The sequence below is a fragment of the Ictalurus punctatus genome, chromosome 18 (genome assembly GCF_001660625.3).
Source record: "Ictalurus punctatus breed USDA103 chromosome 18, Coco_2.0, whole genome shotgun sequence".
Taxonomy (NCBI): domain Eukaryota; kingdom Metazoa; phylum Chordata; class Actinopteri; order Siluriformes; family Ictaluridae; genus Ictalurus; species Ictalurus punctatus.
This window is the reverse complement of record NC_030433.2, coordinates 5,010,466-5,154,644: the sequence shown is the minus strand read 5'-3', so window position 1 is coordinate 5,154,644 and position 144,179 is coordinate 5,010,466. Positions and strand designations below refer to the sequence as shown.

General features: G+C 37.9%; 7 protein-coding genes and 2 long non-coding RNA genes across 41 annotated transcripts in view; 6 read left to right on the top strand and 3 right to left on the bottom strand.

Annotated features, from left to right (window-relative positions):
* Positions 1 to 2,115: 2,115 nt before the first annotated feature.
* On the top strand, positions 2,116 to 12,539 carry zmat1 (zinc finger matrin-type 1). 3 transcript variants are annotated; one of them, XM_017493410.3, is made up of 8 exons: positions 2,881 to 3,104; positions 5,083 to 5,189; positions 5,293 to 5,370; positions 5,743 to 5,878; positions 5,997 to 6,275; positions 6,988 to 7,078; positions 7,202 to 8,129; positions 8,795 to 12,539. In XM_017493410.3, the coding sequence occupies exons 1-7, from the start codon at positions 2,972 to 2,974 to the stop codon at positions 8,094 to 8,096; spliced, it is 1,719 nt and encodes a 572-aa protein (XP_017348899.1). In that variant the 5' UTR covers positions 2,881 to 2,971; the 3' UTR covers positions 8,097 to 8,129; positions 8,795 to 12,539. The 3 variants fall into 3 exon arrangements, with proteins under 3 accessions (XP_017348900.1, XP_017348899.1, XP_017348898.1); XM_017493411.3 differs by lacking the exons at positions 2,881 to 3,104; positions 8,795 to 12,539 and adding an exon at positions 2,116 to 2,189 and having other exon boundaries at positions 7,202 to 8,453; XM_017493409.3 differs by lacking the exon at positions 8,795 to 12,539 and having other exon boundaries at positions 2,882 to 3,104; positions 7,202 to 8,453.
* Positions 12,540 to 16,531: 3,992 nt separating this feature from the next.
* Positions 16,532 to 23,095, top strand: cd8b (cd8 beta). 2 transcript variants are annotated; one of them, XM_017491776.3, is made up of 6 exons: positions 16,532 to 16,717; positions 18,956 to 19,306; positions 20,643 to 20,738; positions 20,859 to 20,945; positions 22,320 to 22,373; positions 23,061 to 23,095. In XM_017491776.3, the coding sequence occupies exons 1-5, from the start codon at positions 16,672 to 16,674 to the stop codon at positions 22,322 to 22,324; spliced, it is 585 nt and encodes a 194-aa protein (XP_017347265.1). In that variant the 5' UTR covers positions 16,532 to 16,671; the 3' UTR covers positions 22,325 to 22,373; positions 23,061 to 23,095.
* Positions 23,096 to 40,114: 17,019 nt separating this feature from the next.
* Positions 40,115 to 45,162, top strand: cd8a (CD8a molecule). The gene is given in 6 exon segments (NM_001200331.1): positions 40,115 to 40,163; positions 40,627 to 40,941; positions 41,775 to 41,867; positions 42,316 to 42,435; positions 44,382 to 44,421; positions 44,527 to 45,162. Coding segments are annotated over 6 exon segments (672 nt in total). The 3' UTR covers positions 44,582 to 45,162.
* Positions 45,163 to 46,571: 1,409 nt separating this feature from the next.
* On the bottom strand, positions 46,572 to 99,701 carry cast (calpastatin). Of its 28 annotated transcripts, none has more exons than XM_017492602.3 (35): positions 99,551 to 99,701; positions 71,705 to 71,773; positions 69,939 to 70,175; positions 69,276 to 69,395; positions 68,533 to 68,634; positions 67,342 to 67,377; positions 67,130 to 67,225; positions 66,939 to 67,019; positions 66,710 to 66,760; positions 64,316 to 64,399; positions 64,018 to 64,083; positions 63,163 to 63,234; positions 62,792 to 62,845; positions 61,984 to 62,028; positions 57,024 to 57,128; positions 56,772 to 56,891; positions 55,331 to 55,441; positions 55,097 to 55,168; positions 54,921 to 54,986; positions 53,505 to 53,609; positions 53,283 to 53,402; positions 53,087 to 53,197; positions 51,972 to 52,079; positions 51,537 to 51,641; positions 51,293 to 51,412; positions 51,103 to 51,213; positions 50,375 to 50,482; positions 50,179 to 50,283; positions 49,975 to 50,067; positions 49,832 to 49,876; positions 49,187 to 49,309; positions 48,999 to 49,085; positions 48,753 to 48,785; positions 47,876 to 47,990; positions 46,572 to 47,781 (listed from the first exon to the last, which is right to left on the bottom strand). In XM_017492602.3, the coding sequence occupies exons 1-34, from the start codon at positions 99,596 to 99,598 to the stop codon at positions 47,889 to 47,891; spliced, it is 3,111 nt and encodes a 1,036-aa protein (XP_017348091.2). In that variant the 5' UTR covers positions 99,599 to 99,701; the 3' UTR covers positions 46,572 to 47,781; positions 47,876 to 47,888. The 28 variants fall into 28 exon arrangements, with proteins under 28 accessions (XP_017348091.2, XP_017348094.2, XP_017348090.2 ...); XM_017492605.3 differs by lacking the exon at positions 99,551 to 99,701 and adding an exon at positions 97,476 to 97,736; XM_017492601.3 differs by lacking the exon at positions 99,551 to 99,701 and adding an exon at positions 90,320 to 91,519.
* Positions 99,702 to 110,689: 10,988 nt separating this feature from the next.
* pcsk1 (proprotein convertase subtilisin/kexin type 1) lies at positions 110,690 to 130,697 on the top strand. Its single transcript, XM_017493442.3, has 14 exons — positions 110,690 to 111,330; positions 112,855 to 112,959; positions 114,296 to 114,421; positions 119,245 to 119,391; positions 121,060 to 121,136; positions 122,613 to 122,701; positions 123,851 to 124,023; positions 124,113 to 124,325; positions 124,960 to 125,060; positions 125,661 to 125,894; positions 126,135 to 126,292; positions 126,403 to 126,536; positions 126,927 to 127,088; positions 127,585 to 130,697. Exons 1-14 carry the CDS (start codon positions 111,145 to 111,147, stop codon positions 127,987 to 127,989), a joined length of 2,310 nt encoding a protein of 769 aa, XP_017348931.1. The 5' UTR covers positions 110,690 to 111,144; the 3' UTR covers positions 127,990 to 130,697.
* On the bottom strand, positions 123,243 to 125,761 carry LOC108279305 (uncharacterized). The gene is made up of 2 exons (XR_001815492.3): positions 125,633 to 125,761; positions 123,243 to 125,043 (listed from the first exon to the last, which is right to left on the bottom strand). It is a non-coding gene; the product is annotated as an uncharacterized LOC108279305 (long non-coding RNA).
* On the bottom strand, positions 128,408 to 133,379 carry LOC124629139 (uncharacterized). The gene is made up of 2 exons (XR_006984031.2): positions 133,286 to 133,379; positions 128,408 to 128,705 (listed from the first exon to the last, which is right to left on the bottom strand). It is a non-coding gene; the product is annotated as an uncharacterized LOC124629139 (long non-coding RNA).
* Positions 132,523 to 137,395, top strand: LOC108279304 (globoside alpha-1,3-N-acetylgalactosaminyltransferase 1). 3 transcript variants are annotated; one of them, XM_017493445.3, is made up of 4 exons: positions 132,524 to 132,810; positions 133,076 to 133,218; positions 133,294 to 133,359; positions 135,648 to 137,395. In XM_017493445.3, the coding sequence occupies exon 4, from the start codon at positions 135,668 to 135,670 to the stop codon at positions 136,577 to 136,579; it is 912 nt and encodes a 303-aa protein (XP_017348934.1). In that variant the 5' UTR covers positions 132,524 to 132,810; positions 133,076 to 133,218; positions 133,294 to 133,359; positions 135,648 to 135,667; the 3' UTR covers positions 136,580 to 137,395. The 3 variants fall into 3 exon arrangements, with proteins under 3 accessions (XP_017348933.1, XP_017348934.1, XP_053543649.1); XM_017493444.3 differs by lacking the exon at positions 133,076 to 133,218 and having other exon boundaries at positions 132,523 to 132,810; XM_053687674.1 differs by lacking the exons at positions 132,524 to 132,810; positions 133,076 to 133,218 and having other exon boundaries at positions 133,225 to 133,359.
* A 5,618-nt stretch (positions 137,396 to 143,013) lies between these two features.
* The window catches only part of ell2 (elongation factor for RNA polymerase II 2), a 23,823-nt gene continuing 22,657 nt past the window's right edge, over positions 143,014 to 144,179 (top strand). Inside the window, exon 1 of the mRNA XM_017492877.3 lies at positions 143,014 to 143,233. Within this exon, the coding sequence (XP_017348366.1) occupies positions 143,105 to 143,233 (129 nt within the window). The 5' untranslated portion in view covers positions 143,014 to 143,104. The remainder of the gene's footprint in view (positions 143,234 to 144,179) is intronic.

The following is a 144,179-nucleotide window of genomic DNA, read 5'->3' as shown; positions in this document are numbered from 1 at the left end:
GGTCCTCCTAGAGGCCTCTTGATAGAGAATTATGGTCTAGTTCTCCTATTGCAATCCCGTCCTCTCCAGCTCAATGCTTGGCTCTGGCACCCTCCAGTGCAGTGGCTCGCATGTACCCATGTGGCTCTCCGGCTGACCTTTACCATGGAGCGAGTGACGAAAAGGATCTAGAATGGCCCAGACCACCGTGGCTTGTTCCACCTGGTCCTGCGGAAGTCCTTGATCACGATCCACTCTCCGGGCTTCAGTTCATGCAGCGGACCCGTAGCTGGACCTGGAAGTGCTACCTTTACCTGCTTGTGGATAGAGTGCAGAGCAGAGGACAGGGTTGCACAATAATTTAACATTGCATCATCACATGCTGCAGCGTCGGGAAGAGGAGCTGTCACAGGCCCAACTCCTGTTTGTGGACGCCTCCCAAACAGTATCCCAAAGGGGCTAAGCCCATCCTATGCCTGCTTCAGAACAGCATTTGCTCAATCTGTTTTTTAGTGTCCCATTTTCACTCTCTACCACCCTACCACTAACTGGATGATATGCACAGCGCTGCTTTAAGTCAATACAGATATATTCACCCACCTACTTAAGGGCATGGCTCACAAAAGGTGTGGCATTATCACTGGAGATTATCATTAGGGACGTGGCCTTCTCTACCTTCAAACCTCAACCCACGTTATGAGTTGCACAAAGATCGTAAACAAAATGATTATTTAATTAATTAATTAATTAATTTTTTAAGAGTAATTAGAGAAACCAATGCTTTATCGCAGCTATCATTCCCCCTTTTTGACGCATGGTCCCTGCCATGCATCAACTTTGAAGACAAGGACAGCCCTGGGGGCACCGCCAAACTCCGTCAACAACTGTGCAGCCTGCTTTGTGCCACACAGCCTTTTCCAAATAGCCCGTGCTTGGAGATCTGAAAGCTGTAAAGAAGGAGTGATTATTTTCTTTTGCGTTTTAGGACCATAGATGCAGCTGCTTGCTTTGCTGCACTGTCTGCTCGAGCGTTTCCAAGGAAAACAGGGTCTAATTTGTTAGTGTATGCATCACATTTGCATACTGCAATAGTTTTGGGGAGTAGGACTGCGTCCAGCAGCTCAAAGACTAGTTTGTGGTGGGCTATGGTGTGCTATGGTATAACTTTCAAAGTTTTAACGGATTTAACGAGCTATGAAAATCAAGTGAATATGCATTCTCGTGCACGGAGAGAAAAGGTTCTAGTGTGTGCCAAATCTCTAGACATTCAATTAATCATATAACCTATAGGTTCAATAAAGCAAACCTTAAGAATGTAAAAGAGTTTTACAGTTTGGTAGGGCTTACAGTTTTCTCTTCCCTTCTTTAAAAAAAAAAAATTATTTCTTCTTTTTTTTTTTTAGCTCAGTAATATTTACTTGTGCGTTAAATTTGACAAATGTATCATGTACCGCTGATATGAGGGAATGAGTCAATGGGGAATGACACTTGATAATAACCCGCCGCAGAAAAAATACTGCACCTCTTGCACTTCTTAATAAGTACTCTCTTTACTTATTTATTGCTCTAACTGGAGTCTTTCCGTTAGCAAATATTTTTACCGTTATTATCTCTCTCTCTCTCTCTCTCTCTCTCTCTCTATATATATATATATATATATATATATATATATATATATATATATATATATATATATATATATATATATATGTATATATACCTGTTGGTATATATCTTAGTTTTGAAGCTGTAATCTAGGAAACACTAATATCTTTGTCGTTGCAGAGGCGAAGTTCCTGGAACTTCTTATAAGAAATCGCCTCCATGTAATACTTCTCACAGTGTAATACGCACATTTCTTATATCATTGACTCCCTTCCATGCAGACAGAAATACACTATGACTTCATAAAATTCTAATTCTAATTATAAATTCTTGATGATTCCTACCAGTCAGTGGAGTGGCTGCCTCGGTCTTTCATGCTGCACGATAAAGAGCAAACCGCCTGCGTGCCAACACAGAATTCAGGGTGAAACTTTTCCACGAACGTCCTCCAAACCGGAGGACGATGCAGCCTCACCACTGACTGGTAGGAATCATCAAGAATTTAGAATCAGAATTAGAATTTGCTTGTTGTCCAGAAAATCTGAAAAGACTCACGCAAAATTGTCATGGAAATTAGACAACACTGGCAGATTCGTCCTCTAAAGGTAAAAAGGTTTATTACTGAAAGATGGTTAATACAGGATATAATAAAGCAGGATAGAATAATGAGAGCGTTCTGAAGCGCTTGTGCTGAACCACTACTATATATATGAAACGCAGAGCATAAGAAGCAGTTTGAGGCAGTTCAAACAGGCTTTGTTTTAGGGTCTTGGAAAATGTGCAGACAAACCTTGAACATAAGAACATGTTTGTGTCTCTGTAAGCAGATAAACATTCTGTACTGATCTCAGTGACATGACATGGCCTTCTTAGGTGTTATCCTCAGATGAACATAAAAACAACACAAACAAATCTATTTCAAAGTAAAAATGAATAACTTCCCTCTCAATACAAAGACCTCCTATACAATTGTTGTTGTTGTTGTTGTCGTTTACTTTTTATTAACTGTGTACCTTCAACTTTGTGCCAACAGTTTGGAGAAGATCCACATATGGGTGTGATGGCCATAGAGCATTTCCACTGGGAAATTTGATTACATGTTAAGATGTTAGTGTACATCTTCTTGTGCACTCAAAATCAAATGAAAGCATTTTAGCTTTATTTCAATGCTGCTTTATCCCCGTGCACTAGCTTATATTTATATGTTTTTTGATGATTTTCCTGGTACATGTTCATTTAAGTTAATTTAATACAGGCGAGTACAGGAGTGCATCCGGCGCATGCGCAGTGCCCCACACCCGCCCTGTTATATTTGGCTAGTCAGTGCTGTTTAGTTATGTCGGTTAAGGTAGCTGTACCTTTTCCGCTTTGAGACTTAAAAAAAAAAATGTCAGTGTCTGAGGACAGCGTATCGTGTCCGACTGAAAACAGTGTCACTGTTCATTTAGACTCGGCCTCTGTCTCAGACGCCGAAACAGTGCTAAAAAATCCTAATGTCCATAGTTGTCATGTTGAAGAAGGTGAGTCCGGCACAGTAATTACCCAAACATCTGTGTGCTAGCTGTATTCAGGCTGTTAGATCCCTGTTTTATACCACAAAAAAAGCACCTTAACGAGTTTTTCACCAGCTTCAGGATCCATACACTGCTAACAACTTGTTCGAGATGGAGGGGTTTTAGCAGTTATATTAGCTAACGCTGCTAAGACTAGCATGCTAATTCTTGCTAGTTAGCGTTAGCTGGTTCATGGCTACCTCCCATCTCAAACAATAACGCATTCAGGTTTGGTTCACTCGGTATTTAGCTTCAGATTTTAAAAGTAATAAACTCACAATGGCAAACTAACGAGTTTAGACAACGCTGGATTGTTTATAATATCAAAAATAATCCTTTATTTCTGATATTTAATAATTAGTAATATTTATTAGCCAGTATTATACTTGTTAACTAGTACAACTTGCTGTGAGAGGATTTCTTTAGAGCACTCAAATGTTCTCAAATGACAAAGTGCTATTATTCTTTTTAATTATTAATTTTTTATTTTATAATATTAATTTTCATTTACATTAAATAATTTGACTCCTTTATTTGTACAAAACTTAACTTCATTAGACTTATTAACTTATTTGTGGCTTGAAGTGAATTTTATTATTATTAGTAGTAGTAGTTCATTCGCAGTACATTTGACAACATTTTATTGCTTCAGAGGACACCTAAGGACATGACAATTCAAGTTTATGCTCCTGGTAAATGGATACTTTTAAAATAATCCATATAAAATATTTGGAGCGTGCAATTTTTCTCAATTACTTCACATTTTCTGCAGATTCGGGTCGAGACACGTCACGTCATCACGACGCACATTCAGCCAAAGCCCTGTTCGATTCACGTGCGTCGAACATGAGTACAGCTACATGCAAAACTACTTCATGCAATTGTAATTTCATCAATTCAAGTAGTTTTTTGCAACATATAAAAGCACAGAAACCCCGTAAGTTGCATCGCAAATTTTGGAAAAAAAAGCAGCAGGAAAATCAAGTATTTTTGGCTACAACAGTCACAAAAAAGCTCTGAGAAATCCTGTAGAATATAGACACTGTGTCCTAATCAGTATTCGTATTTTGCATAATAAAATAAACTTTTACCTTAATATGAACTACTTTTTACAGTTTAAACCCTGGATTTACTTCATAGTGACAGTAAGGAGGAATCGGCAATCAAAAATATTAAATGTTCTTTAAGTAAAGTGCAGTTTTATGTACAAATAAATTTCATTTTTGAGTAGTAATTGAATCATTGCTAAAGAACAGTAACACAAACACATTTGTTTTTTTGTCTTAAAACATTAGCGCTTCATATGGATGTGAAGTACTTCTCCCCAGCCCCCACCTCAAATCCCTTTTAATATTTATTTTTCCGTGAAATTTCTTTGCCTTTTCAGGCAGAAATTGGCTTTCAGACAAGGGCTGCATAACATGGACAAAACGCAGCATGTTTCTGATTATTCTGCTACATGTTAGAACCGTGTGCGTGTTTTGATCAGTGAATATTACTGGCTTATTAATATTATTTGCTACAGCTTGTCAAAAAGAACAATGAGCCTGCTCTGATATCTAATATTGCAGTAATGATTAACAGTTGACATAATTTGTGAATGCAACTGATGAACCTGTAATTTCATTTCCCCACTAATGCATGTGGGATTTCTTACGATTCATTAACAATCCATGTATATATGAGCATGTATATTTTTTATAGATGAATAAAGAACGGTGATGTATTGCTGTGTAATCCAGCGTACACTAGGTTACAATGCTCAGCTCTGTTATTTATTCAAGTTTTATTAAGTCGGATATCATGTTCTGTTCCAGATCTCACATGTCCACGTTGATCCTAATCGTTTCTGTGTAGTGTAACGCAACGTTGTTCTCGTCTACATGACGCATAATGTTAATCGTCGTTATATAAGTCTGTATCGGTATTATTATTGTTTTGGCAGAAACCGAGAATGACGGTGAGCTTCTTAAAGGCTTGCTAACCGACACCTTCTGTCAGGTGTGTGAGGCGGTGTTGATGTTTGAGTCTCAGAGAGTCTCTCACTATGAGGTTTGTATGAGCTTTTGCATGAGTTTATATTGCTAAGACATCTGTGGATGTTTTTAAAGCGTGTTCTTTTTTGTTGTTTTTGGGGGGGGGTTTTGGTCATCAGGGGAAGAAGCATGCTCAGCGCGTTCGAATCTACCTGCAGAACAAGAAAGCTGAAAGGAACAAGCAGAGCAGCTTTCAGGTAAATTGCCACGAGTGCGGCTTTTTAGCATGGAAGCTTGTTTGGGCCATTGCATCACCTGCCGTTTTTAAAGGAAACCTGTAGCTTGAAACACAGTAAATATGCTTATAGTGAAATATTTGAGATGTGATCAGTGATTCTGGTGCTAATTTGTTGGTCGATGTTGTATTTTTGTTAGAAGTTATTGGTAGATGAAGCAAGAGCTTAGTCCCACTTGCTCAACTATTGGCACATTTGTCAAATGGCATGCTGGGTAATGCAGGAAAGCATTTAACCAAAGAGAAAATAGACCAGCATGTTAAGTTTTACGACAACAACAAAATAGACTCCATTGAAGAACAATAAGTTCAGGGTGGATTTCTGCTTTAATAGAGTGTTAGTGCGGATCCGGAGAAGTTCTGCGAGCTGTGCAATATGGTGTTTAGCTCGCCTGTGGTCGCCAAGTCTCACTATGAGGGAAAAGTCCATGCCAAGAACACAAGGAAGTCCAGCGCCACATCCTCTGTAGGTAAGTGATGCCTCTGTAGGTAACTGTGGCAATAATTCTGGAGGGCAATGCAGCCCCTGATTGATTTGTATATTTCAGGATTTAGTAGCGTATTGTAATAAGCCAATATTGTTGACAGATTCCAGGACCACAGTGAGTACAGCGGCTCCTCCTGTAACTGCCGTGGAGGACGCAGCAGAGGCGAGCGCATCGGACGACGTGGTTCAGGAACAGAAGGAAAGCACAGTGTCTGCTGCCCAGGGAGTCGACCTGAGTGACCCAGACAAGTACTGCAAGTTATGCGCGGCTTCGTTTAACAACCCGATGATGGCCGCTGAGCACTACAGCGGTCGCAAGCATCAGCGTAACCTGGCCCGCCAGGAGCTGCACAATAAGCTGGGAGAACTGTCTGAGCAAGGTGCTTTATCAGTGCTCGTCATTTATATCTTGTAGTTAAAGTAGATTGCATGAATGTAGATTGCATGAACTCGTTAGCCTTACCATATCCTGTTCAGGGAATCACGATTTAGGCTATTTTATTAGTGCAGTCAATTAACAGCCAAACACAGGCTGTCTAGAAATTATTTCCAGCTTCAGTGCTTTTTAGGTTAACAACTATTTAAGGGTGTAACAATTAAAAAAAAAATTCGGCTCAGAAGAAACTGAGCGTGCGCAGCATGGAAGCTCATGTCCATCAACAGAGCTCTCCTTACAGCTCAGTGGGCGGCCTTCGTTGGATGGTAGATGCGACATCTACAGCAGCGTCTGGGTTGTTCCAGGCTGAAAACGACCCAGGAGTTGAACCAAACCGCCATGTTCAACTCCAGCCTCACGAGCGTCCGGAAATAAGTCTGGATCTTCCTGTGAGCTAGCCTGCGTTGCTCTATACCAGCTGAGTGGGATTAAATAATAACGTGCATGTATTATTCGAGTACTTTGTGCCAAGTTAAAATATACGAACTTGCTCAGATTTACTTTGGGTGCAATTGTACAATACTAAAAAAAAAAAAGGTACCATTTGCTGGCAAAGGAAATCATTTTATTGTAATTAAGAGGCTACTTGGCAACCTGTTCTTTCCTTCTCACATATTTCATTCTTCCATTTCTTTCTGTATATTTTATTTTTATAGCAACCTCCCTCACATGTCCAATCTGCAATGTTACTCTCAGCTCCATGGACACATACCAGGCTCACATGAAAGGCAATAAACACCAGATAAAGTAAGCAGGGTTCAACACACCCCCCCCCCCCCCCCCATCCACACACACATAACGTCTAATACATTAGTGCAACTATACTTTATTTTCAGCAAAGTTTATTCCTCAATTCCTCTTCCAACTCAGAGAAAAGAAGACGCAAGACGATTTATGCAAAAAGAAGGTGTACGACTCGTTCCAGGACGAGCTGGCCGACTACATCCAGGTGCAGAGGTCTCGGGGACTGGAGCCCAAAACGGGTCAGGGATCTGAAAATCAGGGACCGAGGAAAGCAGAGAGCGTAGTAGACGAGAGCGGAGAGTGTTGTGACCAGCCCCAGATTCTGTCTCTCCAATCCCGTCTTCCTGCCCCTGCATTCCGAACACAGCCCTGGCGCCCACCGTTTCATCCTCACCCCAATCCCGTCGCTTTCAGAGGACGATTCCCAGTGCCGAACCAATGGGATCAGGGTTACTCATCCTACCCTCCTCCCCTCATCCCTGGGCTAACAGGAAGAGCATTACATAGAGGGAGGAGCCCAGAATCTTTTAGCTCCTCGTCTTCGTTCTCAGACTCCTCGTCTTCGTATAGTAGCAGCAGCAGCGAGGACAGCAGAGACAGACGGAGGAGGAGGAGGAAAAAGAGACGAGAAGGAACAAAGAAAAGAAGAGAAGAAGATGGTGATTCAGAAGGGGACGTGCAGAGAAGGAGCAGAGAGAGGAGAAGGAAGGACGATGGCAGCGCAAAGAAACCAAAACGACACAGAGGAAGCTCTGATGAAGATCACGGAAAGAGGTGGAAGGAGAAAAAGCACAGAGAAAGAGTTACCAAGAAGAGACGGAGAGAAGAGGACGAAGGAGATTGGACCAGAGTGTCTCATGTAGCGATGCCGAAAGGTGAGGGAGAAGGAGAAGCACAGAGTGAAGGACTTAAAGAGGAGAAAGCGAAGCACAAAAAAGAGAAGAAGAAACCGAAGGACAGAGAGGACAACCGGACAGAAGAGGAAAAGCTGTGGGACGAAACCATTGTGGGGATATTCTGATAGACGATGATTGTGAACACTCATTCATCCTACGTAAGCAGACATTAAACATGCAAAACGGTCTAAAGCCGAAATGATTTATCCAAATGATATATCCAAGCCGGTTTATCCACGTCCGCTTTTTTCTACACCACAAACTTCTAACTAACATGCACGACCAGCAGACTTTTCAGATAGGCTTTAGAAACGGCACTTTTTTCTTTCTTAATTAAGATGGATCATGGTTACTCGGTGTAGCTGCATCTATCTGCTGCTACTCTATTTTTGCACAACAGGATGAATTCAGACATGTCCATATTTTAGACAGAGCAATGTGTCTTCTCAAAACACTAGAAATAAACGCCATATACTCTTGAATATGGTTCGCATTCTTTTAAAAGCACTTCTAATTTAAGATCATGCCTAGCTAAAGGGCTATTTAATGTGAGCGGTACTAAGTATTCAGACATTGTTGTTTTTGTTGTTTAATATACTTCCATTGCTTCTATCCACTTAAAATTTACACACACAATGTCTGTTGTCTTTGTAGTTATATATATTAATTGATCAGCATAAAAAAAAAGATCAATTTGACAGAAAAGAAGTATTCAGACACTGTATAAAATGTAAATAAATAAATAATATATCAATAAATAAGATATGTACATCTAGAAATATTAAAACATCCTTGTCACTACAATTGGTTTGATAATTTGCAGGTGGAAAGCGCATGGAACCACAACTAATCGGCCCTGGACATATGGAAGGGAAGAGAGAAGTCAGCACTCACTCAAAAAGAGTTGCAGGACGACCTGAAAGCAGCAGGAACAGCAGTTACACAGAAACCAATAAGCATTGAAGTGTAGTACAATCACCTCTGTTCGTAATCCTCATGCAAATCCCCGATGCGAAAAAGAAAAAGCACAGAGATGTGCATCTATAAGCATTAAGATGAATCAGAGCTCTTGGAACGATATACTCTGGTCAGACGAAATAAAAACAGAACTCTCTGACAGTAATTGAAGATGATTTTCCAGGAGGACCGAGCCAGAATTGAACCGCAATGCTTACCATGCTTACCATAGACGCCTTGAAGCTGTAACCGGCAACAATGGCTTTGCAACAAAGTATTAATGCTGGTAATTTGTGATTTCTGAATACTTTTCCCCCTATCGGCTTTGTTTTTATAAACATCTTTGTTTACACATATGAATACATACTTTTTTGTTCATACAGTTCATACAGTCCTCTCTGAAACTATTGGAACAGCAAGGCCAATTTGTGTGTTTGTGCTGCACAGCAAAGATATGTGTTTGAGTGTTTAGGATTTCAGTTTTTATTTCCTATTGTTTAAAGCTAGATATGTTAAACAACACAAAACCTTTTATATCAGACCACCCAAATTTTAGGCGAGCAAAAGTATTGCAACAGATAAGAAAATAACATAATATTTGGTTGCATATCCCTTTGCTTGCAGTAATTAAAGAAGTAAAAAAGTAAGTAAAAAAAAAAAAACACAATTGTTGGTTTCTTCTTTTGTGTTGCTTTTCCAGGCTTTTGTTTCTGGGGATTTCTCCCTTCAGTTCCTCGTCAGGAGGTGAAATTCTGCTCAATTTGGTTAAGGTCTGGTGATTGACTTGGCCAGTCTAAAACCTTCCACTTTTCCCCCTTGATAAAGTCCTTTATTGAGTTGGCAGTGTGTTTTTGTGTCTTCCTCCCGTTTAATTTGCATGTATTTCCCTGTAAATTGGCAGACAAAATGTTCCTGCAAACTTCTGAATTCATTCTACCACTACCTTCATGAGTTAACATCATCAATAAAGATTAGTGAGCCTGTTCGAGAAGCAGCCATGCAAGCCCAAGCCCTGACACTACCTCCTCCATGTTTCACAGATGAGCTTATTTTGGATCATGAGCAGATCCTTTCTCAATACTTTGGCCTTTCCATAATTTTGGTAGAGCTTACTCTTGGTTCCAGAACTTTTTTTTTGCCTCATCTCTGTATTTCTTTGTGAATTCCAGTCTGGTTTTATGATTTTTACTGCTCATGAGTGGTATGGCCTCTATAACCTCCTTTGGAGGTTGTTGGTGATGTCATTGACTGTTTTTGGGGGGTTTTCTTCACAGCTCTCAAATGTTTCTGCCATCAGCTGTTGTTGTTTTCCTTGGCTGACCCATTCAGTGTTTGTTGCTCAGTACACCAGTGGTTTCTTTATTTTTCATGACATTCCAATTTGTTGTGTTGGCTATGCCCAGTGTTTGTGCAATGCCTTTGATTGATTTTCCCTCTTTTCTCAGCTTCAAAATGGCTTGCTTTTATCCCATAGACAGCTCTCTGATCTTTATATTGGCTTATCCTATTTAACAAGTGCACTTCACAGGTGAAACCTAAGGCTAAACCATAGAGTTGATGTTCAGAGCTATTTTTTTGTTTAAACAATCAATCTAACAGGACACACCTGGGTAACAAGAAACACCTGTCATGTTCCAATATTTTTTGTTCGCCTGCAAATTGGATGGTCTGATCTATTTCTGTTAACACATTTAGATACAAATACCAGGGAATAAAAGCGGACGTTCTAAACTCTCTTCTCATATTCATCTTTTGATCTCAAACCTAAATGTTTTCAGGGTACAGCAAAAACAAACGAATTGGCCTCGCCGTTCCAATAGTTTCGGAGGAGACAGTATGTATAAAGTCAAAAGATATTACGTGTGTAATGTGGACAATAGAAGTATATGAAATAATAAAAACAAAAAGAACCAAACACTGATTTCCCCTTGCTGTAGATTCTGGAAAAGGTTCAGAAGTGGATGAATCAGTAGCCTGGGACAAGCAGATTTATTATGCTCAGCGGGTTAACAGACAAGTATTTTTTCTTCTCTTGTTTGTTAACGAAAGAAAGAAGCATCTCTACTTGCTATTGACTTGCAAAAGTTCTGGGACGTATATTTAAATTGTGCTCGATGTGACGCACCTCAATGCTCTAACTCAGCAGTTCTCAAACTTTTTTTTTGGCAGCTTTTGCATTAGTGTTAAATTCATTTTTGTGATATGTAATCCTAGTTAAGTCCATTTCAGTCAGGTTGTAACACTAGAAAATGTGGAAAACGTCATGGGGGTGAATACTTGCGCACAGCAGTGTTGTACTCTCAAGACGGGTGCAGTGACACAAACTCTGACTCAGGGAGGCGCAGTTCGACTGCAAGAGTGTGTCCTGTTTGTCTCTGTGAGGAAAAACTAACGTTTGCTGTGATGTATGTGCAACAGAGTAAGTATTTGTATGATTTGATGTAGACGAGACCTTTTTTCCCCAAATTTGTATGCGAGTTGCCTGCTTAGGATTTATTACATGCTCATTATTATACAAGTTCTACATTAATGTCTGAAGCTCTGCTGTTAGGATAGTGTGTGTGCTTGAATATATTTTTGTCTTGTATGACAGGTGTGTTTAGGGCAAATGAGGACACTTGGCTTTTACAACTCACACCTGGCTCTCAGGTTAGACCTCATTTGCCCCGAATGAAAGGATGAAGTACTGAAATATAGTACATAGCCAAAAAAAAGATGCTATATTAACACAGTGGATATTTAAAAAAAAAAAAAAAAAAAAAAAAGTAATTGAAATTGCAGGTTTTTATGATGTAAAGTCAAAAATCAAGACAAATCATATCTAATATTTTTCATATTTAACGTGATCTTGAAATGAATTGATAATTATCAGAGGAAAAAAAAATTCTCTGACACTTCTCAGCCCACTTTGCTGTCAGAACAGCCTTAATTCTTCATGAATGCCACAAGGTGCTGGACATATTCCTTTGAGATTCTGGTCCACATTGATATGATATTGATATTGCATCAGATAATTGCTGCAGATGTGTCACTTGTGTGACTCGTGTTCTACCACATCCCAAAAGATTCAGATCTGAACCTGGGGAGACCTCTGAACTCGCGGTCATGCTCATGGAGCCAGTTGTGCGTTCTGAGATGCTTTTCTGCTCACCACGGATGTAAGGAGTGGTTGTTTGAGTAACCATAGTCTTCCTGTCAGCTCTATTCTGACCTCTCTCATCAACAAGGCATTGCCACCTGTAGAACCACCATTGGATGTTTTTTGCACCATTCTATGTAAACTCTAGAGACTGTTTTGTGTGAAATCATGCCATGGTCAGTCACTGAGATTCCATTTTTCCCCATTCTGATGTTTGATGTAAACATTAACTGAAGCCTTTGATTTGTATCTGCATGATTTTATGCACTGTACAGCTGTCATATGATTGGCTGATTGGATAATTACATAACTGTGCAGGTATAAAGTGATGGATATAAACCTATGTGGATGTTGAGCATGTATGTGGAAATGATTTGATCCTATAAGCTGAGACACTAATGCACTATATGTTTGAAGATAAAAAAAAAATTCTTAAATTAATTTTCCCAATATAGCACCTTTAATGTGACAACATTACGTTTTTTTTTTTCTTCAGTTTTTTTTTTTTCCTCTTGAATTTTATTCATTTTAACGTCACATTAAAGACATGGTTTATCTTGGCTTTCTATTACAAAACCCTGTAATAGAAGTTTCAATAACTTTTTAGCCACTGTGCTTCTTGATATGAATTAAATGAAAGATATTCGTGTTTTAGGATGCTTTAGGACAGGATATGTGGGAGATAATCAATACTGATTCTATAGTTCATAATACTGCTTCTCTAAACGTTCTCTTAAGTTTCTAGAGTCGTATTTTCCAGATGTTTGAGCTCTTTCGTATGAAAACCTTGAAGCCAAAAGCGCACAACCATCACCAGCACGTTCAGCGCGCTCTGAAGCCCCCTGAGATCTCCTGTTTTCAAAGAATCATGTGGTTACGTTCCCAGTGTCTCAGTCGAACCTTCGACCGTCTGAACGCGCGTGCTTCGCCCACATCCTCCCCCCTGTACGACCCTCCCGTAAGCTCACAAGCCTCTGAAGACCTCCGACTGAGGGTTGGGGCGGGGGGGGGTGTTGAGAACTTAAAGCCTGCAGCCCAAACTCCTACATGAAGCCTCTTACGTCTTACATACCTTAGAATGTAGCGGCTGAACCTTTACAGCATTTAACCTTTTCTCCATTTCTGTGTTAAAAATGTTTTTTTTTTTAATGTCTGTTTATGTTAAATAAAAGTACTTTTTTTTTTAAACAGGTTTTAAAACATGCGATTCTACTCTTTTAATGCACAAGTAAATGTATATATAAACACAGTTTTCATGACCATAACGTAATATAATGTATAATATAGATCTAGACAATATATCAAAAATACTTAAAAAATTAAATGAATGTAAAAAAAAAAGAAAAAAGTTAGATGTTGTTTGTATTTAATGTATAAAAAAATGACAAAACCTAAAGGAAAAACAAGAAATTCTACAATTTTGAAGAATCAGTACCAAATTTTAGCTGCTTCTAATATATTTTTTTTTTAAAAATAAAAAATACCCACACAATATCTCAGAAAATTGAGATATTCAGACATAATTTATCAAAATATCAATATTACATAGTCATATCGCCCAGGCTCTATAGATGGAAATTTTTCTTTGTTTAAATGTGCTATGCATAAGTTTTCACCCCCTCACTACTGTATCGTTACAACCCAGAAGTAAAATGGATTTAACTGGGATTATAAGCATTTGCATACCCAATACGTCTAACATACTGTTAGATAAATTTCTGAAGGTGCAAAATATATATATTTTTTATTTGTGTCACAGACATTCGTTGGTTGCATAATTATTCACCCCTTCGGTCAATATTTGGTAGAACCATCTTCAGCTACTGTACATATCTTCTGGACTATGCTTCGCATTCAGATCCTGATAGTTTTGCCTGTTTTTCTTAGCACAATTGTTACAAGCTTTATCAGGTTGCATGGAGACAACGATTTTCAAGTCTTGCCCCAGATTCTCTGTTGATAACATTTAATTCTAACATAGTCCATTTCACGTCCAGGTAATAACACTACAACATGTGGGAGTAAGAAAGATCAAGGGGGTGAATACTTATGCAAGCACTGAATTTATTTATGTTTGGTGTCAAAATGTCACTTCTTTAGAATTGCACTGGAATTACAATGCAAATGTGACTAAGGGGTAATGGAAGCTTATTAGCATCTGACTTTTTACCCATCGGATTCCATATAAATGTCAGCAAACGTGGTTCGTTTACAATTACTCCATGAATGTAATCAACTACTACACTGTAGATATGTGGCCGCTCCACTGCATTTAATCATTCTTTGAGTTATGAACTATTTGTAACTATTTTGTTGTGTAAAATTGTAAAATTGAGTGGAAAATGATCCAGTATTGGTAAAACTTCGACAAGGATATGGCCAGTTTTTACTGTAGTTTGCAATAAACTTGTAGTGAATTTCATTACAGTAGGCTCTATTTCAGCTATTATTTGTGTTCTGATCCTTTGTGATTTTTGCAGGTTTTACAGTTTAAACCACAAATATAATTTAATGTTGAACATGTGATTAGATTACTTATATATGTGGTAGTCTGGGACAACCCATTCAGTCCCCCCCCCCCCCCCCACCCCCCCCCCCCCCCCCCCCACCCCCCACCCCCCACCCCCCCCCCCCCCCCCCCCCCCCTTAGCATACTTTGACACCTCTACTCAGTCCGTACAGGTTTTCATGGAGGGGTATTTTTTGTGATTGTTGCAACCAAAAACGCTTGATTTTACTGCGTCTTTTTTCAAAAAAATTTCAAAACCCGCGGAGTTTTCCGTGCTTTTTTTGTGTAAAACTACTTGAATTGGCGAAATTGCAAGCGCACGAAATTGTTTTGCATGGTCTTTTACAATGATGTTTGGTGGTAAATGTTTAGCTATACACATGTATCATTAAAAAAATAAAACTCAGCAAAATCCTGTACGGGCTGAATAATACACCTTCCTCCAGTCACGTTAAGAAATTACAAATAGACTGTACCTATGTGAAGCAAAAATTGTACAGCTGCCAGATTTCAACCTAAACTTATCTGAATATTAGCATACTATATGTCAGATTTGATACTGAATTATATTTATGTGCAAGTAGTAGTATTTAGAGGTAACCATGCATAGTTTGCATAGTTTGCATTTGCATATTTACACCCCAAATATGTCCTGACTAGTTTGATGAGTGAAGACTGAAAACAACGTGTGGCAGTGGATCCGCAGAAGAACAGCATCTATGACGCACTAATGATTTTAAGAATAATTTTACCGACTAAGAGTCGGTATCTTTGAAGTGAAAGATACGCACCTTTTCAGGAAAAAGTTAGATAAGTTAAAAGAGTGTAGAATAGTAGTGATGGATTTTGGAACTCGGTTGGCAATCGCACCTGTCGTGATAAGCCTTGTTTTTTGTGGAAAGTTGATATCGTGACAGATTTGCATAAGACCTTTTTATCTCACGTGAAGATATTTCAGCATTTTTGTTGCATAAATTTTTTTTTTTTAAAACTACGTACAGTTTTCGAAAGACAGATGACCCCCTTTGACGAATATATGCAAAAAAGATGGTGTCACATGCATATGCATTGATATAAAACCTCCATAACCTCTATGATGACATAAAATGTGTTTTCAAACTCTAGTTAGTGTATGAAGCCGTGTTTGTGTGGTTTGCTCTAACTCCAGTAGTGTGGATGTGCAGGTTGCTGGTGGTGTGCTGCAGATGTTGGGCTAGGTCACACACCTGGGCACGAGTTAGCATCGCGTACGCAGACAGAACGGTGACATTTACTCTGAGTTTCATGCCAGTGTGAAAGGATTTAGTGGAAGCTTTGGAAAGACAGTGGTGAACTATCTCTTTTTTTTTTTTTTTTTTAAATATTTTGTATCGATATTTTTCAAGAATATTTACAATTCTAGCATTTGGTAGACGCCATTATCCAGAGCTACCTTTTTAATGTGTGTGAATGTGTTAATCATTTTATATTTATTTATTTATTTATTTAAAACTCTATATCCTGGTACATTTTTTCCATCTCATCTCATTTCTATATTCCAACCTCAAGCCATAATGTCCCATAAGTCATTACGCTGCGTGCGATATCCAATATTTAGCCTGGAGATTTAATCAAGTATTTTAATTTGTGTTATGAAGAGCAAATAAAGTTTAATATTAAGCATAAAAAGATTCAAAATAATAAATACAATTAAAATGTCATACTATGCAATGTACGGTTCTATTATGTAATATATATTACGCAAACACTATATTTGACCTATTAAATATTACAATTATTTGGGTACACACTTTAAAAACACCTGGATCTAAAATATAATCTTTAAGTTCTTATTCATTGTAAAGTATATTGTAGCAAATAACCATTATTAAAGACAGTATCTATGGTGTGTGTGTGTGTGTGTGTGTGTATGTGTGTGTGTGCACGTGTACGCGTGCGTGTGCACTGTAACTCACGCTCTGATAGGTTCACTGAGTGGCAGGGCCCGACACTCTCCAGTTCCTCCCTGCTGTATGACATAAGAAGAAGGACGTGCAGCAAATACACACACACACACATACATACACACCCTATACTGACAACTGCATGCCTGAAGATGACCCTCAATCACATCTGGAGCTTTCTCTGCTTTCTGACAGCAGGTACGATTTTTCCAAATTAAAATCAAATTATATATATATCACACTGAAAATCACAAAAGTAGACCTCGATCAGTTTGACCGTCTGCTGCACTGTCTGCTGAGTGATATACAGGTTTTGGGTGAATTGTCAGAATTTGTTTTACACTAGAAAGTAACTAGAAATTCATTCTTTTATGTATGCATGTATAACAATGTTTTGTTTTGTTTTGTATAATGTATTTTATTTATGTATATAGATAGATATAGTTTGTTGATTTTTGGAGGTAGCACGGATGTTGTGAGGTCTCCACTCTAGGCCCAATGATACTTTTTAATCTTGAGTGGTTTAGCAAAATTATAATATTTGGACTTAATGTTATTAATTGTGTGAAAGTGCAGAAACATTAAGATTTAGATCGTACTGTATACTGATGATACACTTATATACCGATTCTACGCTTATGTTCTGGTTATAAGCTTTATAAACTGATTATACGCTCGCTGCATATCCTGATTCTACATTTATCTACTTGTTATAAGCACTATATACTGGTTATACGCTCATGTACTGATTCTACGTTTATATATGATTCTACGCTTATACACTGGTTATATGCTTGCATACTGGTTATAAGAATTATATACTGATTATACGCTTATATACTGGTTATAACTCCTATACACTGATTATACGCTTATATGCTGACTATTACGCCGATTATTCTCTTATATGCTTATCTCTATGTACTGATTATAAGAGTATCCACTCATCATAAAGTCTGTCTATGGATTCTAAGCTTTTACACTAATTATACGCTCCATATATAGATTATAAGCTTACATACTGACTGTAAGCTTTGATTGTAAGTTCTACAGTATATACTTATTATAAGCATATGTACTAATTACAGGCTCTATATACAGATTATAAGCCCTATATACTAATTCTAGACCTATGTACTGACTATAATTTACAGAATGTTGTAGTTCAGTAGATACATCACGTTGATGCATAAAGGAACAAAGTCAGTATATTTCTGTTTTCTGTACAAGTATCGATCTGTTTGCTTAACTTAAATTCTATTCATTTGACTTGAACCCGTTTTCGCCTCATTAGTTAACTCAGACTTTCTAACTAACCCTTAGATTTTGTGTCTGCTCAGTGAAAAAACGTAAAACCCCTACCTGAGATTATGTCAGCACGTTTCTCTCAGCGGTACGCAGCGGCCTGTCTGAGACAGACGAGTGAGGAAAAACAATTTTGCAAGAGGACGCTGCAAAATGTTCTGTGTGGTCTTTTCCAAACCAGGCCTTTTGGCATTTTGCAGTTTCTGTTCTTACAAAATAATAGTGGTAAATGGAACAGATTTTATGTTGGTAAATGTGTTTGTTACTTTACTTACTTGTTTTTCCTGTCTATTGTTTCCAATCTGTTGTTGCGTAAGTGGTTCAGCGAGTACATAGAATGTAGAAATGTTGTGCTATGTTAGGACTAAAACACCACACACAGTGTGTGCTGTTATGGGAAAATAATCAGTGAAAGGGCGGTGTGATGCGGCCTGATGTGAAGTGTCCTAAAGTGTTTTATTCTTCTTACACCTCAGCAATGTGTGAACGCTGATAATTTGTTGTTTATGTAATAATGACACATTGTACTTGTTATCCATTTATAGTTGCCTTTAATGTTGTGGAACACCCAAAAAACTAGTTTGTATCATGTACATTATACTCAATGTTTTTTTTTTTGTTTTTTTTTTTTGTAAGTTAATAAGATGTTGTCATGTTACAGAGAAACCGCAAAATGCAGCGTCCTGGAGACTCTCCTGTGTAGTTTTACCGCTGACCCTGTTTTTCTCAGATGAAGCAGGCTTACTGTTAAAGATGTTTTGCAGCTCAGCCAAAGAAAGTTTTTATATATATATATATATATATATATATATATATATATATATATATATATATATATATATATATATATATATACCCTAAACCCAAGTTTATAGTGTTCCAGAGAACATTAGGAACTATCGTAATCCATATTCAAAACAACCTAATCCAAATGAAATGCATTTATTTAGTTGGTGCTATTTGTGTTAATGATTGTACACTGCCATTTTAGACTGAATCTTTCATCTATTTTGTATATATATAACGAAACAATATCATTATTCTTATTGTACATGGTTGTCACGGCTGCAGTTTCTGTAGACGAACCTAAGATTTGTTTGCTAACTTGTTTATTTCATCCATGTCTTTCAGCGTCTGCTGTTACAGTTAAATACCCGAGCATCAACGGCTCAGAGACCCTGAACTGCGAGTGTCCGGACCACCAGTGTCAGAAGGTGTACTGGTACCGTTTACTTAAGAACAGAGACACACCGGAGTTTCTGATGCACACCGACGTTTTTAACAAGGCGAACTATGCTAAAAACGTTGAACAAAACCGCTTTAAGACTGCTTTCATCGACTCAACAAAGGGGATATTCACACTGCGCATCACTGGCATACAGGAGAAAGACGCAGGCTTCTACGCGTGCCTGCTCATCAGTCATAATTCAGCACAGGATCCCAAAGATCTGATGCCTGAAGGATATTCCATCAGGCCTGGAGGTCTGTATTCTCTTGTTCCACCTCTCCATCTCCCTATATTATGGACCATAATGAGGACGCTGCTCATGTGCAGCATGGCTTTGTGAAGAGTAATAAAACTGAAGCAACATATATACAGATATATATTCTTAATTCACGTCAGTTTTTGTTTATTGAAATCCGGATGTAGATTTTTGTTTAGATCCCTAATGAGCAAGCCAGAGGAGGAGCTCATCCGAACAGTGAGATTATACTGTACATTATTATTCTTGTACAACTCTACACTATGAAGACAAACAGTACAGAGTGTTGATAGGATGTTCAGTACGAGTAGATTGTGATAGTCCTCGGATGCGCACAGGACAGTGCTTATGATTACAGCAGCCATTCTTAAGTACCAGTTTTGGTACTTTGGCATATTTTTAGCTTCTCTGAAATGTCACGTAAACAGCATACACACGTTCGCTTCAAGTTGTCGAAGATGTTGAAGGTCAGGGTTTGTAATTGGTCTGGATTCAATTTGTTAGAACTCAGATTCTTGCGAGATCAAACTCCAGAGCCTTTTCTGCGTATTCACATGATCAGTATGAGTAAATATTCATAACTGTGTCTTGTCTTAGTTGTGTGTAAATTGGACTAACCAGTTCCATAGCATCTCACACCAGTTTTCCAGGAATGTATTAGAAGTTGCGGAAAAGTCTTTTTCCTTTTTTTTTTCATTTTATTGTATTTCAATTCTGGCAAACAATCTGCGAAGTGATGTGAGATCATTAAAGAGAAAAAAAATGTTTCAGGTTATTATTCCGTTATTCATATTGAAGCATATTACTCAGTAACTACCTGTGAAACTAATAGAACGTTTGTAGGTTAGTTTGTTTTTTATATATTTAAGAGAGTGACTTGGTAAGTCTGGTCCTAGTAGACAGGTTCAGGTTTAAGGGATTAAGCAGGATGCGTTCAAAACTTCCAGACATTTCCTTGTATTATCAACAGTATCAGATCAGATTTTTTTTTAATTTATATGACTGTTTTTAAATTCAACCACTTAAGAGTATAAGCCACTGGTATTAAACTTTTTTAAATATAGACAGGCACTGTATATGTGTGGTGGTCTGGAATAACCCATTGGATGTCACTGTGGTTGAATTCTGCCAAACAAAAATGACAAACAAAATAACTATCCACCAATATTTCCTTCAGAGCTATATATAGTAGAAAATGTCCAACATTTCTCAGGCCAAATCAGTAATATATCTATTAGGAAGCAACTGGTGTCATTTCTTTCTGGCTTCTGATGATGATTTTGTGTTGTTTGATTGATTGATTGATTTATATTATTATTTTATTGCTTTTCCAGAAAGCATCCCCACTCTGCCACCGACAACAGTGAAAAATCCAAAGCGTGTAAATCGTCTGCCCAACATCTGCAAGTCCAACCATCAGTCTCCGAAAGGTACAGGCTTGCTGGATGTAGAAGTATATAAGATTTTTTTGTGAATGTGTGTTTGGAAGTCTGTTGCGTTGCTTTAGGAATGACATGTTCTTATATCTGTTCAACGTGGCTGTGTTCCAGGTTGCAAGTCTCTGGTCCTTTGGTCGGGCATCGCTGCTGTCCTACTCCTGGTGGTGATCCTGATCTCAACACTGTATTACTTTAGCAGTGAGTACACACACACACACACACACACACACACACACACACACAACTGGACTAGATGCTAAGTCTTAAAAATGCTTCATTTATAAAGTGTTTTACAAGGTCTGAACTTTTGAACTCTTAACTCAGTAACATTTGGTAGAAAACGAAAGCGGTGTGTATATTTCGTGTACGTCGAGTCCGCAGTTCCAAATCGATTCTCTCAACGTAGCTGCCTGCAATCAGTTATCAGTTAGCATCCTTAATATATTCAGCAGTGGACTTATGAGAGTAATGTAGTTTATGAGTATTTATGTGCTGCAAGCTTGACTGTGAAATAAATAAGGTACAAATTCCCAGGGAATATTTCAGGCCTTTATTTGATAGCAAGTTTGAATGACAATATAATCACCTAGTTCTTGTAACCCTTAAAACACCATGCGAGAGTGTAAAATCACTGAATATAAAGTACATGCAAAGGCTTTTTTTAACAGCATTTTCATTTAACATAACTTAATGATATATGGATAAATACTGACACAATTATCAAAGCGAGGTACATTCTGTAAAAGGAGTAGTGTGGAATAACAGGTAAATATTATATAAAGAATAAAACACAGCAGAGTGTGCTGTTGTAGGAAAATAATACCGCCACGTCCAATAGTGAGTCCATACAGGATTCCTTAGAGGTTTTTTTTGTGATTGTCACGGCCGAAAAAGCTTGATTTTGCTGAGGCTTTGCGATGCAACTAGCGTAGTTTTTTGTGCTTTTGTTGCAGAAAATTACCTGAATCGCAAATTGCATGAAATAGTTTTGCGCGGTCTTTCACAGTGATGTTTGTTGGTAAATGAGACCTTTCAGCTGTACTCATGTTCGACGCACGTGAATCGAAGAGGGCTTTGGCTGAACGCACGTTGTGATGATGTCACATGACACGCCTTGGGTCAAATCTGTAGGAAATCTGTGGTAATTTTCAAAAATCAAGCAAGCTCCTCTGAATGAGTGGTTACTATAGAAACGATAATGTATTAAGATAAGAGCATTAAAATAAACCTGTGATCAAATAATCAGTCCCTAATTCCAACCAATCCGATTTGAATATTCAACTGCACTGTGTTATATAAAAGTATGACCAGAGAGAGTAAATGTTTTACGAACATCACAAATAACATTGTCTGTTTTGTTTTTTTCTTTTTACCATTAACATGATTCCTCTTTATTATGCAACACGTTTTATTTCATTTATCCATTTAAAATCTCACATTAGTGAGTCACACATTAGTATATAATATAATAATAATTCATAATTCCTTACATTTATATAGCGCTTTTCTTGACACTTATGTTTATGTTTATGATGTAAACCCATGAAAATTCTGTCTAACTTTCTAACAAAGTTTGATTCTTCTGGAAACAGGACTACCCAAGAAGTGTCGACATCGCTTTGCTAAGTGAGTTTGATTAGATTTACTAGATCATTCACCCAACGTGTTATAATCCGTCTGTACTTATTGTCTAGACAGCTATCGGGTTCTGAACATGTTGTAATGGAGGATAAAAAACGGTTTATAATTTGTTTGATTTCCAATTTTTGTTTAGTTTTCCATAAATGCTCTGTAACGTCTGCAGCCTTTGTGGCAAATAAATCTTGTGGCAAACAAATCCTTCAGTTAAAAACTAGGATTTCTGAAACTTTTGCATTCAGAGACCCCTTTAACTGTAAAATAAATTCGGCAGACTCCATCAGTACAGATTTATTTTACAAACATAATCCAAATGTTCAAATATTCCGCACATTCTGCTCATAAACAGTATCTCTGTAAATCTGGCTTTTTATTGGATCCTTTTTATTCTGAACGTTCCACGAACAGAATACATTAGGTCCAATGTATTTCTATTTATTTATTTATTTATTTATTTATGGGGGGGGGGGGGGGGGGGGGGGGGTGTGTTTGTTGTTTTTTGAGTTATTAAGGTTTGGATTAATCCCATTCAATTCAAGCGACCAAGCTAACAGCTAAATAAAAACTTGTTCATAAATAGATTAACTTGGTGCTTGATTACTGTAAATTGTTCCTTTCTATTTGTTTACGTAACGAGATGGGCTGTGATTGTCTTCTGTTTTGTTCGGAACACAGAAAGCAGCAGCTGAGATAAGACGGGACCAGCAGGCCGTGTCGGAGCACGTCACTCCTCCATCGTGGCAAATCTTTTTCCTGTAAATGAATCATCTGTACAAAGAAACTTACTTTTATTTTTCTAATCATCTTTGCGATGTCCTTTCCTCATGCTCGAATCATGGTCATAGTCCTTCATGGTTGGCATCCATGTTACCTAATAGTATTGTTTATAGTTATTTATTCCTTGAGCAAGATGCTTTTATTCGAAACGACCTACAAGTAGACAGATTACATTCCGATCATCGAGTAGTGCAGTTAAGGGTTCAAGTGACCGATTGATGACGTTAGAATACATGGTATATGAAAATGCTTGTTTGTTCTGTGTTTGTTTTTTGTTTTATTACATTTCTTTTAATGCATATAAATTGTTAGCTGACATTCATGGCATTCTGGTGGATTTTAAAGCAAACACACACCAGAGCTGTTCTAATTCTAGAAATAGAAAGAATTTCCCTAGAAATACAGCTTGAAATCCTCTGCAGTTCCAAAGACTTCAATGAACTTTTAAACGTCAAATCAGAACTCCGAATCAAATCAAAACAATCGGCAACATGGTGGTGTGTGTTACAGTTAATTCTTTTCCTATAACACAATGTGGGGTTTTTTATGTTTTGAAGAAAGATTTTTTTACTCATACTTTTTTTTTTATCCAATAATACTTACATTTAAATGTTTGTAACATCCACATAACCTGCCGCTTGTGTTCTCTTTCTCAGGAGTTTTCTGTGATAAGAAATGCAGCTTGTCATGTTTCAGAGAAAGCTCAAAGCTCTCTGTCCTGAAGTCTTTCCTGTATTGTAAAACTTTACCTATGACTTACAAAATACTGACACCGGAGACTCCTTCTTTAAATGCTAAATAAACGTCTTGTCACCGGAAACCTCGCAATTACCTTTCAACAATTTCATGTTGTTTTTTTCCCCTTGTCTAAGCTGTTACTATAGAAACGATAGCGTATTTGCATTAACAGAAACCTTACAGCTGCTCTGTTATAGAAAATTAGTCGACACCTTCTGGCCAATCAGAATTGAGAATTCAACAGCGCTGTAGTGTAATATGTTTTAAGTAATGCATTAACTAGTGTCTATTCTATCCAGGGCTATGAATTTTGCAACCACAAGCATGTTAATTGTTTGAATTCATGTTGGTTTATGTGGACTTATTTTTGCTCACAGATGGCATAAACACTGTTTAATGCGTCATTTAAAAAATAAAATATTCAACAAACAAATGAGTTAATACAGCCTTTGTTAAGTGTTTTAATACTGACGTGCTGTAAGTAATGTTACTCAAAGAACCTTAATGCTACTTTATTATTCGCCATACTTTGTGCTAGCTAGTGTGCTGGACGCTATAGTAGTTAGCGGGCTAATTTATGACACTGTAGCTAAACCCACTGCTGATGAATATTACAGCAGGGTCAATTTCAATCTACGGTGAAAATAAGAAATGAAAAACTCCTTAATAATCGATTGATTCTGCATGATTTAATTCAGACCATCAGTGTGGTGTGTGAAGGATATTTGGTGTTAGTGTTACCTAAAGTTTGGGTATTGAATTTTTTCAGTTATAAAATCTATTTCTGTATTATTTTTTTTTTAAAGTTATCTTGTATTTTTGTTTTGTTTAGTTTTGTTTTGGGTCGTTTTCCCCATACTTGAACAATTTCGGCCCCAAGTGTGTGTGATGTATTTATTTTGTTTTAGCTCGAAATTGCATTTTCTTGCTTTTAAACAGCTGTCCATGTGGATGTACAGGTTAGGTGTTAAAATGTGTTTATTCAAACTTTGATGCACATCATGGTTATACATTTAGTCGTTTTTAGTATTGAATAAATGAATTTTAATGAAAGGTGGTTTATTTGTTTTAATTATTTGCATTTATTCCCACTGTTTTGATATAAAACATGAATTTGCACCACATTAGTTTCACACTGCCTCTCTGTGTTACATATCTGAGGGTGTGGTGGTTTATGTGTTTGACTGTTAACACGAGTTTCTCTCTCCAAGAGTGTGTGTGTGTGTGTGTGTGTGTGTGTGTGTGTGTTTTCTCTGTGTGGGGGTGTGTGTTTTATAAAGGTGGGCGAAATTATGAGAGTATCATAATATAGACTAGGCCACGTGATAGGTTTGTTAAGAAACTATGAGCATGATGATACTCTTATCTCAGAAAAGTATAGTCTATGGAGACAGTTTATCACAATATCAATATTATATCTTCCCAGATCTGGTGCTTAGGAATATTTTCACCACAGTGCTTCCAGTTAGCAGAAAACACCAATGAGGTTTGCAGATGTCGTGACAGGTTTTCTAGCGCCGTTGTGCCACTGCGATGTGATCCACAGCTGTTTGTTTTATATGAACAACCCCTTTTCCTGTGCAGTGACAGAGTGAGGCAGAGAGAACGTTATCTCTCTCTCTCTCATCGCTCGTTCAACTTTGAGTTCCTTTATCGCTGAGATGAAACAAAAAGACCGCAGCGAGACCACAGATCCGGCCGCAGCTACAGCGTCACAGGCAGTGAGAGAACAGCTCAGGCTCTCGTTACACTCAGTACTCGTACTTACTATAACATATTATATCCTACGTAGCAGATTATCGCTGGTACAGGTTCAGGTCAGAATTATGGGAATGATACTATGCTAACAGGTCGGTGCAGCAGGACGATCTGAAAGTGTTTGCAATGTTAACATTTAAATATGTGCATGATGACATCATAACATTCACATATGGTGTAAGGCTTTTTAAGAATCTGAGAACAAATATAGATTTCTAGAATATTTTGGAAAATTTACTGAAGGATATGTGTCAGTCATGCGATTTCAAATGGATATTTCTTACCTAATGAGTACAATATGTGTAAATGTTCACAAAATACATTACATATATACTACATATGGTACATGCTTTCATACGTATGACCTCTTTCAGCCAATGCAAAGCTCCATTTTTGGTTTCAATATGAAATAAATGCCACACCGTGTAGCTTAAACACTGCTTTACGTGTGATTTAACCGAAAACCGTCATAAGATCAATATATTTATTATAAATTGTTATTTAATATGCATATATATTAAATTCCTTGTTACTATGATTCATATATTGTCCCATATATGAAAGCAGCAAATATCTGTATAATAGCAATATATCTTGACATGCATTTATTTTATATATACTTTTCATTTTATTGCATTTTTGTTTTAAATATTATATTTTTCTGTATTAAATATTATTTGTGTGAATTTTCCATTATACTGTTTTTAATACTGTTTTTAATATATATATATATATATATATATATATATATATATATATATATATATATATATATATATATATATATATATTCATATTTATATTTAAAATATTTTCATATTTGGGGTTTGTTTCTTTTGTCTTTTGATAGATTTAGTCATTCATTCATTTATGTATTTACGTAGTTGTTTAGTTGCTTGTTTTGTTTGTTTGCTTGTTTGCTGTATTACATTTTCTTCTCACATCTTCATCTCTTTTTTGATCGGTGATATATATATTTCTAGCAAAAACTGTAATGTTGAGATGTATAGTTGGAAAATTTTGAATTCTTGACACCGTTACACCACTAATTAGCAGCACTGTGGAACTGAAATGAGATAGCAGAGGTAAGGAGTGAAAAACTCAAAACGCAGGCTTTCAATCAGTTTTATTTGATAAGTATTGTGAAAAATTCGACAAGACATTCAGAATTGAAATGATATTCATTATTCACTGAAGCATTTAGCCGTTAACATCCAGGAAAATATCACAATATAGAAAATGTATAGTACTGTATGCACGTTATTATATACTTATTCTTAAGCGCACATTAAAGATTTTTTACAGGTTAGCATGGGCTTAAAAATTGCTAGAAATAAAAAAAAATTTTTTTTTTAATTCTTAAAAACAGATTTTAAAAAAATGAAAGGAAAATGAACTTGAGCTTGGCCGCTAATTCTGTAAACAAGTGTCACAATATTTTCAGAAAAAGTGACATCTTATTGTCATTGTTTTTAATGTTTGTCAAGAGCTTTTAATGGATTCTTTAGACTGCAGCACTATAATTTATTGTAAACATGGCGAAATTACAAGATTATAAGAATAGGATAACAGGATAAGTAACATAGTTGAGAAAAAAACAACTAAAATGAATTAACGTATTCCAAGGAATGTACAAACTTAAACATCAGTCTGGAAACATCACAATAATCACCATGAAAGAACAACAACAACAACAATATTAATACTAATACTACTACTACTACTAGTAGTAATAATAATAATAATAATAATAATAATAATAATAATAATGATAATAATAATAAAAATAATAATTGAAACTAACAAATAAACAAGCAAGCAAATAAATTTATAAATAAATAAATAAACATAAATACAAACAAACAAACGTTTCCCAAGGACACTGTATAGCTATATCGCAGATCATAAAAAGCATGCAATAATAATAGTTAAAGATTTAAATAAACAAAAAGAAATAAAAACAATACTAATAAAAAAAGAAGAAAAAAAAGAAAAACGCATGTTTATATAACTATGACATACAATCAGATACATTTTTCAAACTGCATGAGCTGAAATGGAACAAAAAGTTTCTTTAGGATTCAAAGAATTTGTAAACACTAGCAAAAATTTGAAGCTAAATGCTGTTCTAAAAATAATCGTCAAAACACATCACAATGTTTATATGTACTTCACCAGTTAGCCGACGTTTATGGTTTTATACGGCTCCCACACATGTTCTTTTCAGTTTGTTTCTTAAATCATTATTATTGATTTGATCAAACGCATTGCTTGTATGCCAAATGATCAGCTTTACTAGCATTTTCTAATGTTACTAACTGATCTAGTAGATATTTACTTAACATATCAACAACATATCAGACATTTCCATATCTCACACAGGAAGTCAGCATGTCTATTTGACAGACCTTCAAGAAAACTCAAAGAAAATGTCTTTTTTTAATCTATATCTTATTGAAATCAAATAACAATAACTTGACAGATTTCATCAAGAAAACTGATTTGCATTTGCAGAGCAAGCATTTGCAGTTTGGTCTGAGCATGAAAGTCACGTGTTTAGAGACATGTGGCGTGTGGAGAATAAAATGAACGCTCTCTACCTCCTCTTAGTCCATGTCAGCTTGTGTGCGGTCACCGTGGACGACGTTCGTGCTCTTCGTGGATCTTGATTCTGAATCTAAGCATCACCTGTAGTGATTTTTGTCTCATTGCAGTGTCCTTGCAGTCAGAATTCTGAGTTGATTCTGCTCTCCTACTGAGTAAAGTCTGCTGTGTAGGACGCTGTGTTACTCATCCAGTTCATCTATTGTGGTGCACAAAGAGATGAGTTAGAGTTTCACTCTGAAAGGAATGCCCAGGTAATCCCCATACCACAGTCTCTCTCTATTTTCAGAACCACATATAAATATATATACAAATTTATGGGTGTTATTTTATGTAGGAACCCTTTGTCTTTCAGTTTTTGTGAGTCACACAGGGATCCCCAGGTCAGACATAAGTGCAGAGTGAGAAAGTACCAGAAGGGGCACGATGACTCAAAGCTACGTGAGGGGAATGGAAACCGAGGGTGGACCACCAGTCATAAGGTAACTCTCAATCTAAAAGCACCCACCTTTCACAGAAGAGACCCAGATAAACAGAAACACACGTTATTATTATTACACTGGGCTATTTTAAATACTTTACTTTTAACCTAGTTGTATATGACAATATAATATATTTAATGATTCATTTCTTTTTTTTTTCTCCTTAACCCTAACCATTGTATTGTACTTTAACTGACATGATATGTAATTATATGCGGATATAATGAGTTATCAGTAAAAAGTATGGTTTAGATATGTAGTGCATTTGCAAGCTCAGAGAAATACCATAGATGAGGAAACAGGAAACAAATATGATCAGATATGAAGCTTACAGGACGAAGAAAGGCTAAACTGATTAACGTCGTAGCGTATTGGACGAGGTACAGTGTTTGTATGGTGCCCTGTGACGCATGTACCATTGGGCTTTACTTATTCATTCATATTAAGTATGTAGATTGATTAACAGTAGGTTCAGACCCCTTCAATTTTTTCTGGAGTAAGTCTCTACAGGATTTGCACCCCTGAATTTGGCCTGTTTCTCCCATTTTTCCTCAAGCTCAGTTAGGAAATCCATCACGTCTCTTCAAGGATGTTCTGTGAGGTTCAAGTCTGGGCTTTCACTGAGCCACTCAAGGACATTCAGAGACTTATCCCAGGCCATTCCAGCATTGTCTTGGCTGTATGCTTCGGGTTGTTGTCGTGCTCAAAGGTGAACTATTTCCCCAGTTTGAGGTTGTGTGCACTCTGGAGCAGGTTTTCTACAAGGAACTCTCAGTATTTCTATTTGTATTCATCCGCCCATCAATTCTGACCAGTCTCCTTGTTCCTGCTACTGAGAAGCACCCTTAAAGCATGATGCTGCCACCACCATGCTTCACTGTAGGGATGGTATTACAAATTGATGAGCAGTACCTGGTTTTCACCAGATGTACATTTACATTACATTTATTTATTTAGCAGGCACTTTTAAGCGACTTACAAATGAGAAAATACAAGCAAAGCGATATATCAAGCAGAGAACAATACAAGTAGCGCTACTATACAAGATTCATTAATTGAGTTCCAGAAGAAGCAAAGTGCACAGAGTAGACGTGTAATGTAGTGCTCAGAGTCCAGATCTAGAAAGAGTCCTGGTGTTTCCAAACTTCTTCCATTTCAAAAGTATGAAGCCCACTATGGTTTTATAGTCTTGTCCAGATGCCTTTCCACAATTTGATCAAGGAGTTCTATGTAGAATTCCTTACACTTAATTATTTGTTTTCGGTAATGCGTATACTGTTAATTATGGGACCTTATACACACGGCTACACTCCAGGTGAATGATACACCGATCAGCCATATCATCAAAACCAGCTGCCTAATTTTGTGAAGGTCCTCCTTGTGCTGCCAAAACAGCTCTGACCTGTCGAGGCATGGACTACACAAGACCTCTGAAGGTGTGCTGTGGTATCTGACATCAAGATGTTAACAACAGGTCCTTTAAGTCATCTGACTTGCTATAATGTTAATGATAATGTTATTCGCTTCACCTGTCCGTGGTTTTAATGTTATGGCTGCTCGGTGTACAGACACCTCAAGATAAACAAAGTAAACAGGATGCACCTGAGCTCAATTTGTAGTGCCTTAGACAAGGGTCTAAGGCACTGCTTAGCTCATATCTAATATCTTATACTTATCAGATTTCATTTCAGTTTTTGACCACTTGGGAAACTTAGAAATGCATGCTGCAGGTTTTTGTATTATTAACTTCAAGACAGAAAAAAACAGATAGGTTATAGCTGTTATCGTGTGAGAGATAGCAGCAAATAACTTCAGAATGTTCCACAACATTGAATATAAGTATAAATGGATTAAGTGTATGATGTGTTGGTTGATAATGAATAGAAAATGTTAGCACATGCAAATTGCTATGGTATAAGAAGAATAAAACAGATCAGGACACGCTCTTCATTGGAAAATAATAGACACTGGATAACATACTGATATGTTAAATACTATGTATGTTAGGAAAAATAATGCATTGTGCTTCCACTGTGTCAGTATGCTTATACAGTATTTATAATGTCATGCTTGGGAGTATGTTTTCAGTAACTTGCAGTCTTTCCCCTATGTGTGGCCTCGGTGAAATTGCGTTATTTTCCCACTCACAGCATGAACATAAATCACATGACGCAAGACCTTATTGCGACATTACATGCATCAGGTGATTGAGGATTGCTGTAGTGTAGGCAGCTTTTCCTTTCACACTTCGGAGGATTTCTGTACGCCTACAGCCCAGAGTGGGCTATCTTCCACAAACTAGCGCACATGTGAAACTTTCATGAGCTCAAGACTCTTTTCCATTGTTCTCAGGAAGCGGCTGTTTATGAAGACGTTATTTACATCACCTTTATTTTTTTCCACAGCGTAGCGCAGAATCAATATTAGTTACTTTTTAACAATGCATGTCTTGTGCTAAACTCTTGTATTATGCAAAACTCACACTTTTAGTGAATTAGTATTAAGGGAATGCTTTAGATAGGGAAAACGGATCAACACCATTTCCTCCTTTAAATGTATCTAACAAGACTCATTTGAACAAGATCTATTTATTTTCTTCTTTACCATTATGTGAAAGGCAAGAACAAAGTTGTTGACCGCAAACGGTTCTAGACCGCAAATGGTTCTAGAGTACAACACCCTGTACATTTTGGTGTTTTCCTTCCTCTATCTCACCAACATAGGGCAGTGGTAACTGGTTGGTTAAGGCATTTGGCTACTGGACTACTGATCAGAAGGTCATGAGTTCAAATGCCAGTTGTATCCTGTCTCAATTATAAGTTTCTTTAGATAAAACCCTCAGCCAAATGACTGTGTTTGCTGTTTATTTCTTGGTCTAACAAGACTTAAGACTTCAATGTTGCCTTATTAGTGACACCATGTGGTCAAAATCATGTGACATCACGGATGTGATATCATGGTTCATTGATGGTTCATGGTTCATGATCTCTATGAAGCAAAATGACTGACAAAGTATTGGCTTATTGCTTGCTTCCAGCTTCCAATTTGCTATCCATTTTGTTGCCCTGGTCCATTATAACTTAAAGCGTTATATATAAGAGTTGCATGTCCTTTGAGACATTTCCATCTATCTCTGACACTATGGTGTATGCCTTTTGTATGTCCAATGGCATCAAATGCTACCACAGGACCATTGGTCTTGGTAAAATACCAAGTGTATTTTACATTTTGCATGTGTTTGTGTCCTTCAATTCTTTCTTTGAACTAAATAAACTTGTTGATAAATCTTTAGGAAATAGTAATTTCCTACTGAATAGTAAACAGTAAATAAATCTTTAGGAAATCATAATCTAAACTAACAGATATATTTGTATAATGTCCTGCTAGGCATGCATTAAACAAAGCAAACGTTTATAAAAGATAAGATAAAATAAGATTATATCATTTTAAAAAATGGTTTAAAGCCTCTTCAGAGTGCCTGTCTGTCATATTCTTTAGGTCTAAAATAAATAATAATACATTTTAAAAAAAAGGCTAAATAACTATATATAATTATTGTCGTGCAATACTTGGAAGCTTTCAATCTGCTAAATAAGCATTTTAATCAAATTAACATCACTATAGAGTTCAGGAGCAGAATTACCCAGTACGCATTGTGATGTGATGCCTTTTCAAGTCACCAAACACCCAGTAGAGGAGGACGACCTCACTGCAGAGTTCTTATTCTACACAAAAGCTTATTACTGAGGCTAAAATGAGGTTACAAGAAAGGTTGTTAAGCTCAGGGAGCTGAGTCTGACATAGTGGCATAGGATATAAAATATTGACTTTTACATTTTCTGCAATAAAAATAAATAAATAAATAAATAAAACAAGACACATTTTCAGCCCACAGGGGGCAGTAGTCGCCTAATCCTCTTTGCCTGTTTTTTTTTTTTTTTTTTGCTTGGCAGCCAGGTCTGTGTTAGAAGTTTCACAATAGCCAATAAAGCACAGTTTCCCTAAATACTTACAGTATTTCAACAATATCCTAAAATGATCCTGTATTATTATATACACTCAGAACAGCCTCTATTCTTCATGGCATGGATTTGATTCTACAAGATGTTGTTTAATATTTGTTTGAGATTCTGGTCCATGTTAACATGATTGCATCACAGAATTGCTGTAGATTTGTCATTTGCATAATTGTGCTGTGAATCTCCTTTTCTACCACATCCCAAAGGTGTTCTATTATATTTAGATCTGTTGACTGGAGGCCACTGAAGTAAACTCAACTCACTGTCCACCGTTCATGGAACTATTTTGAGAGGACTGACATGGCACATTATCTTGCTGGAAATAGACATTATAAGATGGTAACAAGAAAAACAAGAAAGCATTCCCCACACCATTACACCACCACCAGCAGCCTGAACTGTTGACACAAGGCAGGTTGAGTCTATGAATTCATGCTGTTGATGCCAAATTCTGACCATACCATCTACAGCAGAGATTCTTCAGATCGTGTAACTGTCCATTTTATGTGAATCTGTGCCCAATGGTGTCAGATTCCTGTTCTTGGCTGACAGAAGAGAAACCCAATGTGGTCTTGTGTTGTAGCCCATCCGCATGTTCTGTATTTGGTGTGGTTATTTGAAATACTGTAGCCTTCCTGTCAGCTCGAACCAATTTGGCCATTCTCCTCTGACCTCTCTCCTTCACAGTAGAGGTGCAGAACTGCCACGCACTGGATGGTTTTTGTTTTGAGACTTTTGTGTGTGGAAAAACCAGGAAATCAGGAGTTTCTGAAATATACCAAAGCAAACCTTCTGGCATCAACAACCATACCACGGTGTACACGGTGTTCCTAATAAAGTGTATAATAAAGAATGTATAATGTAATAAATAAATAAATATATAGTTTTGTCTGCAATCCAATCCACTGATGGAAATATTCACATAATAAAAAATTAGCCCTCTAAATTACTTCATTTTCACTTACTATAGTTAAAATAACGTATTTTAATGATTTACACTGGATAACCTCCTAATTCCTGGCATATCCATATTACATTTGATTCAGCTATTCATATTAATGTATTTTACCCTATTATTACTATGGGAATTAATAGGAAATGTAGCTAGACTCACTGATGGATTCAGGGAGAATTAGTTGGTGTATGCGTTTACATTTATGGCATTTGGCAGATGCACTTATCCAGAGCGACTCATTTATACAACCGAGCAGTTGAGGATTAAGGGCCTCGCTCAAGGGCCCAGCAGTGGCAGCTTGGCATTGTTTGGATTTGAACCTGATTAGCTCAGTGCCCGTTATTTGTAGGTTTTATGTGTACACTAATTATTTCACTTGAATGCAAATGCTAATATTATGCAATATCTAGATAGGGTGAAGTCAGCTAAAATGGGCCACTTGTTGGCAAATGATTTATAATACCATCAAATAAGCTATGCATGATATCGAATTATATTTTTTATAAATTAGCATGGGTCTCTTCAATATAATTTTCTTTTAAAAATGTGAAAAAGTATAACTGATTTAAAATGATGACAGTTAGAGTATCGGTACCCTCTTGAGCCACAACACAACACAATGTCCAGGCAAATTGGGCCAGCTGTTAAGTTAAAATGGGCCATTATAAAAAGATAACAGCACAGGTAATTTCGACTGAAATCATTTGAATTTTAACAGTAAATTGACACTATTGTGTTCAGTGTGCCATAAGCAACAACAACGTATTTAATTTAATAGAAAGGCACATCTTCTCCACAGCTCTCGTGGTACCATGAGTTGCAGTGACAACAGAACACCCTAAATGTTCCTGCTGCATTGAATGCTGCAAGGACTGTCATGGTCACTCCTTTCTCCCCTGCAGTAACCTCTACACAGGGTTTAGCCACCTCCCCAAACAAACGGGTAGAGCAAAACTGGTCTTGCAGGCCAATACATCGCAATTGCAAAGATGTGATGGAACATCTCTGATTGCAAGTTCCTCCAGCAGGTCTTCATAATGTTGAAACCACTTTCCTACCACACCAGGGTTCAGCCCTGCTGTTCTTGCTGCTGAAAGTGCTTCTGGTGTCCTGATGCTGAGGTCTGGATTCTGTTTAAAAAAAAAAAAAAAAAACAGTAATAACCAGCAGTGCCTTTTACTTCAGAGAAGCCTTTGATATTATTTGTCTTTGCATAATTAAATGCAATTTCCTGAACATCTCTTTTGGTAAGAGGGAAGCCTCTTTTGGAGAGGAGCTTGATAAGACTGGCCAGTTCTTTCTCAGGTTCCACTGGCAGGTACTGCTTCCTCCCGGATGCATAGCCAGAGTCAGCAACTTTGCCACTAATGCACCTATGCAAAGTCATCTTTGGAATGTCCCAAGCCCTTGCTAAAAAGCGAACATTTAATGTTTGCCCTCTCTCAACTAACTCCTGGTATTCATTAATGGCACCCTTCATTCTGTCCTTTCTCCACTGGTTGTATTGACATCTTCCTTTCCCTTTCTCTTCTCTCTTCTTTTCTCTCTTTTTCCTTTCTTTGCCTGTCCACCTGCCACACTCTCTGCAACGCAAAATATCTAAAAAGATTTTGTATTGATATATATCTAGGCCTATGAACCTATTTTTCACCCTCAATTTCTGTGTAATTTCTGTGTAAGAGTTTGTGTGTATGCGGCCCATTGCAGCTGAAAATGTGGCCCATTTTAGCTAGCTGGTTAAGCTAAAATGGGCCACTTCCTAAAATGACTTTTTTCACAAAAATCAAAGTTTCTTTTTATATTTAAACATATTATTCGAACGATCCTGTCAAAACATTGTATAGACCATTTGCTTTATTGGTAAGCTTACTTATAATACCTGTTGTGGATAAAAAATGTCATAAAATAAACATAAGGGAGACCTAGCATCCAGCAAAGGGGAGAGGAAGGACTGACGACAGGCACCTAAACACATAGAAGCGGGATTATGCGGACATTGACAAATTGGAATTACACTTTAAAGATCTTTAAGAGCAGTAGTAGTCAAAAAAGTCAAAAAGAGGTATACGAGCTGAGCTGAGGAGTGCTAATACACACACACACGCGCTCGTACAGTCAAGGGCGGGCAAGTAGACATAACACACACACACACACACACACACACTCTCCCTCTCACACACATACTACAATAGCTTTATAAGAATAATAAAAAGGAATATTAAGATATTTTAAGGGTAATATCTTATAATAATATATATATATACTCTTTATAAAAACCAGAATAATAGGATATGTGGGACAGTAGAAGGGTAATATAATGATATTATGAAGTAGGAAGTACAGTAAACCGTGTTTTCAAGCAGTATAAATATATATATAAAATAAGAAATATAGAGCAAATATGAAAATAAATTGTAAACTAGAAATGCAGGAAAATGTAAACTTACTCATGATTCAAATGGTGAAGGTTCTTGTCTCGCAAGGAAGGCCTTAATTTTAAGAAAGAACCATGAGGAGCCATTTATAAGGGAGGCTGAGTCAAGCTATCCACCCCCCCCGCATTGAATGCATTGAATGCTGCAAGGACTGTCATGGTCACTCCTTTCTCCCCTGCAGTAACCTCTACACAGGGTTTAGCCACCTCCCCAAACAAACGGGTAGAGCAAAACTGGTCTTGCAGGCCGATACATCGCAATTGCAAAGATGTGATGGAACATCTCTGATTGCAAGTTCCTCCAGCAGGTCTTCATAATGTTGAAACCACTTTCCTACCACACCAGGGTTCAGCCCTGCTGTTCTTGCTGCTGAAAGTGCCTCTGGTGTCCTGATGCTGAGGTCTGGATTCTGTTTAAAAAAAAATAAAAAAAACAGTAATAACCAGCAGTGCCTTTTACTTCAGAGAAGCCTTTGATATTATTTGTCTTTGCATAATTAAATGCAATTTCCTGAACATCTCTTTTGGTAAGAGGGAAGCCTCTTTTGGAGAGGAGCTTGATAAGACTGGCCAGTTCTTTCTCAGGTTCCACTGGCAGGTACTGCTTCCTCCCGGATGCATAGCCAGAGCCAGCAACTTTGCCACTAATGCACCTATGCAAAGTCATCTTTGGAATGTCCCAAGCCCTTGCTAAAAAGCGAACATTTAATGTTTGCCCTCTCTCAACTAACTCCTGGTATTCATTAATGGCACCCTTCATTCTGTCCTTTCTCCACTGGTTGTATTGACATCTTCCTTTCCCTTTCTCTTCTCTCTTCTTTTCTCTCTTTTTCCTTTCTTTGCCTGTCCACCTGCCACACTCTCTGCAACGCAAAATATCTAAAAAGATTTTGTATTGATATATATCTAGGCCTATGAACCTATTTTTCACCCTCGATTTCTGTGTAATTTCTGTGTAAGAGTTTGTGTGTATGCGGCCCATTGCAGCTGAAAATGTGGCCCATTTTAGCTAGCTGGTTAAGCTAAAATGGGCCACTTCCTAAAATGACTTTTTTCACAAAAATCAAAGTTTCTTTTTATATTTAAACATATTATTCGAACGAGCCTGTCAAAACATTGTATAGACCATTTGCTTTATTGGTAAGCTTACTTATAATACCCTTATTAATGATGAATGAAATTTACTATGCCATGATCACTTACCATACAATTTCTCTGACATGCTTCATATAACACTCTGCCCCGCCCTCTTTAAGAACCTTAGCCCAATCAAAACTATTGTTATATGTCAACTAGTGCTGTAGCAACAATGTAAGATTGTGATTGGCTGTAAAAACTTAAAAGGCTATGAGGCTCCAACCTTATCTGGCCCATTTAATATGATGGCCCATTTTAGCTGACTTCACCCTAATTAATCTACTGGAATGTGACTTGACCTGTATGTGGTATTTAAGAGCTGAAAATGTTGTGAGAAACAGATTTGAGAATTCAAAAACCGTTGTATATATAACAACGTATATATAATAACGTGTTGTCCCTGGACACACCATGCTTATTGTATTTCAGTTCAGCACCCAAACTAGTCCTACCAAGCCTATGTTCGACCTCTTCAAAATACCTTTTCAAATTTCCGCATCTACCCAAATTTATGGCTAGTTAATAAAACAGTATACTCAAGCAGGGGTGCAGTGATAATGGGAAGGGATTAATGTATTCTAATGGGGCCGATGTTTTGAAATGTGGTTCAATTAATGTAACTTTTGAAAGGACACCAGTGTGCTTGGATGATACTATAGGCCTTAATCATTTACACACGCATCAATGAGCCTTGGGCGCCCATGACCCTGTTGCTGGGTTCACCGGTTGTCTTTCTTTGGACCACTTTTGATAAGTACTAACCACTGCACACCGGGAAAACCCCACAACATCTGCTGTTATGGAGATGCTCTGACCCAATCATCTAGCCATCACAATTTTGTCAAATTATTGCTCAGGTCCTTAAGCTTGCCCATTTTTCCTGCTTCCAACACATCAACTTCAAGAACTGACTGTTCACTTGCTGCCTAATATACTCAGCAAAAAAGAAACGTCCTCTCACATTCAACTGCTTTTATTTCCAGCAAATTTCTTAATATGTGTAATATATTTGTTAACATAAAAACATTCAACAACTGAGACATAAACTGAACAAATTTCACAAACATTTGAGGAACAGAACAAAGTGGGGGTCGGTATCAAAAGTAACAGTCAGTATCTGGTGTTCTCCATCTGCTTTAAGTACTATAGTGCATCTCATCCTCATGGACTGCAGCAGATTTGTTAGTTCTTGCTGTGAGATGTTACTCCACTCTTCCACCAAGACATCTAAAAGTTCTTAATCACATCTAGGGGGACACACGGTTATATATATATAATATATAATATATATATATATATATATATATTTATAATATATAATAATATATTTAATATATATATTTATATATATAGAGAGAGAGGGGGGGATTTTATATATATATATATATATATATATATATATATATATATATATATATATATATATGCATACATACATGCATTCACTGATCAGCCATAAACCACTGACAGGTGACGTGAAAAATATTGATTATCTCAACTAGCAACTATGTTGCTTTTTACTACTTTTTACTACTGGTTTATTATTTAAAGTGATATGTTTTAGGCATTTTGCTTTGCTTTTTCCATTTATTTTTGCCTTATGGCATTGGCAATGAACAAGCAATTGAATCTTAAATCTCGAGTCAAGTTGTTTTGAACAGTTCATTTTAGTGAATTATTAACACATTTCACAAATTGTGTTCACATGTCCATTTGGATTTATGGGGGGGGATTTTATTTATTTATTTATTTATTTTAGGAAAGTTGTTTTTTTTCCCCTGTGTTGAGTGTAATGTGTCCAGGTGACTTTATAGCGCTGATGAACAATGAACAATGAGCAATGAAAATGGCTGAAGTGCACATGAATGATGTTCATTATCTGGTGCGTATAAAGAGTTTGCGGTTTGAGAGAGTGTCTCAGCTCGGCTTCTGATTGGTGGGCTTCAGTGAGACACGCGCTCTGCAAGACCCTCAGACTGGTGCATGGTTCTGCAACCCTGCTGCAAAATGCATGGTGACTGAAAGACTACAAGTAACATTTATCCAATTTCCGTTTTAGGTGATCCAGTTCTGTATGCTCACTATCACACGTCTTTACACACACACACACACACACACACACACACACACACACACACATATATATGTATATATATATAGGTTTCTAATAGACATTAGACTATGGGCATTTAACAGTGGAGTGGATGAAATTTCTGTCTTTTCAGCAGTGTTGCAAAACCATGAATCAGTCTGATAGAAATATATACCTTCACTATACATTCACTAAACTGTTTTATTTTAATTGCTGCCCTTGTGATCATTATGATGTCGGGGGGAAGAGCAGGAAAAAGTTTCTTTTACAATGTTATGCCTTCTGAACTGAAAAATCACATCTGATTTAAATAAATAAACATAACAAGAGACAAAAAAAAAAAAAAAACCCAAACACACACACACACACACACACACACACACACAAACACGTGATTATTTAAATGCGAAGATTTGGATTTGAGCAAAATGTCCATAAAATGTCCAATTTATGTTTGTTTCTGTGTTTCTATTCGTTAAAATTCAAATAGGCCTGCCATTTATTTTGTTTTAGTCCATGTCAAACTTTTTTTTTGGACAGATTTATGTGTAGTCTATGTTAGAAAAAAAATCGAACAAAGACAACAAAGTGCAGTGAGTAAAAGAGAAATGAGAAGAGAATGAGAAACGGGGAGGAGAGAAGATCAGGGTCATCATACGCTTCTTCTTCACACTCTTCATGTTCTAGCTGTTGGGATTAACTGAGAGTGCGAAACAAAAAAATATACAAGAAAATGGCTCTGATTTTGAGTGTTCTTTGTGTGGTTTTATTCGGATTTCATGGTAAGAAATGCGTTTACTTCTTTGAACTGAGCACTGAGGGTTTACAAGGTTTAAGAGGTTATTAAATGTATATAGATAGAATAAATGTGAACATTAGCTACATTACAGCTGAATGCGAACACAAGGGTTATTCGAATTATTTCTATTTATTGCATCAGAAAAGTTTTATTAGGCTAGTTTTAGATTCGAACATTTTTTTCCTTTTCTTTTTCAATTCAATAAATTTATGAATATGTTTATAAATAAATCTACATGTAATAAACCTAAAAATAATATATAAAATATATATATAAAAATAATATTCTATATCTCAAGACATGCTTTTTCCTTTAATTTTTTTTTTATTTATTATTTTTTTAACCAGAACATCTTGCCAGCCTTTTCTTAAATATATTGTAGGTCAATATATAAATGACTTCCTCCTGTTAATTGTTGACTAATCCATTTCATTTCACATATTTAGGTGTTGAAGGTAATGTTAAGGAGCTGGTGATAAAGGAGAAGCAACCTGCGACCATCACTTGTGACAAGAATTATCCATCGACAGTCTTTTGGCTTCGACTGAAAGAAAACGGCCAGGGCTTTGAGTACATTGCGTCGTACAGCAAGACTAAGAAATCAGGCAAAGTAGCTGAAGGAGGTAACTACAAAGTGGCTGAAAAAACCTTCGATATAAACAGTTTTGAAACACAGAAAGACAGTGGCACTTACAGCTGCGTTTTCATCAACAACAACCAGCTGGAATTCAGCAGCATCACCAAACTACGCGGAGAGACAGGTGAGGTCCTGAACATCTGCACAGCTAATAAATAACACCAACACCAGTATTCATTCATAGTGCACCACAGTGGTCTGGTCAGCTATACCAGATGCAGAAGTACTGTAGGAACTGTTTCCATCTACCAGTGTTTTGCCAGTTGATCAAAAATAACTGCATTTTTTCTAAAGATTTACTCTAGCCTATAGATAGCTTTACACTTTAATTTATATATTAGTCCACCTGCACAAAATGAACATTGTAAGTTAATTCACAAAGAACAAAATCAACACTGTAAAACATAATCCAAACCTATTGCAACATGGGATTTTTTTGGGGCGTTTTTTTTTTTGGTTTTTTTGGCTGTAGAGACAAGCCCATAGGGCCTACCATTACTGTACACTCTCTGAGGGGGTTGTTCTCAGTCTCAAACATATATATAGGCTACATCAAAGCTCAAATGTGCATTATGGACTTTTAGAACATTTCTTATTTCGTAAGTCTCGGACGTAAAAGCCGGTTTACTCTTAAAAGATGTCTATTCTGATGTATATAAGAATCCAGGAAGTCGCTGTAGTGGACTTCAGTAATCCTAATAGATGTAGTTAAAATGAATTGAATCTCAAATTATACATTTATATATATATATATATATATTTTAATATATTTTGAATATAAAATTAACTGGTTTCACCTCAGTCTAAGGAAGCAGTAGCACAGCTTATGAAGAACTTTTGTCTCAAAACATCATGTTTCTCCAGAGACTTTGTATACTACACTCAATGTTTTAATATATTCATGAAATATATGCACATATAGATCTGTTTTCTTTTTTAAAATTGACAATTTTTCAGTCCCAACAACAATCAAACCGAAGGTACAAACAACCCCCATGCCGACAGTGCCTACGACTAAAGCTGTGGTGACATGTGGACAGAACTCCAGAGGTATCATTATTATTATTATTATTATTATTATTATTATTATTATTATTATTATTATCATTGTTTTTTATGATGATGATGATGATTATTTGCTGCTGTTATTTTGTTTTTGCTGTTGTTATTAGCTATAATTCATCATTTGTAGTATACACTCCTGCACAGAATTCTGTACATAAAGGAAAGATTAATTGACGGTGAAAAAGCTGGCAGGTTTAGATCATGTCCATTTTCATATCTGACAGATGACCATCATAAACCCACCTCAATTAAACACTCAAAGATTCAAAATGTTCATAAACTATGTAAGGATTCAGGCTGTTACAGGCCTCTAGTTACTAACAAAGCACACAATTTCAAATCCACAAACACCAGTGAAGAGAAATGAAGATCTTGTGTGAAACGTTTGGACTTTTCACATTCCACCACTAACATTACATTTGTTCACTGGCAGGGAAAAAGGCTGAAAAGATAGATGTGCTTTTGGGTTGTGAGCTGCACATCTTCATTCCTTTGGCTGCTGGCTGTGGATTTCTCCTCCTGCTTCTGCTCATCACCATTCTTTACTGCAATCGTAAGAGTCATCACCATCACCATCAAAGTCACAGACTTCATAGTCACAATGCTGTTGTGTGACAACATGAGAAAAAAATAATGAAGCCTCAAAATCTCATGGTACATAAAAGATACATCCTCTTACAAATCTCCCTGCCATCTGTTAAGACAAGAGTCACACTCCCGTCCATTTAAAAGCTGTAAAAGAGCGAAAAGAGTATTGGTTATTTATTAGCTACAAAATATGGACAAATGCCTTTGGGCTTTAACTGAGAAATTGCGTTACAGAATCCCAAATTGTGCAATTTTGGAAATGTGACCTCTCTCATAATGAACAAAATGGTGCTGAATCCTCACCAGGAAAATCTAGCTAACTTGCGAATATTTATTTTCCAACCTTTAGCACCTCACCAGCAATTTTTAAAACTAATTAAGCCAACCAACATTACAGAGATAGTGGAAAACATTACAACCTACTGTAAATCCCATCCTCTCTTTTTGACATGTTAACATTGTGAAGAAAATTTGGCCTTGATATTACTGAGCTAGCTAAGTTCCACTAGCCACTGACTGTCTGCACCTGTTAACCAGCATTAACGTTCACTGAATACTTGAAGAAACACGGCTCTAACCCATCCTCCTAATGCTAATTACTACAGTCAATATTACACAGCCAACGTAAACACATGACACTAGCAGTGTAATGCTAATACTGAGGAAGCAGTACATGACATTCACTTTTGAAGCCATTGCGATAGGAAAAGTGAATTATCACTCGCGGAGTTACTGTTTTCCAGTGGATACATTTTCGAGAGCTCCCTGCCTAAATATCACAAACTCGGCCAGGCATTTTCAGCAGCTTTAACTCTAAATAGTGATGAACGATAACTTAGCATTGGTAATTTGGTTTCCTTGCCTCAAAAACCGCCAACTCTACCCGAGGCGAATTCAAACAGTCCGCGACGAGTTGATTTGACCCAAGGAGTTGGGTTGATGCGTCAAGGTTGGAGAGATGTGCATTGATTCACCTGTTAGTGAAAATGATCCAGCTAATAACCCAACGGTTTTGGTTACACAAATCTACCCAAAAAAACTGGGTAGAGACTGAGAAAATAAATAAATTTAGCATTTATTAAATGGCTTAACCCAATGTTTGGGTAGAAAAAAGAACCCAACATTTTTTAGAGTGTATAACTGTGTACTACATAATCAAAAAGTGTAAGTGTGTAACCAGGAAACTCATTATAGTTTTCACACAAAGTCTATTTTGTTGAAGTTATCAACTGTTCAGTGATGGAGACTTGAGCACAAAACTGCTCGTGGCAACTGTAGTCCTAAGCCAAACTGTCGTAGCAAAACTGTTCATATCAATTTCAGTTCAAAGCCATCTTCATGGTTTTTAAGTGGTACCATCCACAGTAATCTCACTGACCTTTAGGCTGTCTGTGTGATACCATCCTATCCTTTTCATTACAAATGATGTTAACAACAACAACTTGAGTGAAAATATGTTAGAGCAAATCCCTCGGCGTGTCGTATGAACACGTGCTTCAGTAGGAGAGATAAGACGCACAGAGAAGCTGATCTTTTGTACAAAGCAGTGAACATGGTCAATATCACAAACTTGCTTATATTTAAATAGAGACCTAGAAATTATGCAGCAATAGTCAAGATGTTGCACATTTCTATTTTATTTCTAGTTTTAAATTTTCAAAAAATAATAAGTAAATAAAATAAAATCCCAGCTTTTCATTGTGGTCTCAGACTTTTGGACCTCACTCTATCTGTCTCAGTACGTCAGTCTTTGTCTGTCTGTCTAGCCATCTATCAATCTATCTATCTAAAATTATTGGATCTATTTTTACATTTCAACGAGGGTTTCATTTCAGCGGAGTCTGAGAAATAACACTCACTTAACCACACGTTAAAACAAATTTAAAAAACACTTTCTCTGATCTCCTCAAGGTATAAGAACAAGACGATGCCCTCACCATTACAAAAGACAGTAAGCTGTTTAAAAATACACACCCCTTCTCTTTATTGATTGATCTTTTTTTTTTTTTTTTATGTATATGATGAATCTAAACATCTCTTGCATTTATATTTGCAGACCCCGAGGCAGAGCACCAGGACACAAAACTCTCCCCAATCCTCCAGACTATTAAACACAGTGACCAAGAAAACAGTGTTAAACATTTCAGTTTCTTTTTAAATTTATATTTCATACTTTTCTAATCCTACGCATTGCGTGAGGGGCTCTCAGATCTTCATTTTATAAAAATTATTTCTGCAAGTAGTATTCCTTGAAACGCTTAACCCAAAGACTATTTGGAATTGTTTCTTAGATAATTTTAAAATATGCTTTTTTAAAAAACAAAAAAACAAAACATTGTACTTGTTAAGATATTTAATTTGGCTTCTTTTTTCTACTTCTACTTTTTCTATAATAATAATAATAATAATAATAATAATAATAATAATAAGAAGAAGAAGATTTAGTTATTTTTTTGTTAATGTTTCTGTTGTTGTTGCACCAATTTTCTTAAATGTGTCTAATCCCATAGTTTTAAAGCTATATCTACCAAACTTTTGACATACCATGCACTTACGCAAAACAAAGTAAAAATCCTCCGAACCGCCCACCTGTAAATGGTTTGATGTTCTGTATGAACACCAAACCATGCAGAGCCCCCCCCCAAAAAAAAATAAATAAATACAGACTTATTTAGCTATTTTTGGAGATTACTTATGTTCAGATGTGTATTGTGGTGAGTATGTGATGATTGAGCCATACAGTTTGCACAAAACTAAACTGCCAGTGATTGGTTCACTTAGACCGGGCTTGTTACTCCAATGCGAACTAAAGAAGCAAACTTCAGACATAAAATATTTTCACTGATCAACTACAGCTGGTGTAAAGGAGGGCACTCTGCAGTAAATGTGTGCCTTTGGGATCATTTTGCACCAAAATATTACTTTAAACCTTTAACTTAAACGCCACATCCATCTGCAAAGTTCTTGTTTCAACATTTAAAAAAGAAATTTGGTCGTTTTAATTTTTTTTTATTTTGTAGATCTACTTCTTCCAGTTATTCTTCCTTTCTCTTGTCACTCTATCATATACACAAAGGTTTTATGTGAATTTTGTTCAGTAAAGCATTGTATTTCCTTCATGGATCTCATATCGATTTATATTGGGGGGGGGGGGGGGGGGTGTATGTAGTATATGTAGTCAATTTATCTGTAAATTAAAGCCAAATGATCTCCTATAATTAAATTATAAGAACATGCTTTACTAGATTAGCAAAGATAATAAATGTAGAAATAGGGTATTTCATTTGTTGTTGTATTTTTCCTCTGGTATTTCAGCTGCCACCTACTGGCAAAAAAAGGTATCACACTTATAACACAAGATCTGTTTCTGAGATGTGCATGTATGTAGTTATATGTAGTTATGTATAGTGTAGGATTTCCTCTGCTGTTCTAAGATAAATGTGTAGAGAAAAATAAAATGACTTAAAAAAATCAAACCAATCAGCCTTGTCTCCAAGGACCCTTCTCCCTCATACCACACACACACACACACACACACACACACAAATGGTTTCCAAGCACAGGAAAGGTATTATGTCTCTTTTCATTCACTGCTTTTACCATATTCGACTTAAAATTGGAAGTCGGAGCTAGGAATTACGCCATTTTTGACCTCTGAGCATTCAGGCTATAAAGTGAAAAAAAAAAATTGTTAGCAACAAGCTAGCCAGTTAACCGTGACGAGTCATGTATATTTACGTCGTAAACTTCAGTCAGTTATAGATTTAACAATCAAATATGTCTGTATGCTGATTGAGTTAAAGCAAATACGTGTACATACAGTATAACACAGTTAAAGATAAGAAGTGCTACTTTGTTTACTTTGTGAGCAGCCATGTTGATTTGATGTCACTTGCTGAACTCGAAGGAACACCTCCCCAAGTTTCCGAGCAGAGGGGGTTAGGGTCACTATAATGCATTTCTATCGATGAATACTCCACAATTCTCCTTATTAGTGATGCTGAAGTTACTGAATAATATGCTTTAAGGTGAACAACTTAATAATAAAGCAAGAGGTATAAGGCTAAAGGGTTAACATTAAAGAGAGAATCACAAACCATATTGACAATTTTAAATCTCTTTTTTTTATTTAACCAGAAAAAAAAAAAAAAAACCCTCCTCCATATCTCTGTCCCTGGGTTAATATGAGATTGCACTTCAGCAGAAAGGCACAGTATTGTAATTGATATCACCTTGACAGGAAGATAAAGTGAAACAAAACTAAAAAGAATTAAAACAATATAGCATGTTTATGGAAGACTTATCCTGATTAAAGCTGTACGCAAAATAAGGTGTCTAGAACACACACACACACACACACACACACACTAGTGGTGCTGTTCGACTAAGATGAAAATGAAACAAAAAGATTCATACATGGTCTGCCACATCCTACTCAAGCTGTGATCAACACGCCAATAGCGCATCTACAGGACAAGTTCAGGTGGTGTTACATATGAATCATACACTAACCACATAACAGCTTCACTGGTGCTTAAAGGAAGCTCATTTGTCTGGTAAGCCATGCCAGTAATCGCGTTCAGACCTCCTGCGTTTGTATGGGCTGCTTCTAGCAGAGCACTTTATTTTGCAAAAAAAAAAACTATATATAAAAATAAAAATAACAAAACAAGACAGCCCTACTAAAAGACACACGTACACAGGAAAGCCCTTTTTTTTTTCACAAATATCATTCAAAATTATATAGAAGTACAACAGGCATCATCCATTATCCATTACTCTACACTCCTTTAACACAACTCTATACTGTAAACTAGATGAAGTAAACCAAAGTGGAAGTGCTGTACACTAGTGTCTATAAGTGAGTGGCAATATAACACTTATTAATAAAGAAATTCCCCAAATAAAAAAAAATAAAAATAAAAATCATGCATTACTATTAGAATTCCTAATCAATTTCTTAAAGAGATGTTGAAGTATAATGGTGACTAAGGCATGGTTCCAAATGGAAAATAAGTGCCCTTCTTTTTATTAATGCTTCTGCACGTGCTCATGTACGTATGGGTATTTATGCTGATCTAGGAGTAGTCATAATAACGCACGTGCTCGAAACATCAGAGATCAGCGCTCGGATTTTTACATATGGAACAATTTGTGCTGGTGTTTTAAAAGCATCTGGGTTGGATGTGTTTTTTTTTTCCATTTAAAAAGTTCTGTACACCTTTCTACCATTACAACACATAATATGTATGTATTCACTGAAGCAGCTTCTTGGATTGCCATCTGTTTATCACTTTGTGTTGGCAGCAGCCTGAAACACAGCACAGAATTACAGTTGAGCGGTTTATTTTAACATGCAGTGGATTTTTTTTTTTTATGATTTCTGTTTTAGATTCGAAGCTTACTGGTGTGCGAGATCTAGCTCTTCCTGCCTTTCTTTGTAGGGGACGAGGACACTACGTCTGTGGTCGGCTTGGCGGGGAGGGGTTCCGCGGCTGTGACATCGGCCACTGCAGGTTTCTGAGAAAGACAAGAGACTTACTCGCTGACCATTTTAATAGGAACACCTGTACAACTTGTCATTCATGCACTTTTGGAAACAGCCAAAATTGTATCATGTGGCAGCAGTGCAATGGATAAAATAATGCAGACACAGATCAAGAGCAGAATAAATATAGTCTATAAAATATAATTAAGGTCCCAGATTTCAACCCCCCCACCCCACCAAAAAAAAAGCACATTCCTAAATTTTAACTTCAGTGCTGGTATAAGACTGAGAGCGTTTGTCCTGATTGGTTGGATGTCGGTGATCCACATTATTTCTGTTTTTACCTGTTTTTCCACTAAACAAATATTTTATTCATATTTTCATTCATGTTATTCAACAACTGCTAGAATATGAAGAAGGCTAAATATTGGCAAAAAAAAAAAAAGTACACTTAGGAATCACTGAACTTTTAAATCCACTGAGAACAACAAACTACACCTTTAAATGAATGCTTAGCAGCATCATACTGCTCGGGCAGATCATTCAGCTTCGTCAGACTTTAAAACATTTACATTAAAACATCTTATTATTACAACTTAAACCAAAAAAGGACGAATGAATTCGCTATTAAAAGAGTGCAGCTGATGTGAAGAACTGCCAAAGCATGATGTTCATGCAGAATATTCCATGCAATTATTTTCATTGAGAATAAAATAATATAAAAAAAAAATTCAGTGCATAATAGGATAATAGGATCTGCACTGCAGTTGTGCTTAGGTGCAGTCATAACATACCTTTGGTGCAGATTTTGACTTTCTACCTTTACCCTGAAACCAAACAGAGTCCCCTAATTAAACTAGTATGAACTAAAAGGGTTTGTGTGGAAGAGGAGGGTGTGTTTACTTATGACATTTAAAAAAAACAAAAAAACAAAGTTAGGTTAGTAGCAGTCCCATGGCTCCAGGACTTATTTATGACTTATAATGCCGCATCTGTGTACTCGTACAGGTGCACAAAGTGTCTAGTAAACATAAAGTCACCTTTGGTTTGCTGTCGCGTTGTTTGGTGTCAGGGAAATCTGCTGGTAGCAGTGTACCTGCCAGTTTGTCCAATACTGGCCCTGACTCCTGGTAGGCAAACATCAAATGTCATGATGTTAGGCGCATTTTTTTTTTTAAAGACATTAATGTTTATTGATTAAATGCAGATTCATGTTGAGAATGAGTACCTGCTGGCTGGAGGAGGATGTCTTTGCAGGAGGAGCCTGACACTGAGCTGCAGGTTTAGTCACAGACCCAGAAACAAAGTCACCGGACAGAATGTCAAGGGCTTTGGAGTCATCGAATGAGGGCTGTGAGTAATACAGAAAACAGATAGTTATTAAAGAATTCCACATATGTACTTATCTTGTGCTACTTCATCACATTAACATATTAGAAATACTTTATACAGAAGTTTACTGTACATTAGTATTGTCCTAGTTTTACGGAGAAATTTGTTTTAACCAACAAGACATTTTACAGAGTTATGTCTTATAAATGTTTCCATCCTTTTTTTTCCAAACCAGAACTAGAGACACTGAGGATCATGACAAAACTTGACTTGTTTTAGTTAGTAATTTATTTATTTGTTCTTTAATTTTTGATAACTTATTTTTCTGGTAATTTCAGCTCAGGAAATTGGATTGCTGCTGCCTTGTTGCAGGATACAGGGTATTTCTTTTTACTTTTTCACTCAACTATAAATGCTGGAAAGTTGTTTATAAGAAAAATTCTCGAGAAATAAGACGCGTCAGATAGAAGTCCTTCATAAACTGTGAAAGCAAAGTAAATGGACGAAAATTTATGGGATGTAAATGTAGATGATAAATTACCTGCTTAGGTGCAGTCGGTGCTTTGGCTTTGGCTTCTGCTGCAGCCTTTAATATAATTTTTTTTTTTTAAAAATGAATGAATGATAAGCACACAGAATTTAAGGATGTAATGCGATTAGTGAGAGTGGTGAACGTCACAATACCTTGATATCCGCCTCTGTGGGGCGATACTCAGGAGGAAGCGAGTCATCTCTCTCACCAGGCTTAGACACCCTCTCCTCCACCACCTCTTTCTCCTGAGCAGATCACATGGAGAGAACATTCAACCAATGAAGCTCTAAATAAACATCTACAGCTACAAAATTTCATTTTGATATTATTACAATCTTTTTTGTTTGTTTGTTTACCTTAACGACGTGCTTAGGAGGCACTGGTTCTGGCTCAGGCACTGGACGAATGTCATTGAGAGTGTCCGAGAGAGCGTCCATGGCTGACGTGGTACCTTCTGACAGCTTAAAACAGCACACAGGTGCTAGAGTGAGTGGCTGTATCTATATGAACACTGTGTGCGCATGTGTGTGTGTGAAGAAGAGAAAGATTTACCTGTCTTTCTGTTGTAGGAGGAACTGAAGCAGCAGAGGAGACTTTAGATGCTCTCATGGGAGCCACGAAATCACCGGCAAGTTCCTCAAGAGCAAAGTCTGCTGAGCTCTGATGAAAGAGAAACGGTCGCTTTATTAGCAGATCCTTTAACTCAGCATCTTTAGCTTCAGAATAAATTGCATGATGTCAAATAGACAGATTTTTAGCAATAAACCATCTGAAGCATTTAGATGAACATAAGTAACCTGATCATGAGCAATCTCTTCAATCGAATTTCTTTCTGAACTCATGATGTCTGCCATTAAACCCAGTGAAGGATTAAAATGTACTTTTTATTTATTTTTTTTTTAGACAAAATGGTCAACAACTGCCTTCAGTATCAATGAAAGACAAAATTCTTGCTTTTTCAAAATACCATGACTACCTCTAAACATCACTTGTTTTTTTATTACTTTACCATGCACACATGTTCAAAGAAAGAATAATATTAATACTATTATTAAAAATAGTGACAACCAGAACTAACCTGTTTTGCAGACATTAAACACACAGAATTAAACATAATTGTAAATGGAAAAAATGTACGACGTGTCGTTCTTTAATAAATAAAAATGCGTATCACACCATCACGTCCTCAAGTGTTTTATACCACAGCACTTTTGAAGTCTCTAAACTTACTGATAACACACTGACTGACTGTAAGTTACAGATGCATTAATGTGACTCACGTCTGCTGGGGGAGCTGAAGGACAAACAGGGGTCTGGACTACAGGTGCCACCGATGAGCTGGTGAAATCTCCAGAAAGGATATCCAGAGCTTCAGTCGGATCCATGGACGGCTGTTAGAAAGATACAACTGCCTCAGAAACAGCCTCAAACACCACATTTTAGGTTTCAGTGACTAGAATGATGTGCTACCTCTTTCTTTGGGGGTAGAGGCTTCGCTTTGCGGTCGTCCTTAGGGAATCTGTAATCTGGAGGGAGTGAGTCTTCTCTCTCACCCACAAACACGCCTTTCTCTGATTTTAGCTTAGCCTCCTAAACACACACACAGGTAAACATGAGTGGATCCTTCATTACATGAACGTACAGGTCAAAAAGAAAGTTCCATGGAATATAAGGTAAAAATATATAGGTATGTAAGACATGAGATAGTCATTACATCAACAATTTCCTCGGGTCTGAGTTTTGGGGACTCGGGAACTGGTTCCGCGTCAGGTAACATGCCTCCCAGAGCGTCAAGAGCATCCAGAGACATGGGATCTGCCTGAGGAAAACAGAGATTCACTTTTTTTTTTAAATCTAGAGCTAATGGAAGCTGAAGTGGATATAAGCTGATAAGTTTATTAACCTAAAGTGGCACTGAGAAGTTTGTATTAAATCAATTGTAACTATAATTAACTTAAGTACACAACGTATACAATGTTTGTTTGCAGAATAATAAATAGTTTCAATGATTTTCATGATCAAAATGGCTCAGGCACTGAACAAATGTCCACTGCAGTGTCTGAGAGAGCGTCCATAGCTGATGCTGAACCTAAAACAGCATAAAAGGTGCTACAAAGCATGAGACAGAAAGTAATGAAGCTACATTTACCTGTGTGTCAGTTGTAGTGGGAGCTGAAGCAGCAGAACAGACTTTAGATGCTCTCGTGGGAGCCACGAAATCACCGGCAAGTTCGTCAAGAGCAACGTCTTCTGAGCTCTGATGAAAGAGAAAAGGTTCGTTTGTTATTAGAGGATCTTTAACCTCAGAATAATTAGCATATTCATGTATGTTCAGATAACATAATGCAACTGGAGTAAAAGCCATCAATAACACAGATTTTAGTTTTAAAGAACAACCGCTGCATTTACATGAATATAAGTAATCTGATAACGAGAATAATGAAAAATCACTGGGTCTATATTGTCAGTAATCGAATTTATTTCTAAATACATGAAACCCCTACAGCTGCAACGCAACCTTCCAGTAAACCCCAACATAGAAGGACCTAATATAGAATTTAAATTCAACACTTTTTTAGATAACATCGTATCAAAATGTCCCTGGTTGATACCGGTCATCAATAGCAATCACTGAAAGACAAACAAACTTGTTTGTCTTCTTTCAGAATGCCATGACGTTTGCCTACCTCTGATTGGTCAGAAGGTGTTCACAGAGTAAGGGATAAAAGGGGACAAGGTGCACTTTTATAGGAAAACAATCAACAACAATGCGGTGGTGTAATGCAGCGTTACTGTTACTACTCTGCAGTTAAATATTTTCCTATAACAGCATTGTGTATTATAAAGTGTTTTATTCCTCTTTCACCACAGCAATTCGCCAATGATTATAATTTGTAAATAAGTGATGAATGACATCATGTTTTTTAAGGATTTATAGCTGTAGACTGTCCATGAAACAGCTTACTCAGAATGATTTATCTATCTAGTTCTGGTTATCACTTATATTATACTAGAGCAGCTACAGAGAAACCAGGAAGAGCAAAGTCCTCTGTCCTGAAGACTTTCCTCTGGTGGGAAACTTACTAGTTACTGTTACAAAGCTTGAACACTGGAGACTCATTCCATTAATGCTAAATAAACATTTTTAATGAAAGTTTTTTCTTCCTTATTACTAGAGTGGTGTTGAAATCTCAAATCTGACTGGTCAGAAGGTGTTCATTAACATTTAGTAATTTATGATACAGATGTTATAACGTGACTCACGTATGCTGGGGGAGCCGAGGGACAAACAGAGGTCTGGACTACGGGTGCTGCTGACGTGCTGGTGAATTCTCCAGAAAGGATATCCAGAGCATCAGCCGGGTCCAGTGAGGGCTGTTAAAAAGATAAAACTACCTCTTAAACAACTTCTCTCACTGTTCAAGCACCACATTTTAGGTTGTCTAGAATGATGTGCTACCTCTTTTTTGGGGGGTGGAGGCTGTGATTTGGGGTCTTCCTTAAGGAATCTGTAATCTGGAGGGAGGGAGTCGTCTCTCTCACCCACAAACACACCTTTCTCTGATTTTAGCTTTGCCTCCTAAACACACACACACAAACATTAGTGAATTGTGATTTACATGAATGTGCAGGTAAAGAAAAAGTTCCATGCATTTTACATAAATAATGAGATGTTAAGTACATCAACAATTTGCTCAGGTCTGAGTTTTGGGGGCTCAGGAACTGGTTTTGCTTCAGGTAATGTGTCACCTAGCGCGTCAAGAGCGTCCAGAGACATAGGATCTGCCTGAGGAAAACAAGGACAGAGAAGCAAATCACAATGTTGATCAGCACTGAGAAGTTACTATTAAACAAATAATTGTGATTAATTTAAGTACTCATATGCATATAATTTTGCACCATAATAAATCGTTTTAACAACCAAGAAACTACTAGACTAGCAAACACTATACCCTGCTGCTAAACCTAGCTGACTAGTTACATGCTAGCAAAGAAGTTTACATTTGTCACACACAGACACAAGTGGGAGTTTCTCAGCAATTAGACAAACTTGTCAAACTATACTAGAACAATTAGCATTATTATCAGAAAATTATTATTAACATTAGCGAAGTTAGTCAGCTAGGTTAGCTTGCAAGAATGTGGTCCAAGGATTTCTCCAGTTTTATTGAAGTACTTTACAGTTGTAGTAGAATGAATCCATAACATATGGGAGACATGTTATGCATAGTTACAAAGACTCAGTCTCAGATGAAAGAAAGAAAGAAAGAAAGTGTGGAGAAATGTCCTTATTACACCTGTAGAGGGCAGTGTAGTGCTGTTTAACATACTGCTGTGACGCATGTGATATTCACACACACCAGATAGCATTACCTCAGTCATTCCTGAGAAGATAGCCATTTAAAAATAATACAGGATTATTTGACTTTTTATGATAATACTCAAATGTTTACAGCTAAATATATAAAGACATCATACGCTGCTCACAAGAAAAATCCTAGCAGGCATAGAAAAAACAGAATTTTACAACATAAACCCCTATGCTCATGGTGTTAATGATAAATGCCTGACTGTTGTTTTAGAAAGCTGTTGTAAATTTTTAACCTATTTCAATTTCCCACACCTAGATCCAGACAGACTTTTATTTATTTATTTATTTTGGTTGCATGTAGACTAACTAATTACATCATACTGCCGAGTTGCACATATTAACAGTAAGTTATCTATGACAGGTTGGGTTTGAAGAGAATCTATGGGTAAATGTGTTTTAACACAGATGTGGGTCAAGCAACATTTAAAAATAGTGAGGGAGTCTTTGGGAGCACTAATTAATGCTTACTGGTGGCTCCATTTTTTTTTTATAATCCAACCAGAGAAACGGCAGCCCTGCCATCTTGACTCACAAGACCAATGTTTGCAAGTTGACAGGTCAAAATTCACTTAAAGCAGGCATGAAGAATAAGTAACCCTACCTGAAGCAAATCGGTTTTTCCACATTATTTCACCTTTTCAGGCAAATTCTGTTCCCACTGTGTCTAACCCCTGCTGCTTTGAATGAAAAGGCAAATACAAAGCATAGTTTCAGCATTTATAGTACCTGTGCAGAGGTGGGTGGAGTGCTTTTAGTAGCTGGTTTTGGGACAGGAGGTACTCCAGAACAGACCTACAGAAACAACAAGATCCAGATCACTACAAGCTGCACAATATTACAGCCATCTACTGGTCATGACAACATAACTCAAACTTCAGTACATTTATGTCAATGTGAAATACCTTTTTGGCTTGGACAGGAGCCACAAAATCGCCTGCCAGAGCATCAAGAGCTGAAAGATCCTCCACTTTGGGCTGCAAGAACCAAGAAAAACAGAATACGTTATTGGTAGAATGAGACACTGCTCCCAGCATGAGCTTCATGACCAACTGCTTCATTGCCTTTACTCAGTCAGTTTTCCTAGAAGGAAACATTTGGTTGAGTTCAATTTTATGGTTCTGTGGTGATGTTCTTACCTGCTTGGCTTGGGGTTTAGGAGGAGCAGGGGTGTGGACAGCAGGAGCTACAGTGGCGTCAGTGAAATCTCCAGACAGAATATCCAGCGCCTCAGTCGTGTCCATGGAGGGCTGGAGAGAACATGTACAGCTAGTACCTCAATACTGATTCGTTAAGGTGATCAGAGTATTAGTCTCATTATAATACATTGAGCACTGTAACAAAGCTCAGAGAATCCTGTGTAATATACAGATATCTTTCTCCATGAGTTTTAACCAATGTTTTTCAATTTTAGAGTCTGATAAAAAGTACAACATGATTCATTGACTACGTTTACATGGACAGCAGTAACCTAATTATTGACCTTACTCTGAATAAGACAATAATGTGATTAAGGTGTTTACATGAGTCGCTTTTAGAATACACCTCTCATGTACCCGTTTTACATGATAGAACATAGTTCGATTAACGGCACACGTCATTACCTCACTGCGCCAGTTTCTTAATCACAGTATTGTCTTAATCGGATTAATAGTGGATTATTGCCGTCCATGTAAATGCACTGAATGTTTCAAGGATTGGATAAAACAAAATAAACATTTGATACAGGTCCATACAAAATAGATGTAACTGAATAGGAGTATATTATTTAGAATGAAGTGATAACGTGTTCCAAACAGATAAAAATGCAGATAGGAATAGGAGGAACACTAGACTTGAGGTGTGCATCGGGACTTTTTGCTTTACTTTTTTTTTCCCCCCACAATTTTGGGTTTACATGCGTATAGACACAGATAAAGAAATTTTGAGCACTATAAACAGACACAGATAGTGTTATTACACCTTTTAGTGTCACTACTTCTCTGTGATCGAGATTTTGCAATAAATAAATTTAGCCGGCTGACTCTGCAGGGTGAACATCACTTTTGTATGTTATGTTATGTTATGTTATATGTGTGAGACAAATACAAAATCAGCTGATGAGAACATATTCTGAAATATGCTCTGTGGCCTGGCCCAAAATTACCCTACTTCCAAGACCTCACTAAGATCTCCAGGACATTTTATCCATTCTGTCATTGCCTAGAAAACTCTTTATTATATAGCATTTAAACTAAACTTAATAAGCAAATACAACCTAAATACACGGAAATAACATACCAATATAATACGATATACCTGCTTCAAATTTAGCTTCAGAACCACAAACTAACTTTTAGTAAGTAGTCTGCCAATGTAACTGGAGTTTGGTCAATACTGAACACATTTCCACTCATTCTGATTTTCTAGAAATGTATTAAACCTGTTGTAGAATGATGAAACCCTTTAGACAACGGTCAACATTTTAAAGATTTTAGGACACATTCAGATGCCTTGCTTTTCTTCTAGTAAACTTTTCACAATGACCTGGACGAACGAAACTCTTATTAGACACAAATTAAACTAAATCAGATGCTTCACCTCTTTTGGTGGAGGAGGCAATGGCTTCTTGTCCTTGTCTTCCTTGAACCTGTACTCAGGTGGCAGTGTGTCGTCTCTCTCGCCCACACGAACACCTTTCTCTGACTTCAGCTTCTTCTCCTGGATTCACACAATACGCAAAGCATTACCTGATTACCGAGTCATTACTGATCATTAAAAGCTTGTTTAATAAAGAACTGTGAAATATAATGTAATCAAATAAAATAAAAAATAGCAATAAAGAGTCATTACATCAACAATTTGATCAGGTCTGAGTTTTGGGGGCTTGGGAACTGGTTTTGCTTCAGGTAATGTGTCACCTAGAGCGTCAAGAGCTTCCAGAGACATGGGATCTGCCTGAGGAAACACACAGGAAGAACAGAGATAAACATTTGATCAACATTCTGGTATCGGAGAATTTGGAGTTCCTGTTTTTAACGGAGACTTGTCTTGACCCGGTGGAAACCCGTTCTCTTACTGAACTGTTGCCGGCAAAACTATAATGTTTTAAATACCCCCAGATCCACTGGTCGAGGTGGGGGTGTGGCCACTCTATTTAAGGACAGATTTAAATGTAGTCTTCGATCAGTGGAGAAATACTCAAGTTTTGAACTACAGCTGGTTAAACTGGAACTTGTTCATTGTTGTTGTTCAATTGTTCATTGTGCACTTATCTAGAACTTGGCAATTCCATGTACTTTTTATCCATTTAGAGCTACATTTAATGCTGTCGAGCGTCCATGAAACAAGTTAGTGAAGACTTTTCTGTGCCCACTACTGACGCTGGTGACTCCTTCCAAAAAGGTCTTACCATATAAATAATTACATGTTTTAAAAAAATATATTATTATTATTGGTTCATGTGGAGCATCGAAGATACAAGTCTCTATTTAACTACAGAAACACTAATGTTGATCCAAAAACAAAACAAAACAAAAAAAAACACCTCTTTTTAAATACAAAATACAGTCCACGTGGAGGAACCGTAGAGTCAAATTCAGAACTAAAGGGTCAGAAAACACATGAAAACACACCCAACCAATCAGTGGAGTCTGTTGTTTTTTAATCAATTTCTAAACAAAAACAAAAACAGCACAAAACTCTTTCCCTTGAGGTACAAATCAGTAATAGAATGAAAAAAGCATGTATTATTAAAGGTTGCGTCATAGCAGATACTAAACAGCTACTGTAGGTGTGTGAGCGTGTATATGCATGTGTGTGTGCACGCGTGTGTGTCTTTGAGGTTTAAATGGGCAGGTTAGGTTCTGATAATAACAGTGCTGATGGTGTCTGAGTAGGTGTGTGCACTACACACGAGCCACAATAAACTTTATTTCCGAAACAAAACTTTGGTTTCTAAGGTGACTAGAGTGTTTCCAAGGGAACACTATTTACACTCCCAAATATCTAGAATTACAGTCAGTGATTTGTGAGAAAAGATGGTAAATTGTCTTGTGTTTAATTAAACACACAAAGTCTTGAATCAACAGCTACATATACTATGTACAGTGTTAATATAACCCACCGTAATGGTTCCAACAGTGTGTGTTGATGTGTTCCTGTTTATGTGAACGTGCCGTGAAAACTCATTTAGGAGGCAATAACACGTCACGTCACTGTTCAACTGATGCAATAAGAACGTCTGTAGATTCTGTGCATGAGGAAATTGTTTACTATACAGTAGTTTTATTATGATCTTACTATAACTTTGAGCTTCATGGAAATTATATTTACTGTATATTTGACTAACACAACCAACTTTTTATAGTGCTATCATACAGTAACTATAGTTGTTATACTCTTAACTATAGCATTACTACGCACTGCAAAAATATCTTGAATTTAGCTAATATTTCTCATGATGAGATTTTGATCAAACTAATACAAGATAATTAACTCTATTTCTAGACAACTTGAACTTTGAAATGAATAGAAATGCCTAGACGTCTTATATTTGTTTGATCATAATCTCATAAGTAAGGAATAAAACCTGTCAGAGCAATACTTGGTGACCGTTATAAAGTGCTGACACTGGAGACTCCTTCCATAAATCTTAAATAATTGTCTTCTTTCTTCGTATCGACAGCTTCTGCTATACAAGTCCATGCGAATAAGCTGATAATGTATATTAGACCATTATCAAGTGCCTTGATTTGCTTTGCAGCTAGAACTACTGTCAGAGCTGCTGTTAAAGAAGATTAAAATCGAACCCTTCTGACCAATCAGAAGCTAGAATTCATCAATGCTGTGGTATAATATACACTATATGGCTTAAGGTTTGGAAACACCTGACCATCACACCCCAAAACTGTTCTACAGAATGTCTTTGTGTGCTGCATCATTACAGTTTCCCTTCATAGGAACTAAGAGGCTTAAATGCGTTCCTGCATGACAACGACCCTGTGCACAAAGCGAGCTCCATAAAGACATGGTTTTCCAGAGTTGGTGTTGGAGAACTCAAGTGTCCTGCACAAAGCCCTGACCTCAACCCCAATGAACACCTTTGGGATGAACCGAAACACCAACTGTGCCCCAAAACTCCTCACCCAACATCAGTGCCTGTCCTCACTAATGCTCTTGTGGATGAATCCCCACAGCCATGCTCCAAAATCTATTGGAAAACCTTCCCAGAAAAGTGGAGGTTATTATAACATCAAAGGGGAATAAATCTGGAATGGGATATCCAACAAGCACATATGGACGTCCACAAACCTTTGGCCATGTAGCATATTAGATAAAAGTACCTATATTCAAGATATTGTCACTTGTCAAATTAACTGTATGTAATAATACAACTATAATGTTAATGCATGGTATTGCTAATGTTGCTTATTGCTTTTGGGCAAAAAAAAAAAAATCTATAGTATTATATGGGTGTCAGGATAAATATATGTGCATAGTTGAAGTCTTAATGTATACAAGTTCATCAGGTTGCTGAGTAAATACTGCCGAGTGTGTTTTGTGTGTGTGTGTGTGTGTGTGTGTGTGTGTATGTGAGAGATCAGAAACCAGCTGGTCCAGGTTTACAGCAGGTGAGGTGTGTTTGCACTCTTCAACTCCCTCGCCACACAGCAAGAAACAATAACACTCCTGCTGTCTTTCTACTTTTAATAATTACTTGAAATGAAATGTTCGACTGTACTTGAAGCTTTTAGCTCGGTCATATAAAACTCAGGAAGTACAAAGAATTGAATTATCCATCAACAATTATGCCAGGAAATTTATCATCAGCTGAAATGCTCAGGTCCAACAGATCACTTGCTTCCTTAATTGTCCATTTTACAGCAAATAATTCCATATAACAAAGTTTTCCATTAAATAACCAACTACAATGTTTCAGGATTTTTTTTTCCCTATCTTAACAGCTAATTCACAGGACTTGAATAGTGGACGTTCCATGTAACCTACAGTGAAAATAAACTGATTTGAAACATGTGTTTCACACCTCTTACACAACAGGAAAACAATCTTGAAGAACAAATGGTTTATTATCACTGCTACAGGTTCACACCCCTGGTGTTTGGGAATTATGAACAGCTGCCATTATAAAATAGAGCCGAGAGGACGCAGAAAGGATCGACATAAAGGAGCAAATTTGATTCTAGACTGAATCCTGTATGTGTTGGTACTGTTTTACTGCAGCCATTCAGAAGACATTCTTATTTAAGCCTACAGTAATGTTTGTACTGCCTTTTAACCCTCTATTGCATGAATTACTGCATTTACATTTAAAAAATGTTTTTATGGATTTTTATTACTTGAATTAGTTGGGAAAAAATATTTTGGTTGGGGTAGTTGGTAAATTGATGTCATAAGGCAACAATATGCGATGCTGGAAAGTATCATTTAGACAAAAATAACACAAAATGCATGAGAATTCCAATTACTGTATTTCCCAGACTATAACATGCAGAGTTTTTGGTTTTTTTTGCCACCTAGTAAACATGTGGGTGGATTTGCTCACTTAAAATACTTACAAAACTTAGATCCAAACATGATCTGGGTAAAGTAACTTTTTAATTCTTTCTCTTGAAACATAAAATTTAGAAAACAATGCGCAATTGCAAAACGTCTGAAATTACAATAGGTTTTCTTACTTCGAGTATGAAAAAAAAAAAGTGAATATGCTATTAGAGAAGCCTAGTGTCTTTTTCGCTAGGTAGGCCTGTGTCAATATGAATACAAGTACCACGGTTCCACTGTTGCATGTTGTTGCCATATGGCAACAATTACATTTCACCATTCAACAGAATACTCAAAATATTTAAATGACAAAAATGCCAAAAAATAAATGTGTTAACTTCTCAGATTGTGTTTAACTTTTTTTTCCTTTAAGTAGTTTTGCCTAAATATTGAAAAATTAATTTAAAAAAAAATTGAGAGCCTTCTAATGATGACCTTTACCATACAAGTGAAAACAGCACTTTCTAGTCATGTGACTTGACCTTTTTTGTTAGGTCAAAGTTAAAGCCCCTTTTTTCCTGTTACATAGCAAAATAGTAGTTTTGTATTATTATATCAAAAAATTAGAGATAAATTAATTGTTGCCATATGGCAACACCATGCAGTAAAGGCATAAGTGCCACCCCTGTTGGTGTGGTTAGTATTGTCAGCGCTGTATTGTTCCCTAGTTAAAGCCTTTGCTACACAGCCCTGATTGTAATGTGGAAAAATACCCGTCTCTAAGTATATCCTCATATTGAATGCCATTTCCCTTTTTAAGTATTTTTACTTATTCGATCACTACTGCTATGTTAATGCTAATTTTCACTGCCACAGCTAAGGCATTTTCAATGTTATGTTAGCGGCAAACTAATAGCAGCCTGAAGATACATACACAGAAAGCAAACCTTTATTTCACATATTCTGAATACATGATCCTCATCACTGTGGTTTAATTATTTCTATTTACCATGCTGCTTTGTGTAGCTCTACACACATCTAACAGTCGTGAGCTAGCCGGCTAACGTCAGCTAGCTAAAACAGAAAGTGCAGAATGAGATTTACATACCTGGTTGCCTAGCGACCTTAAATGGATGTTTGTTTTTTTTAAATGATGCTGTGTTGTAGTATCATTAAATTATTCTTAATGTTTCAGTGCTGTATGATTTTGAACACTTCCAGAAATGCATTGTTTGTTTAGTGTTATATTTATGATAATGTAATTCTGTCATGTTCTTATCATTTACTTTTGCAAAAACAGCTTTTGTACCTTGGGGTCTTGCTTCGGTTTATCTGCAGAAACCTTTTTTTCCTTCTGTGATAAAAAAAAGTGAAAGGTTTTACATTCAGGTCTGCTACTCAAACAACATTTTTTAAAATTTATCCTTCTGTTTCTGACTTTTTCCTTCATTTCATAACTGTATATACACACACACACACACACACACACACAGTACCGCAGGTCTGGCTTTTGTATTAACATCCTGTACATAATTCTTTACACATGTATTTTGCTGATGGAATGCTCATGTTACTTGACTTGAACATGTTTCATTGCTTTAGTGCACTGGGTGTAAAAAATGTGTGCAAACAAAATCCTTTTTAAGTATTAACAGATGATTGAACGGTGACTTTGACAGGAAAACAAAATATTTAAAATTTGAAAGAAAAGAAAATTTAACATCAAGTTTTTGTTATAATACTAAAAAGTTCTATTTTCCAGCCAATCATTATCTGTTATGAATATGATGCAATATTAAATATTACTGACATTAGCTAGCTACAGGCATCATGCTTAATAAAGTGAATAATCTGAAATGAAACATCTTCGTGTGGTTGCACAGAAACATGTATTACATGCTCTAATGTACTATAAAATTATTACATGTTTTACAATGAAATTTCAAAGCAAGACATTTTTTTTTCCTGTTTAGGAAAAACGTACAATTTTCCGATTTGATTTTACAGAATAATAACATTCTACATGTATTTCACCACTGTAAAAAATAAATAAAAATAAAAATAAAAAATAGAGAAACATAATATTAAGGTCTTAAATCTTAAGGCTTGTCTCCTACCTCAGTCTTTGGCTTGACATCCTGAGCGGCTGCAGTCACGGCATCTTTAGCGCTCTGATGAGAGAACATATTAGTGTATGATATATAGATATACAGTCCCCTCTGATAGTACTGGAAAGGCAAGGCCAATTCTTTTTTTTTGCTAGACACTGAATACATTTGAGTTTGAGATCAAAAGATGAATATGAGACAATAGATCAGAATTTCAGCTTTCATTGCCTCATATTTACATCTAGTTGTATTCTAATAGTTTCAGAGAGGACTGTAGATATAATCACTTCAGTTGGATTGGTGTAATAAGTACATATGCAATATACCAGCATCAGAACATTACCACATGTGATGTAATGTTGACATATCCTGGCCCTTACTTTCTCTGTCTTTGGTTTCTTGTCTGCAGGAGGAGCAGGAGACAGACTTGCAGGCACAGAAACATCTTGTTTCTGTGAAAGAATGTGTCACAGAAACTTAGACGAAGTTATCTAGTATGCAGACAACACCATGACAAGTATATTAATATTCTAACACATTTCAGTGCATACTGTATACATAGATCTAATCCTCAAAGGTCATTGTTTATTCTGTTAAAATATGATTATTGATGATTATAGTGTTACTGATGAAAAATTATTCCTAAAAACACAGCCAAGTAGCTCAAGGTCAGAACATTCCTGCAAAGTACGGACCAGACCATCCAAAATGACTAAGGTAAGTAAAATAGATAAGCCTGACTCACGCCATTATTCTTGCCTGAATCTTTTTGCAATGCTGTTTATTCTTGTTTTTATTTTGCAAGCTCAGGATTCCAAACTGTGCAACATTAAGACTGGATGATATGATAATATGATAACGATAATGCAAGATCAAGCATATACTATATCTCAGGACATTTTTTGTCGTGTTACAGAGAAAGTGGAAAGTACAAAGTCCTCTGTTCTGAAGACTCTCTCTCCTGTGTCGTAAAACTTCAGACACAGTTTTACATCTGACTGATACAAAGAACGGACACTGGAGATTCTTTCCTAAAATGCTAAATTAACATCTATGGTGAACCAACTATGGTGAACCATCCAAAACATCTGTTTAAAAAAAAAAAAAAAAAAGTGTCCTCAGATCTCACAAAAAAAGGAAAGAGGCACAGTGATAGTGTTACAAAATTAGCATTAGATTTAAATGCCCAAAAATTTAGATCTAAAAATTAAAAAACACTGAAGTTTCTCTCTTACTTTCTGAGCAGGAGGAGCAGGGGCGTAGTTTTTGCGGGTATCGGCAGCAACCACAGTTTCATGTTTCTGTTTAAAAAACAAAACAGTCGTTAGAAAATCAGCGACATCTGCGCAGCTCAAAGTTTATTATTTTATATATTTCTTTGCTAATAATATTTTAATAAGAAGTCACTGTTGTAGGTCTCTATATAGAACTTCAAAGGGTTCCAACAATGGGACAAACTGAAGAACCCTTTAAGATGGTAGATTTAACAGCTGTTTTCCAGATATGAATCAAGGTTAATGTCTGCGTTCCTACCACTTCTGGTTTGGATGCACCGGGAGGTGTAGATGATACAAATCCAGCAGAGAGAGAGTCCACAGCATCATCCAATGTTGAGGACTTTTAGAGAACACACACACACACACACACACACACACACACACACACACACACACACACACACACACACACACAGAGAGGGAGAGATATACTGTAAATAAGCAAGTAAGGATAAAAAAAAATCACAGATTATTATTTTTCATAATAACATGGTCCAAAGCAAAGTTATTTTTAACGGATAAAAAAAAAAGGGTTGGAACTCAATACTGTATACCACACCACTGTTACTGTATATTCTCGATTCTGATTGGTCAGAAGGTGTTGATTCATTTTCTATAACCACAGCCCTGACAATAGTGCCAGCTGTAAATCACAGGTTTATATTAATGCGCTCGTTCTAATTCATTATTATAACTTACACAGTGACTTGTATTGCAGACACTCCACATAAACAGATTTAAAAACAGGTATAGTTGTTGATATGGTGAAAAAAATGGTGTGAAAAAATAATAGCTTTGGGAATACTTTGAATTTAGCTCTCGTATACAAAATGCACAATGCTTTTTTATCGTTCCTATTGTTGGGAACACGTGGAAATAAATTGTTCTCTCATGAAGAATGTTAGTATTTTATTATTATTATTATTATTATTATTATTATTATTTTTATTATTATATGCTGCTTTTTCATTGCTGTGCTTTGTATTAGTTGTTTTTTAATGCTGGCACTCTGTGCAACTTCCATAAACAAGTTTTGCATAAAAAAAATTAATTAAATTTTTTTTTTTTTAATTACTGTTACTATTAATTACTATTATAATTTACTATTAATAATAAAAATTATATGTAATTGCATATACATGTTGCGGTCACAGAAAGACTTTTAATGCCATCTTAAAGATGGTTAGCCAAGTCTAAATATATTACACCATGTGTGAGGTGTTTTTTACGCATTCCTTTGTAAATATCACACTTAACTAGTTAATTATTCAAACTAAAACCAAAGCTAAAATACTGTAAATAAATCATCTACAATAAATTAATTAATGAAAACTAAATAGAAATTTCTAAAAAAAAAAATTAAAAAAAAAAAAAGAACGAACGAATAAATAAATAAATAAACCACAACAATCAAAACCATCAACAATCGTAAAAATAAGTTAAATTCCAATTAAAAGTTTGTTTTTTTGTAATCTAACTAAAATTTAACATAACAATAATACCACAAGAGGGGGCTACAGACTTTGTGTGAAAGGCACAAAAAGTACAGACACACCCCACTCAGAGTATAAAAACAGGCAAAATGTGGTTTATACACAACACCATGATAAATAGTAACCTTATTTCTACTTGTTATTCCAACACATTGCATAATATCTTAGACATAAAAGTCAGTAATAGAAAAGCAACAGCAATAAGGGACAGGAAGCAAGAAAAGGGTGTGCACTATAGACATTCTGTTCGTGCGTGTGGGCGTTTTTTTATTGGAGGATTTGGTTGGGCAGGGCAACTGAGCGTTAATTACTTATAATGACGACAGGTATGGGAGCAGCCTGTGATGAGTGTGAATGTAGATGAGAGTGTGTGTGGGTGTGTGCAGAGCTCAAATAATAAGACATCTCTTTACAATACATGAGATTTACTGAACTCACACGTCAGCCATAAATTTATCCAACAGCTCAGAGTGGTATCACTCAAAATGGTGGCGCACGTGGAATTTCAGTTTGCCATCGATTGCTAGGTATTCATTTTGTATTAATTAAAGTGCCTTTTCTTAGAAAGTTTACCAAAACTTCTGAGGTAAATGTTGATGCTCCTGACTAATGTGTATTGTTTTCATTGTCCTACTGCACCAACAAGACATGCTAACTAGATAAATCATCAGCTCCAGTTATTAGCTAGCCATTTGTATTTTCCAGTTGATTAGCAACACCGCTTCTGTCTTTACACAATTAAATGGCAAACATGAACACTGTCTTTAAATTAATTCCTATTGGGAAAAAATGACTGAAAAATAAGGATTAAATGGTAAGTGTGAAATGATAACTGTGAACAAAATACTCTGTATAATCTCTGCAGCAAATATGGAGACATCCTAATCGCAGTTAAAGCACCATGATTTTATATGACCAAACAACATTAAAACGTGTTTTTCATATCACGCTATGCTGTTTACTACCCGCCCCTTGTTAAACGGATAGCTAAGAACATCCTCCTTTTCTAAATGGCTATAAAAGCTTTCCAAAGTTCATTTCGGTCGGCTCTCAGAAGCGATATAATTAGCCCTTGACTTGCTCTCTTCTTACCCCAACTACAGTATAACATTAGTAGCAATATGGCTGATGTGTGAATAAGGACACTACTTGCTTACCTTGGAAACTTCCTTGGGCTTCTCAGGCTGTCCAATAGGCATCTTCTTTTCCTGGGGTGATTAGGGGAAGCAAGAAAGTTTATTCTAAGGCCATTATAGTTTAATTAAATTCTAACACACATAGGAGAAAAAAAGGGAAGGCAAAGATGACCGAACCTGGAAAGATTGAAAGCATGGAAGCAATCAGCTGTAACAACTCAACTACTTTAGTTACTCATGTTAGACTGACCATGTCTTTTAGTCTGTATCCAGGCGGCAGTGTGTCATCTCTCTCTCCACAGCGGGGAGCCACTGCTGAGGTTATGCTAGGCTAAGGCATGCAACACACTATTACAATGCGCATTCCATAATAAAAAACAAAATGCATGCTGTTATAAATAATACACACAAACAAGCAAATGCATTGACTAAAACTCATACCTCTGTGACTTCAGGCCCAGTAAACCGAGGACGTTCAGAAGGCTTTGCGGATGGCAAACTGTCAGCCAAGGAATCAAATGGATCTACAGCAGGCACCTGTGTTACAGCATAAAATATAGCAGTACAGCAGTGCTCATGCAAACTGGCATGCTTGGAAAAGATTAAGATACGCAGCTAAAGCATTGCAGAAATAAAATGGACTGCTGACTCACCAGAGTGCTGGCCTTCGCCGAAACCTCCGACTTCACCTGCAGACCAGAGGAACAAGAGAGTGTGAGACACTTGCAGAGCTTGCACTATTTTATATTAAAAAGTGACCCTAAACTTGATTTAATAATAAAACAAAAGCAAAGGAATTTGAGTGGAAGTCTGAAAAACTGTCACCGAGTGGTTTTGCGACACTCTTTTAAAAGACTGGTTTGTAATTGTTAAAGCCCATTGCTATACACGAGGCAAACTGCATATGCAATAAGAACATCAACGATGTTTTGGCTTCCACCAGTTTACCCCACCCTCTCTGTGCGAACTGCATATGCCTGTGGGTTGACTTAGTGTAAACGGGACATAACTGAATAACTCTGTGGTTAGATTTGGTTGGGACTGAGCTCATTTCTGAGTCTCAGTCGGAAAAAAAGCTAAAAATGAAGAATCTAGCCAAATCCATTGAATGGCAATATTACTAATGATATAAATGAGCAATAAAAGACTTGATGATGTTATGTGATGCCAGCCCAAAGTGTTTCATTCATCTTATACTCCAGCACCTTGTTAACGCTATCAATTTCTTATTCCTTAAAGAACGGCAAGTTGTATGTTTGATCGATTTATAGTTACTTTTAACGTTGGAAAACATCTACAAAACAAATTACACTACTGTATATGTTTGTGGACACCTGGCCAGCACACCTATATGTGGATCTTCCCCAAGTTGGATAGAACAATTGTATACAACGTCTGTGGCATTACAATTTCCCTTTCTGAAACTAAGAGGCCCAAACATGTTCCAGCATGACAATGTCCCTGTGCACAAAGTGGGGTCCAGGAAGACATGGTTTGTTAAGGTAGGAAAAATTTTGAATTGTAAAATTCGTGAAAATCTTTGTGAAATTTTTGTTCAATTGATTATTCAATATATAAAACCAGGTTTTATGGGTGACTTTAAAACTATTGAGGTCAAAAACAGATTTAGAGCAAATCTGGATGTTGGAGAAGTTTGGATGTTATTATGTCCAGCTTACCACCCATGTAGGAGAAAGTATGCATAATTCACAAAGGTCTATTCAACTAAACTAGTGAAGAAAAGAGAACTGAACAAATAATAAAAAAAGATCATAAAAAAATAAAAAAAGACTTTTATAGTGCATCCTTGATTGATAAGGAACCCTTGATTGATAAGGAAATACCTTGGCTTCTTTTGACTTAACATCATCCTTTTGGCCAGGGGTTCCAGAAACAACAGTGGTGGCAGTTGGCTTTGTTACTGTGGAGGTCACCTTAGAAGGTTCCTGTTTGATGAAATGGCGGCGTTGTATTTGAAGTATATGTGTAACCATTAACAAGTGGTCTAAAAGCCATGCAATTCAAAATGCATAATTCAAGATGATGATATCTTATGGCCAAAGCAAATGGCAGTAGTGGGTATTAAAGGATAATGGGAAAATCAATGCAAAGCCAGTAGTTCTGCTCATTGCCCAGTCAGTGAGAGAAAGACAATATCAAAAAGTGGAAATATATGCAGCATTCCAGGACATTTTGAAAGAAACAAAGTCCCAGATGTGATCTGATCAATAATGTCAATAATGAACTTTTTCCACATTATCTGTTGTTACCCAGATGAGGATGGGTTCCCTTCTGAGTCTGGTTCCTCTCAAGGTTTTTTCCTCTTAAAACATCTTAGGGAGTTTTTCCTTGCCATCGTCGCCACTCAGTGGCTTGCTCAGTTGGGATAAATTCGCACCTTTAATATCTGTATACCGTGTTGATATTTCTGTAAAGCTGCTTTGAGACAATGTCTATTGTAAAAAGCGCTATACAAATAAAACTGAATTGAATCTGATAAAATTGAAACGGTGTGAAGAGGTGATGAATCTCATGCATGTTCCGCGAAGCAATGAAGATGCCAGAACACAACACAACTTTTGTGTACCTGGACTTTTGAAGTGTCTGTGAGCTTAACCAGTTCTGTAGGAGGTTTTCCTGCTCCACCTATTGAACCTGTTGTTCCAGCGCTAACAGATGGAGCCTTGGCAGAAGACACGGGTGGGGCCTGTATCAAAAAGTCAGGCATGAAGTCTGACGCATTAAGATTTTCAACCCTACACAGCCATGCATGAACTTGTTCTGCTGACAGAGCAAGCATGTGCTAAATATGCAGAAAAAAGGGCGTGTCATAACCAAGATATATAAATTCACGACTGTCCCATCTGGCATACGTGCAGAGAGAAACTGCAAGAAAATAACCGAAAATCCCATTCGAGCTCAGTAGGCAATTGTCAACAGGACCTGAAAACCTGTCTGCATTGACAATGTTTGATCCCCAATGTGAAGAACCTCAAACAAACCCAGAGGCAACATAGATCCAGCTTGAGTGTTGGAAAGTCCCAGAGAAAATCTACAAAGATGATATCAATGCCTTAGTTCATGCCTTAGAACAGCTTAGAGAAGCATGGAAAGGAAGACCCCTGAGACAACAGTACATATAAGCAGACATGAAGTAATGAAGAAATGATGAAAAGCTGTACAATAGCTGTTGATGAAATAGGAGGAAACGTTGACCAATCTTATAAGCCCCAGAGACACTGGCGGCTACCTGCGTCGTGGCTTTAGAAGATCCTGTAGTGGTGCTTGCTCCAGAAGATCCAGTAGTGGTGGTTACTCCTCCACTGACTTTAGCTCCTGTAGTAGCCCCTACATTGGTCACTGAGCTTGCAGCTGCAGAAGATGCAGTGGATGTACTCTGGGTACCGACAGTAGTAGTGGCTGCAGAGGCTCTGGTGGTTGCAGGCTTTGCAGCTGCACCTGCAGCGGTTGATGATGCAGCCCCTTTCTGCAATGCAGATATTGACCATTGCTCACAGCAGTTAAACACCCTATTATACTAGCTAAAGTGCATCAAATGACTTTCTTTGAAAGACACTGCAGCTGGTAAAGCAGAAATGTATCCTCAAGGTTCCAAATGCATTAGATTACCGGTATCGGTCAGTGAAAAACCAAGACAGGTTTAGTGTCCAATGCTTGGTTGTATAGTTTTGTACTGGACTACTCAGCAAAAGTAACTAGCGCAAGCAAATACTATAAGTCTATATCAACGACAATCTTTTAAACCTCATATAACTGCTTGCTAAAGCTATATGATCGTATTTTACCATAAACAGCTTGCAATTCAAAGTGGAACTGAATTATCATCCATAGTATGTCTAGTTTTCCAGTGCAGTTTTGTTTTTTGGCCTTGGAGGCGGGGCACAAGGAGGAGTTAGTTTGACATCTCAGTATGACATCTCGGAGAGATCGGGATCCATCCTTACCGAACTTCTTTCTACTTTACTGCTTTATAAACTGTACATTTGTTATAATCATGAAGACTTTTCAAAGCTCATCCAAAGGGTTTCATCACATCAAATAAGTGTCCAGTTGCCTAGACGTACTTCGATAAATCATCCTTTATGAACCCAAATTAACAAGAATGACACTGGACTGTTGTGGTTCACCATGGTAAACTTCAGGGCAGTTAAAAGTACTCTGCTCTGGCTGTAAACTGAAAGAGGGGGAATGATTAGGAAGGCAGAGTCATTTCCAAGGAGGCATCCATTTGTCTCAGCCACAATGACTCATTGAGCTACTTTACCACAAATGCAAAGGAGACACCGGGGAAAATGCAGCTTTTGTGACTGTAAATAATGATAGGAAGAGCCAGCATTTCTAACAGTGGGTGTTCGCTCACATTATACCACAACGCTTTTGAATTTGAATTCTCGAATCTGATTGGTTGTTCGTCAACAAATTCAAAATTCAATAAACATTAGTGGTTATTGATGCACTTCATGTCCGGTGGTAACAGTAACTGCACTTCAGGTCTGGATGTAACACACCACCCTGTTGTTGATCATCTTCAGTACGCCCCATAAACTCTTAACATCTAACGCTCAAGATCTGAGGCTTTCATAAAGGCAAGCAATTGCATATTGTCATAAATCGCGTATTTCTGCTACAACTTGCCTTTCGCACACTTCAACGAGCAAACCGTCTTCAGTTGCTGTTCTCGTTCTGGCATTTAATAACCAGTTGCACAAAAAATTCGAGCAATTTAAAGCGACACAAGTTTGGCTTTTTATACAGGAGACGATCTGTGTTCTCTATTCAGGCTCATGGTTCTGTAATAAGGCCAGACTCAAATAAACCGAACAGCTCTTTCACGGCAACAGGAAAAAGAACAATACTGATCATGGAGGAAGGCTGCTGGACCGGGGGAGGAGTCTGCCACACAGAGCAGGAAGTGGGCTCATGCACATCTCACACAATATACAGAAATTGTAAAAATCAGAAGCAAGGGAACAGAAATAGAACAATAAACTGTACCTCATGTTGTGCAGGTTTCACAGTTGAGACCGGCACTGATGGGGTGGAAGTCGACTGTTTAGGCTGAGACTGTGGAGAAAGAAAAATGATAGATATTGAATATACACATTCGATTTGAACTGCCCCCGAATGGTTGCATGACAAACGCACACTGTAGATAATATTTTAGCCATGCAAAGCTGCTTCATCACTATAAACAGCATCAACAAACCTTCATACAGTATTACAGCAACTAAACCGTGAAACCCACAGAGAGATGTCCAGACATCAGTATTCCTGAGAGAATATATCAAAATGTCTTTGTTTGGCAGGGTTTAGAAAACAAATGCCACGTAGCATAAGGCAAACCCGCCAGATCAGTGCCAGGCTGGGCGTTGTGCTTCATCTAGGTTACTTTTGGCCATTACTGAATAAGCCAAGCTGAAGATTTTAGCAGACTCTTCACAAACCTGTCTTACCTCACATTTCTCATCGCCTGTTGAAACTACATCTTTGCTTTGTTTCTTGTAAATGGACTTTTGATAGGGATTGGGAATTATTAACAAATGACTGCACAAATACTCGATGCCACAACTTAAGCAAAGTGTTTCCTACTAGCCTATACTTGGCCTTTGGTTTATTTAATCACTATTTTATGTTTTTGTCTGGTCAAATCCAGAGAAAAACAATGTTTGTTCTATTCCCAATCTTCAGCTGCCCAGGTTTTGTGAGCCTGTGCACACTGTAGCTGCAGATTCCTGTTCTTGGCTGACAGGAGGAAAACCTGATGTGGTCTTCTGCTCAAGGTTTGGCATGCTGGGCATTCCGAGATGCTTTTCTGCTTACCACAATGAAAAAAAGTGCTTATCTGAGTTACTATAGCCTTACTGTAGGCTTTAACCGATCTCGACATTTTCCTCTGACCTCTCTCATTTACACTGCCTCTTTTTTGTTCTTCACACCATTCTGTGTAAACTCTAGAGACTGTTGTATGTGACGACCCCTAGCGATCAGCAGTTTCTGAATTGCTTAAATCAGTCAGACTTCCTTTTCTTTACACTTTACATCAAGCTTGGAATAATGCATATTGGCATACTAGAGTCACTGCTGTTGGGATATGGACATACCATTAGCCCGCTTAACAGAATTCTTCATCTGATCCCATCAAATAAGAAACAGGAAGCCATGTATTATGTACTGTACGATGTTCACACAAGTCATAGACTCTTGTAGAAAAATACACATGAAATGCATGGCTGGAGGTGCTTAGCTGAAATACTATCTCATGACCTCAAGATGTTAATTCATGGACACACCTTATTAAAATTGGTTAATATCATCGTCATCATCATCCAGTGTCTTGCCACTGGAAGAAAGGCTGCTAATAAAAGTTCCAAGAATGCTTGTTTAAATGTTCTATTGAAAACAATCAACACATGCTAGTTTGAAGAATTGAAATGCTGTAGGGCCCTCATTGCTAACAGAGTAAAAATTAAGGTGTGTGCTAAAAGTGCTCTATGGCAAGTCATAACAAAGCATCGTCACAAACACAAGCATCACGAAAGAAAGAGTGACATTTCTGAAATTTAGGCTGATCAACCGGCAGGGTCATATTTACTAGTATATATCTACATATCTACTGACAAACAGGCTCAGTGAGAATACCTAAACTTATTGAACTGGTAAAGCAAGACCACATGCATGGCAAAGAACTCTGCTTTAAAAAAAAAGTGACGGAGGACTTTATTTCATGATTATTAGCACAGGTGGTAATGTGACGCAGAAAGGTGCATCACCTCCTCTTATTTCCTTAAAAGAAAAAATGCTCACATAGCGCCATTTTTGTATTGACTTCCAAAAAGATTGTACTTATAAGATTCCTGCTATATTGTGCAGACTACTTTTACGTACACTCATTGGTCATACATAGCCTACTGATTAGGTTTGATCACATTACAAGCAAACACGTCTTGTTTAATGGGTTAATTCGGTTTGTTTAACAAATTGCTACATAACATAGGAGAATTCATGTGTCCAAGAGCTTTATATAGATAATTTGCTTCACACAAGCGAACAACATTTGTATATATGTAGGTGCAGTTGTTAGACCATGTAATCTTTTAACAATGTTGAAATAATCTCCTGAGCGCATTAAAAGGTTGTGTGTGTGTAAGAGAGAGAGAGAGAGAGAACGCAAAGGAGGTGGTCTGACCTCATGTAACCTCAAAAGCCAAACTGACCGATTGTAATATTGATATTCAAACAGGACTGGCATTGCTAACTAGTACATAAATAGATTTGCTATTTGTTATTTTCGAAGAACATGTGCCTCACAGCTGGTGTGGATTTAATCAGCTGTTAAAACAGGAGATCATGGGTGACTAAAAGTTAAAAAGCTTTCGTTATCAATTAGCCACAACCGAGATGTGCGTTCATATGTTTTACAGACAAACTAATGCAGTGTGTAGTATTTAGTCTTGGGGTGATGAAGCCTATTTATATTGAAGTGGAGTGATACAAATCGTGAACATCCACAAAACATAAAATCAGGAAAATACCATCCGATCTTTGAGTCTGTGGAAGTTTGTAGTGCATGGTGAAATTTATAAACCAAAAAGACTTAGAAAAGAAATAGCAATATGGTGCCATGAGCCAGTAAATTACACTTGCCCAGGTATGAAAATAGTACCTAGGGTGACAGAGAGCGTGACAGAGAGAGCGAGAGCGAGCGAGAGAGGGAGGAAAAGAAGGGGATATAATCATAGCTGAGAAATAGATACGGTTTTGTTTTCTACAGGCTGGTGTTTGTAGGTTTTTCTTATTGAAACCCTCATGGAGATGCAAGTGGATGAATCTAACTCTAAGAAGCTTTTTTTTTTTAAAGCAGATACAGAATCAGAAATCTGAGTCCTGGCAGTTCATATCTCCCATGCATGGTTGCTTCATGCCACAGCTCTTAAAATAGAACTTATCTAAGCTCATTGAGAAATAATTATAAACAAGGAAGCTGATGAACAAACACTTCTTATAATAGCTTTCGTTTTATTTCATTGCGCATGTCAGGTGGCTGTATCTATGCCAGTGGTGCATACGGCCTAGTACACTGTATACTTAATGCATTCACAGCATGAGCAGCATTGTGCACATACTCGTATGCATACCTTATATACATCTAGAATTTGTTTTAGAAGATTAATCAGAGAGAGGACAAAAACAGCATACATTAGGTAGAGAGCTGAAACATCCCTCTCCATCAGGTTTCCATATTGACCGATAAAATGTTTAGCGACGCATTAGCATGGTGTTGTTAAAGACATGGGACAACTCTGTTCATTTCTCTTTCCACAGTTATTATGATTGTTATAACGAACTGTGTCTGAAATTGACAACTACGACTTTACATTGAAAAGCACTACCTATTCTGGGAGCTTCATAAGAATGGTATGCAAATCAGACTTTCAGTAGGTTTGAGAGGCTTTTTAAGTTCTTCTATTAAGTATTAATGTCTAGAATAGCACAATAAATGCTCGACTGGAGACACAGTTCTAGTTTGTTTAGTCAGTTGACATTGTGTTACATCATGCCAATACCACTTATACTGGTGCACTTTTTTTTTTTTAATGTGCACAATCTACACAACAAATTAACACAAGCCATCTTTATTATGTATAGTTCAGCTACTGATCAACAAAATATAAGTGGTTAGGTTCTGACAGTTTAATAGCTCGTTATGTTCATGCTATACTCTGACACTCACCACGGGACACTTGGGTGTCAACATTTTTGCATGGGAGAGGACCTGACTTTCTCTAGTCAGACTCTCTGTTCAGCTGACCTTTGCTTAAATGATTTCACTCATTAATGGTATTCACATTGGTTAATTTAAGCGTTCATTATTTTGTTTATTATTTACAAAAGGTCAGTTAATACAAATGTATTAACATTATTTATGGTGTATGTATTTCAAAATTCATGGTTTGTTCATGTTAACTAATGTGTTGTATAATGTCTGCTTATGTATAGCATTACTTCAGTAGAGGAAGCTAACACCAATTACTTCCTTAATTGCGAATCCACACGAAATCTAGCGGATGTAATCTACTGCATTTGGTTTCTTCCACAAAAACAGTACTGGGCATTGTAGGGAGGATTCACCCATGGAAGCATTTTTTTATTCAAATTAAGGAACTAACATATCTGGTGATTATTGACACCTTTATTCTATACCAGAAGGAATCGCTCTGGGACTGTCTGTGTGACAGGATCTATCCTTTATACAAAAGGACAACATTACAACCAGATTGTTGGTGTACATCAATAGCATACTCCTGTATGGACGTGCAAATGTTTGGGACGAAACACTAAACCTGCACCATAACAACACGACAATGAAAATAAAGGCACACACTCACAGGAAAGCTATGCGAGGTGGGTACAGCTATTAGGAGTGCTTGATTTAAAGTGCCAATACAAACTGAAGACAGGTTTTGTAGGGCACATTAGAGAGCCACCCATATATCTCCATTAGAGACAGATAAACCCTGGAACAGCTGCATTATGACTTCATTCATTCTAATACAATGTGAGTTTGGTAGATAATACAGGGCAGGTAAAAGCTGATGTCATACTAATATTAGTAGAAAAAAAACGTTTTTATCATAACTTGTATAGAAACTAGAATGTAAGAGAATGAAAGAAAGAGAATACAGCAGGTGAGGGATTCAGAAAAACACTGAATTGGTGAACGAATTAGAAGAATCAATAAGGACAATTATCCAGGGGGGTTAATTAGGAGAAAATATCATAAGAATCTTTCAGAAGAAGAATCATTCAATCACAAGAATGAACCAAGGGTTACTCATAAGACCTAATCAGAAAACCTGAATTAAAAGAAATCAAACAACGAAACTAATCAGAACAATAAAATCAATTAGAAAAAGTACCTATAAGAATTAATGATAAGATTAAGCCAAGAGAAAAAAAAAACTAATGTGTCCAGAGATTAAACCAGGAACATAAACCAGTATCATTTGGCAGAAAAAAAATGAATCAGAAAATGAATCGTGAGTTAAATTTTTTTTTTTTTAAACCCAAGTGAAAAACCCTGCTGAGTTACTCAAAAGAATGAATCAATCTGGAAAATGAATCTGAAGAATTGATCACAGGAATAAAGGAAAAGAAACCCGCAGTTAAAAAAAGGAATCATCAGAAATATTTAACAAAGTATCAGAATCAAAAGAATCGATTGGGGAAATAAAGCAGTAGAGTTGAAAGAATCAAATGAATGAATCAGAAATTCAACCAGTAAAGATGTAAATCAACAAGGAACAAACCAGGAATCTACAATGTGTGTACATCTTTAAACCTCCATTGCTCCCTGTCCTGCAGTCACCTCCACATCCCTCTAAGCACAGTCTTATGACTCACATAGCCAAATCCGTGCTCACACACTGGCCTCAAATGCCTCAGTATCTCTGCAAACAAAACACCCTCTTATCAATCCTCTAAAACAAAAGACAGAAGACAGCTTTTTCCAACTTTACTTTCTGGCTGTTGCATGGCAGTCAGTGAGAGTGCTCTGGTCTGGCCCAGAATTCTGCACACAGATCCCTGAAACCATAACACCATAACACGAGGGGTGAAAATAGAAGTGGATATGGAGAGCCGGTTAAAAGCAGCTCCTCTTTAGCCTTGATGTCTTAATGACAATAATGTCTGGCCAAAGAAAGCGCAACGAATATGTGGGAACGTTCCTGAACAAGTGCGACACAATGTGCGACTTACTGCATTTCATTTAGCAAAACAAATTCCACATTGTATACTCGAACCAAACACCATAATAGCAGCCCAATATACAATAATGTGACAAACTGGTTCGAACATGGGAGCCACGACCCAGAACTCACTTCCGATGCTTGCATGCCTAGTGGATTTACAGGCAAGACTCAGACACACCCAGCTTACGTTGACTCCTGAACGCACTATGCAAATATTACCGATGTGAAACTCAATGCTCATCCCATCACAGGCACTAACAGGTCCTTTCTTTTTCTGAAAAAGAAGAATTTGTACAAGATACTCTAGTCATGCTGCATTGACGGCACTGGCAACAGTAAATCCGTTTGCATGTTCCATTTTCATTTTTAGGTTTTTTTTTTTCTTTAAAGGAAGTGATGACTAATGCATAGCCACAGCACCACGCAACCAAGCACACATGATCTACGGAAAGTAAACAGTGCAAGAAACAAACAGCTGAATCAAACTTGTAGCTAGAATTCTAGAGACTTATTGAGTAGTATGATTATGTGATCATATTGTAGACCTTATAATATATCAACGACTGATCTCTCTGCATTTGAACACTTAGCAGCTGATGTAGTTTAAAGTGGATTATGTATGTCTGGCTGACTGGGGAAACCCATCAGATGTCACTCTGGATGAATTGTCAAGCCAGAACAGATAGGGTTTTCTCAAACATTCAGGTTTTTCTGCCTATACTATACATAAACTAATATAATAACCTTGCTTAAATTCTGCCTGCAGACATCATGTCTGAATAAAGATGACTGAAAACAACTTCAACCTAATTACGCCTCGGCATACAGAGAGTTTTGTTTGATTTTTGATCAATGTGCTACTTTAAACTACCTCTATAATCATGAACATACCTAAATTCTATTATTACTGCACAGGTTCTTACTTGCAAACATCTTGAAATTCCTCATGCCTTTAGAGACTATATGGCAAGCATGTAATCTTACCTGTGTACCTATCTAACACGTACCTGTGCGTTTGCACATAGACATTCGGCACCAACATCGACCTGTTATTATGTCATCTCACAATTCCCCCACCACCACTAGGGACTCGAAGATTGTTAATTCGTCCAGAGTTTACTCGCTTTGCAGATTGCTCAACAGTTGAGATGCTCTTTAAAGCATTAACCCACCAAACCAAGTGTAGGCCATTAGTTCTGGAGCTGAAATTCCAGTTTGACTATAGTTATGCCAGAGCTACAGGTTCCAGGTCATCTTGAAGCGTGTTTAAGACTACATTTCTCATAATGTGATGTTGGGTTAGTGCTTTCAGTTATGATGTCTGATTGATATCCAGAAAAACAAAAGCAAATAGATCAATAACTGAAACAAGCAACAATCCAAGGCCTGCTCGGAAGTTTCTGTAATGTGCAAGGGCTTGTTTTTGGATACACGGAGTTAATGTTCACAGCACACGTTAGAACAGGAAACCGCCCTGCAACAGATACGTAATTTTTTACCAGTAACATTTGTCATCTGTCATTCAATAGCTTACACTATAAAAGTTTTTTTTTTTAAATGAAATCAAATGTCTGTTTTTCCCCTGCTCAAATGATTCATGAAAAACAAGCACTGACAAACCATGGCAAAAGTCATAAATTGCACCCATCACATTTTCCACGAACTGCAGTCCATGTTGGCAACTTTTCAGGCACATAGAGTTCAGGTTCAAAAGCAAGAAACCACAGAACACAGGGTGCTGTGAGTACGTACCATCTGGCTCCTATGTTTAGAAAGCTGTCCTTTCTGTATGTCCTTACAAACTCCAAAGAATCAAGAAATCCTGTATGGCAAAGGATATATCTCACACATATACACAGACACACACATAAACACTAAAACACAGTAACACGCCCCACCAGAAAAATGAAGTCCTAATCTCCTCCTACAAAAGCCCTCCTTCTTCAGCAATGACACTGAGCTAGAAAGCTCTCTCATTGGCTAAGAAGTGGACATGACGGCCATTTCTGACAGGAAGCCAAGAAAAATAAGCAGATTGTTTCAATATGCTAGTAATGGATGAAGAGCACAGGTTTAGATTAGCTTTTCGAGCCCGAGCGATAAGGAAGGAACATATGGGATTATGGATGAAGATGAAGAGTTTGATTAGACAAAGTCACAGGCGTTGTGTGAGATCTGTTCAGCTGGGTGTGACTCCTACAGTCACTGCTCTGGAATCTGAGCTAGGATCACAAAAGTAGCAGTAAGGCCCTGCCTCAAAACACCACCCAGAAACAGAGACAGAATGCAAGGAAAAATAAACAGTATGCACTACTGACTTGAAGGTAGCTTTCATTAATAAGGTCAAAACAGAAGGACTAAGACAGGAGAGATGTTAATAATATTTTTTTGTTTTTTTTGTTGTTTTTTTAAAACAAGCCTAAACAAGATTTATGAAAGTGTGTCAGCACTTATACATGAGGAACTCAAGGCTGTCATCAACATCACAGTATGATTTAACTCACAGCTTGAGTACATCCGTGTTTCTGAAACAAAAGCTTGCCTGAGCATGTACACACAAGCAATTTCCTGTGACAACACTGCCACCTGGTGTGTGACTGGAAACCATGCAGGAGCTCATTTCGCAATCAAAATGTTCTAAATGTCTAGTAATATTACATGCACTCATACATTCATCTTCCTGCTCAGGGTTGTGGTGGATTCAGGAACACCACTGAGGTGGAAATACACCCTGAATGGGACACCCACACATTCACTCATATTCTAACACACTCAGGAGCCATTTTGCATCACCAAGCCACCGACTGGCATGGTTTGGACCGTTGTCGGTGTCTAGCTAACGAAAAAACAAAAGATTTTCTACGTAAATGGAATGATGCAACACTAAATCAGTGATGAGGTAACAGGAAGTCATATGATGCATATACATATAACCTGTTCAGACAGGAACTGAAAAAAAAAAAGTGAATAACAAAAGCATGCTGATTACTCATGATGAAATCAAAAAGTTATCAAACCCTGCTTTATTACTTCAGATGCTTTTCATGCAATCATTACTCCAACACAGTATATATTATAATAATTTGGCATGTATCTACTGTTCACTTTTTTATGAGTAATTATTCAATTTAATTTTCATTTGTATATATTTTGTATATTATTCAAATATAATTCAGGTATAATTTACCCAATCTATTATTACTATTTTTATCTTCATTTTTAGAATTTCTATTACATTTTTATTTAGTTTATTTTCTGCTCCTTCTCTTACGCTGTTTTTATTGATGTTTTTGCTTTGTAAAACACTTTGAGCAGCTGTTTAATGTATGAAAGGGGCTATATACATAAAGTTATTATTATTATTAGTAGTAGTAGTAGTATTCCTGGGACAAGCTCTAGATCCCCAACAACCCTGACCAGAAAAAATCAGTTACTGTGAAAACGTAAATTAAGTTCAATTAAAAAGCATAATCGTACAACCCTACTAATATCTATTCCTTCATCTAGAGCTCCTACATCGAACCACTTGGTCCTATGTAAGAACAGTGGTTCAATCAAATGCTGCTTTATCACTTCGTACAGCAGGCATTATTTCTGTAGCACCGAGTTACATGACTTTGATGACACAGGCATGCAGTTACACACGATACACACACGAGATACAAGTTACCTGACGTACATGGAAGATTAATATAAAACATTACTAATTATAAATCCAAACTAATACAAACAAATCAGTGGGAAAGCGAAAAACAAATATCATTGTTGAGTTCGATCTCAGTCCTTGTGGGTGCAACAGATACCTAATGGTGGACAACATCCCAAAATACACACTCTTCCTAACCAGGATATACAACATAATACAGCTGCATACCCCTGCTTGTTACGTGAACAAACTGGAATGCATCCAAATGCCATCAGAGCTTTCCAATCTATCCTAATATGGAAGACACCAACACCACCATTAAGCTTTATGTTATAACAGATACAACTAATTGCCCAGTTATACCTATTAATTGTCTTTATACTTCTGTAGGGTAAGAAGGAGGCATCTGAGGGCATGCTGCAGGAGGGCTTCAGAGAGAGTGTGGGAAAAACAGTCATTTGGCAACTGTTGTGGATAAAAATGACATGAAATAAACACAACCCTTATCTTTGGACAAGCAAGTTTGAGGCTTCCACCCCACCTATTTACACAGTTTAACCCAATCAGAAGTGGTATGATGATTTCAGCATGAAATGAAGAGAATTGACAAGAGAATGCTTGCATTGTTTCGAGTGCATGTCAGCTCTGTAACCAGGTACAGATATGAGATCAAATGAGATATCAGTATCAAGGAAATATGATTCCTTATGGATCACACTTTTAATAGATTTTGTTTCAGTCATGGTTATATAAGTGATATGTTTCATAGCATGGTCTCTGTGTCTCAATTCTGAAGGTCTCGGAACCAAACCGTTTTGTGTTCGTGGAATGTGTTTTGAGCATTCCTAATCACCCCGCCTTTCGCCCTCTCTCTCTCTCTCTCTCTCTCTCTCTCTCTCTCTCTCTCTCTCTCTCTCTTGGTTCTTCTTCTTCCTCTTATTATTATCTGGTAGACTGGACATCTTTGGTTCTCATATCACTCGAACCTACACGATAGATGTCCTGATTTTATCTGTAACCTCTTCCAACTGACATTTATCATTCTTTATCAATACTTCTGTGTATATATGCTACACTTTCTGTATCATTAAACTAAGAGGCTTTCACTGAACAATGGTGTCTGTGTGACTTCTTCTCGAGCTCGGACGAGAGGAATCAGTCGGCGCAGGGTCCGAATTCTGGTTCCGTGACTGGTATCGGACAAAGAACTTAACAATAAGTACAAGGAGAGCACGGAGAACGTGTTAAATGAAGAGTTTGTATGAAAATGAAATGACTCTCTGACAAGGTATGTTATGCCTGCTTCTTTTTTTTCCTTTTGGGCCCACCACCCGCCCCCCTCTTTGGTGGCCCACTGAGACTGTTAGTGTTATTACATACGTCACAGAGGAATGTATGAGGAAATGAAGAAAACAAATACTGAGCAACAAATATAAACAAATATAAAAGAAAGAAAAAAGAAGACGAAACACAAATACAGTACTGATAACTATTCCAAAATAAGAGTAATAATAAATGCAAAATCCACCGTGAACAACTTCAGTATTTATAAATCAGATGTGATCTTTAATGGCGCCAATTTTTTTCTCTGACAGACTTTTTTAGTTGAAATTCTTTAATGCTGGTATAATTTCACTTTGCTTAATGAGTTATAAGTTGCATTACCTATAATGCTGTTTGACTATCTGTTAGTGGTGCTCTTGTTTTATATCTACCTAAAGAGAGCGATCCAGCAACACTTTAGACTTTTAATCTATCCGGGTTCAACTTTCATGGTAATACCGCCATGAACAGCATCGCGCTCGTCATCTTGTAAATCGCTAACTGCATCATTATGTACATTCAGGAGTGCAATGTTTGCACCAAAATCTCTGCTACTTCTACATTGGACTTCTTATTGATATGATGTCAAACACTGCTGGAAAATGGTGACTGAAAAAAAAAAAAGAACAGTGAAACCAACATCATGTGCCAACCCATAGCAGGGCACAATAGTGCACACATTCACACACTACAGACAATTTGGAACACATGTCTTTGGACTGGGGGAGGAAGCCGGAGTACCCAGATGAAACCCCTGAAGCACAGGGAGAATTTGCATCTGCGTACACAGTGCGCAGGTGGGATTCGTGCGCAGGTGGGAAGCGTGCTAATCACTAAAGCACCGTAGAATAAGGCCTTTTTAAAAAATTAAATATACAAATCAAATTGGAACTTGAGGCAATACGCTTTCTTACTTAGTAACGTTAGCGACGTTAGCCTCATAGCTCCAGTGCAAACCATAAGAAGCAAATTCTGGTATTGGCTGATTGATTACGTTTGGAATAAAGGGAACGATGTATATATTTAATTTTTTGTCAAAATGCTTTTATCCACCCAACGTTTAAAACACTTTATTGTGCATGTAACCGTGAGCTATGATGTATCATGCTGTCAGACACAGAGGGAACTGGGAAGCTTACACCACCCCAAAAATACACAAAAGCTCTGAGAGTCAATAAAGCTTTACCTTTGAACTCGTGTGAATATAGATGCACATGCAAACATCACTGACATACTCATTAAACACAAACATTTGCAAATACAAATATTATACATGTAATCTGTTTAAACAAACACTTTCAGTAGAGTATTAATATAAAGATATCGGCAACTTACTACGTAGGGAAGAAATGTAATTGGGTGATTTGGTTTGCCTGATGTGTGCTGATTTTTACAATTTTGCACATAAATATATAGCTATTTGGCACCTGGTTATATTTAGCACTAAGGACCTGTTGTGCATTCTCATCTCTGTCAGACAGCCAGTGGTGACATAGTGTATGAGTCCACATTTCCAGCCAAACATACCACCATCAGAGGCGATATGTTAATATGATGCACAATAAAATGGCTCTGTGCATGTAAATGCATACGGATATTTTCAGGGCTTGCAACTGTTCACAAATAGCACCTGCAGTTACTCAATACTGACCTAACTAATGTGACCAGACTGGAATGGATAGATATACAGAGGAAAGTGTATACATGTTCAAACATTTCCTTTGTTTTTCTGTTCACAAAAACCAAAACTATAACACAAATAGTGACAAGGAAATTGTCTTATGTTATCTTCCTCTTGTCCTAAAGTCACAACTATCTCATATTTAAGATGAATTAAAGAAGCTAGACTTCTGTAGGGTTAATTCTGGTCTGGCATACGTGGTGAACTGTAAAATATAATAATATTAAACACACACCTTATTATGCATAAATGTAAAACTATTCCTTAAGTAATAGTATCATTCTGCTAAGTGTTTGCTTGTTTCACAGAAAATCAATCATACAAGACACCTTAACTAGCTGAAACAAGGACTGAATTTTTTATTGAGAAAATTATGAAGTACACATACTTAAAATGAGCATAGCTTGGTGCTTGGTGAGTTTTAAAGGAAAGCATTTTTTTAAAACCCCACTTGCATTATTTTATAAATTTATTTATAACATTGGCATTAATTTATTCATTCAAAAAGCAAATTAAAAGTGTGCTAAATCAGCCTATAGCCCATGTACATATTGCAATTCATAACCTTGATTTAGTATTTCATGGCTACACAAATTGTTTCCACAATTAACTTATATAAAAAGTAAAACACAAAACACTATGGTGTGCTGGATCAAGTGCTATTTCTAAGCTGCTGAGTAATGATAATTGAAGCCATATTGTTAAATGAACCCAAAGATGTAGTGATTAATGTGATTACAGTGACTATTCATGCAACAATATATTGGCAATATATTAGACTTCTACTCCAAAAAGAGTAGAAGTCGCGGTGACGTAATGACGTTACTCTAATTACGTTCTATAATATGTAAAACGGGTACATAAAAGGAGTATTCTAAAAGCGACTCATGTAAAGACCTTAATCACGTTATTATTTAATCAGAGTAAGGTAAATAATTAGATTACTACTCTCCATGTAAACGTAGTAATTATTTTAGAAGCTAGAAGTTACATTCATTTACAAACTAAAGAAAAAAAAAAGCCATCTTTGTTATGAAACGAGACTATACAGGAAGCACGTGCAGGTTCACGTATTTATTTGCAACTAAAGTCAGAGTACCAGAAAACGGGAAACAAGGTCTAAACATAAAACTTGAACCGAGGCATGAAACATGAAACTAGAACATGGCGTGGAAACGCTACCGCTTAGCACAATTACACATTTAAACATCTATCGTTTAACTAGAACTATGGCAAGGAACCGTTACCACGTGCGGGTTTAAATAACAAATGTAATTACCTTGAATGCTGACAGCTGGTAACAATCAATACACTCCCTCGAAAAACAACCTATGACTAAACAAGAAAGCACCCAAACAGAAACAAACGCACGTGACCCTTGTAAACAAAGTCTCCATGGTTCCTATGTAACGCGCGAGCATGTGCGCGCTCTGGTTCGTGCGCGCTCTGGTTCGTGCACGTCGCCGCCGCAGCGCCATCTGCCGGCGAGATCGTGACAATCTTATGCAACGCCAGTATTTGTATCTGCCTTAAAAAAATTCCAGGCATTGAACCATAAGCATTTAAATCAAAATCATATTAAATCGAGAAATATTGTTGGCGTGTTAATGTTAGACAGAGCTTGAACATAATGTTCGTGACAGGTTCCCAAGATCACTGGGTGCGAGCAGATTGTGCTCGAGCAGAGACAAGGAATGTGTTTGTATTTGTGCAGTGTTTAGAAATGAGCTAAGAGACACTGAGCTGAGAAATCTGACAGTTTTGCTTAGACGGAAGCCGATGCTAGAGAACACAAACATGCACAAACAGACCAGTTATATAAAATTACTAGGAAACGTTTGCTTTTTTTTATTATTATTATTATTTTTTTAAACAAATCAGATAGAGCCCTGAGTTTCATATCCCACTAACACTAGTTTGTCTGTTTGTGCAGATCTATAGTGCAGCGTTGTTGGAGCACAAGGAGGTTGACAAAGTTCACAAAACTCATATGGCAACATGTTAAACTGACACATTAAAAGTTAACATTTTATCCTAATCGGAGTCACGGCAGATTCGGAGTCTATCCCTGGAACACTGGGTGTGAGATAGGAAAAACCCTGGATGGAATGTAAGTCCATCACAGAACACCATTCACACACATGCACACACTCATTAACACCTAGGAGCAATTTAAAGTAGCCAATTCACCTACAGTACTAGTATGTTCTTTGGACAGCGGATGGAAACGGGAAAACCTGGAAAACATGGAACCTTGGAAAACCAAGAAACAGGGAGAACATGCAAAACTCCATACAGACAGTAACATGTGCTCAGTATCAAATCGCAGCCCCTACCTGTAGATAAGAGTAGTGGTAAATATGTATATTGACATTTTGATTTGTATTTCCTTTTCCCAAAAGACCTAGGGGACTAGAAATATGAAATGTGCATGTACATTAGAAGTGCTCCCATGTCTACCATTCCCATCCCAAATGCTAAAAAATGTCTACAGATAACGCTAGGTGAGTGAAAACAACAGCTCTCACCCAGTATGTTCATTGACAACGAGTGACTCAATGAAAACAATGAAACATACTTTACTTACAGCTGTACAGATGCAGTTTTCCGAACTGAAACAAAATCTGCTCTCTGCTGTAACCATTCTCAATATGGATTGACCTTGTGTTGACGAGTAACATAAAACATGTACTCGTTATGGTTTTATGTCAGAAAAAATGGTTAATCAATGCATCCCTAGCTGTTAGCTATGTACTAAGGCTTTCCGGACTACGATATGTTGAACAAATCACCACCATCATCTTGTGAGAATAAATATTTGGTGTGCAATGATACACTCTCGTCACAATTCGAATCATGATACTGCAAATCGATTTGAATCACGATACTTCAAATTCTCCGAAAATTGGATCTAAATTTGTTAAACTTGAACTCATTTTGTTTCTGTATAATAACCAGTACAAAACAATGTGCATTTTTTGTCTGTATAAAACTAAAACCAATCAGAAGCTGCTACAAACTGAGGTTTAATAATGTAATTGTAAACAAAATGTTCTACAGGGTCACAGTATCTTAAATCTACACTACCTGTCAAAAGTTTAGACACACTCATTCTTTATTTTTATTTTTTCCACATTTTAGAATAATAATAAAGTCAGCAAAACTCTGGAATAACACAAATGGAACTATGGGAATTATATTATAATAAAAAAATCCGTAATAAATCAAAAATAATTTAATATTTTAGCATCTTCAAAGTAGACACCCTTTTTGCTGAGAATTTCCAGAAATGTATTCTTGGCATTTTCTCACCCGATTTCTTAGGAAATCCCCCTGAGACGCTTTTTAAACAGTGTTAAAGGAGTTCCCACCTACGCTGGACACTTATCAGCTGCTTTTCTGAATATTTCGCTCAGAGTCGTCCGTTTAAAAAAAACATTTATTTGTAAATAAAATGTTAGTTTTCTAATGAAAGAAATGAATATGTTGGCACAATTATATTTTTGTCTACAACATCGATTTTAAACATTTACTCATACACCTTCAGGTCAAAAGGTTTTTGGACAGTCAAGTGTCCACAAACTTTTGACCGGAAGTGTACATACATATAATCTTTTTTTTTTCAAAGAAAAATAGAGCCCCAAATCGACTAAAATGCCGATTTTGCTATCTTGACACCCTGCACTAGTGAGGGAGTTCAGCAATAAAAATGGGCAAATTTCTTAAACCAAGTATCTCCACTCGTTCCCCGACAACATGTAATGAGTCTGAGTAGTGGAACGACAGAAGATGCTGAAGAATTGGGTTCGGTGAAAAGTCATAATGTCCATTTGGGGACTCCATACTCTACCAGTTACACAGATGTTATAATCAGGAGCCAAACTCCAAAGTCCCATGATCTAATCACTAATCACATTACTGCACCTTCAGGTTCTAATTATCTCAAGGTCTGCTACCTGCTTTAATAACCTTCCCTTATGCTCATGTCATGAATGGTTATACAGGTGTTCAGTGTATTATTTAAATTCTCTCAAGCGATGTTAACTAGGTGGGGCCAATCACTGTCACTTATACTCATCTGGTAATTTTGACATTTGAAGAATGGCTGAGAGCAAATCACATAGACTCTGCCTGCTCATATGGATGACTAAAGGTCATGGCAGCCCAGCCCTGCTCCTGACACACACCTAACACATTTGGTCTGAAAATTAGAAATGAAATAGACCATTAAACTAAATCACACATCTCTGTTCTAAGTGTGCAAGCTTGATTAAATTCACAGAGCCCTTGCACATGTAACATTGCTTGGTCTGTTATTTTGTTGACAACACTACCTGATGTTTTTAACAGATGTCAGAGAGCACTGTGGGTAATGAAGGTGTACAGCCTTAGGATTATTAACATACCTTAACACAACTCAGCACACACATACCAGAGCAGCAGACTATAGAACCAAAAACAATCTTTGTCATATTGTGTGTGTCTGAGACAAAACTTTTGAGGAGTTACAGCTACAGGAAGCCCCTTGGTGATAAGGGTGGTGATATAATCTACATAAATATGTGTGTGCAGCTGTAGACCAGGGTTTTTTTTTTTTAACTATTCTCAAAACATTTTCATAACCTGAAATAGCATCAAATCAAAACGAATCAAAAGTTTTCATTAAAGCTAAGCCTGAAAATATTGCTTCTGAAAACAAAGTAAAGTAAAATAAAAAGCAGATGCGTACTCATTTCCGTTTTCATTTTTCTCCGCAGCATACACATGGTTTGAGATAGAATATGAAATAAACATGTAACATTATTAAAACTGTCACGTTTATTGCTGTACTAGTTTGCTGATTGATTTGTTTATTAATTTCGTTTTCCTTTTTTTCTATTTAGCCTTTTTTTTTAATGTAAACGTGGACTGAAATTGTGCATTCATTTATTTCTTTTTTAAAATGATTCATTTTGCACTTTATTCCTTGTTAATATCTATTTTTGCTCCTAAACACCTTAATATAAATACAGTGATCTATTAATATTCATGTGTAAATTGGAACTTCCCCCATGTCCTACCCTCCCGGCATCAACACCCCCTCTCCCCATTACTTTTTAAAAAATAGTTAATGACTCTGAATTGAAATAAAAGAAAAAAGTTTTAAAAGCATATTAATAATGGATATTAATTCATAATTATTCAGTATTTTTTTTGCGATATGTAACAACATATGTTTAAATGTAACTTTCTTTTTTTTCATTTTTAATACATACTGTTATGCAGGCTCTAAATATGACAGTGTTGCACTTTATGTCTCTTTTAATGACTGGTTATTGGGAAAACCGCAAAGAGAAGAATTAAATTATGTAATATTTCTGAAAAATATCTTTATTACACTGTATTTTAACATTTTTTTTCTAAAATGGATTCAGACACTAAAAAGTCATGCCTTGTCTTTGACTACAAGTGTGTGTGTGTATATATATATATATATATATATATATATATATATATATATATATATATATATATATATATATATATATATATATGTATGTATGTATGTATGTATGTATGTATATGTATGTGCGTGTCTGTGTGTGTGTGTTAAAAAATTAAATAAGAAAGAAAGAAAGGAAGAAATAGTGATGCAAAAATATCAGTGAGACGCACTGGAAGGCAGAAATCCTATTCAAATTAAACTTACACATCAATAAATCCCAGTACTTCCACATAGACAGGCATGTTATTGTCCTATTTAACCCAAAAACCCTCCACCTCTTTTTCCTTCACACACAACTTTTTCACCTTTTTGCAAACATTAAATATGCACACTCAGCAGAATGCCACCCTCCTGCAAACAAGCAAGAATCACAGTCACGGAAAGTTTTAAAGTCAATGCTGTTAGACATGACTCTGCAGAAGTTTGTGTGCACAAATCTGGAAAGCTTTCCCCAGTGCTCTCATCACATTCCATTACTCCTCCTCTTCAAGACTTGGCCCAGAGCCAGAATTCTCTCCCTTTCACCCTGCCCTTTTTTGTAGTTGAGTAAATACGCAACAGAAATCCAATAACATCAAGATTAACAAACATAACAAATCTCTGCTGTTCACTCTAACCAAACACACACGCAATCACACACATGCACTGTACACACCGACACATGCCCACCATGCACTGCACTCCTTACACAGACATCACAGACATTATATCCTGTAAGAGTGACCTGTTGTTCCACGGCGGTGTCCTCCGGAGCCGAAGGCCCCTGCGTTCCCCGTAACAAGCTCAACAACTGCCCCATGTTTGCTGCCGGCTTGTTGAGTGTGTGTGTGTGTATGTGCGTGTATGTGAGTGAGCGTGTCCCTGCAAAACTTTTCTCACACTGTGTAGCTCTTCTCAGACAGACAGCATGTTCCAGGCACTGGTGAAAGAAGGAGGAGAGGAAAGGGAAAGAGGAGGGCTCGGAGAGAGAGAGCAGCAGGCGGGGCCATGCCTCTGAAATAGCACATATACAGGGGGGGGGTGTATATGTGGTGGGCTAAATTAGGAACCGTCCTGAAGTTCTGCCAAGATTACGAATCATATATAGTATTTGATGAGTTTAATAAATACTGATTTTATCTGAGATGGCAGAAAGAGAGACATACCAAGAGAGAGAAGTAAATCATTTGGGACCTTTAATCTACTTGAGCATGCATAATTATTGAAAAGCGTTCGACTTGAAGATTGCATGACTTTTGCTAAAGTGAGACACATTTTGCATTAGACGTAACAGTTTTATCCTTCCATGTCGTTTATCACTATTCAATGGGGAAGAAAAATTTCCCCTCATCATCCCCTTCGTGCCTAAAAAGCTGACACTCTTTTAACCTTTTAACAGATTTCCCCTTCACACAGTTACAGGACTTTACAGGTCTAAAAGCACCAAATGTACTCTCGGAGAGCATGAGGAGCCGAACAGTGAGAAGAAAGCACGCAGTGTCTTCGTGTGTGACCGGGGATGTGAGCTATTACCTTCCATTCCTCTCCTCCGACAAGAGGTCATTTTCTCAACTACAACCAAACAGACTAGCAACAAAAGTGCATGCACTAGAAACCTACCACCATAAATCTCTAATAAAAAGCCATCTGCAATTATATAACTGGAAGCAAAGTTCAAGTGTATTGTGTCATATATCCATGTAGAAATTTCCTGGGTGGAGGAACATTTAGTTGCACGGCATGAGCAATCTGAATACAGTGTGTACGCTGCTTAATAATGGGAGTTCACCAGATTGTAACTGAACATTCCACTAGATTAGTATGATATTTATTAACACTGATTATACCACAGCGCTGCTGAATGTCAGACAAAAGTTCCGGCTGCAAGGGTGATATTAATGCACTTAATGCACATCCCACCCCACCCCACCCCGAAATGTATAATATTCCTATAACAGCTTTATAACTCTTATCAGACAGATATGTTCCAAGAATATATATTTTTTAAAATAAATTACAAAAAATGCAGTTATCAGTCTATAGTTATGGTCTGCACTTATATGGCTCTTTTTTAAACCTTAGCGGTTCTACAAACTTGGGGTTCAGTGTCTTGCCTGAGGACACTTCGGCATGTGGAGTCATGTGGGCCGGGAATCGAACCACCAACCCTGCGATTAGTGGACAACCCGCTCTACCTGCTCTACCCTGAGTCACAGCCACCCCGAATGTACCTACATTATATTTACTGTTGTGTCATTCTTCCTAACTAGCCTCTCTGTTTTCTTTCTTTTAAGAACAAAATCCTGCAGCTTGTCATGTTACCAAGAAACCAGAACATGCACATTTCTTTGCTGACTTTCTCACGGCATAAAGTCTACGTGCATAATGAAGACTCCTTCCACAGAATGATGTTAAAAACATAATTTATATGTTTTTCTTTGTTTAAAAAAAACAACATTATTTATTTATTATTACTAGGTGTTTATGTGATTATGTGGTGCACCTGCCATACTATAGAAATTACAGTAGAAATTATAATGTATTAACAGGAGTGCATTACTGTCAGTTAGAGAACGTGAATCATCTTCTGACCAATCAGAATCAAGAATTCAACTGCGCTGTGGTATACGAAGCCCATATCGAATCGAAGCACTCCCAGGACCCAAAAGATTCACATTCCTCAGTCTTGTAACTATCTATCCTGTTCATACAGCAAAGGCATCTGTTAATCTAGCACTGACAACAAGATTTAAAGGAATGAGGTTTGACTTCTCTATGTTTTCATGCCTGAGAAACCAGTATTCATGAAACAAAGACCAGCCCACACCCAGATGGTGCATGCCTGCAAAAGACAGCACACACTGGGCACGAAGCAGATGATAAACAGATACTGGTGGACACACCTGAACGGTGCTCAAAAGGCCTGTTAAACCTGCCGGAGCATCTTATGTACAAACGTCTTTCCTGCCATCCATGTATAATGCTCTTTCATAACATTATTTATGGTCTTATAATTCTTATGTCTCCATGGGTGTGCATGTGTGTGCACACATGGGCATATTTACAACGTGGCTGTCAATAGATGTGTAAGTGTATATACACCAATGCATGTGTGGTAATGTCTTGACCAGACCTTCACCAGTCTTGTGTCCTGTGTGTATATGAGTGTCACTGAAAGGGGAGCTACTGCATGTACGGGGTATTTATAGTCGCACACAGGACATGAGTACAGTCACGGGACACGGCAGTACCATAAGTGTACACAAGGAAACACACACGCACGCACACACACACACACACACACACACACACACACGCACACACACGCACACTAATGCACATCTTTTACATTACACCAAAAGGGTTAGAAAGGTTAGAAAGAGTGTAGCTGATGAGAGTTGCAGCAGAGATTGGATAGGGACTGAAAAGATGCCCGTTTTATTTCCTGAGCCAACATACTAAGAATGTGACACAATCTGAATCTTTTAGTACCTATATGTGTAACCTGAAGTGGGTGTGGCCTCAACTATAGTGCAACTATAGTGTACACTGAAATGTTTGTTTAAGAGAGAGAGAGAGAGTACAATGAACTGCTTTAACATAAGTGACATAAGGGTTCGAATCCTGCCTCCATCATGTGTACACGGAGTTTACATGTTCTCCCCGTGCTTCAGGGGTTTCCTTGGGGTACTCCGGTTTCCTCCCCCGGTCCAAAGACATGCGCTGTAGGCTGATTGGCATTTCCAAATTGGCCGTAGTGTATGAACGTGTGTGAGATTGTGCCCTGTGATGGGTTGGTACCCCGTCCAGGATGTCCCCCGCCTTGTGCCCCGAGTTCCCCGGGATAGTCTCCAGGCTCCCCCACGACCCTGTGTAGGATAATGGGTATGGAAAATGGATGGATGGATGGATGGATGGATGGATGGAAGTTACACGACCAGCCGGGCCACATCACCCCACCACATTGTGTTTACTTACGTACATGGCAGAACAGTCAAGAAGAATACTGTAATTAAAGTAATGCTTCAGGAACAAATGCACAACTTGCAACAACACAGAATTACTGCCACATACAGTACGGATATCCTGTGCAATTCATTTCAACAATGAGGGTCAGTGAAAGTCAGTCAGGGGTTTTTCTAGCTTGTCCCACATGATAGCCGGGGAAAAAAAATTAAAGTCAGGAGAAAATATAGTAGCTCAAAGGCATGACTTCATCAGAATAGTTTTAAATAATAGTCTGACAATACTTTTCAATTCTGATTTAAATAAACATTGCATTTACAAATATAATTTGTATATGAGATACTGTGTAAACCCAAGAGGCATTTCTGGTTTGGGCTGCCTACAGTACAGTTTGTACTTAATGTTTACTTTCTCATTTTATACGTGTGCCACTAGGTGGTGAGCCATTACAATATGCATTTAAATGACCTAGCATTTAGATATACTAGATATGTTGTTATACAGTTTGAGTTGTCAAGCATGACAACTTATTATTAGGTTTTCAGGTTGCCTCTACATCTTCTCGTTAGGGAGATATCTCAAAAACGACTGGTTCAATGTTTGATTTATATGGAATTACCGTTGTAACCAGTCAATGAACTGATTTGATTTCGGAATCAGTTCATGTCGGGTTGCATCACACCATCCTGTCGTAGATTATTTTCCTGTAACAGCATGCACCAAAATGTTTTATTTTTTCTTCGGTAAGTTTCCTCCATGCAGTAACAAAGTTCTACCAGAGTTCTTCCAAATCCTTAAAAATATACTCATACTGTTTCTTTAAGTCATAGCTATGAATCACTGTAGTTTTATTTTGGCTTGCCAGCAGACAGGTTCTCACAGGCTTGTTTTCCCCTATGACTTTCATAAGTCAGGCCAGTTTTCAGGGTTTGGCCATGATGTCAATGACTTGTGAGTATTGTAACATACATAAGTACTCTTGCATAAGCCTATTGTAAGTTACATATATAAGTACTCTTGTATAAGCCTATTGTTGAGTGTGATTGTCAAACTTTCTCTAATGGTTCTCACTGTCTTTTTATCACTTATAATGGTTGCATTAATGTTGATGGTTGAAATATCAAACCTTCAACCAATCACAGCTCTGTCAGATATCTATCAGATATTCTACACTAGATGGAGACAAAATTCGAAGAAAAATACCGGTCCAAGTATTGACTCTTAAAACCTCTGATCTGATTATTTTTCTAATTGACTTCAACAAACCCAGATTCAGATGCCATGTACTATATGTGTGTGTGATTTCCCTCTCTAAAACTCACAGTTCTAAACAAGTACTTATCTTTAGGTATCTTTCATGAACAATCAGCAGGATTAGAGACTGGTTACTGCGTGGTGATATATAACGCCGTTAAACAGATTAATCTGACTGTACCTCAAACCGTGATGTATTACTAAAACGGCCAGCCTGATCTCCACCTGCTGATGAAACGTGCGATGTGTGCTAGAGACAGAGAGAAAAGTGTAGAGAATGACACGCAAAAGAAGAGGAATAGGAAGAGCAAGAAAGAGAATTTTTACAATTCCTGCAACCTGTTTTTCATGAAAAACTCACATTTAAGCGACCGAGGGTGACGAGTGGATTTCGTTATATGCCATACTAATGGGGGGGGGGAAACCTTCTTATCTTTCTTATGCAATAGACCTGTGTTCAGGTTTAATACAATAATGCAAGAATTAGATTCCCTCAGAAATTCATATGCATTTAAAAGACCTAGCATTGGATTTTGTTAGATATACTAAAAATGTTGTCATACAAATTGAGTTGGAAAGCATGAGAACATCATCTTAAGTTTTTTTTTTTTTTTTTTTTTTTTAAACAATGCATTATTAGACCTATTATTAGACTTGACTTGAAGGCATTTGCAAATAAATAATGCTAAAGTAAGCTTCACATGCCTAAGCTTTAAAATGCCAATGTGATCTTCCTTAAATGTTCAAACCCTGTTTATATTATTCCATTCGTTAACCACTTCCTCATCATAAACCCTCACCAACGAGCTCTGAGGTCAGTAGATATTATACATAACTTGATTTATTATAGTCTTGTGAGTACACTATTAAATTCCTCTCTATCTGTTGCAGATAACCCAAGCTCATAAAACTCGGTTCTCACAACAAATGGGTTATACCTAAAACTAAAATGGTTTTCATAACCCTAGAAACCCAGATTTAAGTGCAAGTAATTGTTACTTCTGGGTATTCTGCGATATCCATCTTTAACGCTTGCGTTGTGTTGTACTGTTTACGGATCATATTGAGCAGCTTTGGCTGTAAATACTACAATACATCTATGGTTTTGGGGAAAAGTAAAGACACAAAACCACTTTTGATGCCTAAGGATCCTCTTTTGTCCCCTCCGAATGTACTGGAACACCAAGGTCAATTCTGTTGTTTTGTTATACATTGAAGACATTCGGTTTTCAAACAAAAGGGGCCATGTTCTAAGTTATGGTGGCACATTCATTTTCTGATCTCAAAACCAAACATAGTGAGTAAAAACAGTAGAATTGGCCTTGCTGTTCCAATAGTTTTGGAGGGGACTGTATGTATCTTTTACCTGCAAATGGGCTGGACTGTAATTTGAACTGTTTTTAGAGTAACGCTTACGCTAAAGGTACATTACATGCAGCTAGGTAAAAGGTACCACCCCTGTAACAATTAAATGTACTGTTTAGTACCTTTTTTCCTCAGTGTGTGTGTAGTCAAGTATAAGCACATGTAATAAAGAGTGAGTTCACCTTACTTTGTGTGAAAAGATGTTTCAGCTCTTTAATTTCCTCTTTTATGTGTCCTATCTGGGGAAAAATTTTACAAAAATAATCTGTGCATAAGGTGCTTAGCGGTTAGCACATTCGCCTCACATTCACACCTTCAGGGTTGTGGGTTTGATTCCTGCCACAGCCCTGTGTGCACGGAGTTTGCATGTTCTCCCCATGCTGCGGGGGTTTCCTCCAGGTACTCCAGTTTCCTCTCCCAGTCCAAAGACATGCACGGTAGGCTGATTGGCATGTAAAATGTTTGTGTGTGAATGTAAGTGTGAATGTGTATGTGATTGTGCCCTGCGATGGATTGGCACCCTGTCCAGGGTTGTACCCCGCCTTGTGCCCGATGCTCCCTGGGATAGGCTCCAGGTTCCCCATGACCCTGCAGGATAAGCGGTACAGAAAATGGATGGATGGAATCTGTGCATAAATATATGAAATTATGAAGGAGGGTGTTGGCACCCAAGTGTAGGATAAGTGGTACAGAAAATGGAGGGATGAAGGAGGGTATAGCACACGCACCAAAAAGTCAATTTTCCCTTTTTCAGTAGAAAAAAAAAGAGCCATTCACATTAAGTTTCATGTTGAAACAAACAAAACAAACAAACAAAAAACATTGCACATTAAGTAGCCTAAAAAAAGGGTTAAGGACGTGCTTGTTTAGATAGTAGTCCAAAGTAGTGCTAGGTACAGCTTTAAAAAAATGTTTCAGTGGAATTCAGATGGGTTGCCAGATTGGAAATAATAAATGATCCATGTCATTCCTCACACCCAGTATGCGTGATACACAGGAAATGTAACATATTTGCAGTAATGACAAATATATATGTTACGTCATATGTAAAGTGCACTCTATAAAAACATAAAGTGTGACTCTGAAGGCATGAATTAGAGAGAACACATATCGCCTAAGAATGAGCATGCGGTTCCCAAAAGTTTCCAAAGAAACTCCATAGACTATGCGATGTTTTTATGTTTACGATGTCATCATTTTGAACGCTGCATGCCAAGAAGCTACACGGCCCGTTTAACGAGACTTTTGTTTTCCTCTGAGGCTTTTCTCAGAGTTTAAAGCTCCGAAACTCAAGTGTCAGGCAGGAAAGTACTTACAGTCTGATACCAGTAAGCAGCGTACGCCATGAAGCCGACCGACACCCACACACCCACACCGGAGATGGAGAAGGAGAAGTAAAAGCAGACACGCTCTTAAATTTCCAGATTAGATCAGAAGTAGACTTGTGTTCATCCGCCACATTCCACTTGTGCCACTCCCGTCAGTAATGCTTGTTTTATTGACTCTTCTACTACACTATCCCTCCAGTCAAACTGACACTGTTGTCTGCTTCTACCCTGTAGTTATGATTTACATGCCTTATTCCTTTCTGTGTGTCGGTTTGCGCAAGAACCTGGCTGCACTGTGGGAGTGTGAGTTTACAGACCTAACCCACCTTTCTGAGGAAATCTTAACAGCTCAACTGCATACGTTACAACACATCACCCTTACAATACCTGTACAATACAAAACTACATATGTGGGATTATCTTCTATCTGCAGACCAAAAATGTGCAAAAATGTTTTCCTCCCCCAGTCCAAAGATGGTCAGTCTGATAGACTGATCCATGCATGGTAGGCTGATTGGCGTGTCTAAAGTGTCTGTAGTGTATGAATGTGTATGAAAGTGTGTGAATGTGTGAGTGATTGTGCCCTGCCATGGATTGGCACCCTTGGGTGTACCGCCTTGTCCCCTATGCTCCCTGGGATAGACTCCAGGATTCCCTGTGACCCTGAAAAGGATTAAGCGGTATAGAAGATGGATGGATGGTATCTCAGTAGTTCAGATGCTTTGTAAATGATCAGTAATGCCCCAGCACCACCACCGTTGGACCCTTGAGCACAGCCCTCTATATCATGGCTGAACCTGTGCTTTGACCTTCCTAAGAAACTGAGCCATGAAAACAAAAGAATTTTGCTGTACTGTAATATATATGTGACAAATAATATGTGGCTTTCGTCTAAATTTGAATAATCAAATAAATAAACGTTACAATGATAAAATTCCAGTACAAAAAGTTAACACCAAATCAGCCGTGTCTAATCAGAGTCTTCAATTGCTATTCAGAAAAAAGTTAGAAAAAAGATAGCTATATCTCAGAAGTGTATTGTGACATAATTAAGCACAATACTTTATTATTATATCGCCATATTGCCCAGCTTCATGCACAGCAAATTCCCTACTTTATACTCATACATTATTCATGCTGTAATTAAGTGTTGAGCTAACTTTTTCAATTTCAGTGGAATAGTGGGCTGGCTCAAGTTCTTAGGTCATGTGATGTGATATCAGCACCCTGGCATCAACACATTCATCCATCCATCTATCCATCCATTTTTCATACCACTTATCCAGTGCAGGGTCACAGGAAGCCTGGAGCCTATCACAGGGAACTCAGGGTACAAGGAATGGGACACCCTGGACAGGGTGTCAACTGATCACAATGTACAATCACACACACATTCACACACTACGGACAATTTGGGAATGCCAATCAGCCTACAACGCATGCCTTAGGACTGGGGGAGGAAACCGGAGTAGCTGGAGGAAACCCCTGAAGCATGTGGAGAACATGCAAACTCCACGCACACAGGGCGGAGGCAGGATTCAAAACCCCAACCCCAGAGGTACGAGGCAAACATGCTAACCACTAAGCCCTATACACCTGTGATTTGTATTGCAACCAACACTATTGTCCGAGCTGCAGTCATAGAAAATTAATCAACACCTTCTGACCAATCAGATTCGAGACGATCACTGTTATATAAACAGTAATGACATATTTCTTACAGTACTGTTAGTATATTTTAACTTCACCCAGTCCTCATACTTCTGTGCTGAATTAACTCATACAGTGTTGATTTAACACTCACAAACACCTTCAAGTGTTGAAAGAACCCTAACCATACTGAATGAACACAGACAGGATTGACGAGTATAGTGAAGAATTAATTAACTCTAATCACGTTGAATTAACAGCTATTAATCAAAACACAAGACATTCAGTCAGCTCTGTGGATGTTTCAGCATGTAGGCTGTGATTAGATGTAGGGAAAGCTGAAGTATGATGAGTTAAAACAGTCTACTGAACGTACCTGGAGATCCGAGTGTGTGCGCAATTCAATTTCATACCTTGCTGGACTTTTTCTTTTGTCCGTGAGACTTCTTTCGGCCTGGCATGTCTGCGTAGTAGTCTTTCAGAGCTCCTTTGCTTGAATCTGCACTTCCTGGAGGGGGCTTCGTGGCTTGCTTGCTTGCTTGCTTGCTTGCTTGCTCCTCCTGCTTAAAGTATGTGTGTTATTGAACCAAGTCAGTGCCGGAGGCAAACCTGATTTTTTTTTTTTTAAATGAGTGAAGGAATGAGCAAACAGTGCACACTCTGTGCATGTGCATATTTCCTCTGCAACTGCATGTGCATACTGTACATATTCATATATGGTGTGTCATATATAATAAATACATTAGTAGTATCGTGATTTACAGTGGAATTTTTTTACTGGTGGTTATGAGGCTCTTTTCAGGCCAGTTAGAACAATGGGATAGTGAATGTTTTATTAAAAATACAATTGAACAAACGTAAAACCATATGCTTCTTCCACCGACTTCTTATCTATGTGGCCCACACTCCCACTCTTGGCCTGACTCCATACTAACATAAAGCTGGCAATGACTCAGTGGGTGTGTCTCTCGTCTCACTACAAAGCCTAACATTCATTTCATCTCATTAAAAGCTTGTCTTTTCTGTTCACTTTCACAGAACCTCTCGGTAATGATGAAAGGATTGGAGGATTGCTCAATATTTACACCCATAAGACAAATTAGAAAGTGTGTGAGCTCAGGAATTGGGTGAAGGAAGTAAAACAGATACTCCTATGAAGTGTTACACCGGTTTACAGTAACTGCATTCACAGCGTGCAATGTCATCACAACTGAATCTTGCAATCCTGTGATTCAGCAGCGAAGTAGCACTAACACAGGAAATACACCCCAACGAATGTGATTTTAGAATCACATCCTGTGATTATCAGCTCTCATTGGAACCAGGTTTCCTGTTTTACAGTAACATTTTAGTTTCATTCATCTTTGGGCTTTGAAGTAAAAGTTTGGGTACTGTGTTAACGACTCGCAAAATTAAACACTGAAGTATGGAGCAAAAAATCTACTTGAGGGAAAGAATCTACATTTAGACAAACACAAGTATATAAGAGTATAAGTAAATGTGTAATGCCCAATGCTCCCTTGGATAGGCTCCAGGTTCCTCATGACCCTGTAGGATAAGCAGTATATAAAATACATGGATGGATGGATGGATATAAAACTTAAATATGTTTAAGTTTTTTATTTTTGGTGACGATTTACAACGATTCCTTACCAGTGCCCAAACTCATGTACACCATATACTTATTCACTACCTACTGAACTAGGGAGCTGGTTGAGACATACCCAACACCAAACGTAAACTTTACATAGCATAATAAACTTCTTTATCTTTGAATTTTACAGGCCAATATTGCATTTTTACATGGGAGGCATAATTAGACACCTCATCCTGTATGGACCAGTAACTCCAACAAATGTCTTTAACAAGTCATTAGAAAAAAAATATTGAGATTTGAAACAAAAATTGACTTGATTAAGAGATATTCAATTTCAAAAATCCTTAAGTACAAATTTCCCTAAATAGTACTTCCAAAAAGTAGAGTAACAAACTACAATTACTCAAGTATTTAATACCCTTGCCTACAATAGATGAATGTTTTCGCTATACTACTACTACTACTACTACTACTACTACTACTACTACTACTAATAATAATAATAATAATAATACTCATTCATATTGCAAGTTGCATGCTTCAAATTCATAAAGTGCAACAGCCCACCAGGTGGCAGTGGTTAAACATTTTCAGCTGTTGTCATTTTCAGACCCATTTATTTAAGTGGCAGTTTTGCATATCATTGTAACTTCATGCCATGGAAAGGAAATTTCTGAGGACCTGGCTGGAAAAGGTTATATGAAATATTGAATTATTTTCCTTAATAAATAAATGACCAAGTATAATATTTTTGTCTAGTTTGTTTAATTGTGTTCTCTTTGTCCACTTTCAGGACTTGTGTGAAAATCTGATGAAAATCTGATGTTTAGACCATATTTATGCAGATATATAGAAAATTCTAAAGGGTTCACAAACTTTCATATACGACTGTACATTTAATATAAATGTTTTTTTTTTTGTTCTGTTTTTTTTTTTTTTACTAATGTTGTCATAGGGCAGCGTATACACTTACACCACATACATGAGCTCATACACACCCATGATTGGACAGTGTCCTTGTGATTGACAGGGAGAGAGTGAGTATGTCATCCTTCCCAACGAGAGCACACGGTCCCCTGTCTCCTGACCATGATGTGCACCTGATAGTTATTATTATTATTATTATTATCCATCCATCTTCTACCGCTTACTCCTTTTCAGGGTGACAGGGAACCTGGAGCATCGGGCACAAGGCAGGGTACACCCTGGACAGGGTGCCAGTCCATCGCAGGGCACAATCACACTCACACACCCATTCATACACTTTAGTGACACTTTAGACTACGCCAACTTTTAGGACACTTTAGACTACGCCAATCAGCCTACCATGCATGTCTTTGGACTGGGGGAGGAAACCGGAGTACCTGGAGGAAACCCCCAGAGGGGGATATGCAAACTCCGCACACACATGGCCCCAGCGGGACTCGAACCCCGGACCCTGGAGGTGTGAGGCAAACGTGCTAACCACTAAGCCACCGTGCACCCTCTATTAATATTATTTTTAATTATTATTATTATTACTAATAATATATAACTAATATATAATTATATTATTATTAATTATATTATGTATACTTATATTGCTGGGCTAAAAAGTAATCCTACTCAAATACACTTTTTGTCTGATTAAGATTAATAACATTTTTAATGATGATGTAATGATTCATTCATTTTAATAAAAAATGGCTGCATAAATAGCTGGGTGTCCCACACACAAATGTGCTATAATTAAAATCTGGCCCTGGCTGTTTTTATTCTGCAGTTATCAGGCAGTGATGGAAAGTAGAGCTGTATGACTCATCCTCACGGTGGTTTGGAGAGGTGACATGAATTCGACAAAGGGTCGAGGGGAAAGTGGTCGAGTGTCTGACAGTACAGAGTGGAGCCCTTTTGGCCTGGCGAGCCTTTGTGTCATGATAATTGCTGGATGCATTGAATAAGTGCAAGGTGCAGTGCAGCACAATCTGTGGCTCTGATAACATTTAGCTACACAAAAGCAACAGAGGCTACAGCAGTGCATGTCAACAGCTAGAGCCTTTATTGGTGTGTGTAGTCCTTCACAGCACAGATAAGGAGCCAACTCTTGCTATTTCATTCACTTGATTTCAAAGCATTGTTTTGAAGTCTACTCACCTCGGTTTTATCGTGTGTTCACAATTCTGCTTTGTTAGTGCTTGTCGGTATTGCTACCAAGAACATAGAGATAAGCTTATATATACTTATTTATTATACTTATTTATACAGTATATGTGTATACATTTGCGTGTAGATAAGATTTTAAATTTTATGTTAGCACCAAGCTTCCCATAACTTCTCCAGTAGCAGACCTACCATAATAATGCTAACAAACGGGCACAATATAATTAGGTTAACTCTTTTTACCAGAGACCAAAAAAAAGAAGGAATTTCTACCTGTTTTTGGGGTGCCCATGTTCAGCACTGAATAGGAATTAATGGCTCATATGAAAGTAGACACTCAAAGCTTTAAGTATTTGCAGTATACTATATCTTTCCTGACAGCTCGAACCAATCTAGCCATTTTCTTCTTACCTCTATCATCAACAAGATGTTTCCACCCACAGACATATCGCTCATTCAGTGTGTTTTGTTTTTCGCTCCACTCTGTGTAAACTCTAGATACCCAGGAGATCAGCCGTTTCTGAAATACTCAAACCAACCCATTTGTCACCAACATCCATACTAACGTTAAAGTCCCATTCCCCCCCCCCATTTTGATGTTTGATGTGAATATTAACTGAGGCTCTTGGCCTGTATGTGCATGATTTTTATACACTGTTCTACTGCCAGATGATTGGCTGATTGGATAACTGCATAAATGAGCAGGTGTACAGGTGTTCCTATTAAATTGGACGGTGACTGCATGTCAGTATATGAAATTAGTCATTCTTGTGATCCATGTTTGAATCACCGAAGCAAATCAGAAAGCCTCTGCGTACGGATATTGGCTGTAATCTGCTGAAAGAAGGTCACCTCTATCTCTGTTACTCATCACTGGGGATGAAACATCACACTGTCCTGCTATCAGCAGGTTAATTGCTTGCACAGCTCAGATCACCGATATTTGTGATCTCCTCACGTGTCAACGTCATTCATGACCTTTCAAGCCAATAGAGGATGGAAAGAGACATCCTCCAGGTAAGGAGAAAGAATGAGAAAAGGGCCATGCTTTTGTTTTCTTTCACAGCTAACTGAAAAGAAAGATACTTCATGACCTTAAAAATCTTATATTAAAAAAGGGAAATTGACTATGTAAATTTGGCCATATTTAGAATCTGGATTATTTTGCCACATCTGTTATATAAGGAATTTATTTTGTTGGTAAATGCACATGTATCATGTTAAACTGTTAAACAAATAAACAAACAGCACTATTTATACAGTAACTGTACTGAGAAGGGAATTAAACTATAATCATTTGGATAATTAATACAGAGGTATTACAAAGAGAAGTTATAATTGAATAGTAATCTAAATTAATATGAATATGCGCATATGGCAATGCGTCTTAATGAGCGACTGTTAACACTAAAATTATTCATTGTTAGTTCTCAAAGCCAAACACATTTTAGCCATACCGCAACTAAATCGTGTGGTGAGTGCTGTTTGTTCAATTGTTAAAAAGCCATGTCAGTTATCTACTTACCAAAGACAGAGGCCTATTTTCTACCAGATAGCAAAATGTTAGGTAAATATAAACATTATCAATACATAGAAAATGGTCATCTAGAAGATGGGCTGTAGTCAGAGTTAGCAACTGAAGTTCAAAAGTTACATCAATATGTATATGGGGAAAGTTCCTCATATTCAGAACCGGGTTACACAGGTATATAAGTCTGGGGTTGTATGGGCAGCCAATTCAGATTATTACATTTAATTGAGTGTACTTCACCAACTTTAAACACAAGCACTTGCCAATAAGCCTGAAAAAAATCATTTGCTGTCAAGTGTAATACAATGTGTCATAAAACCAATGAGGCAATTTAAAGATGAAAAATTAAAACAGACTATGATGATGATGATGATATACAGTAAGAATGAGTCTATTGCTGCTTTTTGTAATTATCACATTAATCAGTGCAAATATTTTAGAATAGCACTTGATCCAGCGTATCCTAATATTTTGCATTTTAGGGTTGATTTATTATTATTATTATTATTATTATTATTATTATTGCGCACCGATATTTAATTGTGTGTGCTGTTAAATGATGCCGTGAGATACCAAACTGAAAGTTAGGAAATTGTAATGTGTGTGTGGGATGTAAACTATTTTTATCATGATTTTAATTTAGTATTATGAGTTGGCAAATTAATAAAATAATGCCAATGCTTTGGTTAATTCGATGTGCTCTTCTGTAAAGAAAACGTGCCCATTGTTTGAAGCTATGCTTACAGCTTACTTTATGATCCTGTCTCTTCTGACATCCTCCATGACTTTGCTTTAAAAACAGTATTTTAAAAAATAAGGAAAATTTAATAATGGATTCAACGTCATGTTTAACTATAAATGTTTTATTTTTCATGTTATGTTTAAATGATAGTGATGAACCCTGGTTGATGGGTGAACTGAGTTTTAGTGAATAGGATAACTTGCACAACATTGATTCAGTGGACTTCATTTGCTATTTGTCCTCTCGTTATCTCTTCCTCTCTCATGTGCTCTGCATATCCCTCTTATCAGCTGCATTGCTTGCTCGGGCCTTTAATTGGTGCCTTCAGTCATTATTTGCTATAGAAACTCGACAGAGTTACACCGCCTTACTGCCTCAGAGGCCACAGGGCCTTAGGGATTCGCTCATAACCCACCCTGCATGTAGACTCTGCTGCAACACTCCAGCAAACCTGATCACTGTGGTCCTGTGGTTGCTGAGAGTATATGTGGAAATACGGGTAATGGGGAAGGGGGTTGTGCTGAAAGAGTGGGACAATATAGAGAAGCATGTGATCTGAGAATGGGGTTAGAATATATTAGACATATCAGCAAGATGGCAACATCAGGATTTTAGATTTTAATCCAGCATTCACTCCTCTAAGAGGAAAATATACATATTTTATACATTTCAGAGTGAAAGGCAACAAAACTTTTTTTGGGATTCCTCGAATTTCAATTTAATTTATTAAAAAAATTTGGTCAATATGCACCTCTACGAAAAGACGTTTGTGCCTGTATTTATTTATTAATGTATTCACTTTTTAAATTATTACCATTTGCTATTTATACCTGCTATTTATACCTATATTTATATGTATACTTTTTTTTTTAATCAGCATGATCTGGGCTCATGCATAAACAGAGAACATTCTTTTAAAGTGAGCTTGAGGTAATAAGGATATTATTTCTGTCCATTTCATTTATGGTTTTCCATTTGTAGCTGATCTGTGAATTTTGTGTTATTATGTAATCAGGCCTTCCTCCTATTGGTGGCTTTTAGATAAGCGGTGTGTGAAAATTGTAGATGTTAGGATTTGTGAAATCTGGGCCGAAAATCAAGATTGGAAAAAGACCTGGTGATGTCTTTCCAATCTTCAACTGTCCAGTTTCAGAGTTTCCATAGCCTTCCTAGCAGCTTGATGCAAGACAATGTTGAACAGCCTGACCCAGCTTGAGCCAGCTTGAACCTGGACAAGCTTGGACGAGCTCCTCTGATCTCTTCCCTCTTTAATCAACAAAGCATTTCTTCCAGCAAAATGGCTGCTTACTGGGTGTTTATTTATATATATATATATATATATATATATATATATATATATATATATATATATATATAAAGTTATGTGGTAGCTACATACATACATACATGCATATCACAAAGAGAGATATAGATAGATATCACATTAATACATTAATTTCCTCCCAGACTGGTGCGGCTGCAATGACACAGAGTGAGAGAAAGAGAGAAGGAGAGAGAGGTTTCCATGACGACCACACATCCTTGACAAATGACACTCTTTGAGACAACTAGAAGAAATGTTGCGTGCTTCAGAGAAAGAAAAAGACATGATGTAACAGATCCTCTCTTTGCCCAATGCAAGAACAAAAATGGAAGAACACGATGAATAGAATAAGCTCAAATCTTAAATAGATCAAATAAATGCATATTTAGTTAAGTGCAAATAGGTGTAATTGACCTGATGATATGAAAAGTAAAAGGTAGCGGTAATGTGCACAGTATAGTGTTTTTCTTTCCATTCTGACACAGGGTTGACGTGCGTCACTGCATTATAAGATGAATGATTAGCAGCAGGGTCAAAGCTGAGTAAATCTCTCCCTCTCATACGGTACATGCCAGTGAATTTCTTCCATTAATTTCCCCCCTCCGTGTAATGTACACACAGGGTAGAACGTCATCGTGACGTCTTTATGACATAGAGTAACCCCTGCTCTACCAGACCGCTCATTTCCACTTCCATTACGCCTTTAGAGGTATAGAGTAGGAACCTTATTTCACACATCATTACACATTAGCATGCCTCATATGCAGTCAAACAGCAGTCAGCTTTAATGGCTGATTTGGCTTTGTCAGAATTTCTGTTTGTGTGTGTTTCAGCTCATATGTGCATCTTGCTGTTAGCTGTTTCCTGCATGACTGATGGTCAGTAAAACATGCAGCCCAGTCAAGCATCAGTACACTTCCTGAAAGAATTTTTTTAATATAATGGTGTTGTTCTAAATTGTCTATAGCAAGAGGGTACCAGAGTTTGCTCACAGTTGGTTTAGTGGGCTTAGGATGTTGGTTAATAGTGCATAAAACATTATATGAATGCTGTGGTATGCCTTTTTACACTCATACATCCATGCTATATCTATGGGAAATACATTAGAAGAAAAATAGTAAGCTTTTCATGACATTATCTATTACCTCCTTACATTTGAACTTGTTCCAGTCAGGCACCTCTATCCTTGCTTTAACTGACGTCCTGGGTTCATAGTTAGGTTTTCAAGAATTTTTCACTGGGTGGAAAAAATCCACCGGGTTTTGGCCTTCGTTAGTCAGTGCTGAGCAGGCTAACGGAATACATGTAACAGCATTACATAATCAGGATGTGTAACTCCACACAGATGTAACCTGAGCTCAGGATTGAACCAGGGATCCTGGAGCTGTGAGGCAGCAATGATACCTGTTGTACCGCTGTGACAAAACTGACCCCTAGTACTTAGTAACTGCTAAGTACAGCATTTGTAACACTGAGGAGATGATTACATCATCAGAAAATGTAAACATCACAAAATAATCCTACATTTTTAATACTCCTTGAATGTGTATCCACCAGATTAATCCATGTAGAGTAAGGTACAATACAATAAAAATATTTTTCTGCAAATTGCTTGCAATACCATATTTCTACCAGAGAGGTCTCCAAATTCTTAATCTCCAAAGGTTGCAGACTGCAGCTTTAAATAAAATGAACCAAAAATAAAACATCATATACCGCAGAGTGTAACACCCATCTGCTTTAACTCATCCCAGTACAAAGTATGGCTATCTGCTATAAAGGCTCTAAAGCAAACATGTGTTGCCAGGTAGAAGCAAATAGCAGCTGCCACATGCACTGTTTGCTCAAGGACCATTATTATACTCCAGACACGGCACTGCATTACCACACCATGCACTCACTTACATTAACTGGATATTTAACCTATTACTTACCAAATACACTGTAAAATATAGATTTCCTCCTACAAATGTCTTTTTGATCAAATTCACCTTTTATTCTTAAATTACTGTTTGAGAGGGGTCGCTTATATAGATGCCAGCTGTGCACACACTCAACGCACGGAAAAACTAACAGGAAGTGCAGAGGGGAAAATTGAAGCTGCTGTACCATGTCTATAAATCTAGCCCAGGCTGATTCATCCTCAGTGCCTGATGATCTAAGTGCACCTAATAGCATAAGAGATAGTTGTAGGGGAGAGTGGGGTCAATTGCTCCAATCAGCAACAAGCTACAGTGTTGACACTCACTCTGCACATGCTCAGAAGGGCTCACTGCCTGCCGTGCAACAGAAGAGCAATTTAATCACAGCTCTGAATAATTTATTTTGACAAGTCAGATTTTGATGTATAAAAGTCGTTTAAAAGAAGTTTTTTTCTGGAGAACACTTTTGAATGATGTGTTCATTTTGTGTGCAAAATGAAACCAAAACAGAGTAGTTTTGATCACTGTCTAGTTGATAATGCTAAGCTGTTTAGTTAGAATATCAGATTTCAAGATGGGTGACAGTTCCACTTACTTAAAATTGTGCTGCTGTTGATGTGACATTGCAGCTTGTAATTCCCCGCTTACAACCGGTAAAATACACCGTCTCCTCAACTTGCAATTTCAACTCGTCAGCTTGGGGTAGTCATCTCAACTACCAGTTCTTTCATTGTTTATGGTGTGACATCAAATCAGTACGGCCATGCACACTGTGAACAGAGTAAAGTCCCCTTTCTCTGTAACAGTATTGGCTTTAGATCAGTTAATATACAGACACAGTACATGGTTAGACATGTCACTAATGTTAGCTGGCTAGCTTGTTCCTAATAGTACACGCTGTCGTCCACTGGTGTTGTTGTTTCCATTTGCATGAATGATGGAAGTTCACTATAATAGATCAGTACCATCAGCCACTCAGGCCTGTAGCTGTAACAGTGCGGTTGAAGCAGCTTTTCACAAGCTTCACATGCTCTGATAGCACAAATAAAAGACGCTTTCATGTCCATGTTTTTTTTTCACATCGCAAGTTGAATGTGCCGAGGTGGGAAATATATAAATGGGGCTTTATATGTGTATTTTATTTGCCCTGAGTGCCCAGTGCTTAGTCTACATGTAGTGCCCAGTATCTATTCACCCAATTAAGAATACATTTTAGCAATGAACATTCTTTATCAGGTGCACTACATAAGACTTCTCATATCTCCCACAGACGGTCTTATATCTCCCACAGACTATATCTTATATCCCCCACAGACGATCTTATATCCACCACAGACTATATCTTATATCTCCCACAGACTAGCTTATATCCCCCACAGACTATCTTATATCCACTACAGACTATATCTTATATCTCCCACAGACTATATCTTATATCCCTCACAGACTATATCTTATATCTCCCATAGACTATATTTTATATCTCCCACAGACTTAATGTATTGAGATGAACTGGACCCACACCAAGAAGTCGGTTGTAACGGTTTGATCCTTTGATTTTATTTTATACAGTATATCCTCTGGCATGAACATAAAAAATATTATAAACCATGAACAGATGAATGTACCTATTATGTGTCAGAAATACTGGAGCTTTCGAATATTATACTTATAAGAGTTTTGTTTATATTTTTTATGTGAGAAATTATACATTCACTCCACTCTCCACTATGGGATTAATGTCTTTGTAATCCCATTCTATCTCGGTAGCATGAACTGAATACTGAATCCATCTGCAGTTCATTACTGCTTGTACCATCTCTCCTTTTCAAGCTCTCACTGCATTACAAACACGCACGTTCTTTCATGTGATGATCTGCCTAATTTGGTAACCAAATTGAAGATAGAACATCACATAGCATTATGTTACTTTATGAAATCGAGACAAAATGAGTATTTGAAATAAATATGAATATTGTTGAGGAATAACAATCTTAGGCAGCAGGTAATCTTAGTCAATGTATCCTAGCCTTTGCCTGGAGCTGTCCAAAGCTGCTGTGCTGAATCGACTCAATGACGCGCATCCTGTCGTCAATGTTGCCTATATATAAATAAATAAATTAAAAACAAAAAAATATATAAATTAGATGGGTTTTTAAAAAAAAAAAAAAAATCAAAGGACACAATCCATTGAATAGTGAAGGATTGAATGTGTTCATTTCATCTGCTCTACAAAATGAGCTCTGACATTTTCATAGAAACAAATGAACAGAGATTCCAAAGGCTCTCCAGCTTCACTTAGATAAAAAAAAAAGTGTTGTGGTTATTTATAGATGAAATTTCCCCTCCTCCTCCTCCTCCTCCTCATCCTCCTCCTGCTCCTGCTCTCTCGGGACTGGAGCATCCTACCCCAGGTAGAAATTGACGTCAGAACGTTTTCGCAAATTGACGTGTAAACATCCCTTCCCCTTCCCCGAATCATTCACTGGTAGCTTTTCCCCGCCTGCTTTCAGTTACTCCTTCTACACTGCCGCAAAATCGGTCCCTTAGAATAAAACGGAATTTAGGCTAAAAAAAAAAGAAAAAAAAGAAGGCAACAAATAAATTCTAAGCTATTTATTGGACATTTTATTTATTTGTTTGTTTGTTTGTTTATTTATTTATTTATTTATTACCTCGGTTGCGTCATAAAACGGTCGGGAGCGAGTCGACGCACGCCTTCCTTTCTTCTATTCCTGGTGTTTAATCTGAGATGGGAGTGAGATGTCGGGCTTCGGTGGCGGTGATGATGCTGCGCGCGACTCTGGCGGTTCTTCTGTGCGCTGTGTGCGCGCGCTCCCAGCGACAATACCTGAACGAGTGGGCCGTGGAGGTACCGGGGGGTCTACACGCTGCCCGGACCATCGCCGACGAGCTCGGTTACGAGTTAGTGCGACAGGTAGGCGGATGGGAAACCACACACGTCTCACGTTACAGCGTTTTATCACATATTCATCCGAGTTTGTTTTATGCACGAGGATTTGTTTGGTTTATACATGGGGTTTTGTTTGGTTAATGCATGGAGTTTTGCTTGGTTTATGCGTGGGGTTTTGCTTGGTTTATGCGTGGGGTTTTGCTTGGTTTATGCATTGGGGTTTTGCTTGGTTAATGCATTGAGTTATGTTTGGTTTAAACGTGGGGTTTTGTTTGGTTTATGCATGGAGTTTTGCTTGCTTTATGCGTGGGGTTTTGTTTGGTTTATGCATGAGATTTTGTTTGGTTAATGCATGGGTTTTGTTTGGTTTATGCGTAAGATTTTGTTTGGTTTATGCGTAAGATTTTGTTTGGTTAATGCATGGAGCTTGCTTGGTTAATGAATGGAGTTTTGCTTGGTTTATATGTGGGGTTTTGCTTGGTTAATGCATGGAGTTTTGCTTGGTTTATTTGTGGGGTTTTGTTTGGTTAATGGATGGTGTTTTGCTTGGTTTAAGCATGGAGGTTTGTTTGGTTTATGTATGGGGATTTTTTGGTTAATGCATGTAGGTTTGTTTGGTTTATGCATGGGATTTATTTGGAGTTTTGCTTGGTTAATATATGAATTACTTTAGGTTTTTGTTGTAGCTCTGCCGGTGAATATAAGCGAGTTATGGTTACATGAACTCATACTGTAGGTAAACTACAACCATTTTCAGGTGGAAATTAATTGCATTTTTGTTTAAGCATAATCTCCTTCTATTCATAATCTCCCGCTATTGTGAACTATATGTATATCTGTATTTGAGACCTTTACAATGGACAAATTAGTTGGCAAGTTTGAGAGATCCACAGGTTGCCTTGTGTGACGTCCCTTGAGCTCTGACCAACTAAAAATAACTTTCCTAGTCACTGGGGTGGTACCTTTACTTTGCGTATCGTATCATTAATATGTGTATTTCACCTGGAAACGTGGATATATGATAGTTTGCGAAAAGGCTGCAGGTACAAAATCTGTGAAACTTTCTAAGTAAACATGCATCTTTCTAGGTAAAAAAATAAATAAAGGTACAGTAAGTGAAACCTTGAGGTCTACCCCAGTGACAAGGAAAGGTAGAGTGAAGGCAAAATTAAAAAGATTTATTTTCCCTGGTGTTTTATCTGGTTCTAAAACATTCATGAATTTTTCCCCTAATTATTGATTTTTTTTTTTAACAAAAATGAGCAATAGGGGTCTTTTACTCCACAAATGGGGATTTTTAGTAACAGCAAAATGTCTTACGATATCGTTACATAACTATAAGCAATCTGAAAGTGGTTGAACTACATCCAAAAATGATCTTGTTTTTATCTCAGGAGTTAAATAAGTTCTAAGTTGAATTGAATAAGTTTAGCTCACTAAAAGTAAAATGGGTGAAAATGGTTAACCCAAATTCCAAACCCACAAGATAGAAAGCTTAATGAACAAGAATGAATCATCAATGGGTGCTCTATCCTCTTCTTTTTGCAGATTGGGGCCCTAGAGAACCATTATTTATTCAAACATCACTATCATCCTAGCAGGACCAAAAGAAGTGCATATCACATTACCAAAAGGCTGTCAGAAGATGACAGGGTAAGAACTCTCTATCAGAAATTCCTTATTTCTGTACATTCATGTGTTAAATATACATTATCTGTTGGACTGTCAGTAGTCATTGCAGTTTAAAATGTGTAAATGACTAACATTTCTCATGTTTGGTCTAAATTCATCCATCCATCCATTTATCCATGCATCCATCCAACCAACATCTGCCCAACAAACCAACCAACCATGCATCCAACCATCCATCCATCCTGTTACGCGACTCGGCGCTAGGATGTAAAATAGCGTTGTATAGGACCCACTTGTCTAAGAGGGCAATATATGGTGTGGAGTGGAACCAAGTATGAAAAACTTAACACCTTGAGTGGGGTACACACCAGGTAGGTTGTGGGCATTGGACTGTAGCACTAGCCACTGAGCTAAATGCAGCAATGCTATCATGAAAGGTGTGGTGTTTATGAAACTATTGGGAGGGATATGAGCCTGGGAAAACTTAGAACCTATGGCTGAACACAAAAACACTGCAGCATAATCATAGGCCTTGTCTGAGGCGCAAACCAGGTAAACTATATGCAGCAGACTGTAGCACTTGCCACTGAGCTAAATGCAGGAATAGCATGTGTGAGGGTTGTAGTGCTTATGAAAGACTATGAGTGATACGGGCAGGGGTAAACTTGGCTAAACACAACGGTGTGAACAACCACCTTAAGTGGGGTGTGAATCAGGTAGGTCGTGTACGCCAGCCCATAGCACTAAACGCAACGCTAAGTTCCGGGTATAATAGTTATGAGACTCGTCAACTCGGAGCCTATGGCTTAACACAAAATGGCCCTTTCAACGACCGAACGTGAAAGAACTAAATATTCTTTCTCGGTGGCTGACTCCTTTGTTAGCCTCCTCACACTGTTGCGTAATGGACTTCTCTAAACTCAATTCTCAATATTTTCTTCTATAACTCTGAATACTGAAATACATTTAATTAGAGCAGCATGCTGCTATCCTACTGGCTGGCACAGAACGATGTCCGCATGCGGAATGAGGCCCTCGGAGTGCTTATAAAGAGGGTTAGGGTTAGGGTCAAACTGTGACCGGGTGTGACATGTTTATACTGATTACCTGTGTGAGAGGGCTGCATTATAAAAGCCTGTGCAGGTGGCAACGGATTTGCCTGAGAGAGCACCACCGGCATTGCACATCCATTCGTCCATCAGTCTATCTATCTGGCCAACCAATCATCTCTCCACCCATCCATCCATCCGTCTTTCCATTCAAACATCTGTCCATCCATCTATTCATCCATCTATCAACAAATGTATGTATTTGTGAATATATCTAAAAAAATGTTATTGTCTTTTTTTCTCCGAAGGTGTCTTGGGCAGAGCAGCAGTATGAAATGAAACGGAGCAAGCGTGCTCCACTGGGGGGAGAATGTAAAGACTGTTCTGTGGACAAACTTTTTGATGACCCCATGTGGAACCAGCAGTGGTACTTGGTGAGCTTCCTTTGGTTGGCTTGACATAATCATTGTGTGTAGTTCAATCAACTTCCTTATAATTTATGCTCTCCATTTATCTGTGGCAAGTGGCACTTTAGAGCAGGCAAATTAGCCATTTATTATGCCTAATATGCTTGATAATGTTGGTGGTAAAAAAAGACACGTTTCCAAAAAGATCATGGCCATATCAATAAATGAAAGCCTCACTTCACTGATAACTGAGAGAAAGAATTAGAAAGTCAATGAGAAAAAGAATAGGTCCATCTATTAAAATCCGAATCACCATGTTTTTAAGTCTGTGTTGTTCAACAGAGTGAATTTCTTCTTCTCTCTGGACATGGAGACTTGTCTTGGCCCAAGCACTTCATTACTAGGCCAGTGTTTCCTCTGGGACTCTGTTTCTTGGCTATAGTAGTATACAGCATTAGTGCTTTAGTCATAAAGCAGATGCAGTAGGATGTAAGCGCAAGCCTTTTATTTAAATCCAAATCAGCAAACAAACGGAACAGGAAACAGTGGTCGATCGGTCAGTCAGTCCGAACAGAGTAGGCCAATCAAACTCACAAACGATGGAGAAAACTAGCAGTCCAAACCGATAGAAATAAACAGAAATATACTACTCACAGGAAATGCACAGGAAAGTGGCAAAACCTTGCAAAGTTTAGGGGTAAGTAAGCTGGTTATATACAGAGAGCAAATAAGAAATAAGCAGATATAAATGACAATAAATAAACAACGATATATAATGGTTGGGCTGGAATCGAATATGGATTTGTCGTGGCTCCTTGGTTTGGCAGTAAATTCGGGTGAGAAACTATTTAGAAACTATGTCTCTATGAACAGATTTTATGAGCAAGCATGTTTTTAATCCAATATATTTGAATTTACAACTTTATAATCAGTAACCATTAGGCACTGTTTGGGCCACGACTGCCCCATTAAGTGACCCAACAATCCATAACTCTGAAGGTTGAGGCCTTATTCTTGAGGCTTTGGGAAAATATGGGAAATATTCTGTGGGAAAAAATGGTTGACTGAATAGACATATAGATAGAGACAGAAGGAAAAAGAACATATATTTAGATATTTAGGAGAGAATCAGCCGTTGCTAAACCAAACCAACTAAATTTGTTTTAGCACTGTGGGCTGACGTCATTATTTTACACAATCCATCTAACTCGGTCAGAGATGTCCCACTTCTACCAGATATACATGTACAGCCAATCAAGCCTTGAGCTTTGACCCATTTTTCCATCAAATAGAATACTTTCACTGACCGATTCATTTTGGCTATACCATAATGCTGTTGCATTCTCAAATCTGATTGGTCAGAAAAGTGTTGATTCATTTTCTGTAACACCACAGCTGTGATAGTAGCTTCCAGCTTGAAGCTTTACATTAATATACACTTTCTAATACCTGTTTTTATGATAGAAATTGATTCACAGGGATTTGTATAGTGGGCGGTACATGTAAATAGATTAAGAACCATGTCATTGTTGATATGGGGACGTTTTCTGTGAGAAGACTTTTATTTAGCATTTTTGGAAGGAGTCTCCAGTGTCAGCGCTTTGTAACAATCAGCGGTAAAGATGTAACTTTGTGTTGTCTGACATGGGAAAGTCTGAATGTTTTTTGGTTTCTCAGTAATGTGACAAGCCACATTTTTTTTATTTTGACTTATTAAGTTCAGGCGAGAGGGAAAAAAGAGACTCTGGTGAGGGACGTGCTTCAAAACAATAATAACGTTGGTCCGCAAGACACTACCATGTCATTGGACATTTTGTACTAACAGCACGCCCGGTAGTGTTTTATTCCTTACATATGGCTTCCCTTGCTCTCTCCTTTGTTTAGCAAGTATCATAGTTATGCGTCTTTCTGCAATATCTCTAGTATTATGGGTTTCTCCTGTTTTATCTTGCTTTTATGACTATAAAACAGGATATTGGGAAATCTGAGTCACCCATAAAAGGCACATAAAGGTATCACTTCCCGGAGTCCTAATTGAACACCTCATAACATGAATTCCTGCTTGATTTTGCCGTATGTTTTTCAATCTGTTTATATTGAATATCCTCATCTCTTGAGTCAAATCAACCACAGTATATTTCTTGTCATTTGGGTGACTATGCATGTGCTCTACAATAAAAATAAAAATAAAGTTAAATGTTGAAAATGAGAACGCATGTTCAGATGTTCGGCGTGTCTAATGGTTGTTTTCGATGAAACAATGTTTGACTGCCCTGTTAAATGTGTAGATTGTAGTCACCTTTAGACATTTTCGAATTGATAAGTCTAACATCTCTGCCCATGCATAAAAGGCAAGTCCTTTTTAAAGAACCAATTTGCAAAAGTGGCCTGGTTTGCGCGGCATGTTCGTGTGCGGTACGAGCCGTCGTAGTGCAGTGGTGCATAGAGAAAGAGGGGGAGAGGGAGAGAGTGAGGATGACGTGCGAGGTCTGGAGAGGAGACAGGATGTGCCAAGAAGGAAGGGAGGGCAGAGGGAAAAGAGAGATTGTCATGGAGTGTGGTGAATACATTACCTTGTAGCTCTTGATAATTCAATCAGAGATGACTCACAAGGCGTTTCTCTCCATTTCTACAGAAAGCCGTATGCTGTAATTTAGTGGGTGTGGCGACTCTGAGCATGTCTTTGGTTTTTCCGACCAAACGATCATAGAAGAAATCCGCAGGCGGTAGCTGAGATGTTTTGTGTTGTGACGGACCTTTGCTGTTTTAGCATAATCCAGAAAAGCTATTACGTTGTGTGAATTATGTGTGAATATCTAAGGGCTGTGGTCATCCTATCTAAAAATCCTGATACATGTGGCCATACGCATGATATTTGCTCCCTTCCCCCTCCCTCAGCTTAGAGATCTGAGTTATGAGTCATTCCTGAGGGTCGTGCTTGTGTAACATCGATGCAGTCTCTATCTCAAAGCTCTTTCTTTGAGCCCTTCTCTTAGCTCTGAGTCATCAGCGATGTTGGGCAGGGCTTCACTTCTCCTCCCTTCCCTGTCCATTAACCAATTGACACTAATGAGCTCTCTTCCACTTCCCATGCCAAGCTTTTTAAACGAATTACGGATTCATTGTCAAGCTGATTACGTCCTCTTCTTTCTGTATTGTAGCTGTGACTGCACTTTAGTGCTTTCTCTTTCTAACGGTTAATAATCTGCCTAAAGGTGGCACGTCTTCAAGACACAGCGAGGACTGAGAATAGTCTCCAAAAGGTCAAGACGGAAGATTATATCGGTCGCTTTTCATTTTAAACAAGAGCCGTTCAGCTTTGGAGCGGCTTAACAATGGGATTAATACAGAGCCTTTTGATCATTAGTCGATTTATTTGTAAAGCACATTCAAACCAAAGTGCTATAGATACAACCTTTACATAAAAGTCACATCAACATACAAATGTGTCTTTTAGACACCTCACATCTTCCTTCACACGTTTATCTCATGTAGTGAATTTTTCATGTACAGTGCATGTTTTTATTTTTCCAAATGTGAATTTTTAACACATTATCAACGTATTTTTTAATTGCGATTTTTGTCATGATGATTCAGTTTTTTTTTTTAAACATCTAATTCTATCATCATTTATTTGTACTTTGTATATTTGATTTATTTATGCCAACTTGTAGTTAGCTAACTTCAGCTGACTAGTATGCTGTATCACTGGAACATGTGATTAGCGAAGGCAAGATGTACACACGCAGATTCCCTATTCAAAAACAATAACACAGGAACGTGTTAGAGAAATAGAAATAAACAAGGAAATAACTCTCAGAATTGCACGATACTATTGGTGAGACTTTGCAACAAGAAGTCCAAACACCAGAGAGAGAAATAACCTGGCTAATCAACATAGAACAGGTGAACACAATAGCGTAATCATGCAATGACAGCGCAGAGGTGGAGATAGGACCAAAACCAAAACAAAGGTACATGGCCAAACATAAACAAAAGCACCTGGAGCATCATGACTCGCATTGAGAGGGGGAATTTGTGACAATCATTAGGTGAAAGTTCAGTTGTTCATTAAAATAAACTAAACAACATTTCATAGAAGGTCTACTCTTGTTACACAGTGTTTCAAACTACATTAAACTGGCAAACTTTAAATGAATTCTTCAGTGTGTTTAGCTAGTCAATATAATACTATTACAAAAAAAATAAAAAAATAAAAATAAATAATAATAATAATAATCAGAATATTTGGTTACAAGATACAGTGCTTTTATTTCAAAAGAGTAACTTACTTCTGCCCAGTCTGGGCCTTCTTATCGCTGTAGTGATAAGCGCTGCAGCGCTGTAGCTAGCACTTGTAGATTAGCCACATGCCATTGTTTTCTCTCTGGTTTGTGGATGCATGAGATCACTTTTTGAACCAGATCAAATCATCAAAATAAAAGACCCTTTCAGTAACTGGATCTTGGTGTAGGTTTATGTGACAGAATTTTGTTTCAGTGTAGCAGTAACTTTTACCTCAGGAATTAAAAATAACGCTCCAGTTTTTACTCCAGTAGTTACATAACCATGATCCAATTTTCGCACATGACATGGATTTACAGATTTTTCACATCAGGCTGCCAAAACAATAATTATAATCCAATGTTTGGCTTACAGAGGATATTGGCTATCATGGTTGTTCGCATTATTAATAATAGAAATCATGAATGGTTTACTATTGGGAATTCTATGCCAGATACTATAGCCATGGAGAAAGGGACACACACAAAGGCACACACATGCTCAGACCCAAATAAGACTATTTATATCCTCTCTAACCATTTCACTCCATCTATCCTGCCCTGTAGCAAGACACACGGACATCGTCGTCGCTGCCGAAGCTGGACCTTCACGTGATCCCTGTGTGGAAGAAAGGCATCACTGGTAAAGGCATTGTCATCACCGTGCTGGATGACGGTCTGGAATGGAACCACACCGACATCTACCCGAATTACGTAAGTGCGTCACCATAGCAACAGGCCACTCCACCGCCACAACATCGTTCGTCTGTTTCCATGGTGACAACGACCCCCAGCCAGCCGAACGATTATCTGTAGTGACCGTCACCAGAGCATGCAGAGCCATCTAATGAACGCACAGACGGGAATGCTTGCAAACGTCTGTGATATTTAAGGCCTCTATGCAGCGAGAAATATGCATCAGCATGCAGATATTACATTCTAGCATGAGCTGTATTCTGACGCGTTCTATTACATCTCATGTTTACAAACTGTAGAGGCTGATGGAGATGCGCTTTTCACTTGAGTGCGGGCCTTTTGTGTGTGATAGTGAAAAGATGTGTTGCAATCAGAGGCCGCACACACACATACATACGCATACATACATACATACACATACACACAGACTGAAGGAGGCGGAAATGGAGTGTGAGTCTGCGTTTCCACACATATGGACCTATAGTGTTTGTAATTGTCTTCACTCAGTCAGAAGTCCTTTAATGTCTCCGTTGTACAGTGATGGAAGTACTCAAGCATTATGTCCTATAGTCAATAGAGGCTAATTTCCCAGTCAGAGACTGAGCCTTGTCCTCGTCCTGCCGTTCAAACGGTATTGAATGTGTGTCCAGAAAACCCAAGTAAAGCCAGCTTTACCGTGTAAGATTTTTCACTGCCAACAACATTCTGACAGTGTCAGAAATTTATGATTAAAACACTTGTCTAAACACCGCCAAAATGAATGCGGCAAAGTATTGCGCAAAACTCACGAGACAGCTACAAATGCGGTAATGGCGATGGTGAAACATAAACAAAACATACTATTGGATTGGAAAATATCCTTATTACCTCAAGCTCAAAAATGTTCCTGCTTATGCAACCTTATTTTCTACATGAGCCTGGATCACACTGACTCATGATGTAAGCAGAACATACTAAGTTTAGAAGACCTTACAATCACATCTTATAAAAACACTCCATATAATCTGACATGGAGACCACATGTTGTCTATTACAAAATTGGGATGTGACACATAATAAATAATCTTAAAAGACCGCGTAACCCTTTCTAGCAGTACATAGATGTTACATTCTGCCAGTGGAATTGAAATCGACTAACCAGACCTTTTCAATCAGTATAAACAAACTAATTATTTTATGTCCCCAAGTCTGTTATAAGATTAATCAGGACACTGTTGGGTTTCTGTGTGTAGAGTATCATGACTCTGCTGGTGAGCAGGGCAAGGGGAAAGGGGAGGGGTGTGAATAAAAAAAAGAAACACTTTTGAAATACTGCAAATTCTTAAAGCCCTGAGTGTCTACTTTCATAATAACCACAGGAGCCATTAACCAATACTGTGGAGTGTGACATCACAAATAAATTCAATGCTGAACACAGGTACACCCGAAAACAGGCAGAATTTCCTTTTTTTTTTTTTTTTTTACCTCTGGTTAACCAGCACAGTGTAAAACTGCTTTAAGAACAGAATCTCTTCAACTGCCCAGCTGTATGCGTACATTGGATTTTGTAAAGCTGCAGTCATACTCACATTTCAGTTATGTGAGTTTTCTGTATGCATTCACCCATATTTGGAACCGAAATGTATGGATTCACTATGTGACACTTCAGGGAAACTTTCTTGAATGCAAAAACTCTGTCTCTTCCAGGATCCTGATGCCAGTTATGATTTCAATGACAACGATCCTGATCCTTTCCCCAGATACGACTCCACCAATGAGAACAAGTGAGTGACCGTCATAATTCTCCTCTCGGATTAGGATTAGCGCTTGGTAATCAAGAATTAGGGCAACAATGCAAGAATCGCTGTTGCTTGATGTAATTCGACGTCATCGGGGCTTGAAAAAATGACAGCTGTGTTTAAAGCCAAACCATGTGTCTGCTTTAGAAAGGTCTCTCATCCATTCTTGCGTAACAGAATTATATATACGTTCGCATTTATTTACTTACTTGACAGACACTTTGATATAAGTGAGGTACAGTAGATTGCAATGAAAGCATCATACTTCAAGTTTGATATTTTGTATATTAGTTCGTGTTCTTTATACTGTGTCGTGTAATGACTTAATTCAGTTGAAATCTATGCTCATCGAGGCCTCCTAGCGGTGCGTGTCCTAGTAGGCCTAGTCAATAATCCATCCCTAGTCATAGCAATCCTCTACTGGGTTTTCATTACAAAATAGCAGACTCCCATTGTACTAAAAAAAATAGAGATGCATCATCATGTAAAACATTTGTTACATTCAGAAATCAAATACTTGGAGATGCTACGACTTTTGGAGCCCCCCAAAATCATTCTGCAAGTGTAAAATGATGAGTGTTGACCTGTTTGGCAATTAGAGGCTGACTTAGGTGGTAGAAAAAAGGAAAACAATCATTATTCTCCCACAATAAAGCAACATGCAGCTCCCACACAACACATCTGACTGACTCATAATGTGGTAGGTAGAGGTCTTGTGTGAACACGCACACATACACACACGCGCACACACACACACACAAATGTGATAGCATGGTTTTGTCAAGTAGACTTGAAGTACTTCACTATAATTGGCTGTATGTGCAGCGTCTGTCAATAGTCCAATTATTCTTGAAAGAAAGTTCATCTGAAAAGACTTAATGCATAATGCTATCATGCTATCAAGTGGGGAAAAAAAAAAAAAAAACCCAAAACATTTAATACAATACTTTGAGCAGGGTTTTTGTCAACAGTAAGTTTTTATAAAGCACATACACTAATCATCCATAACATTAAAAGCACTGATAGGTGACAGGACTGACTGTTGCAAAGCACTGACACTGGAGACTCCTTCCATAAATGCTAAATAAACTTACATAAAGATCCACCATATCAATGATTCTACATTTTTATTTGTTGTATGACAACACATTTTTAATTCATTTATTATAAGGCTTAGATTATTGTGGAGCATCTGCCGTACAGGTCCCTGTGAATGAGCTGTAAATATAGAAATTATAACGTGTTACCAAGAACACATTCATATAAACCTGGGATTTACCTTTTGGTCGGAAATACTGTCAGAGCTGCTGTTATAGAAAATGAATCAGCACCTTCTGACCAATCAGATTGGAGAATTCAGAGTTCTGTGGATTTGGAAAATATGGCCATTCTGTATTTATAAATAAAAGTATAAAATGGACTAGGTTATATTAAGATATTCTTTTGATTTTTGCTCATCAGACACGGAACAAGGTGTGCAGGTGAAATAGCAATGCAAGCAGACAACAACAAATGTGGAGTCGGAGTGGCGTACAACTCAAAGGTCGGAGGTGAGAGAATCTGAATCTTGTTCTTTATTTAGCAAAAAGGAGCTTGTGTACCAGAGGAAGATATGTGTTTTAAACATCTCGCTGAATAAATGAGTGCATTCAAAGTCTGATATACATTAAGAGATTTTTTTTTTAAATCCTTTTTATACAGTATATCAGATCTATAGCTCAATCTGTCCCTTTTAGATTTTGGTTTAATAAAGGCATTTGCGCAACTATTAGACCATTTCCTGAGTCTGCGTCCGAGTTACAGTCATACTCTTAAGTCCGCTTGCTATTTGGTTTGGTTTGGTTTGATTTCACACCGAAAATAATGAAACAAACAAAAAAATCTTGGGCTTGTAAAACTCTTTCACTCCTCGATCAGAAATATGGCGACAGAAAATATAAAGAAAAATAGAATATAGACAATATAGAAAAACCACACAAAAAAAATCAGCTAAGATAGCTAGTTTGTTTAATTGTGCAGTGTGGAACCAAACCAAACAGTAAATGAACCAAAAAGAATCAATTTACACTGATTCAGCTTCGGAAAATGGACTATTTTGGTGTGGGTTTTTTTTATTATAAGAAAGGCTGTTAGTATCACAAAATGGAGGTTGAGACAAATGCAAATGCAGACAGAGCAGTTTAAGGAAAGTGATGCAAACAATCCAAAACGCTGAGCAAAGATGCTGTCGAAAAACAGGCACAAAAGGTCAGGTGATTCGCAAACAGGATAAACTGGGTCACAAACTATGGACAGAAACAGGATCAGACCGGAGAAGACTAACACAATGAAAATACGGGCAAATACTTTGCATAGAACGAATCAATGAAAGTCTCTTTATATAGGCTGCTCATGTGGGTAGGCGGCGGTGCTTGCTGGGAGATTGAGTCTGTGGGTTGCTGTGATGTGACAGTTAGCCGTCAAAGGCAGAATGTTTCTGTGTTTTGATCACTACTTTTGAACTCTCATCTGAATTACCACATACTTGGACTTTTCTACACCAATTGAAACATGCTATAGGTCCATTTGGGTCTCCAAACTTTTATATTTGATATATTTAAAAAGAACACATTATACTAACCAGTACAATTGAAAATTCCATTTAAAAAAAGCCTCCATCACATTCACATTCCCTTTCCCCACTTCATTTTGATCCTCAGGAATCCGAATGTTGGACGGAATTGTGACCGATGCCATCGAGGCGAGCTCTATAGGGTTTAACCCTGACCACGTTGACATCTATAGTGCCAGCTGGGGGCCGAACGACGATGGAAAAACAGTAGAGGGGCCAGGTCGTCTGGCACAGAAAGCCTTCGAGTATGGCATCCAGAAGGTGAGACACCAACTCCCTGTGTACAATTTCATTCGATATGATATAACGTTCGCGTTTTAAGAAAGACTTTGTTGGCTCGGTGTCCTCAGGGCCGTGGTGGAAAGGGCTCCATCTTTGTTTGGGCGTCAGGTAACGGTGGGCGTCAGGGTGATAACTGTGACTGTGATGGGTATACGGACAGCATCTTCACCGTCTCCATCAGCAGCGCATCACAGCAGGGTCTCTCGCCCTGGTATGCTGAGAAATGTTCATCCACCCTCGCCACCGCCTACAGCAGTGGAGACTACACTGACCAGAGGATTGTGAGTCACTTAAACACATACACTCTGCATCCTGGACTCAGATTATATGTAGTCAGATTAGACTGATAGTACTCTTAGTCTGTGAGTTAGTGAACCAGTATCAGGATGTAGGTATTGATAGAGAGTTCAAAGCATTTCCGTAAGTCACTCTGGATAAGGGCATCTGCCAAATATCATAAGTGTAAATGTAAATATAAATGTAGTAACTAGATCACAATATCAGTCAGACAAATTCTACAGACAATTCCTTTGATTATTGACCCAAACCTCAGAAACCACCAGTAGCCCCAATTTAAGTTTCTTATTACAGCCTGACATTACATTTACATTTATGGCATTTGGCAGATGCCCTTATCCAGATCGACTTACAATTATCTCATACAATTATCTCTTATATCAGCTGAGCAATTGAGGGTTAAGAACCTTGCTCAAGGGCCCAGCAGTGGCAGCTTGGTGTAGCTGGTATTTGAACTCACCACTGAGCTACCACTTCCCACATACAAATGTAGTGTTGTTGTTGTTTGAAACACGACATTTACAGTCTCCCCTGGTTGGTACTTTGTCCTGTGAATAATTAATGGACGTACATATATCTGTGTACCTTAAACCCGTTGTCTCATTTATTGTACTGCAGACCAGTGCTGATCTTCACAATGAATGCACAGAGACACACACTGGAACATCTGCTTCTGCTCCACTGGCAGCTGGGATATTCGCTCTGGCGTTAGAACAGAAGTATGTACAGATGTTATCACAACAGCACTTACAGTATATACATTAACATTTTTTTTCAATAACAACATCCAGAAGTGTTTTGCTCCTCTTATAACACAGCACTTTGTCAACGTTAAGCTCTCCTTCGTGAAAACTTACAGTTACAGCTTTACCTCTGACTGTTACAAAGCACTGACTCTGGAGACTCCTTCTATAAATGCAAAATAAATGCTGCCTCACAGAAAAATTCACTATATAAACAATAATGTGTTTTTGTTTTTAAAAATCTGTTGACTTTTTTGTTTTATTTTAATTTTAATCTTTATATTTTTTAAAACAGGGCCCTCTGGTGGCTTGGGGGTCTTAATTAACTGCTTATATCACTTATAACTAGAAACAGCCCTGAATAAATCATATGCTCAACACATAGTCAAGCGAGCACAGTTAAGATGTCCTTTAATCTCTTTAATAACGTTAGGCTAGGGCGAAGATTGCAATGAGGGTTATTGGTTTTAACAAAATCTTTCGTTAATGTTATGTGTAATTGATCTATAAATGAACAGAAATACTGTATGACTGCTCAGAGCTCATACTGAAGTGTAGGTGTCTGAATGTTTCCAGTCCTGATCTAACATGGAGGGACCTGCAGCACTTGGTGGTGTGGACGTCCGAGTTCGATCCTCTAGCGAATAACCCTGGCTGGAAGAGGAACGGCGCCGGTCTTATGGTGAACAGCCGCTTCGGATTCGGCTTGCTCAACGCTAAAGCTCTGGTAGACCTGGCCGATCCCAAAGTGTGGAAGCATGTGCCTGAGAAGAAACAATGCATTGTGAGAGATGACACCTTCCAGCCCAGGTACAGGACATTCACAGGCAATTATTTTTTTTCAGATCAGATTATTAGGAGGGTGACAGTAATATATGCAGTATTAATGTTATCTGTTATTATGGTCTGTTACAATATTATAACATAAGGTTTAATCCAAAACAAAGGAGACAATATTTATCACCATGCCTACTATCATGGTACATACAGTACAGTATGTACTCACATATATATATATATATAAAGTTGTTGGTTTCCACTCTGTTCCAGGCCTCTGAAGGCAGCAGGTGAGATCAGCATTGAGATCCCCACTAAAGCATGCACTGGCCAGACAAACGCTATTTTCTCATTAGAGCACGTGCAGGTAGAGGCCAGCATTGAGTACACCAGGAGAGGAGACCTCCACATCACGCTTACCTCTCCATCAGGTGAGATATACCCTCACACTTAGAACACACACTGGTGCTGTGCATGTACATAGCTCCAGGCAGATCTACTACATACTATTGCGTGTAAAACACTGTGTTTGTCCAATCAGGTACTACTACAGTGCTCTTGGCTGAGAGGGAGAGGGACACTTCCACTAATGGCTTCAGGAACTGGGCCTTCATGTCTGTGCACACCTGGGGAGAGAACCCTTCCGGCACCTGGACCCTGAAGATCACTGACACGGTAAATAGCAAGAGCTCCATCTTTCTGTGAAATATGTGAATTAGGATTTTTTTTTTCTTAGATTACCTTTAATAATCATAGAACATTGTTAATAATGTACAAAATGTTTAAAGGTGCAGTGTATCATTTTTTTTGTTGTTTCTAGATATATGATTTAATAATGATTTCATTTTAAAGATACTGTATGTTCACAGTGATTCACAATATTGCCATGCAATTTATCTTGCTAGTGTCTTTTGTTTACGCTTCTGTTTACTTGTTTTCCGGCTCAGAAATAGTCTTCACTGATACTCGGCTGCTCAAATAAAACATATATATATGTATATATATAAAACATATGTTTCCTATATCAGTATTTTCCATTTATACTCTTTCTCGCTTTCTCTCCAGTCAGGGCGGATGGAGAATGAGGGGCAGATCCTAAGCTGGAAGCTCATTCTACACGGGACCTCTGAGAAGCCGGAGCACATGAAAAAGCCGAGAGTGTACACTTCCTACAATGCTGTGCAGAACGACCGCAGAGGAGTGGAACACATGGAGGACATGCTGGAGGTAAGAGTAATACAGTACAGTACACACACTACATACTTTCTGCTTGTATGCTGGCATTTCTTTTAGATTATCTATGCGACACTGCATTTAATCGATGTACTGATTGTTTAAAGGTGCAGTTTGCAATTTTGTAGTTGTTTCTAGACCTATACTAATCATATTATTTCAAAGATACCATTGACAAGCTGAGATTTGCATCATTTCTGTGCAATGGATATTGTTGTTTTCTTTGTTACAAGCTTCTCTTTATAGTTTTTCTGGCCCAGAAACGAGCTCCATTCCAGCTGTAACAGGGCTTTGCCTCTCTCCCCTAAAAAGTGAAGAATGTAGTTCTAATAAAAAGGGTACAATTTGGCCAGTGCACAAGGAAATTCCATTGTAACCGAAAAATTCCAAACTGCTCCTTTAAATTCCCACAACGTTTAAATCTGCCTGTTTCAACTATGCTCTTTTGTTATTTGTTAAAATCAAATATTGCATTGTATATTCATTATAGGAGGCCGCCCTCTCTCCTAACAAACCAGAGAAGCCCCTGACACCAGCTAAAGTCACATCTTCTACACCTGACACTGCTTCTGGCCCAGAAGAAAAGCCTGCTTTGTCGCAGTCTTCGTCCTCCCCCAGTTTAGCGCTGCTGCGCCTCCTCCAGTCAGCTTTTAACAGACAGACCCCTGCCATGTATCCTCACTCCGTGGCTTCCTTCGGCCGAGCCGAAACTCGAGACAGGATCCCTAAGAAGAAGTTGCTCGAAGCCATGGAATGGCTCAAACAGGACACAGTTCCTGAGAACAACCTGTACAACGACTACAGCGACAACTTCTACAGAGCACAAGCCTATCGGCACAGAGACGACCGGCTGATGCAGGCTCTGTTCGACATGCTTGAAGGAGAGCAGCAGTGAGGTGGTGGAGAGGCGAAAGGAAGGTTAGGGGAAGGTCAGCGGAATAGGTACGCAGTAAGGTTATATAAGGTAAAATGATGTAATGGCAGAAAGTGAGAAGAAGCACATGGATAAGTGAATGAGAGCCAGGCACAGAACGAGAGATTCACTCTTACACATCGGTTTGTAGTTTATTCTCATCACTCTTTTTCTCATCTGTAATCACTCTGAGGCCTCTTTATGTTTCGTGTATCTCAGTCCCATCTACTGTGCTGTGCACATGACCGGTTCTCATTCCTCGTCATATACTGCTGCATTCACATCAACTCGGAAAAAGATGAAAACCTCATATTGCGTCTAAAAAATCTTAAAATTAAAATATTATCGTAGATTTTATGACACATACAGTGCCTTGCATACGTATTCACCCCCCCCTTAACCATTTCCACATTTTAATGGGTTACAAAGTGAAACTCACCGTGATGCTGCCACCACCATGCTTCACTGTAGAGATGTTGTCCAGGGTGATGAGCAGAGTTGTGCCAAGGTAGCTCTTTATACCAGAATGCCCTTTCCCACATTTGCAGAGTCTCCAATATGCCTTTTGGTAAAGTCCAAGTAGGATTTCACGTGGCTTGCCACTCTTCCATAAAGCCGAGCTTTCACTTGCTTCCGGGTTATAGTTGCCATGTGAACAGCTGATATTTGGTGGAGGGCTTCCACTATGTAGAGTCGTGCTTAAATAAATATAAATATATTTAAAGGTGTTCTGCAGAATGTTTCAGATATATTTTATAACCCAACCCTGACTGATACTTTTCCAGAACTTTGACCCAGACTTGTTTTGATAAGGTCCGTGGTCTTCATGATGCTGTTTGTCTAGGTATGTTCGTGAATAAACTCCAGGAACAGGTGTATTTATATTGAGATCACATGACACTTGCATTACTTATGTGAGTTCTGGTGGCAACAGTTTTTTTTCTCCCCAATTTCCGACCCACTAGCCAAAACTCCCCTATCACATCGCAGCTACCAATTGTGGAGGGTTGGGCAAAAACGTGCTTCCTCTGAGCCATGTGAAGCCAACCTCCATATCATTTCAAACTGCTGCTCATGCTGCATCACAGGGCAGCATAACGCACTCAGAGAAAAGAGATATCTGCCCTCTTCCACATACATGAGCTCACAGATGCCCACGATTGTGATAGGGAGAGAGAATAATGCAATCCCTCCCACCCTCAGAGCGTAGCAAATTTTGCTCTCTTTCAGTCCTGGCTATGGTTGGCTGTGGCATCGAAATCAAGATCCCCTGACAATAGCGTGAACACTTTTCAGTTTAGGAGCCACTCATGGCAACTGGCTGTACGAGAACTAATTTCAGGGTTTCACAACAATGGGGGTGAATACTTATGCAATAATACGTTTGACTTTCTTTATTAGTTCGACGTGACAAGCTGAAAACTCTAACCCACAGTAATTCCGACATGACGTGAATGTCGTAATTGCCTACAGCTGGATGTACGGTGCTCCTTTAACACGCTGTTTTACTTCCTGTCATGTGACCTGTGCCCCGTGACCATGTCCTCTCTCATTCCGGGCCCTCACTGCCCTACCGCTGCTTACATTATGCTGCTTTCACTGCCAGCCCTTTCTGCATGCGCTACTTCAATGAAAGATTTTCTTTACAACCTAATCATATAGTATTCTATTTAATATGCAAACGTGATTATAAAGATGTGTTGTAAATCTATTCAAAAATCTGTTTTATTTCCACAAATTATTAAGGAAAAAAAACACCTTAAAGCCTACACAGATGTGCATATAATTAACAAGAAACTCGTTAGATTCTTTATACAGGGTAGATCATGTTTATAATTATTATTAGTTCATTATTTGGATATACCAGAGTTCATCCGTCATTCCGGTTCCGGTCCGCACTTTATAAACGAAACGATCATTAAAATGTTTAATTTTCCAAGGCCACATGGGTGAACGGTTTGGAAAATCCTTAAAGGATTGAACTATATAAAAGAGTTGTTAGACTACCATGGCCTATGTAGGGGACTCAGCTTATTTTGTATATTCAACAGTTCATAATATGAAATAAAGATTTATTTTTCTATGGATTCCTAGTAATTTATGCAAATGAATAGGAAAAAAAAAACTATCTATTGAATCCTGCTATACCTTGACATCATCATATCTCATATAACAACCCGCTCTTATTGCAGGTAGTTTTGTGTTACGTGTGAATCATTTCAGAACTATACACGAATAAATCCAGCGTATTTATTGTAATAAAGACCTGAAAGCTATTGTCTGTTATTGATGTTAGTAAAACAAGTTTGAACGCTGCAATGTCGGCTCGTCATGATGCTCAGTTAAATATATTCATGAGGCAAACGCATTAACTCTTATGTTTACAGCAGGAGTGTACCTCAAAAGCCTGGTTTCAATTACGTTTGCCTGGTTCTGTGATTGTAGCCCCGCCCCACTTCTCTGCCAGCTCTGAGAAAATGTAAAAATCAGATAAGAGAATATCAAGATGGAAAGAGAGGGAATGAAGAACGTTCACACACATCCTGTAATTTATTCATTTTTCAGTGTAGTCAGTGTTTATATATGTTGATTGATTAAAGATGTTTACAAAAGCCAATATAGTTTCAATTATGTATGAATATTATAATATATGGTTTTTCATCATAATAAACTGTAAAGTTATCTTGCAAGTGAACGCTTTGTGGTCTGTGTGTGGGATTTCGCAGGGGGTCTTTTTTGGGGGGGGGTTCCATTACGAGGAAAAAGATGTCACTTACATATACACACAAACACACACACACACACTCAGAGGGAGAGAGAGAGAGAGAGAGAGAGAGAGAGAGTCCTAAATGCTCTCCCTCCTAAAGTCTGCTCCAACATCATTAATAATTTAAGTGTCATTTGATTGCAAGAACATATTGCAAAAGAGGAGGCGAAATGAAAAGCAAGAAAAAGATGCATACAGTATTAAAAGAGCAATGGAAAGAGAATTCATGTTCAAATTACAGATAGTTTCATAGTCTGTTTGTTTGTATGAAAGGTTATAGTGCCATCTTGTGGTGTAAACATGAGAAAGCTTCATGGCGGAAAACTCCACCATGAAACACATTAAATATGTTTTTATTGAAATATTTGTGACGTCCTTAATAATTCTGGTGCTAATTTGTTGGTTGGTGCTTGTTGTATTTTCCTTATTCCTGTCAGACATTAGCTGTTGTGTGCCACACTGACATCACAGTGGGACATTGCTACATTAATCAACAATCTCAAACATCCATCCATCCATCTATCCATTTTCTATACCACTCATCTTACTGGATCGCACAGAACCTGGAGCCTATCCCAGGGAGCATGGGGCACAGGGCAGGGTTCAACCTTGGACAGGGTGCTATCACATACACATTCACACACCCATTCATACACTATGGACACTTTGGACATGCCAATCAGCCTACCAAGCATGTCTTTGGACTGGGGGAGGAAACCGGAGTACCCGGAGGAAATCCCTGCAGCACATGCCAATCAGCCTACCATGCATGTCTTTGGACTGGGGGAGGAAACCAGAGTACCCGGAGGAAACCCCTTTAGCACGAGGAGAACATGCAAACTCCGCTCACACGGTGCAGCGGCGGAAATCAAACCCGCAACCTTGGCGGTATGAGGCGAACGTGCTAACCGCCACCATGCGTCCCAATCTCAAACATAAGAGACCACCCTTTTCTCATGCCTCTTATTAATGCGAAATCCAACATAGAAGTAGTAGAGACAACAAACGCTGGACTCTGGAAAGTCAGTACCGCTAGAGTACATAATGCAGGTACGGTGAGTTACAGCAGAGACTCAACTCAGGTAGTATTAATCAGATAAACATATCAGGTAGATATTAACATGAAACTTTGGAAGCTGATCTGTTTGAGCAGAGTGTGCAGAAGAGGAGGTGAGACTGGACAGACGGAATCACTAAAGTGCTGCTGCATCACTCTCTTTAGGTTGGTAAATCCCACTAGCTCCACTATCAGCAGGTAAGAAACTGCTATTCAAAGTGAAACTAGACCAACATGTCATTGAAAGCGGTTTAAACCCGCCCAAAAAGTAATATATATCGTTGAAGATCACTTCCATCCATCCATCCATCCATCCATTTTCCATGAAGTTTATCCTACACAGGGTCACGGGGGAGCTTGGAGCCTACTCCAGGGAACTTGAAGCACACGGTGTTGGGAAACCCTGAACTGGGTGCCAATCCATTTCAGGGTACAATCACACACACAGTCACTCACTACGGACAATTTGGAAATGCCAGTCAACCTATAACGCATGTCTTTGGACTGGTGGAGGAAACCGGAGTACTTGGAGGAAACCCCCAAAGCACGGGAAGAACGTGCGAACTCCGCACGTTTCATTTTAATAAAGTCTATAATATCCAATAGCCTATTAGCCTATTATGTTGCGCTAATAAACAGTAGATCTGCATGCTGTCCTTCAGCGCAATCTATCCATCCCCCTTTTACACTCCTCTCTCTTTTCAGTCTGAAATCTGTTCACCAGAATGCTGTAAACATCTGGCTGCTGTGGGTTAGAGCCAGAACAGATTCCTTAAACTCAACCATATCAAGACAGAGGGTAGAAAAAGAGTGAAGAATGCAGCAGATGAGAATGTAACTAAGAGTATCGGGAGAGAAAAGAAACAAACAGACGGGTGGGAGAGAAAACTGGATTAAAACTAAGTGAGAAAAGAGAGCGAGAGAGAGCGACAGAAAAATAGAGACATGGCTCTGTTCCCATACTGCAGGCTGCCTTCAGGTCAGTGAGACTTTGCTCTGCTACTTAATCTCTCTCGTTCACTTTTTTCCTGGCTTGCTCACTTGTTGTTGATCTTTATTTCTTCATGCTAGCATTGCTAATCTATCATATTTCTGTTTCGCATTTTCAATACGCAATCATCAACATACTTTAGCATTGACACTGTGTCTCATTCCAAGTACCTAGCAGTTCTTCAAAAGACAGAGAAACAAACGCATGGTATCACCGAACAACTTGCATTCCTTTCATATTCTGCTCTCTGCAGGATCTCGGCACGTGCAAAGATGTGGAGACGTCTACCAAATTTTTTCACTTCAACAAGTTTAATGCACAAGCTGAATTGTCATACAGGAACATGAGCCTAAAGCTGTGCAACAACACGCATTTAAGTTTAACATGACATCAAAGGTCTTACACGCATGACATCATTTGTTCAGTACTATGTTCATTTTCATACGTATATTCATATACTCACTCTTACAGGATTTTCTTTTGGGAATCGGAAGCCACTGCTTGTCTTGGGTGTATGTCTTCTCGCTGGACTGGTTTGTAAGTGCAGAATCTTGTCCATGTCACCATTTTGAAATCAGTCAAGGCTCTAAGGCCTCATAGCCCACAGGCACATGCCTGATCCAAACACACACACAAAAAAAGGATCACTTGTGCTTAGGGAAATAATTTGTCACTGGCTTTTAAAAATGACTGTAAAAGGAGCATAATCCATTATAATTCTCTCATGTTTAATTGATTATATAAGATTTGCTTTTTAAAAGTTTAACCTCAAAACAATTCAAGACAGTTCCAAAAAAGTGCTTTACATAAAACAGAGTGAACGATAAAGGACTTGATGTCATTAAAAAAAACAATAAGTAGCAATAGCCTCATAAAATACAAATCTAATGAGGATTCTACTGTATTTAATCTATAAGCTGATTATTATTTACCATCTATAATAATCTTTGGTAATATATACAGTATAGCAGTATATATTTAATCTGTACTGAACCCTGTAGAATCCTTATGGTTAGATGACTTGTCCCTCTGGTTGGGACACTCAAAGTTCTATGTATTTTCAGATCCAGATGCCTATGGCTGATAGATACAAGTACCATTCTCCCAGGGGGGTGAATAATTATGCAACCAACAACTGTCTGCTTTTTTGTTTAAGTAGAATTAGACTTATTGTGTAAAACAAATGGTAAAATTTCTCAGTCAAGTCCAATTAAATTATAGCACTACAAAATGTGGAAAAGGTCAAATTGGGGGGTGAATACTTATGCAAGCCACTGTCAAATCTTACTGAATTGTTTCCCTATCTAACCCTTTTAGAAACCCTTAAAGAACCATTTCTGAGAGTGTAGAACTTGTGTTCCTAATATTCGATGAAGTTTAACAGAAATATACACTATATGGCCAAAAGTATGTGGACACCAGACCATCACACCCACCCATACGTGGTCCTTCCCTAACTGTTGCCACAAAAGTGGAAGTACACAATTGTATAGAATGTCGTTGTATGCTGTTCCATTACAAATCCGTTTTACTGGAACTAAGCTGCCCAGACCTGTTCCAGCATGACAATGCCCCTGCACACTAAGTGAGCTCCATGAAGACATGGTCTGCCAAGGTTGGTTTAGAAGAACTCGTGTGTCCTGTACAGAGCCCTGACCTCAGCCCCATTTAACACATTTAGGATGCATTAGAAGGCTGACTGCATGCAAGGCTTCCTTGCCTTGACATCAGCACCTGACCTCTTACGGCTGAATGGGCAAAAATCCCCACAGCCACGCTCCAAAATCTAGTGGAAAGCCTTCCCAGAACAGTGGAGGGTATTATAAGAACAAAGGAGGAATAAATCTGGATTAGGATGTTCAAAAAGCACAAATAGAAGTGAATTGGTCAGGTGTCCACATACTTTTGGCCATATAGTGTAAGAAATCAAGGAAGTTTTTAGGCTGGATTTTAAAAAACATCAAGAGTATTCCAAATTGTGTCTAAAATGCTGTATGTGTAGGAGCTTCTAGATCTTGCATCAACTGAGGTACAAGTGGTCCTGAGAATCAGCAGCAAAAACAGGATATAAAACTTCAAGACGCTGGTGAAATAAACAGAATCTAGGTCATTAAAGTGATATTTCACCCTAAAACGAGATTCAATTCAATAACTATTGCTAAATATAAACATTGATGGTTTACTTTTGTGGACTAACTCCATTTTAATAAAATCCATCTTGCTGTTTCTGCACTATGGGGAGTTGTTGCACCAAAGCACATTGATAAGTGCAGACAGAGCGACAACCATTTTATTAAAACAGCGTCAACGCTGTTAAGGAAATAACCATCATCTCGGTTTTTGTCTGGAGCTCTAGTTACTGACTCTCATGTTGTCATGTAGTAAAATATCACTTTAAGGGCCTTAAGTGTCAAAAGCATGGAGGAGTATTCCACAGAAGTTATATGTTTACATGACAATTTCATATTATCCAAGTTGCTGGAACAACCCTACTGAGCAAAACAATATAAGTGTTGTTCTACTTGCTAATGGGAATTGGCGTAGTGATTTCCATTAGACATTTTATCACAAAATCGAATAATTATAGTTGGGTTCCAATTGTTCATGTTCTCTTAATGCAGTTATGTATATATTCCAGTTTGGTCCATATGGCCCCATCAAGGTTTAGTAGTGGATATGATCTATACACACCAATATGCAATATCCAATATGTGAACCAAAGCCTGGGCAATAACCAGTTATTGTAACTACAATCAATGGAAATTATAAATTGGGCAAATTAAGAATACCTGAGAAATGGTTCTACTCATCAGTTTTTTTTCCAGACTTTCTAAGGGAGAAGAGAATGTCTGCTGTTCCTATCCAGACCATGTCTCTGTTGTCGGGAGTTCAGCAAAGGCGATCAGGATTGAATATTAAAGAGGTTCCTGTGATGACACCTTGGGGTGCCCCTCTGGTGTGGGGGGACAGTGAATCCTCGGTCTGGCGTAGAGACGAGTTTGCCCATCTTGGTGCCCGCACGGGCCTGGCAATCCTGGCAATCGGGAACTATAATCACTACTTACAACGCCTCCTGTCTTCTGCCGAACTCTACTTCCTGCTCAATTTCTATGTCACTTACTACGTCTTGACTGACAGACCACGAGAACTGGATCCTCCCCTGAATCTGGGGCTAAACAGGGAGCTGCGTGTCATTCCTGTGGCTGAGATGCCAGGCTGGGATAGGCTCAGTCTGCGGCGCATGGCTTTGCTTGCAACCCTCATTAAGGAGCAGATAAATCTGGAGGTAGATTATGTCTACTGCATTGATGTTGACCAGGAATTCACAAACCCAGTGGGCACAGAGATCTTGGGCAAGCTGACGGCCACACTACATCCTTTGTTCTATGCAAAACCTAGGTATTCTTACCCTTACGAGAAGAACCCAGTCTCACTGGCTTATGTTGAAGAGGGGGAAGGTGACTATTACTACAGCTCTGAGTTCTATGGAGGCCTGTGCTCCAAGGTGTTAGCCATGGCTCAGACATGCTCCCTACTCATCCTACAGGACCAGGAGAAGGGGATTCGAGCCAAAGAATTAGAAGAGAGTTACCTTAACCGCTATTTGATCAACCATAGGCCCACTTGTGTCCTTTCACCAGAGTACAACTGGTGGGAGTCACCTGGAGTCCCTGAAGTGCCCACTCAGAGGCTACGCTCAATAGGGAGACAATGCCTATCGACAGGCAACTACAAGGGAAATACAAATGCTTGCTGAAGAGAGAAAGGAGGGGGACAACCAGAATACTTGTTTTGATGACACAGAAAGGAACATTTGACTGTGTGATGATATCAGTGCATGCCAAAACGCGAGTTTCAGAGATGTTCTTACTGGAATTCACTCACAAATGAGAGTTGGTAAAAAAAATTTTTTAAAGAACATCCTAATTTCACGCTATTGCAATCAGTTTAGCATGCTAAAGTGCATCATTTACAGATCATAATAGATACTCTACATAAAACATTTTAGAACCTGACAGGTCGTATTGGAATGCTATAAAAATGTTGCAGATAACATAGCTAAGGTTGCACTTCATTTCAGTGTAGAGTTACTTTTGCAAACAAACCGTTAAACTGATATATGTGCTCACCAATTATGGAAGTTAATAATAATGGCACCATAAGGACCTTTTAATTTATGACTGACATTCTTGTGTGGTAGTGGTAGCTCAGGAGTTAAAGTTCTAAGCTAGTGCTCGGATGATTTTGAGTTTGAATCCCAGGACTGCCTTGCGCAACTGTTGAGCCCTTAAACAAAACCTTCAACCCAATTGCTTAGATTGTATCCTCTTTTTAATTGTAAGTTGTTTTGATGAACTTGCGAATGAATGTAAACGTACACAAAGTAGACATCATTGCTAGGGACATCTGCAGTTTGAATGTATGGATTTTCTTAATGAGGGAAATACGAAACATTTCTTGTGTTTCTTGTACTTCGGTTTCGTTTCTTTCTCCAGAATCCACTCAGCACCACTTTAAATACTTCCAACAAGCCTTAATAACACCTAAATAAACATTTACTGTGGTTCTTTTATTCTCGTAATCCCTTGGGTGTTAACATGTTACTGGAATAAACTCCAGTCGTGAGAGTTGTGTATCTTTCCCTTTAAACGGAACAGGAATAACCTGGTTTGCTCTGGTTAAACAAGCGACCGGCCACACCAGCTGTGTCTGCTAAGTGATATACTGTAGCTCAAACATTTGTGTTTTCATGTGATAAGGGTTTAATGGAGAGGGTACCCGAGCTGACTGACTCTGCTGGTCAAACATTAACCAGTCTTGGTCTTTATATCTTTAAAAAAAAAATGACTGCTGCTCCACTAATATCCCCTCGTGTCCAGCTCATCTTGACTCCAGCCCAATACTGGCTATTCTGATATACAGCTTTGGGATGCATTTGTGCGTCATTGTGAGTCATTGTGCACTCCGTAAACAGTGAATTAGAGAGGGGGAGTCATCCGTCTTCCATCTTCCACGTAGATTCTATGCTTATGGGATTTCCACTAGCAAAAACATCACCACAGGGGCAGTAATATTGTTTGTTTCACCACCAGTACCAGATGGTGCAATCTTTTTCTATTTTCAAGCCTTTTTCCTACCTCTCCCATATCATTCTTCCATCCCAGGTGCTTCCCTCTCACCTCCTTTACACTTTCTTTATAGACAGAAAAACATGTGTCTCTGTCCCACACCATACTACGGTACACCAAACTGACTCAACAGCTTACAAACGTGCACCACGCTGCTTGTCAAGACTAAGACTATGAACGTTCTATATGCAGTGCACATTATTTAAAATCCTAACCTTCAAAGATGTCATGATCGTGCAACATGTCATTGCATAGCAGTGCGTTTGTATGGTACGGTACTCATTTTTACTCCAACATGGGGAAACAAAACAAACGCAAATATACAGATTATTCACTGACTCGTGTCGTGTTTTTAGGTGAACAGTTTTGTGATTACAGCCAGCAGATCACTAGATCAAGAGCAAACACAACTTAGAAATAGATGTTTATCTGATTCTTTTGGTTTTATGGACATAGTCCGTTGTATTCACACCATTTTCATGTCAGTGGGCCTACTATGGTATAGTATGGAGCAGATTTCCTCTTCTTGTTCTTGTATCCTGTTATATAATTGTGGGTAGCAATGTTATTAAGAAACTACGGGACATTTATACAGGAAACTAAGGCGGTAATGGGCAACCGGAGTTGTGTTGTTGGTCTTTCTCCTGCCAGTAGCAAGTACGGAAACGCATGTGAGACACGTCCGGTGTGGACCGTCTGACGTCTACACATGACTCATGGCGCCATGCTTAAGGCACTGCTTACACAATGCTAGCTGATCTGAATTTGGGATAAGGTTAAATAAAAACTGGAGGGGAAAAAAACATAATATTTTGTACAAATAAATAAATAAATTTTTTAAATGAACGAGATTATATATAAACAGAGGCAATGAAAAAAGTTTGAAAAGCAAAAAATAGAATGTACATGTATATAGAGAGACAACATCAGATTACAATATGTCTTTTTATTAGTATTATTTACTATTGCTGCTTCTCTGATCTTGATTGGAAACTCCATTTAAACAGAAGGCTGCTTCGTCACATCTTTTCTTCGAACTCTGACCAAGTCTGCAGTACTGGTCTTAGTGAAATAATCCCATCCGTTCTTCATTATGTCCCCCAGCAGGCAGGCTTTGTGATGGGCAGCCACACAATGGCTCTGTGCACTAACGACTCACCATGATGAGCACTTGTGTCAACAAAGACGAGGTGTTCGAGAGAGGAAACGCGATCAGGCTCTAACGTGTCTCTATCATCTCAGTCCTCAGCTATTGTTTTGCTTTACAGATGTGGGGGACGAGCTCGCATTAATATGAAAAGAAAGTCAAGAACTAATCAAAACTCCATTACTCTTTTACTGTGATATAAAGGACAGATTTTAAACATACCAGCAGAAAAGCAGCCTGGTTTCAATACTGCAACAACTTGAGGCTATACAAACAATGACCACTCTTGACAATTTCTGTAAATGTTGAATTCAATAAGAAACAGATTATTCTTTACTTGAAACTTAGGTTGAAGCTGAATCAAACGGGGTCAAGGAGAAAAAATATTCAAATGCATATTGTATTATATTATATTATATTATATTATATTATATTATATTATATTATATTATATTATATTATATTATATTATATTATCCATACTTTTAGTTTCCCAAAAGCATCATAAAAGCATCTGTTCACATTACAATACTAACACGGGATGATTTGTTATTTTTTTTAAAGTCAAGTTCTTTTAACATTACAATAACATTACAATTACAACATTGAGAGGAAATTCAATTATCTGGTCTTACATAAGACATTTTTTGAGTAGCAAAGGGATTTTTGGAACATTTCAAGGATGTCAGAAAAGATGTTAGTGTTTACTGAACGCTACAAAAAATATCTGTATGAACGTTGAGGACATTCAGAGGACATTGTAAGGTCCTGAGTTTTTCAGACGATCGCTCTTAGCTTCTGGTAGTTTATGAGAACAATGTAGAAATACTGTTTTCTCAGCATGTTTATCATCTTTTAAAATACAGTGTCCCACACGTCTCCATATATAGGGGACTATGTTTGCCAGCACCAAGTCGGTTGTGTTTTCGTCAGTGGATGTTCACGGACGTCCGCTTCTCGGTCGGTCCGCAACACTTCCAGTCTTTTTGAATTTGTTAGTAGGTTTGGCAGCGGTGTAGTGTGTGATGTGCACACCGTGTTTCCTGTTAAAGTCCATCGCAAACTTGCGACAGCTTCCCGATCCAGCCATGAGAATGATTTCAATGCGTTCTTCTTTTGTCAAAGGCGTTCTTAAAAACTGTCTGAAACAAATATACATTTTTTAAATCCTCTATGTATGGAGACCTTTGGGAGACCCTGTATATTAACGTAATAGTTTGGGTAAATATACACATCTTGTTATATTTAGTTGAGGTATATTTTATGTCCAAATTTAGTTTGCTTTATTTTTTTGCACTGGAGCTAGCCTATCTGTTTCACCCAAAATCTTTTCAGTGATTTTACAGTTATTAATTATAAACAATAAAATTACAAACAAATTCAAAGATAATTTTTCCACCTTTGATGCTATTCCACTGTCCAGTCCTTCACTCTTCACAGTACCCCTATGCTCTTATGTGCATTGTGTCTTGTCAAGTGCACATTGCATGCTATACCTATCCGGTAAGTTTTCCTTTATACTGCACCACTATAATAACTATAAACTGAAAAATGAAATGATAATCTAAGGCACTGAGGCTTGCCCTGGCAGCCGCTCTATAGCGCTTTTTCAAATCTAAACACGTGCCAGTGTAAGTCACGTCTTGAAGGGCCTAATCGTCTTTTTTCTTACTCTATTACATGGCAGTCTGCACATACACATGTCTTTGTTTTTCTACAGCTCCATGTGCGTCCACACATAGTAAGTTTAGGGTGTGACTGCTTGTTTTTGTAAACTTGGCCTAATCTGGAGGATTCACACAGCCTCCCCCACACCCAGTCTGAGACCATTCACTGCACCACACCAAAACATGATCACAGTGCCAGGACTGGCTTAGTGAGATAGCACAGGTGTGTATGCGGGTATAAAAATGCCCTCGAGGTCTGCCTTGACAGCTGTCATGTGGAATCCTATCATGCGGAAACACTTTTCTGACTGTCGCAACAGGCCTAACACTGTGTATTGGGTTTGACATTAAAAGTAATGTTACTACATTGTCTCTACTACAGTCTTCTCACAAGCTCTCACATATGGATGAGCAACTGCTCCATGTAGACTTTTGATTCTAGAAAAAAAAAATACAATTAGTTTCCTCAAATGCGAACCAACGGTGGAAAAACATGCTCATTTAATTGCTATCATTACCATGGGACGAAATGTAACCTATGCTAAGTAAGTAACTAATTATCCTACTTTAACAGGTAACCTGTAATGACATGCAGCTCCATGATGTAATGTGAATGGACTGCACCATACAACTCTGTACAGTGGACATAGACATGTCATTTTAGTGGAATACTTTGGCCTAAAAATGTTCATTTACCCACAAATTTAGGAACTAATTTTTCTTGTTAAATGTAACTATAAACAGAGCAAAAGTACAGTGTGGCATTCAACAATAATTGAACATTTGTAATTGTTGTTCAGAATGTGTTGTTATTGGCAAACACTCGCCCCCATTGTCAATGATTTTCTTTTCCCAGCACATCACAGCATGTGTTTCATTCCTTAAATAACTCACAATAACTTTTCATGATTACCTTATACCTACAACAAGCAGTAGCTGTTGAATTGTACTAGCTTTTTAGCTACTAGCAGCAACACACACCATCAAAACAACTCATTACTATGTCACTGATGAACAGCTCTGAGACAAAATATAAGCATTATTCAGACTGTAGTCTAGATTAACTAGAACCTTCTTAAGCAGGTGAATTTATTAGGTGAAAATTGTCTCTAGATTTATTAGGTGAAAAATGTCTCTAGATTTACCAACTTTTATTTTTCAGTGAGAAATCTAGAGACATTTTTTGAGCTGATGTTAGTGACGTTAGTGTCCTGTACTCATTACGGCTCTCCAGCTCACATCACAGCTACTGGTTGTACGAGGCATGCTTGACCGACTCGAAACCAGTGTGTAAAACCTGACTGAGCAGACGTTCTCAGCAACCAATCACTGATCATCATGGTTTGTCCCACCGTCACTTTTCTTTGTCCTTTCGCTTCCACCCTATGTTTGTGTGTGGAGCCTGCATTTTCTCCCTGTGCTTCAGGGGGTTCCTCCTGCCCCCCCCCAGTCCAAAAACATGCATTGTTGGCTGATTGGCATTTCCAAATTGTCCACTGTGTGTGTGATTGTACCCTGCGATGGGTTGGCACCCCGTTCAGGGTGTCCAGCACTTTGTGCCCCGTGTTCCCTGGGACAGGCTCCAGGCTCAGCTGTGACCCTGCATAGTATAAGAGGTATGGAAAAGCAAGTTATTAAGTTATGATCTTATGTCCTCTCTGCACCTTATCCACTTATTTCACGTTGTGAAGTTTTTAACTGTGCAAAGCATCCCCACTACATTTGTATCCATCCTTCTATATGCACTACCTTGAAATTGTACTGTGATTGTATTGTATTGTGTTGTACGTGTTACATTGTATTGTGACTGTACTTAATGTGCTGCGAAGACACCTTAATTTCCCTTCCAGGGAATAATAGTCATCTATCTATCCATCTATCTATCTATTATTATTAATCTTCCTTCCCCATGTAATGGATTTTGATATGCAAAGCATGATTATGACGATTGAAAGAATATGCAAATTTATGTATGCCGTCATGAGGCGACTTCCAGTGATCTTTTGAGCACGCTTTACTACTTTCCCCTGAAAGGATTTGGCACCACTGAAGACAGTCTATGGCCACCATCATCAATATTACAGCACAGGAAAGATTCTGACGATTCAAATAGTCTAAGAAGAACCGAGAAACACTTGCTCTTTTTTGCTGTATCGAAAATAAAGGGCTGGGGGGGTAAGAGAGAAACGAGAGCTCCTCCTTCGGTGTGTGTGTGTGTGTGTGTGTGTGTGAGAGAGAGAGAGAGAGAGAGAGAGAGAGAGAGAGAGAGAGAGAGAGAGAGCGCTAGCTAGCTGATTTAGGTTCTACGTCAGAGGGACGATGGTGGCAGGCTGGTAAAGATGGCCGCTCTCTCCGAGGACGGGAGATACGGACTCAATTGCGGCCGCAATACCGACAGAATCACCGTTCTGCACGTAAAACTTACCGAGACGGCCATACGAGCGCTAGAAAACTACCGAAACTGTAAGGTGAGTCTGAATGATTTAAAAACATCGCACTGTCGTCTAATAAACTTCTCCAGAGCTGGTGGAAGAGACAGCAGTGCCACGCACTATAATATAATCTGCTGGCCCAAATGGGGGAAAAAAGACGCAGTTAGGAAGTGTTGTCAAACTAATCTTTTATATGACAACGAAAAAAAAGCCTTCAGACTATGAGGCAGTGTTTCTTTTAAAGAAGTTAAACTAAATAAACGTTAGATGTGTGAATTTGAAACGTCCAGCTAACTGGAGAAAAAGCCACTTAATGTTGCCAGCTCTGCAATCCTTATATTAGCAAGCAATACCTAGTTTACTTCTGATTTAAAAAAAAAAAAAAAAACAACAACTACCAAACAAACAGTTTCTATTTTTATTTGTTTTCTAATCTGTCCAAAATGTTATCGAAGTGGATGTCGGTGATCCGAGTTATACAAACTTTCTTAACTAAATATATGTATCTGTATAGCACTGTATAACACACAGCTAGCTTTTCTATTCAGTTTATTGTCGGGGTTATTAAATTATACATGACTTGGCAAGTGGGTCAGGAAATGAAATGTAACCGGTTAATTGTGCTTTAAAACTATCGTGTTGATATAAAAGTTGTTGATGTTGTTTTTTCCTTCCACGGTATTTCTCAGCACAATGTAGTCGGAACATGTCTGATAGTATACCGCTAGTTGGTTAGCTAGCTGGTCGAGTTTGGGTTTTACAGCCAGTGTTTAATTTCACCTGTTAACCGGATAGCTCGGTTTTTAGACAATAATATCACCGTTGTTGAAGAAGTGAAAAGGAGAAATGTGACATTTTATAGCGTAAATGTTGAAGCAAAAAATAAATAAATAAAATTCTCTTCAAATATCCGTGCTAATACTTCTAGCTCGTAAGCTAAGCCTGCTACGTCTAAACCCTGACAAGATCCCTATATAGATGT

Excerpts from the sequence above, each read along its gene's own strand:
- cast (XM_017492601.3), bottom strand. The coding sequence starts at position 90,394 with ATGGGGCAGTTGTTGAGCTTGTTACGGGGAACGCAGGGGCCTTCGGCT. Across the intron at positions 70,176-71,704 it reads TGAAACCTGCACAACATGAG|AAAGGGGCTGCATCATCAAC; the intron begins GTACAGTTTATT and ends TCTGCATTGCAG. Across the intron at positions 54,987-55,096 it reads CTCCTGTCCAAGCCAAAAAG|GTCTGTTCTGGAGTACCTCC; the intron begins GTATTTCACATT and ends TTGTTTCTGTAG.
- cd8b (XM_017491776.3), top strand. The coding sequence starts at position 16,672 with ATGACCCTCAATCACATCTGGAGCTTTCTCTGCTTTCTGACAGCAG. Across the intron at positions 16,718-18,955 it reads TCTCTGCTTTCTGACAGCAG|CGTCTGCTGTTACAGTTAAA; the intron begins GTACGATTTTTC and ends CATGTCTTTCAG. Across the intron at positions 19,307-20,642 it reads ATATTCCATCAGGCCTGGAG|AAAGCATCCCCACTCTGCCA; the intron begins GTCTGTATTCTC and ends TTGCTTTTCCAG.
- zmat1 (XM_017493410.3), top strand. The coding sequence starts at position 2,972 with ATGTCAGTGTCTGAGGACAGCGTATCGTGTCCGACTGAAAACAGTGTC. Across the intron at positions 5,190-5,292 it reads AGAGAGTCTCTCACTATGAG|GGGAAGAAGCATGCTCAGCG; the intron begins GTTTGTATGAGC and ends TTTGGTCATCAG. Across the intron at positions 6,276-6,987 it reads GGGAGAACTGTCTGAGCAAG|CAACCTCCCTCACATGTCCA; the intron begins GTGCTTTATCAG and ends TTATTTTTATAG.
- LOC108279304 (XM_053687674.1), top strand. The coding sequence starts at position 133,230 with ATGACATCATTTGTTCAGTACTATGTTCATTTTCATACGTATATTCAT. Across the intron at positions 133,360-135,647 it reads TCTTCTCGCTGGACTGGTTT|ACTTTCTAAGGGAGAAGAGA; the intron begins GTAAGTGCAGAA and ends TTTTTTTTCCAG.
- pcsk1 (XM_017493442.3), top strand. The coding sequence starts at position 111,145 with ATGGGAGTGAGATGTCGGGCTTCGGTGGCGGTGATGATGCTGCGCGCG. Across the intron at positions 119,392-121,059 it reads CCGACATCTACCCGAATTAC|GATCCTGATGCCAGTTATGA; the intron begins GTAAGTGCGTCA and ends TGTCTCTTCCAG. Across the intron at positions 125,895-126,134 it reads GATGACACCTTCCAGCCCAG|GCCTCTGAAGGCAGCAGGTG; the intron begins GTACAGGACATT and ends ACTCTGTTCCAG.